The sequence below is a fragment of the Triticum urartu genome, chromosome 4A, assembly GCF_056163025.1.
Source record: "Triticum urartu cultivar PI428250 chromosome 4A, HENAU_Tu73, whole genome shotgun sequence".
Taxonomy (NCBI): Eukaryota; Viridiplantae; Streptophyta; class Magnoliopsida; order Poales; family Poaceae; genus Triticum; species Triticum urartu.
In genome coordinates, this window is record NC_141876.1 from 608,160,319 (window position 1) to 608,301,048 (window position 140,730).

The 140,730-nt window shown below is 42.2% G+C and overlaps 5 protein-coding genes and 2 pseudogenes across 7 annotated transcripts; 4 read left to right on the top strand and 3 right to left on the bottom strand.

Annotated features, from left to right (window-relative positions):
• Positions 1-30,363: 30,363 nt before the first annotated feature.
• LOC147977273 (receptor like protein kinase S.2-like) lies at positions 30,364-40,853 on the bottom strand. The gene is made up of 21 exons (XM_087519231.1): positions 40,785-40,853; positions 40,615-40,648; positions 40,273-40,414; positions 39,515-39,773; positions 39,183-39,411; positions 37,722-37,872; positions 37,417-37,623; positions 36,488-36,563; positions 36,223-36,374; positions 35,859-36,114; positions 35,527-35,773; positions 34,829-34,988; positions 34,084-34,755; positions 33,770-33,831; positions 33,155-33,209; positions 32,954-33,035; positions 32,502-32,833; positions 32,257-32,400; positions 31,809-31,957; positions 31,110-31,178; positions 30,364-30,740 (listed from the first exon to the last, which is right to left on the bottom strand). The coding sequence occupies exons 3-21, from the start codon at positions 40,402-40,404 to the stop codon at positions 30,686-30,688; spliced, it is 3,489 nt and encodes a 1,162-aa protein (XP_087375357.1). The 5' UTR covers positions 40,405-40,414; positions 40,615-40,648; positions 40,785-40,853; the 3' UTR covers positions 30,364-30,685.
• A 4,708-nt stretch (positions 40,854-45,561) lies between these two features.
• Positions 45,562-46,864, top strand: LOC147977274 (aspartyl protease family protein 2-like; annotated as a pseudogene).
• Positions 46,865-50,597: 3,733 nt separating this feature from the next.
• Positions 50,598-51,958, top strand: LOC147977275 (disease resistance protein RGA5-like). The gene has a single exon (XM_087521116.1). The coding sequence runs from the start codon at positions 50,657-50,659 to the stop codon at positions 51,956-51,958; it is 1,302 nt and encodes a 433-aa protein (XP_087377242.1). The 5' UTR covers positions 50,598-50,656.
• Positions 51,959-56,615: 4,657 nt separating this feature from the next.
• LOC125554423 (aspartyl protease 25-like) lies at positions 56,616-63,314 on the top strand. Its single transcript, XM_087519943.1, has 2 exons — positions 56,616-57,810; positions 63,268-63,314. The coding sequence occupies exons 1-2, from the start codon at positions 56,616-56,618 to the stop codon at positions 63,312-63,314; spliced, it is 1,242 nt and encodes a 413-aa protein (XP_087376069.1).
• A 1,942-nt stretch (positions 63,315-65,256) lies between these two features.
• On the bottom strand, positions 65,257-67,034 carry LOC125554422 (tropinone reductase homolog At2g29290-like). Of its 3 annotated transcripts, none has more exons than XM_087519945.1 (5): positions 66,917-67,034; positions 66,592-66,799; positions 66,183-66,408; positions 65,912-66,018; positions 65,257-65,518 (listed from the first exon to the last, which is right to left on the bottom strand). In XM_087519945.1, exons 1-5 carry the CDS (start codon positions 67,000-67,002, stop codon positions 65,354-65,356), a joined length of 792 nt encoding a protein of 263 aa, XP_087376071.1. In that variant the 5' UTR covers positions 67,003-67,034; the 3' UTR covers positions 65,257-65,353. The 3 variants fall into 3 exon arrangements, with proteins under 3 accessions (XP_087376071.1, XP_048573941.2, XP_087376070.1); XM_048717984.2 differs by having other exon boundaries at positions 65,903-66,018; XM_087519944.1 differs by having other exon boundaries at positions 65,903-66,018; positions 66,592-67,034.
• An 8,192-nt stretch (positions 67,035-75,226) lies between these two features.
• Positions 75,227-77,214, bottom strand: LOC125554421 (noroxomaritidine/norcraugsodine reductase-like). Its single transcript, XM_087519234.1, has 5 exons — positions 77,048-77,214; positions 76,741-76,948; positions 76,423-76,648; positions 75,996-76,102; positions 75,227-75,598 (listed from the first exon to the last, which is right to left on the bottom strand). Exons 1-5 carry the CDS (start codon positions 77,212-77,214, stop codon positions 75,434-75,436), a joined length of 873 nt encoding a protein of 290 aa, XP_087375360.1. The 3' UTR covers positions 75,227-75,433.
• A 4,133-nt stretch (positions 77,215-81,347) lies between these two features.
• LOC147977276 (uncharacterized) lies at positions 81,348-86,669 on the top strand (annotated as a pseudogene).
• Positions 86,670-140,730: the final 54,061 nt, after the last annotated feature.

Here is a 140,730-nt window from a genome sequence, read left to right on the forward strand (position 1 = left end):
GCGAGCAGCGGTTCAGGACGCGCAGGAGGAAGCGACAAGGCAGCTATGGCACGGGGTAATGGGAGGAGAGGTGCGGCAGCGGCGTTGCGGTGATGGGTTACGGCGGCGGCAGCGGCACGGGGAGGCGCGGCGGCGGCTGGCCCTAGGATTAGACCGGAGAGGATGATACCATGTAGACACATAATTTGCAATACGATCTATTGATTGGGGTGCTGGTGCACGCATATATAATACAAAGGAATGCCTTTACCTCAACTATACAATACTAGGAGGTGGGCCACAATTCTAATACATTTGCAATACAAAATATATACTCAACAGGAGGCAAAGCTCTAAGTGATCACTCTCGCAAAAAAAAAGCTCTAAGCGATCACTCAAAAAAGCTCTATTCCAAAAAAAAGATCTATTCGTCTATCCGGACATTCGGGCGCCCCAAGTGTTAGGTTGATGCCCCCTCCATCGTGCGTGCATGCAATTTTAGACCATGACGACGTATAATTTTCATGAACTTAGGGTGAAACAAAAAGGAAAAGGTGAGCATGGGCAGTTGGATCTTCGATTGATGGCTCGAATTGACCACATGGGAATTAGTGGAAGGCTCTTTTTCGTATATAGCAGTTAGTCAGTGATGTCTTCGTGAAATGTACAAAGCCTCACATGGACTCTATGTGGTCGAATTGGCCCATCCATCGGATATATGAGGGCTCACGTTTAGTTTATCTATGTTTTTCACCCTAAGAGGTCGTTCTGTTGTAGCCCCCCACCCCCACCCCACCACACACACACACACACACCACATGAACACACCATACAACCTCTGAAAGAAGCTTTAGTAACTAGTTGCTGCGCGGCGCGATGATCCCTACTACTAGCTGGGGGCGGGGGATTTGTTACGATACAATCTATCCTTCATGTCTTTTGGATAAGTTAATTCGGAGTGACGGTACGTAGAGATCATCTTCATCGTTATTGACATCATGACACTAGTAGAAAACGGGCCTTTTGTCCCGGTTCGTAAGGGCCTTTTGTCCCGGTTCCTGAACCGGGAGTAAAGGGTCGTTACTAATGCCCTAACCCTTTAATCCCGGTTCTAACCAGAACCGGGACAGATGGGCCTCCACGTGGCCTGCACGCTGAGCCCAGGCAGGAGGGCCTTTGGTCCCGGTTGGTGGCACCAACCGGGACCAATAGGCATCCACACGTCAGCATTTCTGTGGCTGGAGTTTTTGTTTTTTTGAAGGGGGGGGTTTGGGGGGTTAATTTAGGTATTTCATATATTGTGTTAGATAGCTAATTAATAGAGAGAAGTGTCCTCTCTTATGTCCGTGCTTGGTCGACGCTACGTACTATACATACGTATAGAGAGGACTAGACACGCTAGCTAGCTAGTAAGCAAACGAAGGAAACAGAAGATCGTCATGAACATATATGCATATAGAGAGAAGTGATATCGACCACCTCTCCTTCTTCGAAAGATTGGTCGAACAACAAGTTCTCGTATATCTATCCGACACTACCGGCTACATATATACAATAATTATCTCTTACAAATATAATCTCCTAAATTACGGACGCATGGTCCACATAGTATTCTCCGTCTTCAGCGATCACGTGGTCAAGAAAGAATGCCGCCAATTCCTCTTGAATTGCTCGCATGCGATCTGGTGCTAGGAGTTCATTCCGCATCCGAAACATCTAATTTGAAGAAGGGGGTCAATACATATATATGAATGAATGAAACTCAACACAAATGATGGTAATAAAATAAAATTGTGAATATTGTTATTTACGCACTTCATATTGTTCGTCAGAGTACCCGCCCCGCTCACAGGTCGTGTGGCGGATGGACTCACAGACGTAGTATCCACAGAAATCATTCCCTTGTTCCTGCCACAACCACTTTACAAGAAATAGAGGTCAATCAAACTTATAAGCAAGAATGCCAAATTGGTATTGATGAAACTAGCGCTTGAATCACTAGGAGATGCGCGGAACATGCTACTATAGTACTTACTTTCGGGTGTCTAAATTGCAGCTCCTTTGGCATTCACGGTGCTTTTCTGGTGAATTTTCTCCAAACCCTGTCGGACAAAGAAAACAATTACTTGATATCAGGAAATGAACAAAGTTGCTGATATGGTGGATAATGATCGATTTAACTTACTTCTTGAGGATTTCAGTCATGTCCGCATACTCCTGGGGATCTTTTTGTTTAGAGTCCAAGACAGTTACTACTCCCTGCTCAAGCCTAATCTCTAGGAGAATATAGTGGTACCTGTGCACGCATGCATAACTCATCAATTACATTACTATAACCTGGACTAATATATAAGGGAAACCGAATATGCACAAGACAGTAACACTCACTTGAAGTTGTAAGGAAAGAGTATTATATCTTTGTTTTCATTTATTTTGAATGATCGTAGCAAGTTGGCCTCGGTATCTTCGGGACGATGTTCAACCTCAGTTGCATCTATGAGATATGTGTTAACGAACCCAATATCACCGATTTGTCTTTTCTTCAATTCGGCGATCTTCAATCTGCATAATATAGTGAGGATAATTATAAATACATGCAATGAAAGAGCTGAGCTATATAGAGAGACTTAATGACAGAAGTAGTAGTACTTACAGACAGTAGCAGGTGACCGTTGCTTTATCGAGGGCCAATTGATTGAAAAACTGATAGAACTCCTCAAATGGAATAGGCAACAGTTCAATTCCAACGAGGTCATGCTCCGGTTTAACTCTCGCATACAAAGTACTCCTCCCCCCAGACTCTCTGCAGATTTTCAAGTACCAATCATGCAATCTTCGCATCATCGTTGATAGAGATTTTTCATCTTTGACGAGAGGCTTCCCGTACTCGTATCCGTGTATCTGCACCTCCATGGGATCATAATGTACATCATCGGGCAGGTAATCGTCAAGATTGCTATAACCGGGCACCATCCTCGGATCGACGATCTCGCTAGGCACCTTGAGCGGGGGGCACGATTGCTTCGCTTGTTCGCCGAGCTGGGCAATTTGTTTCCCAGCTGCTCATCGTTCTTTCATCCTTTGATCACTGACTGTACTTCCCGACCGCTCCGCTTCGGCCCATGTCTTTGCAATAATGCGCTCATAGTTGCCTTTCGGCGGAGACTTGGGTGGTTTTGCCAGGGCAGCCAGAGTGCGCTTCACTTTCACCGGATCTACCTTCTCCTCCGAAGGTGGATGTCTCTTTGCTTTCAACCCTTGAAACCAGTCATCCACTTCGGTTCGCGCGATCTTCGCATTCTCCTCCGGGGTCCTCTCGTATGGTAACTTCTCTGGAGTCTTCAGAGAAGGACCGAATCTGTATGTCCTCCCGCCTCTGGCTGTACTGCTAGACGCCGGCCAAACAGACGGAGCGGCTGCCTTCTTTACTTGCTTATGAGGCGGAGGAGAAGGACTACGACGCGCCGGAGCAGCTGCCGGAGCGGCGGCGGGTCTCTTCCGCCCTTGCTGACGAGGCGGAGAAGGAGGAGGCTGGCTGCTCGGGCACGCCGGCGCAGGCGGAGAAGGAGGCGGAGTGCCGCCACGCGCCGGAGAAGGAGCCGGCCGAGGGCCCTGATCATCACTCGCCGGAGGAGGAGGCGGTGGAGGAGGCGGAGTGCCCTGACTCGCCGGAGGAGGAGGAGGAGGCGGAGGCGTCCAGTTCGGAAGGTTGATGAGCTCCTTCCGCCATAGGCATGGAGTCTTCAGAGAAGAACCCAGCCGAGTCTCCCCTTGTCCGGTAGGGTGGTCAAGCGGGAGGTCCTCAAATCCCTCCGTTATTTCATCCACCATCACCTTAGCATATCCTTCTGGAATCGGCCGGCAGGGAAAAGTTGCGCCGGGTTCATTAGGAAAAACAGAGCCAATAGCCGCCTTGACCTTCATATTAATCCATTGCGTCATAAGGTGGCAATTTTGAGCCTCCGTGATAGCATCCACGGGATAGCTGGCAGGAGCCGTCAAGACAAGCTCCGGCTGAAGCAGCTCGGTGGAAGCCACGCTGCTTCTCCGCTGAGATGGCAGGGTAGCTTCAGGGGAAGCTTCGGCAAGTCGTTTGCTGCGATTTGCTTCTCGTTCCTCTATAGCTTGTACCCTTGCGTGCGGCGCCTGCAGTTCGGTCTGCTGCACTTTTTTCCTCCTCTCGTGGCTTTTGTAACCGCCTGCGTCCGGAAACCCAGCCTTCCACGGAATGGAGACTGGCGTGCCTCGTGTCCGTCCAGGGTGCTCAGGATTTCCGAGGGCCTTTGTGAGCTCGTCATTCTCTCTGTCTGGAAGGAAGGTCCCTTTCTGCGCTGCATCGATATAGTACCGAAGCTTCTTCAAGGGTATGTAAGTTGCTCGTCCGTCCAAATGCACTTCCCTATTACAGGGTCCAAGGTTCCGCCAGCCCTGAAGAACCAAGTCCGGCAACGGTCTGGCCAGTTCATTGTCTCTGGTTCGATCCCTTTTTCAACCAGATCATTCTCAGCCTTGGCCCACTTAGGCCGGGCTACGAGGTAGCCACCTGACCCCGTGCGATGGTGAAGCTTCTTCTTCGCAGCATTTTTCTTGTTTGTCGCCGACATCTTCTTACTCTTATCCGATGTCTTGTGGGCCACAAATGCGGGCCATTGATCCCTGATCTTCTCATATCTGCCCTTGAATTCTGGTGTCTCTTTTTTATCGACAAACCTATTCAGCTCTTTCTTCCACCTCCTGAATTGGTCTTCCATCCTCTTAAGAGCAAAAGACTTGATTAATTGCTCTTTAACTGGCTTCTCCGGATCATCCTCTGGCGGTAGGGTGAAATTTGACTTCAGCTCAGTCCAAAGATCATTTTTCTGCATATCATTGACGTAAGACACCTCAGGGTCTTCTGTAGCCAGCTTTAACCATTGCTGGATGCTGATCGGGATCTTGTCCCTAACTAGAACCCCGCACTGAGCAACAAATGCGTTCTTTGTTCGGATGGGTTCAATCGGTTGGCCGTCGGGCGCGATTGCTATGATCTCAAACCTTTCATCCGAGCTCAACTTTTTCTTCGGGCCTCGTCTCTTTACCTCAGTTGTGCTCGATCCGGAGGGCTAGAAAAAAGAACAAAGACTTAATTAATATGTGTACATACCAAAACAATGAATGCATCAATTAGCTAGTCAGCACAGGCTTAACTAATATATATACCTGGCCGGACTCGGTTCGGTCACCGGAGCCGTCATCACGGTCTCCTTCTTGCACCGGCATTGGGTCACCGGAGCCGTCCTCACGTTCTCCTTCTTGCACCGGCATTAGGTCACCGGAGCCAGCTTCTTCACCCTCTCCTTCCAGACCATCGGTGTCGTTGAGAAACAACGAGACGGCATCACTTCCTTCTGCGATTATGTCCCTCAACAACGCTTCTTTTGCTTCATCTCGGGCGGTGTCCATAGTTTCTACAAATATTTACAACATGGCAATTATTATTCAAACATGACAGATGGATATATTAGTGGCAAACGTAGAACTAGCTAGCTAATCATAGTAAGGAATCATATATATTAATTAGTGGCCTCGACGCTGCTTCTCTAGGGTTTGGGGTGGCCTCGAGAGAGTTTGTCGGGTAGGGGCGCGGCGGGAGGGGGTAGGAGACCGACATCGTTTTTTTTCTAGGGTTTGGGTGTCCTCGAGAGTTTTGGTCGAGCGAGAGGGTCGGGGGGTGCTCCCGCGGTATAAGTTATCACAGTCGAGAGGGGGTATATATATCGACCGCCCCTCATGTCGAAGTTATCCGAGGGGTATATCGACCCCCCCCCCCTCGTGTTGAAGTTATCGGGAGAGGGAATAGAGTAGAAGAAGAAAGGAATAGAGGAGAAGATCGAAGAAAAAAAAGAAGAAGAAAAAAGAGGAGAAGAAGAAAGGAATAGAGGAGAAGAAGAAAAAATAGAAATTCTCCTCTTCTTTTTCTTCTTTTTTCCTCTTCTTTCTCCTCTTCTTCTCCTTTCTTCATCTTCTTATTTTCCTTTTTCCTCTCATTCTTTTTCTTCTTCTTCCTTTAGCTAGATATATAAAACTTTTCTAAAAATGTAACTTTTGCATATATAAAACCTTTTCTTCCTTCTTCTTCGAACCTTCTATTCCTTCTTCCTAAATATATAAAACTAACCTAAAATGTACTAAATCAGAGAACATATATAGATAAAACTTTTCTAATTAAAAATCTAACTTTTGCATATATGTATTTTTTAAACATCATTACAATTGAAAAAAATACATACATACATACATACAAAAAACATGTAAAAAATACATACATACATATATGAACATACATAAAAAAATACATATATCTAAAAAATACATACATACATACATATATATATGAAAATGTAAAAACATGTAAAAAATAGCATGTATATAATTAAAAAAATTGCACGGCGGCGGCGGTGGCGGCAGACGCGCGGTGCTCACAGAGGCGGTGACGCGTCGGGGCAGGGGACGGCGGCACGGCGACGGCGACGGGGCAGGGGCGGCGCGCGTCGGGGCAGGGGACGACGGCGCGCGGCAAGGGCGCGGGCGCGGGCGACGGCGTCGGGCGAGCGCGCGGCTACGGTGTCGGGCGAGGGCGCGGGCGACGGCCGACGAGGGCCCGGGCGATGGCGACGACGGGCGCGGGCGACGGTGACGGCGGGGGCGGCGGGCGGCGTCGATGTGCTCGGCGTCGTCGGGGCAACTGTGAGGGAAATGTGAAAATTTCCTAAGTCTTTGCTTATATAGCAAAGCCATTGGTCCCGGTTAGTGGTACAAACCGGGACCAATGCCCCCCTTTAGTCCCGGTTTGTGCGAGCAACCGGGACGGCCTTTGGTCCCGGTTGCTCGCACAAACCGGGACTAAAGGGGGGCATTGGTCCCGGTTTGTGCCACGATCCGGGACCAATGCCCCCCTTTGGTCCCGGTTCGTCCCACCAACCAGGACCAATGGCCTTCTGCTACCCCACGCCCAAAAGTTTAGTCCCACCTCGCTAGTTGAGAGGGCTCGGGAGTGGTTTATAAGCGCTGCTGCGCCCACCCTCTCGAGCTCCTCTCAACTGCAGGCTTTCAGACCTAATCTGTCACTGCAATGCTTGTGGGCCTACTGGGCCTGCTGCGGGCCTGAATCCTGGCCCATGGTTGAGTTTCTAGTCGTATTCAGGCCGTGGTGGCCTAGTAGGTGGCATTTTTTTCTTTTTTGCTATTTATTTTTTCATTTCTACTTAGAACTAAATACTTATAGTTCTGTAGTGATTTCTTTTTTATTTTAGGTCACAAAAATTATAAACTTTCTGTTAGTGCCATTAGTTTTAAAATTTGAATAGTTTAAATTTGAATTTTTTAAAATTTGTGTGAATCACTAGTTTATGAATAACTTTACTATAAAAATTGATTTTTGAGCCATTCTTTTTCCTGCTATTTAATATTACTGTGTTTTATCATTATACTCAATTTGGTAATTTTAGTTAGTCATCACAAATATTATAGGCATTTTTTTCTTTTTTGCTATTTATTTTTTCATTTCTACTTAGAACTAAATACTTATAGTTTTTTAGTGATTTCTTTTTTCTTTTAGGTCACAAAAATTATAAACTTTCTATTAGTGCCATTAGTTTTAAAATTTGAATAGTTTAAATTTGAATTTTTTAAAATTTGTGTGAATCACAAGTTTGTGATTAACTTTACTAAAAAATGAACATAGATGCACCTATAGAGAAAATTAAACCTAAATTCATAATCAATTTCTATGAATTTCAGAGAAATTCATTATGAATTTAGGTCAAATTTCCTGTATAGTGGCATCTATTTTCACTTTGAGAGGAGCTCAACAACGCAGAGATGGACGGGCTTATAAACCGGTGTGGGCGCCCTTCGGTTGGCGAGGTGGGACTAAACTCTGGGTGGAACGAGGGCCAACCCTTTAGTCTCGGTTTGTGGCACAAACCGGGACTAATGGTCATGGGCCAGGGGCAAGCCCTATTTTTTTCCATTTTTTTGTTTTGTTTTCTGCATTATTTATTTTCTTTTGTTTTTTTGCTTTATTTTTTAATTCTTTTTGCTTTTAGTTTTAGAAAAATTATAAGCTTTCCGTTAGTGCCATTAGTTTTCAAATTTGAAAACACTTTTTTAGTTTTCTTTGTTGCTTTATTTATTTTATTTTGTTTCTACTTACAACAAAATACTTATTGTTGCTATTTTTATTCTTTTTTCCAGTTTTTTTGTTTTGTTTTCTGTATTATTTATTTTCTTTTGTTTCTTGCTTTATTTTTTAATTCTTTTTGCTTTTAGGTCAGCAAAATTATAAACTTTCTGTTAGTGCCATTAGTTTTCAAATTTGAATAGTTAAAATTTGAATTCTTTGAAATTTGTGTGAATCACAAGTTTGTGATTAACTTTACTAAAAAATGAACATAGATGCACCTATAGAGAAAATTCGACCTAAATTCATAGTTTTCAAATGAACTCTGAAAAAGTTGGCATAGCATACTCGTCTGTTACTAATTTGGCATGGTATCATCATAATAGTTGCGGGAGAAAGTCTTCACTTTTTCTTCGCTTGTGTCATTTGCTTATTGCGCCGTAACCATGGATAATCTTCATCGTTTATCAGGATGCTTGGGTCAGCCTTGACATTGAAGGGAGGAATTTCATGAAACTTTTCATAATCTTCAGACATGTCTGTCTTGCCCTCCACTCCCAGGATGTCCCTTTTTCCTGAAAGAACTATGTGGCGCTTTGGCTCATCGTATGATGTATTCGTTTCCTTATCTTTTCTTTTTCTCGGTCTGGTAGACATGTCCTTCACAGAGATAACCTGTGCCACATCATTGGCTAGGACGAACAGTTCGTCAGTGTACCCAAGATTTTTCAGATCCACTGTTGTTATTCCGTACTATGGGTCTACATGTACCCTGCCTCCTGACAGATTGACCCATTTGCACTTAAACAAAGGGATCTTAAAATCTTGTCTGTAGTCAAGTCCCCATATGTCCACTATGTAACCATAATATGTGTCCTTTCCCTTCTCGGTTGTTGCATCAAAGCGGACACCGCTGTTTTGGTTGGTGCTCTTTTGATCTTGGTCAATCGTGTAAAATGTATTCTCATTTATCTCGTATCCTTTGTAAATCAATACAGTCATAGATGGTCCCCTGGACAACAAGTACAACTCATCACAAACAGTGTTGTCACCTCTGAGACGTGCTTCCAACCAACTGCTGAAAGTCCTGATGTGTTCACATGTAATCCAGTCGTCGCACTGCTCCGGGTGTTTGGAGCGCAGACTATTCTTGTGTTCATCGACATACGGGGTCACCAAGGTAGAGTTCTGTAAAACTGTGTAGTGTGCTTTCGACCAAGAATGCCCGTCCCTACATATTATTGAGTCCGCTCCTAGCGTGCCTTTTCCAGTCAGTCTCCCCTCATACCGCGATTTTGGGAGACCTATCTTCTTAAGGCCGGGAATGAAGTCAACACAAAACCCGATGACATCCTCTGTTTGATGGCCCGTGGAGATGCTTCCTTCTGGCCTAGCGCGGTTACGAACATATTTCTTTAGGACTCCCATGAACCTCTCAAAGGGTTTCATGCCACACTATAATGTTTGGACGAGGCACGGAGAAATAGGGGTTATGATAGAAGACGACGAAGAAGAAGAGTACGATGACAACTATGTGCCCCCTGAATACCGTGATGCTGCAACGGGGGGAGCTGGTGAAGATCAAGAGGAACCAGACGATGTGCCCAATGATGCTGCAACGGATGAAGCTGCTGAAGATCAAGAGGAACCAGACGATGTGCCCGATGATGATGATCTCCGCCGTGTCATTGTCGATGCAAGGACGCAATGCGAAAGTCAAAAGGAGAAGCTGAAGTTCGATCGCATGTTAGAGGATCACAAAAAAGGGTTGTACCCCAATTGCGAAGATGGCAACACAAAGCTTGGTACCGTACTGGAATTGCTGCAGTGGAAAGCAGAGAATGCTGTGCCTGACAAAGGATTTGAGAAGCTACTGAAAATATTGAAGAAGAAGCTTCCAAAGGATAACGAATTGCCCGACAGTACATACGCAACAAAGAAGGTCGTATGCCCTCTAGGATTGGAGGTGGAGAAGATACATGCATGCCCTAATGACTGCATCCTATACCGCGGTGCATACAAGGATCTGAACGCATGCCCGGTATGCGGTGCATTGCGGTACAAGATCAGACGAGATGACCCTGGTGATGTTCACGGCGAGCCCCACAGGAAGAGGGTTCCTGCGAAGGTGATGTGGTATGCTCCTATAATACCACGATTGAAAAGTCTGTTCAGAAACGGAAAGCATGCCAAGTCGATGCGATGGCAATTGAGGACCGTAAGAAAGACGGGAAGTTGAGAGCACCCGCTGACGGGTCGCAGTGGAGAAAAATCGAGAGAAAGTACTGGGATGAGTTTGCAAAGGACCCAAGGAACGTATGGTTTGCTTTAAGAACGGATGGCATTAATCCTTTCGGGGAGCAGAGCAGCAATCACAGCACCTGGCCTGTGACTATGTATATATAACCTTCCTCCTTGGATGTGCATGAAGCGGAAGTTCATTATGATGCCAGTTCTCATCCAAGGCCCTAAGCAACGCTGCAATGACATTGATGTGTACCTAAGGCCATTAGTTGAAGAACTTTTATACCTGTGGAATGGAAACTGTGTACGTACGTGGGATGAGCACAGACAAGAGGAATTTAACCTAAAGGCGTTGCTGTTCGTGACCATCAACGATTGGCTCGCTCTCAGTAACCTTTCAGGACAGACAAACAAAGGATACCACGCATGCACACACTATTTAGATGACACTGAAAGTATATACCTGTACAAATGCAGGAAGAATGTGTACCTGGGCCATCGTCGATTTCTTCCGACCAACCATCAATGTCGAAAGAAAGGCAAGCATTTCAAAGGCGAGGCAGATCACCGGAAGAAGCCCACCATGTGTACCGGTGATCACGTACTTGCTATGGTCAATGATTTACACGTAATCTTTCGGAAGGGTCCCGGCGCACTAGCTGTTCCGAATGACGCCGAGGGACACGCACCCATGTGGAAGAAGAAACTATATTTTGGGACCTACCCTACTGGAAAGACCTAGAGGTCCGCTCTTCAATCGACGTGATGCACGTGACGAAGAACCTTTGGGTGAACCTGCTAGGCTTCTTGGGCGTGTATGGAAAGACAAAAGATACACCTGAGGCACGGGAGGACCTGCAACGTTTGCACGAAAAAGACGGCATGCCTCCGAAGCAGTATGAAGGTCCTGCCAGCTACGCTCTTATGAAAGAAGAGAAAGAAATCTTCTTTGAATGTCTGCTCAGTATGAAGGTCCCGACTGGCTTCTCGTCGAATATAAAGGGAATAATAAATATGCCAGAGAAAAAGTTCCAGAAACTAAAGTCTCATGACTGCCACGTGATTATGACGCAACTGCTTCCGGTTGCATTGAGGGGGCTTCTACCGGAAAACGTCCGATTAGCCATTGTGAAGCTATGTGCATTCCTCAATGCAATCTCTCAGAAGGTGATCGATCCAGAAATCGTACCAAGGCTAAGGAGTGATGTGGCACAATGTCTTGTCAGTTTCGAGCTGGTGTTCCCACCATCCTTCTTCAATATCATGACGCACGTCCTAGTTCATCTAGTCGACGAGATTGTCATTCTAGGGCCCGTATTTCTACACAATATGTTCCCCTTTGAGAGGTTCATGGGAGTCCTAAAGAAATATGTTCGTAACCGCGCTAGGCCAGAAGGAAGCATCTCCACGGGCCATCAAACAGAGGATGTCATCAGGTTTTGTGTTGACTTCATTCCCGGCCTTAAGAAGATAGGTCTCCCAAAATCGCGGTATGAGGGGAGACTGACTGGAAAAGGCACGCTAGGAGCGGACTCAATAATATGTAGGGACGGGCATTCTTGGTCGAAAGCACACTACACAGTTTTACAGAACTCTACATTGGTGACCCCGTATGTCGATGAACACAAGAATAGTCTGCGCTCCAAACACCCGGAGCAGTGCGACGACTGGATTACATGTGAACACATCAGGACTTTCAGCAGTTGGTTGGAAGCACGTCTCAGAGGTGACAACACTGTTTGTGATGAGTTGTACTTGTTGTCCAGGGGACCATCTATGACTGTATTGATTTACAAAGGATACGAGATAAATGAGAATACATTTTATACGATTGACCAAGATCAAAAGAGCATCAACCAAAACAGCGGTGTCCGCTTTGATGCAACAACCGAGAAGGGAAAGGACACATATTATGGTTACATAGTGGACATATGGGGACTTGACTACGGACAAGATTTTAAGTTCCCTTTGTTTAAGTGCAAATGGGTCAATCTGTCAGGAGGTGGGGTACATGTAGACCCATAGTACGGAATGACAATAGTGGATCTGAAAAATCTTGGCTACACTGACGAACCGTTCATCCTAGCCAATGATGTGGCACAGGTTATCTATGTGAAGGACATGTCTACCAGACCGAGAAAAAGAAAAGATAAGGAAACGAATACATCATACGATGAGCCAAAGCGCCACATAGTTCTTTCAGGAAAAAGGGACATCCTGGGAGTGGAGGGCAAGACAGACATGTCTGAAGATTATGAAAAGTTTCATGAAATTCCTCCCTTCAATGTCAAGGCTGACCCAAGCATCCTGATAAACGATGAACATTATCCATGGTTATGGCGCAATAAGCAAATGACACAAGCGAAGAAAAAGTGAAGACTTTCTCCCGCAACTATTATGATGATACCATGCCAAATTTGTAACAGACGAGTATGCTATGCCAACTTTTTCAGAGTTCATTTGAAAACTATGAATTCATGTCGAATTTTCTCTATAGGTGCATCTATGTTCATTTTATTTTTCTTGGTAGAACATGGACGTGTGTGTGAAGGACTCTATTTTTGTACATGTACATGATGTGTTTTTTCTTTGAATGGTTGGACGTGGCTGCTGATGATTTTTGTTTCTGTACGTGATGGATTTTAATTATTTTTTTGCTGAGCTGTGAAGAACTCACGTAGGTGTGAAGGACTCTTTTTTTCAAATGTACGTGCTGATATTCTATTCAAATAGGAATAGACTTAGGTGTTTTGGACTTCTTTTGGGGTACGTGATAGATTTTTTTTCCTTTTTCTGGAACTAGTACGTGGGTGTCATGGACTATTTTTTTTCAGGGTATCATGGACTCCTATTTGATATGTGTAGGTCAAATTCGTTTTAATGTATGTATGCACGCGGGTGATTTTCTTTAAAAATAAAGGAACGGTGTCCTAATAGATCATAACCGTTAAATTTAGAATCTAACGGCTAAACTAATCTTGTTTATGTGGATTAACGTGGAAGCTCGTATGGTGGCCTCCAATTAGTAAATATATATATAAGAAGATTTGGCTTTTTCTTTCCTCCGATTTTCAGTTTTTTCTCATTTCTTACTTTCCTTTATTTTATTTCTTCTACCATTTTTTTCTTCCTTTTTTTCAATTTTTCCCTTTTCTTATTTATGTTTATGTTCTTTTACTTTATTTTGGATTAAACTTATTTTATATTATATGAATGGTTATCCACATGTGCATGAATATTTCATAAAGATCTGTGATCTTTTTAATACATATTTAATTATTTGCAGATCGGAATATTTTCAAATATCTGTTGAACAGTTATTTGCACACATATGAGCATATTCGTACGTATGTGAACTTCAAAAAACAGGGAACGTATCCTGAAAAGATACATGAAATTTAAATAAAATATATTTTAATATGGACTATTTTTAATACATGTTGAAAATTTTATATCACAAGTTTTAACATATGTGAAATATTTTGCATTCTCCTCATGATAGCTTTTACCTCTTGTTTTCATTTTGACTTTTGACAATATTTCCTTCAAACCTATTAAACATTTCTTTTCTAAAACATAAAGAATCAAGAGCTAATGGGCCATGCTTTGGCGGCCCGTACAAAGGGCATGGCGTCAAATAGGAGGATTTCTTTTGGGAGTCTGGCAGCTCAACTCACACTAGTAGAAAAGGGGGCAAAGGTCCAGGCCGGGTCAGCCCATTAGTCCCGGTTCAGTCTAGAACCGAGACCAATGGGGGCATTGGACCCGGTTCGTGAGCCCAGGGGGCCGGCCGGGCCACGTGGGCCATTGGTCCCGGTTCGTCTGGACCTTTTGGTCCCGGTTGGTGGGACGAACCGGGACCAATGGGCCTGGCTCCTGGCCCACCACCATTGGTCCCGGTTGGTGGCCTGAACCGGGACCAAAGGCCCTCTTTAGTCCCGGTTCATGCCACGAACCGGGACCAATGAGGTGCCTATATATACCCTCGCCCGCGAGCAGAGCACTCCAGTGCTCTGTTTTTCTCTTTGAGAGGTTCATGGGAGTCCTAAAGAAATATGTTCGTAACCGCGCTAGGCCAGAAGGAAGCATCTCCATGGGCCATCAAACAGAGGATGTCATCGGGTTTTGTGTTGACTTCATTCCCGGCCTTAAGAAGATAGGTCTCCCAAAATCGCGGTATGAGGGGAGACTGACTGGAAAAGGCACGCTAGGAGCGGACTCAATAATATGTAGGGACGGGCATTCTTGGTCGAAAGCACACTACACAGTTTTACAGAACTCTACCTTGGTGACCCCGTATGTCGATGAACACAAGAATAGTCTGCGCTCCAAACACCCGGAGCAGTGCGACGACTGGATTACATGTGAACACATCAGGACTTTCAGCAGTTGGTTGGAAACACGTCTCAGAGGTGACAACACTGTTTGTGATGAGCTGTACTTGTTGTCCAGGGGACCATCTTTGACTGTATTGATTTACAAAGGATACGAGATAAATGGAATACATTTTACACGATTGAATAAGACCAAAAGAGCACCAACCAAAACAGCGGTGTCTGCTTTGATGCAACAACCGAGAAGGGAAATGACACATATTATGGTTACATAGTGGACATATGGGAACCTGACTACGGACATGATTTTATGGTCCCTTTGTTTAAGTGCAAATGGGTCAATCTGTCAGGAGGCGGGGTACAGGTAGACCCACAGTATGGAATGACAACAGTGGATCTGAAAAATCTTGGGTACACTGACGAACCGTTCGTCCTAGCCAATGATGTGGCACAGGTTATCTATGTGAAGGACATGTCTACCAGACCGAGAAAAAGAAAAGATAAGGAAGCGAATACATCATATGATGAGCCAAAGCGCCACATAGTTCTTTCAGGAAAAAGGGGCATCGTGGGAGTAGAGGGCAAGACAGACATGTCTGAAGATTATGAAAAGTTTCATGAAATTCCTCCCTTCAAAGTCAAGGCTGACCCAAGCATCCTGATAAACGATGAAGATTATCCATGGTTACGGCGCAATAAGCAAATGACACAAGCGAAGAAAAAGTGAAGACTTTCTCCCGCAACTATTATGATGATACCATGCCAACTTTGTAACAGACGAGTATGATATCATTCTCCGTTTTGTACATGCACATGCTATGCCAACTTTTTCAGAAGAGAAAAGTATACTTTTCGTCCCTCAACTCTTCGCAAAGTTTAGTTTTCGTCCCTCAACTCTAAAACCGGATAAAGTGCACCCCGAACTCTCAAAACCGGTCACTTTTCGTCCCTGCTGCTGAGTCAACCCAGTTTTGACCGCGCGTAAACAGTACACCCGATGAACAGTAAATTCGAAAAAAATAGCAAAAAAATTCAAAAAAATCTGAAATTTTATGGCATCGAAAATACTCAGGTGCGCCACGTGCGTGCAAATTTTCATCATGTTTGGAAGTTCGAGAAGCACGCAGCAAAAAAACAAAAGTAAATGTACACTAAAGTGAACAGTAAAATAAAAAATAGCAAAAAAATTCAAAAATTCTGAAATTTTTTGGCATCGAGGACACTCAGGTGGGCAAGGTGCATGCAAAATTTTGTGGTAAAATGACATCCGAGAAGGTCGTGCAAAAAAAACAAAATAGCGTACCTGTGCATGCCGCTTTGGGTGGTTTCCAAACCCTCGGATCTTATTTTACCACAAAATTTTGCACGCACCTTGCCCACCTGAGCATCCTCGATGCCAAAAAATTTCAGAATTTTTTTTTATTTTTTTGCTATTTTTTTATTTTACTGTTCACTTCAGTGTACATTTACTTTTGTTTTTTTTTCTGCATGCTCCTCGAACTTCCAAACATGATGAAAATTTGCACGCATGTGGCGCACCTAAGTATCTTCGACGCCATAAAATCTCAGATTTTTTTGAATTTTGTTGCTATTTTTTTCAAATTTACTGTTCATCTGGTGCACTGTTCACGTGTGGTCAAAACCGGGTTGACTCAGCAGCAGGGACGAAAAGTGACCGGTTTCGAGAGTTCGGGGTGCACTCTGTCCGGTTTTAGAGTTGAGGGACGAAAACTAAACTTTGCGAAGAGTTGAGGGACGAAAAGTATACTTCTCTCTTTTCAGAATTCATTTCAAATGCTTTAATGTCTTATGGTTTGGCCCTCGTAATACCACTAATCCCGGTTCACTCCTTGTCAACAATGTTCTCACCATGAACACTCTCAAGAGGGCAACAAACTTGTGATTCACACAAATTTTAAAGAATTCAAATTTTAACTATTCTAATTTGAAAACTAATGGCACTAACAGAAAGTTTATAATTTTTCTAAAACTAAAAGCAAAAAAAATAAAAAAATAAAGCAAAAAAAAAGAAAATAAATAATGCAGAAAACAAAACAAAAAACTGAAATAAAAATAAAAATAGCAACAATAAGTATTTTGTTGTACGTAGAAACAAAATAAAATAAATAAAGCAACAAAGAAAACAAAAAAGTGTTTTCAAATTTGAAAACTAATGGCAATAACAAAAAGTTTATAATTTTTCTAAAACTAAAAGCATATGGAATTAAAAAATAAAGCAAAAAACAAAAGAAAATGAAATAAATAAAGCAACAAAAAAACAAAAAAAGTGCCACCTACTGGGCCCCCACAGCCTGAATACGACTAGAAACCCATCCATGGGCCAGGATTCAGACCCGCAGGAGGCCCAGTAGGCCCACAGGCATAGAAGTGACAATTAGGCCCGAAAGCCTGCAATAGAGAGAAGCTTGAGAGGGGTGCGGCAGTGGGGCTTATAAACCACTGCGCACCCCTCTCAACTAGCGAGGTTGGACTAAACTTTCGACGCGGGCGCAGCAGCACAATGCCTTTGGTCCCGGTTGGTGGCACCAATCGGGACTAAAGGGGATCATTGGTACCGGTTCGTGCGACGAACCGGTACCAATGATCCCCTTTAGTCCCGGTTGGTGCCACCAACCGGGACCAAAGGCCGCCGCTTCCCGCCCTTTGGGCTGCTGAAAAGTGGCCTTTGGTCCCGGTTGGTGGCTCCAACCGGGACCAATGCCCACCTTTAGTCCCGGTTGCTGCCACGAACCGGGACTAAAGGCTCTGCTATATAAGCCCACACTTAGGAGATTTTCACTCTCATCTTGCAGTTGCCGCCCCCGACGACGCCGACGCCGCCCGCCCCCGTCGTCGTCGCCCGCGCCCCTGCCTCGACGCGCGCCGCCCCGGCCCGCCCCCGTCGCCGTCGCCCGCGTCCCTGCCACGACGCACGCCGCCCCGGCCCGCCCTCGCCGTCGCCCGCGCCGGCCCCTTCCCCGACGCGCGCCGCCTCGGCCCGCCGTCGCCGTCGCCCGCGCCCCCTACCCCGAGCGCGCGCCCACTGCCCCGTCGCCATCCTCGCCGCCGACCCCGCGGTCCTCCTGGCCCGGCCGGCGCCCTCCCTAGCTAGCATTTTTTCATATATATGCTTGTTTTATATATATATGTATATATGTTCTCTGTTTATATATATGTTCATGTATATATGCAAAAGATAGTTTTTTAGAAAAATTAGGATTTTTTTTCTGTTCATAGATTTTTTGGTGATATTAATTATTATAAAATGCAAATGTTTGTATATTCATATGAACAATGAATTAGGCAATATTACTTCATGTATTTTTAAGAAGGAAGAAGAAGAAAAAGAATGAGAGGAAAAAGGAAATAAGAAGAGGAAGAAAGGAGAAGAAGAGGGGAGGAAGAAGAGGAGAAATAAATAAGAAGAAGAAAAAAGAAGAAAAAGAAGAGGAGAAGGAGAAAGGAATAGAGGAGAAGAAGAGAAAATAGAATATTCTATTTTCTCTTCTTCTCCTCTATTCCTTTCTCCTTCTCCTCTTTTTTTCTTCTTTTTTTTCTTCGATCTTCTCCTCTAGCTATTCCTTTCTTCTTCTCCTCTTTTTATTTCTTCTTCGTTTTCTTATGTTTTATCGGGTGTGTCGTCGTCGATATACGTACCCCTCCCGATAACTTCAACACGTGGGGGGGGGGGGGCGGCGATATACCCCCTCCCCGATAACATTATATTCCCGTGTATGTATCTCATCGTTGTAGATATTACCCCCTCCCGGTAGCTTCAACACGAGGGGGGTCGATATATATACCCCCTCCCGATAACTTCAACACGTGTGGGGGGGGGGTCGATATACCCCTCCCCGATAATATTATTTTCCCATGTACGTATGTCGTCGTTGTTGATATATAAACCCCTCCCGATAACTTCAACACGTGGGGGGGGGGTCGATATACCCGCTCCCCGATAACATTATTTTCCCATGTATGTATCTCATCGTTGTCGATATTACCCCCTCCCGATAACTTCAACACGTGGGGTCGATATATATACCCCCTCCCCGATAATATTATTTTCCCATGTATGTATCTCATCGTTGTCGATATTACCCACTCCCGGATAACTTCGACAGTGAAAACTCTCGAGGAGTACACCCGAACTAATATATCCACGTGCTGTCATGCTTGTGTAATAATTGCCATGTTCTAATATATATTTGCAGAAACAATATGGAGCACGGACGAGACGAGGAAGCAGAAGAGAGGTTGCGGGACATAATCTTAGACGGAGGTGATGTCATGTCGTGTTTTCTTAACGACAATGATGGTCTGGAAGAACATCAGGGTGAAGAAGCAGGTCCGGAAGAACAGCAAGGTGAAGAAGCAGGTCCGGAAGAACAGGGTGACGGCTCCGGTGACCGAACAGAGTCCGGCCAGGTAAATATATTAGTTAAGCCTGTGCTGAGACTAGCTAATTGATGCATTCATTGTTTTGGTACGTACACATATTAATTAACTCTCGTCTTTCTTCTTTTTTCTAGCCCTCCGGATCAAGCACAACTTCGGTAAAGAGACGAGGCTCGAAGAAAAAGTTGCGCGAGGATGAAAGGTTTGAGATCACAGCAATCGCGCGGGACGGCCTACCGATTGAACCCATCCGGACGAAGGATGCATTTACTGCTCAGTGCGGGGTTCTTGTTAGGGACAAGATCCCGATTAGCATCCACCAATGGTTTAAGCCAGCTAAAGAATACCCTGAGGTGTCTTATGTCAATGATATGCAGAAAGATGTTCTTTGGAATGAGTTGAAGGCAAATTTCACCCTACCGCCAGAGGAGGATCCGGAGAAGCCGGTTATAGAGCAATTAATTAAGCCTGTTGCTCTTAAGAAGATGGCAGAGCTATTCAGGAGGTGGAAGAATGAGCTGAAAAGGTTTGTCGACAAAAAAGAGACACCAGAATTCAAGGGCAAATATGAGAAGATCAGGGATCAATGGCCCGCATTTGTGGCCCACAAGACATCGGATAAGAGTAAGAAGATGTCAGAGACAAACAAGAAAAATGCTACGAAGAAGAAGCTTTACCATCGCACGGGGTCAGGTGGCTACCTCAAAGCCCGGCCTAAGTGCATTTGGACGGACGAGCAACTTGACATACCCTTGAAGAAGCTTCGGTACTATATCGATGCAGCGCAGAAAGGGACGTTCCTTCCAGACAGAGAGAACGACGAGCTCACAAAGGCCCTCGGAAATCCTGAGCACCCTGGACGGACATGAGGCACGCCAGGCTCCATTCCGTGGAAGGATGGGTTTCCGGACGCAGGCGGTTACAAAAGCCACGAGAGGAGGAAGAAAGTGCAGCAGACCGAACTGCAGGCGCTGCACGCAAGGGTACAAGCGATAGAGGAACGAGAAGCAAATCGCAGCAAACGACTTGCCGAAGCTTCCCCTGAAGCTACCCCGCCATCTCAGCGGAGAAGCAGCATGGCTTCCACCGAGCTGCTTCAGCCGGAGCTTGTCTTGACGGCTCCTGCCAGCTATCCCGTGGATGCTATCACGGAGGCTCAAAATTGTCACCTTATGACACAATGGATTAATATGAAGGTCAAGGCGGCTGTTGGCTTTGTTTTTCCTAATGAACCCGGTGCAACTTTTCACTACCGGCCGATTCCAGAAGGATATGCTAAGGTGATGGTGGATGAAATAACGGAGGGATTTGAGGACCTCCCGCTTGACCACCCTACCGGAGAAGGGGAGACTCGGCTGGGTTCTTCTCTGAAGACTCCATGCCTATGGCGAAAGGAGCTCATCAACCTTTCGAACTGGACGCCTCCGCCTCCTCCTCCTCCTCCGGCGAGTCAGGGCACTCCGCCTCCTCCACCGCCTCCTCCTCTGGCGAGTGACGATCAGGGCCCTCGGCCGGCTCCTTCTCCGGCGCGTGGCGGCACTCCGCCTCCTTCTCCGCCTGTGCCGGCGCGCCCGAGCAGCCAGCCTCCTCCTTCTCCGCCTCGTCAGCAAGGGCGGAAGACACCCGCCGCCGCTCCGGCAGCTGCTCCGGTGCGTCGTAGTCCTTCTCCTCCGCCTCATAAGCAAGTAAAGAAGACAACCGATTCGTCTGTTCGACCGGCGTCTAGCAATACAGCCAGAGGCGGGAGGACATACATATTCGGTCCTTCTCTGAAGACTCTAGAGAATTTACCATACGAGAGGACCCCGGAGGAGAACGCGAAGATCGCGCGAACCGAAGTGGATGACTGGTTTCAAGGGTTGAAAGCAAAGAGACATCCACCTCCGGAGGAGAAGGTAGATCCGGTGAAAGTGAAGCGCACTCTGGCTGCCCTGGCAAAACCACCCAAGTCTCCGCCGAAAGGCAACTATGAGCGCATTATTGCAAAGACATGGGCCGAAGCGGAGCGGTCGGGAAGTACAGTCAGTGATCAAAGGATGAAAGAACGACGAGCAGCTGGGAAACAAATTGCCCAGCTCGGCGACCAAGCGAAGCAATCGTGCCCCCCGCTCAAGGTGCCTAGCGAGATCGTCGATCCGAGGATGGTGCCCGGTTATAGCAATCTTGACGAGTACCTGCCCGATGATGTACATTACGATCCCATGGAGGTGCAGATACACAGATACGAGTACGGGAAGTCTCTCGTCAAAGATGAAAAATCTCTATCAACGATGATGCGAAGATTGCATGATTGGTAGTTGAAAATCTGCAGAGAGTCTGGGGGGAGGAGTACTTTGTATGCGAGAGTTAAACCGGAGCATGACCTCGTTGGAATTGAACTGTTGCCTATTCCATTTGAGGAGTTCTATCAGTTTTTCAATCAATTGGCCCTCGATAAAGCAACAGTCACCTGCTATTGTCTGTAAGTACTACTACTTCTGTCATTAAGTCTCTCTATATAGCTCAGCTCTTTTATTGCATGTATTTATAATTATCCTCACTATATTATGCAGATTGAAGATCGCCGAATTGAAGAAAAGACAAATCGGTGATATTGGGTTCGTTAACACATATCTCATAGATGCAACTGAGGTTGAACATCGTCCCGAAGATACCGAGGCCAACTTGCTACGATCATTCAAGATAAATGAAAACAAAGATATAATACTCTTTCCTTACAACTTCAAGTGAGTGTTACTGTCTTGTGCATATTCGGTTTCCCTTATATATTAGTCCAGGTTATAGTAATGTAATTGATGAGTTATGCATGCGTGCGCAGGTACCACTATATTCTCCTAGAGATTAGGCTTGAGCAGGGAGTAGTAACTGTCTTGGACTCTAAACAAAAAGATCCCCAGGAGTATGCGGACATGACTGAAATCCTCAAGAAGTAAGTTAAATCGATCATTATCCACCATATCAGCAACTTTGTTCATTTCCTGATATCAAGTAATTGTTTTCTTTGTCCGGCAGGGTTTGGAGAAAATTCACAAGAAAAGCACCGGGACTGCCAAAGGAGCTGCAATTTAGACACCCGAAAGTAAGTACTATAGTAGCATGTTCCGCTCATCTCCTAGTGATTCAAGCGCTAGTTTCATCAATACCATTTGGCATTCTTGCTTATCAGTTTGATTGACCTCTATTTCTTGTAAAGTGGTTGTGGCAGGAACAAGGGAATGATTTCTGTGGATACTACGTCTATGAGTCCATCCGCCACACGACCTGTGAGCGGGGCGGGTACTCTGACGAACAATATGAAGTGCGTAAATAACAATATTCACAATTTTATTTTATTACCATCATTTGTGTTGAGTTTCATTCATTCATATATATGTATTGACCCCCTTCTTCAAATTAGATGTTTCGGATGCGGAATGAACTCCTAGCACCAGATCGCATGCGAGCAATTCAAGAGGAATTGGCGGCATTCTTTCTTGACCACGTGATCGCTGAAGACGGAGAATACTATGTGGACCATGCGTCCTTAATTTAGGAGATTATATTTGTAAGAGATAATTATTGTATATATGTAGCCGGTGGTGTCGGATAGATATACGAGAACTTGTTGTTCGACCAATCTCTCGGAGAAGGAGAGGTGGTCGATATCACTTCTCTCTGTATGCATATATGTTCATGACGATCTTCTGTTTCCTCCGTTTGCTTACTAGCTAGCTAGCGTGTCTAGTCCTCTCTATACGTATGTATAGTACGTAGCGTCGACCAAGCACGGACATAAGAGAGGACACTTCTCTCTATTAATTAGCTATCTAACACAATATATGAAATACCTAAATTAACCCCCCAAAACCCCCAACCCCCCCCCCTTTCAAAAAAACAAAAACCCCAGCCACAGAAATGCTGACGCGTGGATGCCTATTGGTCCCGGTTGGTGCCACCAACCGGGACCAAAGGCCCTCCTGCCTGGGCTCAGCGCGCAGGCCACGTGGAGGCCCATCTGTCCCGGTTCTGGTTAGAACCGGGACTAAAGGGTCAGGGCATTAGAAACGACCCTTTAGTCCCGGTTTAGGAACCGGGACAAAAGGCCCTTACGAACCGGGACAAAAGGCCCGTTTTCTACTAGTGTAGGCTATAGACTCATCTTGTTTTGATATGTGTGATGTTACTCATGAACTAGCCACAATGAAAAGTAACATACACATATCCCTAAACTATGTTACTACCTTGATAGTGGGTAGTAACATAAGTGTGGTAACATGCAAAGCTTCATTTATTATGTTATAGACTCATATTACATTGGGACATGTGATGTTACAGTAAGTAGCTAAGTTACTCAAACTACCTCTCTCCTCATTAACTCATTGCCACATAAGCAAATTTGTTGAGTTGGACTCGATGTTACTGCTGAAGTTACTCCCACTGTGGCTAGTCATACTAGTATTAACTAGCTATGTTACCACATGTCTATCTTTCTTCATTTATTGCTTGCCACATTATCTATTTTATCTAGATATATGTGATGTTACTACCTATGTCACTCCCACTGTGGGTAGTCTAAGACTCTGAATTTAGTACACATATAAATTAAATAAATAATAAAGTTACTATTCCCCACTTTAACTAATAAATAGAGTGTAATTAGGAACATATAGTGAAGGAACACTTGGTTGCTACTAAGTATTTTTCGGTAGTATGTCGCCTTTTTCATATCTCCAGTTGCCAAAATCAATTAGCAAAACCAATTTTCTAAAACATTTCCCAAGTATAAATTTGGTTTCTAAATTTCTAGCCCGTGCAGTTGCACAGGTTGATGACTAGTATATGAAGAATATGGGTTCGGTCCATTTTTTGGAGCCGTGTGCACATCCTCTCCAAATTACTAATTGATGGGTAGCCGTTGCAAAGGTCATTTCCATCTAGTCTATTGGTGCACCGGATGTGCTCCATTTATCAAAGTTTTAGTGAGATATTTTTGCCACGCTCGGGAGGGATGGGTGGGTTTGTTTGTGTTTCTTTGTAGGAGAAGAGGATGTGCGAGTTCCTGAATTTTTGTCGAAAAAGACTCCCTGCCCACTGAAATTGCTAAAAAAGACCCCTTTCGAATAAAATTGATAAAAAGGATCCTCTCGGCTGTGACGGCAGGCGCGCCAGACGACACATGGCACCTGCCGCCACGGTGCCAGGCAGCAGCGCCGGCCACCAGCCGGCGAGGCGGCAGCCTTCGAGTAACAGCAAGCGGCGAGGCGGAACGGAACGGAGGCCGATGGTGGGACCTGCCGCCAGTTGGGGAGACCGCAGCACTGTGCCCTGCCGCTTGGGGGCGTGGCGGCAGGCCTGTGCGTGCCTGCTGCTGCCGATCGCTGCGTTCGTGACTACTGCGCCGTTGCTTTTATGTACGGGGTTTTCGAGCAGATACGCTGCTGGATCCACGCCCAGGTGTGTGACACATAAAAAAGGTTGTTTGACCGTTCAGGTTCTGGAGCAATTAGACCGAAGCAATAGCCACTAGAGTGGTAAGCACGAATTTGGTTAATTGAGCGGCAACGTACCTATCCATCTAATTCGTGGATTTGCATTCCAAGCCATGCATGCATGCATCTTCCATGGCGTGTTGCGCGCACTACCCCTACCTAGCCATAACGAAAATCGGCAGCAGCAGACACGCACAGGCCTGCCGCCACGCCCCCGGGCGGCAGGGCACAGTGGTGCCGCCTCCCCCACTGGCGGCAGGTGCCACCACCAGCCTTTGTTCCGTTCCGCCTCGCTGCTCGCTGTAACTTGAAGGTTGTCGCCTTGCCGGCTGGCGGCAGGCGCTACGGCCTGGCATCGTGGCGGCAGGTGCCACGTGTCGCCTGGCGCGCCGGCCGCCACGACCGAGAGGTTCTTTTTTGTCAATTTCATTTGGAAGAGGTTTTTTTTAGAAATTTTGGTGGGCAGGGGGTCTCTTTTGACAAAAATTTAGTTGGCTGAGATGGAAGGTTGACTCCAAGTTGGTGGTCATCAGATTCGAGTATTCCTCCGCTGTACATCCAACAGTGGGCTTGTAGAACAATTGTGCCGCATTGTTCACCTATATTATTTGGATGAAGGGAGATTTTACTAACTCATCATAATGTTGTGTCGAGGCGTCAAATATAGAACTTACTTCCTCCTTCTCATAATATAAAATCCTGAGCATATATAGAACATAACTTACTAGTATGTCGAGCTTGGAGTCGAAGGTTTGTCGGACTGTTTCCATAAGCTTCTCCCTGTCGGCACCTATGGACACATCACAGACAGAGACGGTGACCTGGAGGTTCTTCTCCTCCCACCACCGGCGGCACTCCTCCAGCTCCGCCGCGTTCCGGGAGCAGGTACTACGTATATGCACGATTCTAGCTGGGACTTGATCAAATTGATTTAGTGGTAGCTAGCTTACGCTCAATGCACAGCACACGGTACGTATGCACTAGCTGCTCGTCGCCAAGCGCACGTCATCTCGTGCCTGTCGTCGCCTGTTACACGGCAAGTGCGTACCCACCGTCGCTGCACGAGAGGATCCTGGAGGTATGCGAGCTACTGTACACCCTGCACGTGCTACCTTCTCCTACCTCCATCAATCTCCGCTCTAATCCCCTTCTTCCTCACCCCTCTCGATCTATACAACGATGCTTCTATTCGAGATAAGCTCTACATGAAAAATATGCACATCAATATTACGGTTCCATTATTACGATCAGTTCGTAGTTCCGTCGACTGTAAATTCTTAATTCTGTCTTTGTGATCGTGATCATCCGTGGCCTCCGACGGTGCGTCGGCCGGTGGCAGCACCACCGGGGCGCTCAGAGGCGCGTCCGAGGGCACGACACAGGTGTGGGAGTCGGCGAGGGGCCTCCGCGGCGCTCCGGCGAGGCGGTCTACCGAGGAGCTCCGCGGCGCTAGCGTGCGGAGCGGGCAGGCCGACGCCTTCACCAGATTGAGCGACGACCTCGTGTCGGTCGACGGCAGCAAGGGCCATCTGCCCTCCTTGACGTAGATCCCCACCGCGACGGTCACAAGGTCCACCAAGCTCCACTCCGTCGACCTCCTGACGTACAACGGCCACAGGAGGCGTCGCTGCTCCAGACCGGAAGCTCCTGCCCCTCACGCCGGCGAGCCCGCCTACATCCTTCCGAGGCCACGCCCGAAGCTCCGCTCCCCCGCGCGCACTCGCCGTTGGCAATAAGCCACGGCGACCGCGTCGGGAGCGCGTGTGTGTGCGCGGGGACGCGTCGAGCCCGTGGCGTGCGTGCGTGTGAGTGTCTGGCCATGGTCCGACCACTGTCTGGGCATGGTCTGACTTTGGTATGGCCATTATCTGGGGCATGTCCAGATAGCGTGTGTGAGTGCGTAGCTCGCGGGCGTGCATGCGTGTGCGCATCCATCGGGTAGGAGTTAGACTAGGTCCAGGCAGTTTGTGGATCCGCAGAGCGCGTGCATGGAGATTGCTGCGGGCTCGCTGCGACCCGGCCGTGTACGTGCGCGGAGAGGGCGTGGCTAGAGCGGGCCGATCGGGCGTGCGGTTTGGTAGGAGCATGGGGATCGTGCCCCAGTGCCGGGCCAGGTATAAAACGCCTGCCATGATCGTTGTAACAGCCTGGCAGGGTGAACCGAGTTCGTGCTCAGGGAAAAGAAATACACGCCGTTCGTGCGGCGGGCGGAGTACGTGCTCCGGGAAACACCTGTGTCCTGCGTCCTTCTTCTTCCTTCACCTTCCTCTTCGTTGTGCCAGAGGGAGAGCAGAGAGTGAGGGGAGGACTCCGGCGAGCTCGACCAAGGAGCTGCGCCAACACTCCATGCCTCGCCCTACCGCGCCTTGGCCGCGCGCGGTCGCTCCCTCCGCTCCCTGCCTCGCCCTGCCGCGCCTTGGTCGCGCACGGCCGAGCTCCGTGCGCGCCCGCTTCCTACCGCGCACGGCCGAGCCCCCCGCGCGCCCGCGCTCGCCGCTCCCTGCCTCGCCCTGCCGTGCCTTGGCCGCTTCTTGCTTGCTGCTGTTGCCGCTGCCGCGGTTGCTTCCTCCTGCTGCTGCTATTGCCGGGGTGACGGCGGACGCGAAGCCGAAGCCGCCCTCCAGCTTGGCCGTCATGACGCTGCTTGTGGCCCTGGTGGCCGCGCCGCCCGCGGCCTGGTAGAAGGTGTCGATGAGCGTGTCTGCGCCGGAGGGGAGGACCTTGAGCTTCTTGACGTCTCTGTAGTCAAACAATGAGTGGAGGCGGAGCGTGTTCGACGCTGGCCACGACGAACCAGTCCTACGGCGGCGTGGCGAACTAGTCCCATGTGTGTTGTGTGTAGATGTTTAACTATGAGGTAATATTATGGATAGTCACAAAATTTATGCTTGATGTTCAGTTTGATGCTAAAACTTTAAAAATATGAATTTATGGTCATTCAACTTATGTTCTTGTGCAAATACGGCGATTCCTCTCATATCCAGCCATATAGCCTGCTTTTTTTTTGCGAGCCAGCCCGGCGAAGGCCCACCTGTCAATGTCCCGGAGTGCACAAGGCATTGGCTGACCCTAGCATGCTGGATTTTTAGAAACCCTTTGCAATTTATTTAATTACACGCAGAAGGCCTCAAGTATAATGAAAAAAAGATGTGCCAGATGAGGTTTGCCAGGACCTATTAGTAAAACACTCAGACATGCATCCATCTCACCAGCCCCGGTTGACGATGAACATGCACAACTAAACATTATTTAATTACACAGAATAGGCTGTCAAGTTTGTGTTGGTCAATTACGTAGAAAGGCTTATATGTCTAGTGGGTAATTTAAGGGTGAGGCCACTAATCAGTAGGATATGAACAACATGTTAGGCTAATCCACATAGGGCCCATCTATCAGTGTGTCAACCAGGAGTTCGTAATCTGAGCGCATGGATAATTTTGCAGAAAAAGGGGAGCTACAAAATTGATCTATATACCTCAAATGCGAAAGCGCAGGAGTTAACCACGACACCAAGTACCTGTTAGGGCATCTACAACGGGGGCGCTAAGGATGAGCGCCAAGATTAAATTCCAGGTAGTTACATGCTATTCCCATCTGAATCCAGGATAAGCGCTGCTATACACCTGATCTTTGCACGATGTGCAAATCCAATCATCCATGTGTATAGCAAAGTGGAGCACACTCATTAGATTGATCATCGTTTGAACATCGGCCATATAGTATCGGGCGTCCAGTAGTTCGGATCCAGGATTCTGGCTGGCGTCGATGCAAAAATAGTCCCCGGGCGCCCTGACTTTCTCTCACAGGCTACCTAATATTTTCTTTTTCTTCAACTCCATCTAGCGCCTCGTTGGATGTAGAGACTCTAACATGAACGCTACCCTAAACTTTGTATTTTAGCCACGACAATTACTTGTATTTATGTTTTTTTTCCTAGGCTGAATATTTGATAACTTATTTAATTTTCTTGATAAACTAAATAATTAGACATTAAAAATATTTGAATTCAAAATTTGTTTTGACATTTTAGGCCAAAAAAGTGGAATTTCCGAGGTATTATGAAACTCGGAATTTTTTTCCGGCCGCTAAGTTTTGTACGTTGTGGGTTAAGCATTATATATTTTGATGCGGTTTTTTTCATTAGAATTTCTTTGGCGTAAAAAGCTCAGATTTTTTCAGAACCCGGGAAAAAAATAGTGTAACAAAACTGTAGCCAATATATATGTGCACGAACATATAGTTGGTGGATACGATAAAAAAAACATATAATTGGTGGAGTCATTGGCTAGCACGCTTATTGTATACGAGGTTGAGGGTTTGAATCACCCCAACCCCTTTTTTTATTGTCCCACCATTAGTCCTGACAAGTGGGACCCACACATATTATAAGGGGCTTCTGTTTAATTAAATATAAAATGAGGGATGCTTCTGCAAAAGAATAAACGAGCGCATGGCACCGAGCGGTTCCAGTCAGTGCGGGATATTTCTAAATACGAGCGAAGTGACCGTATTTGCACGAGAACGCAAGTTAGATGACCACAAATCCGTATTTTTAAAGTTTTAACACCAAACTGAATATTGAGCGCAAGTTCTGTGACTCCTAATTATATCTCTGTATATAATCAGACACCATGTAGTTGCGTGTGCCAAGCCAATGTGAGACACCAAACACCGTGCCAAAACCGATCCCCTAATGTAGGCAGCCTCGATGCAGACAACCAAACTAAGTGCAGATGTTGGATTTTTGTCTGTTTACGCTCAGCCAGTCTGAAGCGGGACAAGTATGCAATGCATGCATTTTTGGAGATGACAACCAAATGCATCCTTAGTGTCGTCGTGGTCTCCTCTGTCTGCCAGCCGCGCTGCCCCTCTCAAGCGAATTCGGTCAACCTCGTCCGGGTGCTCCCTCCACCAAGCAGGTATCCACCTCTGCATGTCCACGATCCCGCGTTGCGGTATCCTTGAGCCGCCGGTGTTCATGGCTGGCCTGGTGGAGGTCGCCGGTGAGGGCACCGGCGCGGCCCGATGTCGTCGCCGCCAACAAGGGAGTTTCACATGAGTCGCCGGCGGGCCACAAGGAGTTCTTTGTGCAAAGAATGTTTACTCGGCCATCTACATGACGAGTAAATTTACTTCTCGAATAGGTGGAGGAGTACATTTTTTTACTTCTCTAATCGGTCTAGGAGATTGGTTAGATGTCGGTTAAAGCAGTAAAACTGAAATGTTACCCCTCTATAAACTCTTAGAGGATCGGCTAGAGTTGGTAAAAAAAACGTGTTTGGTGTAGGGTTATTTTTTTAATGAGCGCCTAACTGTGAAGTCATTTTTCAGTGCGCATGAATGAGAACAAAGTATGCAAGAGAAAAAAAACAGTGTTAATGTGTGAGACCTGTCTAGACCCCAGGTGATAGGCACGTATAACAACCCGGAACCGGTGGCTGGGCCGGGGTGTTACAGCTTGACACTCGGTAAAGTTGGGACACTTGGCCACGTTGGGACGATGGATACACGACACTAGGATTTACCGAGTGTTCCTTACAAACCCATTTCGTATGTTTGCCATATGCTAACTTTTTCCTTTTGCTGAGTGTCAGGTTTTTCCGAGTGTTTTCGAGGCACATGTAAATATAATTCTTTGCCAAGCGTCCATGGAAAAATACTCGGTAAAGACATATTCGCTGACCGTTTTATCCGAGTGTGCTACTCGACAAACAGGTTGCCGACTGATTTTTGCCCTTTACCGCCTGTATGTGACACTCGATAAAGAAGGCGATTCCGGTAGTGGCAAGGGTGTTTATTTCAGTAGCATTTTACAAAAAAAAAAAGATCTGATGTGGCATTTCAAGCATCCTGTCTGAGTTAGTACAAATAGTTTTGGAAAGTTCAATAGACAGGGTGAGCTGCTAACATCAGACGGACATCATTTTGCTCTCTCTTTCTGGTCTGCCCAATTTAGGTATTATCCTTTCAAACTAGCTATATTTAAGTTACTCATATTCCTTTCTAAAAATTTCAGATGGCTATTGATGAACATCTAATGCTCACTAAATTTGTTCTACCTTCAATATTTTCTTGTTCTGTCTGCTATACCAACATTATCTTCAAGGCGGAGAAAGTTCCATCGTTCCTATTCCTTGATGACACCCAGCTACGATCCTGCACAAATCAATCAGTGTATTGTCCAGGTATTATTAACTAGTTTAAACAAGTTGCTGTAAGACAGTAGGATGACAAATACATGAAGGAGCATCTAACAGTTTATTATAGGATGAGCAAAATTTTAAGATCATCAAACATCATTAATTTGAAATATGTACCACATACATCATATTTGGAAGTAATGCTGCATGTTTTGCTACGTGTTAAGTTCTATAGACTGAACTTCCAAATGTCACACACTTCAGTTTGTTTCTCTTTTCAACTTCTCATTGAATACTTTCAACAACATATATAATGCACAGCACATCAGCCATTAATTCCTAATTAGTGAACCAGTTAAAGGACAGGAAATTCACTGGCTATTACCTTCTTGTGCCCGTTATACATCCCAAAGCATAAACTGCACCGAGGTTGAAACCAATTATGTTCTCAAGCCTGTAATGTTAGGAAGGCCAGGCACTGTTAATTAGTAAGAAACTCAAAAGTACTAGAACTAGATGGTCTTACATGTGGAAAATAGAGCTATATGTGTATGTGGCTGGACGGTATTTCAAATAGGTACAAAATGCTAATAAGGGTGGAAGTGTATGCCTTACTATGGTAGTTTTGGCTATGTAGAAATGATGTTGTTTTTAATGACAAAAATGCTTCTCCTTTGCAGGTTGTTTCCTGTTGTATGCACTCGCTTCATACGTGGTCTACACTACAACGAGTGAAGTACCAACCGTTGTTCAAAGCGGTGTGCATGCAATAGGAGCAGGTGGCTACGAAGGTTTTTACCCAACATGGGTGACATCGTAATCTCCGGATCGCTCCACCATCTCTTTCGACATAGGCATAGTGTCGGTCTATGAACTACACTGTTGCCGAATTGTCGGTCTTTTACCTTTCCGTTTGTCAGACTGTTGGTGTTTGAATGTGTGCATCCTAATTATGTAGAGGCCGGATGATGCTCTTAATGCTTTGTATCCACTTGATGCCACATTTTGAGATAATAAAAACGCCATTTATCAAAAAATATGTGTATATGGCTGTAAAAGGCAAAAGAACTAAAGCAGCACATACTTGTAGGTAGTGGAGTTCCATATGCGTACTGTCCCGTCAAGTGAGCCCGTAATTAACATTGGAAACTCCGGGTGTGAATTGACGGCACTGATAGTGTCCGCATGCCCTTCTAGCATGTCAACACACCCTGTCATCCGGAGTTTCCAGATCTGATTCAACGGCAATAAGAAAAAAAGAGGAAAAATGTTTAACATTCATATGTCGTATATGGCAACTTAATTTATAGCTATAGGTAGCTAGCTAGGATTTATTGAGTACTCCCTCGGTCCGAAAAGACTTGTCCCTCAAATGAATGTAGTATGTAACATCAAGTTAATACTATATAGTACATTTATTCGAGAGACAAGTTTTTTCGGACGGAAGGAATACATTCTTCAGTTAAGAGTGTATGTACGTATGTTTCCCACCAAAAGAAGAGTGTGCGTATGTGGCTGGAAAAAGACAACACCTGTGCACTCCTGCCCTTACTGCCCACGATCAGATGCTGTCGATTATAGCGTGTGAAGTAATCAATAGAAAGCAGGCTTTCCACACGCCCATCCAGTTTCAATGTAATGATGTTACAGAGGTCATGGGAACAAATACTCCAGATCTGTCAATTATTAATGCCGATTGTAAGTGCTTATAAAAAATAAAATTACCTAAAGATTTAACGGAAAAACAATATGAATAAGAACAAGAATTATAGCGAACCTTGACTGTGCCGTCTGAGGAAGCACTGGCGAAACTGTCCTTGTTCTCTGGGTTGAAGGTTACTTCCGTCACGCTGTCGGTGTGCCCCTGAAATGTCCGGGTGCATTCCCACTCCTTTTTCCAATTCCAAAGCTTAATCAGGTGATCATCGTCGTCAGAAGACGATAGAAAAAAGGGATCCGTTGGATGCACCGACAATATTGTGATGCAACTGTTATGAGCATCAAAGCTCTTGACATGTTGGTTTTGGTTGTAATTGTACACATGGATGTCCCCATTGCGATCACCGGCGATGAGCCATCTCTCTCGTGCGATAAATTTAGCTGTATGAACTGTATGTGGCAGACCAGAATAAATATACGAGAAATTTAATATGCTCCTGATTATATGATTTATCATATTGTTGTGAAGTGTGAGCAATAAAACGTCCACCCAAAATTAAGCATACTTGCCTGGTTCATATGCCACTAACTGAGAGTAGTTCAACATTTCCATCTGCATGAGTCCCCCCTTATAAACCAAAAGCGAGTCCGGCTGTGGATGGACAGGTGAACATATACATACATACGTACGTACATACATACATATGGGTAACTTGAGTCAGTTTGAGTCTACTCATGCATGCTAGTATTGTACATGAAATTGAGACCCACCATTGTCTTGTAGTTCCAGAGACGAAGACTCCCCATGTGGTTAGTCGTCATAATCCTTCATACGTATAAAGGAACAACGAATTAACATATACTCCCTCTGTTCCTAAATATAAGCCTTTCTAGAGATTTTAATATTGACTACATGCGAATGTATATAGACATATTTCAGAGCGTAGATTCACTCATTTTGCTTCGTATGTAGTCCATATTGGAATCTCTAAAAGGCCATATATTTAGGAACGGAGAGGGTATATACTATATGCTTTAAAATACTTCTACTTTAATGACCTTGTTATACTTGTTTATCTTTTGGATAAAATACATTGATCATTGTGACATACTTCACATTAAATAGCACCAAAAGATCTTTTTTTATGATATACCATTTATTCCATTTGACCAATATAAAAGGGCATATTGCAAAAATGTTATATGACAGTGAAATTTTCATTCAATTCACTATCTTATAATTAGTAATGGAGATATTTAAATTGATAAGAGGGTATAATGCATACATACAAAGGTATCTAAGATGTGGTAACAGGAGCACATTACTATTTTGTTACATACAACCATTTTACGTATTAACTAGCTAGAATACACGCATGCGCTCACCATGGCTCCGTTGGATGCACATCTATGAATGAAACTTGCTGAGCATCAGGCGTTGCTGTAACCTGGAAGATTCAAGGTCAACACAAGCAAGATTGGTAGATAAGATAAAAGGGACTGATCAATAAAAAAAATCAAAGATAAGGCAGAAGGCGATCGATTGAGGTGGATGCTGTCTGACAGATCACCCAAAGCCAGGGGAATAAAACTGAAATAAAGCCATGTATGCGGAAAAAAAAGCAACTAATAGGAAAAGTCTTTGACGAGTAAAGTTTATTTAAGCTTTCATCTCATTTAACCCGCAGACTTCAAATTACCTTAGAAGATCTCGCATGATCAGCTTGTCTTTTTTGTTTTTTTTTCGGTGGAGCAAAATCATCAATTTGGAAAATATAAACTTTCAACTTCACCTCCTGCACCTCATCGCGGGCCACTTTCTCTTTGGCTTTAAAGAAGTTGCTGTACTGGACCAAGATGGAATCCTTCTTAACATCTGGGAGGTCATATGGGCTTACAGCGATGCTATATAGTGTAAAGAAGTCGTTGATGTCCAGCGGCATGTTCTGAGTGTGGGGCATCATTGTGACAGTGAGGATGTAGGCACACCTAGGTGGCACAATGCCGCAGAGTGGCTTCTTTGTCAAGTACTTCTTGGGATTCTTGGCCACAAGCATGAATGCAATGCGGTCATTCCCCTTATTTTTTAGCTCCAGTGTGCAAGAGAACATGCTTTTCTTGTATGGTTCCCACCGCCACATCATTGGGCCGAAGCAGAGGTTCCGGGGGTAGACATCAAGCCACTCACTGCGAATGAAGGTTTCTGTTTCGTTCAGCATATTTACGATATTCGTGATGGCAGGCCTGCTGTGTCTGTCACGCTCCACACACTTCAATCCTATCTCCAAGCATTTCACAACTTGTTTGCAATACCCTTCAACTAACGTGACATGCACTGTTTTCTGTAGCCTCTGTCTCCATTCTTCCTGTGCCTATGAAATTAAATAGATCGAAGGAGTACAGACCACGCAAATCATGCCAGTATATAAGAATTGACTTACTTACCTGCTCAATAAACTCCTCGGAAGAAATCTCAAGAAGGTTTGTATCAAGAAATCCCAATCTCGTCCCAGTCATCAGCTCTATTACTATAACACCCAAGCTGTATATGTCAAATGCTTTCGAGATTACTTGTCTTTGAATAAATTCCGGAGGCATGTGTCGACTGCATAGCAAGATACTACAGTCACGGTCAGTTTAAAGGAAATGTATTGGCCACTATAATTAAAAAAACGCATAGCTTAGGCTAGGGGCATTCATATATTAGCTCACGGTGTTCTCCGTGGAAGCGACAGGTTCAAGATTTTCGGGATGGGTTTGAAGTTGTAACAATAAGTTCAAAAAAAGAAAATTGAAAATAATAATCCTGTGGTAGTAGCGGCCTCAAGAGTTTTGGGATGACTGTTCGAAGTTGCAAACATACTATTCAACAATACAAACCAAATAATTAAGTAAATGTAAGAAAAAATAAAATTTGAGAAAAAATAACATGACATAAGAATACGACACATTTAATTCTCAAGTAAAAGTAATAAAAACTGAGATGAAAGAGGAAACAACATTTCATCGATTTAAGGAAATTTTGTAAGACCAACTGTACTGGACCACAAGACAATTTTGCGTGCTTGCAAAGACTCTCTACCAGCTAGCCTTCTTACAATTTTTGACAAAAATGGTCAAGATGACAAATAGAACCACTTAACTGATCATCTGGTGTCAAGTCACTTGGGTGTATATCATCGGTGCTCCTGCCTTTTTCTTCACCAAGGATTGTTTGGATACCAAATTTACTTATTTTCGGCATCATGTTCTCATCTAGCAATATATTGCTAAGTTTTAGATTCATGTGGATTCCAGGATTATTCAATCCCTCATGGAGGCATTTTAAACCCGCGCATATGCCCTTAATTATTCCGTAGCGTGTGTGCCAATCTAGTCCAGAACTTATTTCTGTAAAAATAAAAAAGATTGCATCCAAAAGTATTATTTTATTTCTCAAAAAATGACAGACAAATAGTGTATCATGTTGCGGTACCTGAAATGTATCGATCAAGGGATCCATTAGGCAAATATTCGAAACACATAAGCGTACGTATCCGTGGAGCATATACATATCTTCCCTCGCATGGTACAACAATTTCCTTTTTCTCCCAACAGTAGCCAACTAATTGTACAATATTTTGATGATGGACCTTCACGAGGGTAACGAGCTCCTGCATGTTAGTCTCCTCAAATCCTCGTCTGACACCGAACGTCCTCACAATAATGACTTGCCCATCCTCACAAACTCCCTATTATTTAAGTTGACATGCCATTGTTATTAGGATAATTGATTCTTAATTTCAGCAGAGGCCTGACAATATGTGGATAGTCTCTGAAAATTTAAATGCTGGCCATACCTTGAAAACATGTCCATACCGGCGATGCCGATTTAGTAATCGTTCTCGGGAGAAATCATCTGTGATTTTTTTTAGTACGCAGAACGGCATAGCCCTTGGCTCCATATGCAAAAAGTTCCCTGTGTGGGTAGACATGCTATCTTGACCGTTCCCTTGTAATTTTAATAATTAAAATTATAGAATGTATATACACGTGTCAAATTATTGGAACCAATTGAGTATTTTAGGTAGTTAATAAAACATAAGATAACTAGTATGCACTTAGCTGAGGAAGGACCACAGTCAATGGTGATGCTGCTATTCTCACAAGGAAGGGTGGGCTCTCCGTTCTCTTGATAGAACTGTAGTATCCAGAAAACCATTTAATGATAAAATCGCAACATGAACGCGCACACACGCACACGCACACGCACACACACACGCACGCGCACATCCCATCATGTTTCTGAAAAATTTGCAAGTGAGCGCGTAATTTTGGCATATTTTCAAAATACCTTCATGTTTATACATGAAAAGGGAATCTGTGTGAGAAAAATGCACATCCCATCACAAAACTACTATGTATATTACCTACGTTGGTCTTATATATTCTCATACTCCCACTATATTGCTAGTTAAGCTAGATGTGGGCGTAACTACAGCCGGTAGTAGCAATTAGCAAACATAGGAAAACTTTACCGCACTACAATCGAAAATAGAATAAAAAGGAATTTGGCGTAATAGATCACACATGATTCTTGTGACTAATAGATAAAGAAAAGGTTCTCAAAATAAACATGTGGTCTACAATAGAGTATATATCCTATATGGATGTGTTCTGAGGTGGCATAAGGTCCCTTCCCTAGTAACAATAGAATATCTCAGCCATATACCCTGAATTATGGAAGCTACAATTTTTGAAAATAAAGTCATAATGACATATAAAATAAACGATATTAAGTAACAACATAATAATAGATATCCCTAATTGACCTAAGGTTAAGAATTAACGTGATATAAACCTAATATAGTTGGATTTATGTTATAAGCAGTTTTCAGAAATATCAATTCGGGCTAGATGATCCACAAATAATTAACTAATCATTTGTCAAAGTTAAATCTTGAAAAATGCATGTGCCTTTTATCTTTTGACTGAGTGGGTATAAGGTAATTTCTTATAAAAGGAAATGCCATATATGTGATGAGTGGTCTCACCTGCTCATTGTGCATCGCTCGTTCACCTATTATTGTTTCGGTCTCGTTCAAACTTGAAACAATATCATGTATAGTAGGCCTTTCATGTCGGTTTGACTTCAAGCAATCTAATGCTATCTCAATACACCGTTTCACCTGGTGGGAGTATACTTCGAATAATGTGTGACTCACTGTTTTATGTATCCTTTTCTTCCAGCTTTCGTGTACCTCCAACATTGGAACTAAAGTTAGAATGAAAGCACAAAAAGGTTAACATGACAGAGTATCAATGTTAGAATTGACATATAGAAAGTACTTATTCTTACCAGCTTAACGGATTTCTGTGTCATCATCTCAACAATAGAATTATAGCCTCCATGTCCGGTCATTATCTTCACAATGATAACACCCAAACTAAATATGTCAAACTCTCTTGATATTATCTGATGGTTTATGTATTCCGGTGGCCAATATCCACTGCATATCATATGTATGATACAAAATATTTATTACTGAACTAAAAACATATATATATATATATATATATATATATATATATGAATCAATTATATTAGTTTGGAAAAAGATTTGATACTCCTAGAAGTAGGTACTCCCGCTCCTCATATACCTCATAGATGAATCAACTGTACCTCTTTATCATTTTCAATATAATTCATTAGTAACTATTACATGCCCTAAAGTGCGATCTGTGGGAAAATTATTTGATTATGTACATTTTATATAATTATATTATATTTAGGTAAAAAGGGCCTTTTAGACAAATTTAAGGCTTTGGTTTTTTCCTACTCATCTGAGGTAGATTAAGAAGGTATATTGAGAATGATAAATTGGTACTCCCTCCATCCCAAAATAAGTGTCTTAACCTTAGTACAACTTTCTACTCAAGTTAGTACAAAGTTGAGGCATTTATTTTGGGACGGATGTAATAGATTGGTTTAAGGGGTATATTGAATGTGAAAGTGCATACTCACAAGAGGCAAAACAGGGTTTCACTTCTGAATACTTATATATTTTTAAAGGATTCCTAATAAAAAAAGCAAATCAAACTGAAGATAATATAAAGATCGATGGATGTTAGGTGGGTCAAAACGTTGTTTTGGTTAATATTTACGTTAATTTGTGCCTCCTACATAATGTTAACATTATTTTATTCTAGGAAAGCAATTCTCAGGCCCCAATATAGTCTGGTTTTGACTATCCACCTGTTTTCCAAAAATCATTTAGTTTTGACCCTCTACTTTTAATACCGTACAATCTGAATCCTTAGCTGTTTTAGCTGATTTGGTAGGGTGCGGCCGGTCAGGACAAAATAGGGCAGAGGAAGACCAAAGATGTGACACAAGGGCTGACTGTTGAGCCTTAACTTCTCTAAATTACTATTTTCTTAGGACCACTTAAGTTAAAATATGGATCAAATTTTTAAACAGCCCAAGGTGTGAAATTGGACGATGTGAAAAAATGGATAATCATGTTGAAAGTACCGTTAGAGTTATATATACTTTTCTTGTCCTAGTTGTGTAATATTCCCTTACATCAGGAATTTTCTGCACTTTTATCACACTCGTACATGCATCAGCCGATGGCCTGAAAACAATACAACATGCATATTTTCTCACAAGTACAACTTGTATATAGATGTTTCATGCCAAACTTTTATCTTAATTAATTTTTGTACACCTTTTCAGAATAAAAAAGAATCAACATACACAACGCTCATGTCAAAGTTCTACAACGACCTTGACCCAACTGTTGGATAGAATGCTTACCATGTGCCTACAGAATTCACTGCCTTTGTTGTATTATCTTTACCAAAGAGCTCTGATAAACCAAAGTCTGCAATTTTCGGTACCATATTCTTATTTAGCAGTATATTATCAGGCTTTAAGTCAAAATGCATTATCGGTGACTCCAGTCCCTCACGAAGATATTTTAAACCCTCGCAGATCCCTTTGATTATTCCATAACGTGTGGGCCAGTTAAATCCCGTGTATTCATCTGCAACAAAGCAGTGAAAAAGAGTTTGCTCAAAACTGTAATACACACAATATTCACAGCGGTAATTAAAATATGTGTTCAGCAGGGGCATCAACTTAATTACCAGAAATATGCTTGTCCAAGCTACCATTATGTACATACTCGAAACAGAGCGCCATATGCAGCCGTGTAGCAGTAACTTGTTTTCCATCAAACTCAGCAAGTTCCTCCTCTGATTCCTTGCAGAAGCCCACTAACTCAACGATATTTTGATGCTTGAGTCCCCTAAGATTGTTGAATTCTTTGTGAAATTCCTTATCATCTAATCCTGACATGTTATGTAGTACTTTCACAGCAATCTCTCCCCGAGTGTCATGCACTCCCTGTCCGACATTTGTTGTTAATACTTAACATCCTTGTGCTGGCAGCAATACATGGTATTGCATAAACATAGAAATACAAAAAAGCGTAATTTTTCTTGAGTAAATTACTCAAAACCGCAACTTCAAATTACCTCATAATGCTTTGCCACACTATCTAGTTGTTTTTCCTTCCGAAAACTGTAACTTATCTAATCTCTAACAGATTATGCATACTGAACACATCCGGTGATTTCGTAGCACATCGGACATAACATGCCTACTTGTTTATGCCCATGAGGATGCTCTTTTCTATACCGAAAAACTATAGAGGAGGTCCCACTATTTAAAAAAAATAAATACATAATTACAAGAGATGGATGTACAACAGCGGTTTACAATTAACGGTACAATAGAATCTAGCCACAAGTTTAGGGAAGCAGCAAGGTCCCCTTTGCTTCTGAAAGAAAGAAGGTAAATCACCTTTTGATAAGCCAAGAGAAGAAACATGGTTTATTCATACCTTGTAAACTGTTCCGAATCCACCACTCCCAAGTATTTGTTTCTTATCGAAATGATTTGTAATCTTCTTTATAAATTCGTATGGTAGCTTACATGGCTCATCATCACTTGTGTGTTGTGGTTTGTCCTCCATGCTACTTCTTCTGGTACAAAAGAAGTTATCCTTTTTTCATAAGAACACTTATGTACAGATATGTATGGATATTTCTCTTACACAGAAACACTAAGCCTTGCAAACTAAGTTACGACGGAGCAACTTGTACCTTTTTTGTTCTCTACCACTCAACATTTTACTAACATATATGGGCACCGAAAAACAATTACCATATATAAAGAGAAATACCTTTAACTTTCTGAAGAAACCATATGCGATAAACCTAATATAGAACAAAGGTGCTAATAATAAATGAGTATTTGTGCTAATTAAACACAGGTGCAATGAACATTTTAAGATCTACATTCTGAAACTTATCACGCCTGAAAATAAAGCAGTTGTATCATAGAGGCACTTACCAGGAAGAGGTCGGAATAGTAGGAGGTATGCAGATCGATGAAGCGGACTGGGTAGGAAGGGAATGAGCAGCTTGGGCAACCCTTTAACGGGGGAAAGAAGAACAGAATCAAGATCTGATATTTGAGATATTGCAAGTTGCAAGACTGTCATTTCTTTCTTTAATCGTGTCGCCAGATCACTTGCACATTGTTCCATGTACATCATCATGCGTGAATGTGTTCATGTCGGCCATGCCACATGGCTGGCTAACAGCTACAGATCTCGATTACTTTTGAAATGCCACTTGCCTATCACATATGAGAGTTTAAGGCACTAATTAAGCATCTTTGGCTACTCTATCCTAAGCGAAAATGCTAGACGCCGCATACTATATGTTTTGTTGACTGACCTGCAGAGGGTGGCATGTCAGCGATGCCACATGGCTGGCTTATAGCTACAGATCTCGATTAGTTTTGAAATTGCCAATCACATATGATAGTTAAAGGCACTAATTAAGAATCTGCCAACTCTAATCTAAGCTAAAATGGTAGACGCCGCATACTATATGTTTTGTTGACTGACCTACAGAGGGTGCTGTCGGCGATGCCACATGGCTGGCTAACAGCTACAGATCTCGATTAGTTTTGAAATGCCACTTGCCAATCGCATATGATAGTTTAAGGCACTAATTAAGTATCTTTCACTAGTAGAAAACATGGCATCAGTCCTGATTTCAGAGTCTTTAGTCCCGCTTATGCAACCGGGACTAAACGATCGGGACTAATGCCCACCACTTTTAGTCCCGTTATGAACCGGGACTAAAGATACTCCACGTGGCCGCTGTGGGGCGTCCAGGCAGGAGGACCTTTAGTCCCGGTTGGTAACACCGACCGGGACTAAAAGGCAGCCACGCGTCAGGCTGCCAGGCGCTGGTTTTTTTTGAAAGAAGGGGTTTAGGGGTTTCATAGTGTTAGCTAGCTACTACATATAGAGAGAAGTGACCTCTCTTTCTCCGTGCTTGGTCGACGCTAGCTACTACATATAGAGAGAACTCGACGGTAGCTAGTAAGCAATGAAGAAACCATTAATTACACAACATAGTCATGATCAATATATAGAGAGAAGTGACATCTCTTTCTCCATGCTTGTTGGTCGAACTACAAGTTTTCATATATCTATTCGAGGCTACTACATATAGTACACACTGATGCATATATACAATATAACATCTCTTATGATCCTAATATCATCTACCAAAATCGCATTGCAGTTTCTCATGGTATTCTCCTTCTTCAGGTATGACGTGCTCAACAAAGAATCCAGCTAATTCCTCTTGAATTGCTCGTATGCGATCATTTGGTAGGAGTTGATCCCACATCTGCCACATCTAATTTAAAGAAGGGGGAAAACCATTCTACCATCCGGTGGTAGTTACCCCATATGTCTCATATACTACCATGTGGTATTATATATACTACATTATCATTTTAAATATATTTGTATACTATACCTAAGATATTTCAAAGCAAGTTATATGAAAAATTGCATATGAGCCCATAGTTTTTTTATATTTGTGGAATACGTACATATTTGAACGTAAAAAAGAGCATACTCAAAACATGGTATATATTACCTAAAAATTAGTATATATATACTACATAATCATTGTTATATACTACATACTACACATACATACTCTCAATTTCGACGAATACTACATACAAGGGTAACTACCACTTCTTGTAGGAAACATTTGTCATATATAATTTATACATGTTATTTTTTCCAAATACATGCTGACTATTTTTTCAAAATTCACATTGAACATTTGTCAAATACACATAGAACACTTTTGAAATACATGGTGAGCAGTTTTTTACGTACATTGGTTTTTTTAATAAATGGCATGAACATTTAAAAATATTCAAACATTTGTTGACTGTTATTCCCTCTGATCCAAACTAAAACTGTTGTGGCTTTAGTTTGAATTTGAACTGAAGTCATGGCAATTTTTTTGGGATCAGAGGGAGTAGATCATATAGTTTAAATGTCACAAACATTTTTTAATGGTAAGAGACTTTCTTTTAAAAGTACTTGATTGGTCAGATAAGCCCCGCTCAGAGGTCGAGTGGCGCATGAAATTGCAAACATAGTATCCACATAAATTATTCCTGGGTGCGTGCCACAAGCACTTTACGAGAATAGAGTTCAATCAAAATGATAATCAAGCATGATAATAAATCTAGAATCAATGAGAGATGCGCGGAACTAGGTACTACTACTTACTTTGGGGTGTGAAAGTCGCAGCTCCTATGGCGCAAGCACGGGCTGGCCCATAACATGTGTTCCCATAGCTCATGGGAGCAGATTCGGAACTGGTCGGACCGGTTTTATAAGCTTCCACGTGGCTTTTTTCCTTTTTCTTTTCTGTATCGGTTTCGTTGTTTTATTTCTTACATTTTTTCTTTCTTTTCCTAGCTTTTTTTTTCATTTTTCAAATACATGCATACTTGTTTCAAATACACATTGAACAATTAATTTATACATGTTATTTTTTCCAAATACATGCTGACTATTTTTTCAAAATTCACATTGAACATTTGTCAAATACACATAGAACATTTTTGAAATACATGGTGAGCAGTTTTTTACGTACATTGGTTTTTTTAATAAATGGCATGAACATTTAAAAATATTCAAACGTTTGTTGGCTGTTACTCCCTATGATCCAAAATAAAACTGTTGTGGCTTTAGTTTAAATTTGAACTGAAGTCATGGCAATTCTTTTTGGGATCAGAGGGAGTAGATCATATAGTTTAAATGTCACAAACATTTTTTAATGGTAAGAGACATTCTTTTAAAAGTACTTGATTATTTTAATATTGTATAAACATTTTTGTAAATGTGTAAAGATGTTTCTGAAACATGTATGCATTTTTTCGTTATGAACATATTTAAGGTTGCATGAAAAAAAATATAATGTACATTGTTGAAAATGTTACACCCATGTTTTTTTTGAAATGCACGAACATTTTGAAAAGCCACGAGAACAAAATGTTAACACTCCCAAATTATTTTTATAATACGTGGTAAACTTTTTTGTGCATTTTCTATAGAGGTGTTTCGTACATATCTATATTTTAGAGCATTTTAGGACTTTAAATATATGTAAGAATGTAAGAAAATAGAAAATCTCACACTAAAATAAAATTAAAAAGGAAAACCAAAAACCATGTACTGGGTCGACCCACTACAGACTGTACTTGAGGCAAGCGGTTCGTCCGTCTTGCACGAGGTGAGACGATGCGCCCCTCTGTTTGCTCTGCACGTGTGCCGGGGTAAACAAAAAACATAAAACCGAAATCACTAATTGATGATCACTCCCACCTTCCAAGGTTGTGATAAGTGGCGCGTTGCATGTGTGCCACTTGTCGCAACATGTGAGTTTTTCCTTTTTTCGTAGATCTGTTTATTCAAAATGTTTTATCTTTTAAACCGTGCGTCCAAATCGGATGTTGAGATCTTCAAAACTAGATCTCATGTTGATAGATTTTGACGATTTTTTTTCATGAAAAAAATCGGATGAAAAATCCGAACCGGGAGCACGGGCTTTTTCTGTTTCTGAAAGAGGCACGTCCGTGCCTCTCGCGAAATCACAACTGTGCCTCTCACGGAAGCGAAATCGTGCCTCTCGCAGAAGGAAAAAAGAAGAAGAAGAGAAAACATGGTTTTTTCCGTTCCTGAGGAGGCACGACCATGCCTCTCGCAAAATGCGCCTCTCGCAAAAGCACAACCATGCCTCTCGCGGAAACAAAACCGTGCCTCTCGCGAAAGAAAAAAGACAAAAAAAACTGTTTTTTTTTCGTTTCCGAAAGGCACGGCCGTGCCTCTCGCGAAAGCATAACCGTGGCACTCGCGGTATGAAAACCGTGCCTCTCTTGGAAGGAAGAAACAGAAAACGCGTTTTTCGTTTCCAAAAGGCACAGCCGTGACTCTCGCGAAAGGTAAAAAAGAAAACGCGTTTTCTCGCGCAAATTTTTTTTTGTGTCCAAAAGTTAAGGAAGACCGGTGAAAAACCAAAACGTCTAAAAAGCCGAAAAACGCCGTTTAAAAAGCCGAAAACGGGTGCGAAAAAATAAAAAACAAAATCCAGAGGGGCCGCCCAGAGCGCGACACGTGGTGGGCGGCTGAGAGCGCGCCAAGTGGCGCTGATCGTTGTGAGGCTCCCGAAGGAGCACTCGTCAACTAGCTGCTCTCACATAAAACATGATATCAGTTTCTCACTAAAAATAATCTTAGTTTCATGCTGAAAAACATAATCTCAATTCAATCACTAAAAAAAATCAGAATAAGAGTTGTACACTTTAAGACTGCAACAAGCATATGCGGAGAACTGATATCCTTGACGAATGCCTTGTTTCTGTTGGAGATGATAGATGTCGGATTGAATGTTCGGGCCAACAGAAGGGATAGATATGTTGCTATGCCAAAAACATATTAAATGTTTGGACCACCAGAAGGGATTCTAGCTTTATGAATGAATGGAATCCATTGTCAGGATACCCAATTCCTTTAGAACAGTATTCAAGTGTTGAAGAGGCAGTGATACTCAAGTGTACCGGCATTTATTGTTTGGATGATAAATGTGTTGTTTAAATTGAAGTCACTAATTCCTGCCTTGCTGCTATTCCAAACATCTGTTAAATGTTTGGGCCAACAGAAGGGATTCTAGCTTATAAATGAAAGGAACCCATTGGAAGGATACACAAATCCTTTAGATCAGTTTCATGTCAATCAATGGCAGCCATATTCAAGAATGCGTGGTATATATATATAAGGGTGCAATCTGCCATATATCCATACAAGAAGCATGGAGCCACTAGTATATGCTTGAATTCCTGAGCCACCATGTTCAAGTTACTTGCAGTTCTCCCGCTGCTCTTCTTGAGTTTTGCAATGGCATGGGCGCAGCCAGCCAATTTGACTGGCCTGAGCTTCCAGCTTGTCGCCCTTAGTCGGGTACCTGATGGGGACGCGGCCAATGGCTCTTCCTACAATGCCAAGGACCTGCGTCCGTTGGCCTTGACGCCGTCCGACTATGTGCATGGCGTGTTCGTGTCGATCGGCACCGGACGGCAGGAGGAAGGTCCTTGCGCTCGACACCGCCGCCAGCACGTCATGGGTGATGTGTGAGCCGTGTCGTCCACTGCTGCATCAAGTCGGCAGACTCTTCTCGCCGGCCGCGTCGCCCACGTACCGTGGTGTCCACAGCAATGACCCTGTCTGCGTCCCACCTTACCACCGTCTCCACTCGGCCAACGGGTGCTCCTTCGCCTTCCCTTCCGCCACCGGGTACCTCGCACGCGACACCTTCCACCTGCGTCATAGCGGGCGAAGTGCTGTGAAGTCTATTTCCGGTGTGGCGTTTGGTTGCGCGCACACCACCACTGGGTTCTACAACGAGGACATCCTCGGTGGGGTGCTCTCCCTCAGCACCTCGCCACTCTCGTTCCTGACGCAGTTTGGTTCGCGCGCCGGCGGGAGGTTCTCCTATTGCCTCCCCGATCCCACCACCTCGCGCAACCCCAGCGGCTTCATCCAATTTGGCATAGAAGTCCCAAGCCTGCCACGGGATGCCCACACGACCACCCTCACCGCGAGTGCCTCGGGCTACCACCTCAGCCTCATCGATCGGCATCAGCCTAGGGAACAAGCGCCTTGACATCGACAGATATGTCTTCATCAGGCACGGCTGCAGCATCAACCCCGCGGAGACCATCACCAAGATTGTGGAGCCAGTGTACCTTGTCGTGGCGAGAGACCATCTGCGGACGCGGAGACCATCACCAAGATTTCCAGTAGGGTGCGGACGCGGCTCCCCAGCATGGTGTTCCACTTCGCGGATGGCGGTGACATGTGGTTCACGTCGGGGAAGCTGTTTCAGTTTAGTGGCACGACAGCGCGGTTCTCAGTCGAGGGCCATGGGTCCCACCACACGGTGATTGGCGCCGCGCAGCAGGTGAATGCACGGTTCATCTTCAACGTCGCTGCGGGGAGGCTGACCTTCGCGGAGGAGCTGTGCAGCAGGGAGGCAGCGTAGATCTGTTCATGTTGTATTCTGGAAAATAATTGCTAATTCACATTCATAAAGTATGACTCAATGAAAACGGCATCTATCGAAAAAAAACAGAACTTCCAAAATTGGATGAGAAGGGATGCATCTTCCAAAATGCTCCCCACACCCTGTCTGCAGTAATTTTCAACCATCTTGTGGAAATACGTATAAACAGCTGCCAGTTGAGTTGACCCCCTTTTCCAAGGTAGTTGAGGTGACAGGGCCAGCGTCTTGCATTCTGCCATACAAACAAAAATGTGTGTACTTGACTTGAGACCTGGCTAAGTTGCGTTCAATGATGAATGCTACCTGTTGCCTTTCAGCGTATAGATCAGAACCTGCATATTATTTGCTCTTGCACTCCTCAAACTATGAAGGCATTAACCCCCATAAAAATCTCTTCCACTGGAGATCTGTATGTAGTAGCTTTTACTGGAACTATTGTCGACTGAAATCCATGAGAATATTTTGCTTTCATTGAACCTTGATTGTGATACCGTAACCACTTCTTGCATTAGTTTTGCTACTATCAATATGTACTATGATTTCGTCTGGTGCGTAGCCGTCTGATACTGGCGTGCTGTCCTATTTAGGCATGCTTATGGTTTCTTACTTTTGGTTCGTCTTAGTTGATCTGGTCTTTCCTTCCTTATTTGTCTGTTGAGATGGTGTGTGAGAAATCGCATGAAGCGTCTACTTGTTTGGTGATCTTACTGGCTTTTGTAGTTCTTTTGGCATCGGTTTATACCTGCTTTACTTTGCTGTTTATCTTGCTCAGATTATGTTTCTTGTTAGGTCTGAGGGTGCCGAGGGTTTAATGTTTGTAGATGTTTCTGATATGTCTAGAGGCTATCCATATTCATAATCTGTATATGTAATTTGCAAGTGACGTATGATGTATGCTGCATATAAATTGTTCACAAGTAACTGCAATTTGAGGGCAACGCCAAAATTTGTTTTCTCAGAAGAGCATATATTTCTATGGTGCATGCACGCTTGTATATGATGTGCTATATGCCTAATTTTCTCCTGTTGCTTGCATACAAACGAAATATGATCCTGTTACTTGCATACAAATGAAATATGATCCTGTTGCCTACAAAGTTACTCTTTATACGACCATTTTGCCTGTTGTTGATATATGCATGTATGGTATGCTGCCTGAAGAATTTGTGCTCTCACCCGAGCATCTTGGCTGCACTTGCATCTAATCTGACGATCTGCATCACAAGAGTAGTACTAGTGTGCACTTGACTTGATCCCCGGCTAAGTTGCATTGTTAGCCCATAGATCTGAACCTGCATATTGTTTGCTCCTGCACTCCTCAAATTGCAAAGTTACTTTCCTCCACACAGATCTTCTTTCATCTCTTGTGCTAGACGGACTGTACGTAGCAACTCTTACTGGCATTATCATTGTCTGCTGAAACCTGGAGTGAAATCCACGGGAACACTCTGCTGTCAGTACTGAACCTCAATTGGGATACTGTAACTTCTGGTGCGCGGCCGTCTGCTACCGGCGTCCCCGACCGGGCATATCTGCTATGATGTCCTATTTATTTAGGCATTCTCGAGTTTGGCGGAAGACATACTTGTTTGATCATCTTGCTGCTGTTCATATTTGCTTGGTATTGGTTTTTCCCCCTTGCTTTGCTTTGCTGTCTATCATGTTCAGATTGTTTTTATGTTCTTTTTTCCTTTTGTGGTAGGTCTTAGGTGCCGAGGGTTTAATGTCGGAGAGGTTCCTGATGTGTCTAGAGGCTATCCGTATCGATAATCTGTATATGCAATTTGCAAGTGATGTAAGACGTATGCTGCATACAAGTTTTCTCCTGTGACTACGCAGTTCCATGTCAAGGCTAAACACCTTTTCTCAAGAGAGCACATAACATTTCCCTGATGCACGCATGCTTGTATGTGATCTGCAGTATGCTGAATTTTGCTCCTGTTGCTTGCATACATATGAAATATGATCCTGTTGCTTGAATATAGATGATCTCTTTTGACGACATGATCTGCTAGATGTGAACTTTGGAACACCACACCAGTCCACCGTTCAGTGCAGATATTGAAACAGCACACCGTTAACCTGATACCACTGCTGGTTAGATCACAAGTAGATAGAAATTAAAGCCCCAAGTTGTCAGTTTTTTTATGTAGTGTTATTCTACAGGGAAATGACTTGGTCATTGCTGGTTTCACTGGCACATATCTGAGTTGACAACCAGCACAGGCGGTTGACTTATCGATGTTGCTTTTTGTTGCTGAATTGCTCATGTTCCTTGTTGTTTAATGTATCTAGAATCCTTCACTTCACTATCTCACGCTTTCATAGCCCTTCCTGTCATAATTGACAGGGTTTGTGTGCTAAGCAACACAATGGCAATTATGTCTTCACTTTTTAGGTTATATTGGATGCTCTGTTTCCTGTGAGGCTGAGAAAAGCTTGCAAGTACTCCCTTTATATTCACTAGATGACTCGTTGCGCCAATGGCGCAAAGGCCGAGTGTAAGCTAATTATTGTAAGAGCGTGCATTAACATATTGTTATTCGAAAAGAATAGCTCATTCTATACGCAGTAAGTACATAAGATTGGAAATGATTCAATAAGTCATGTAGAAAAGGACTCTTTTGATCTGTTTAGATTGGATAGACAATCATGCAAAGGCCTTTGGATGTGCACTTAAAGGTGAAAGCATATATTTCTTCCATCAAGGTTGTTTCAAAAGCATACCACATAGCAGTATAAGCAGCAAATAACCGATAGCTAAATGCACAGGATGGTCTTAGGGGATTACATAAGATCCAAAAGGATGATAAACACGGAAGTCTTGGTAGGCATCTATACTAATACTAAGTTATATAACAAGGGGCTCTTGCAACTTGCTTATATTGAGTAGACGATCAGGCACAGTCCCTTGGAAGTGCATTTGAAGGCGAAAGCGTATATTTGCCCTTCGTTCATGTGTGCCTGACGGAAGAAGTCGCTCCAGCCTTCAGTGATGGTTGCCCTTTTGTCAACACCCTTGATAAAGCGGGCCGTGACAGCGGCAGTTCCGTCTCCAGTAGTGATTGGCAGTTCACCATGGTCAGCATCCATGTGTGGGAAATGGAACCCCTAGAAAAAGGAACGCTAAAGTACTGAAAATAATAGTAAAGGTTAGTCACTATATCATTTTATACCATGCTATTATATGAAACCGGACAGAGTAATTGCAAAGGACTACCATTCTTTTGCCTTGTGTTGCAAATGTTTCTGTCATGTGGCACACATAGTAGTTATCAGGCATGGTGGTGCTGCGGATGATCTTTCGTAGTGTACGGACATTATGGTTGTAGAGCTTAACTGTGTTGGGCCACACAATGTGGTGACTAAACCCATCTAAGTAGTGGATGCAAGGCTCACATATGTTAAGTTGTACAAAGTTATATCTTTTAGCGGTTGTTGCGAGAGTTGATGAAATGAGAAGAGTAATGTAGCTCTTACCACGGAGAATGTACTTTCTAGGCTTTACATGGATTTTCTTGCCTTTGAACTTTTGGATTGAGTTTGCTTTCCGTGGGCGATGAATTTACTCGTATGGCTTACGCCAATATTTGATGTATGATGTTTACTACTACTATTAAGTATCTTATTGTCATTGATGATATATGGTCTACGCCAGCATGGGAAGCTCTCAAATGTGCTTTTCCAGAGAACAATTATTCAAGCAGAATTATAGTTACTACACGCATTGTTGATGTAGCAAGGTCGTGTTGTCCCGGTGGTGACGATCGCATGTATGGAATGGAAACCCTCAATGGTATTCACTCTAAAATATTGTTTTTTAAAAGAATATTTGGCTTCGAGGATCGGTGCCCTGATATGTTGAAAGAAGTTTCAAATGAAATCCTGAAAAAATGTGGAGGCTTGCCACTGGCAATTATTAGTATATCTAGTTTGTTAGCAAACATACCTATTGTCAAGGCAGAGTGGGAGAAGATTAAAAGGTCAATCAGTTCTGCACTGGAGAAAAATCAAAGTCTAGAGGGAATGAGTAGCATACTATCCCTTAGCTACAATTACCTTCCACCTAATCTCAAGACATGTTTGTTGTATTTAAGTGCCTTCCCCGAGGATCATGTGATTAACAGAAACATGTTGGTGAGGAGATGGATAGCAGAAGGCTTTATATCTGAAGAACGTGGACAGAGCCAACAAGAGGTTGCCAACCACTACTTCTATGAGCTTATCAACCAAAGCATGGTCCAACCAGTGGGCATTGAGCATGATGGTAAAGTAAATGCTTGTCGGGTCCATGACATGATGCTTGAAATTCTTATTTCAAAATCGGTGGAAGATAATTTCATCACCGTGGTTGGCAGTGGCCAAGCAAGTTTGGCCAGTCGTCATGGTGTCATTCGACGACTGTCAATCCAACACATTGACCAAGAGCTTGCATCTAGATTGGCAAATGAAGATCTAACTCATGTTCGATCTCTGACAATAACAACATCATCAGGTTGTCTCCAACACTTGCCTAGTCTTGTTAAATTTGATGCTTTACGTGTACTGGATATTGCATCTGGTCACGATTTGGGGGACTATATTATGAAAGGTTTGGACAAGCTGCTCAAGCTAAGATACCTCAAACTTAGGGACAAGGGTACATTGAAGCTACCACCAGGGATTGTGAAGCTACGTGATCTAGAGACTCTAGACTTACAAGGTACGGCTGTGAAAGAGCTGCCAGCAGGATTTGTTCAGCTGACTAAACTACAACACCTAATCACTGAAAATGATATAAAGGTACCAAATATGATAGAAGTTATGATGAACCTACGGGTGATCTCAAGATTTGATATCAGCCAGAGTCCAACAAATACAGTGCAGTATCTGGGCAACCTGACCAATTTAAATAGACTCGATGTACGATTGGAAGGAGGAGAATCTGAAGAGCACAAGAGGCATGAAAAAATGTTCCTTTCCTCGTTGTGCAAGCTTGGCAACAACAAACTCCAGTATTTAACGATAACTAGAGAGGGTGGTTCCTTGGAGTTCTTAGATTCTTGGTCCCCTAACGGCGGCCCTAACGGCTAACGGCGCCCACTCGCGGCCGTTAGTGGCCCGGCTCGGTCGGAACCAGCCAGGGGCCAGGTCAAAACGACTGTCGGCCTGCCATGTGGGCCATCCATGTCAGTTAAGCTGTTAGAACGGCTAAATTGACGATCAACACGACTTGGTAGTTTTTTGTCACAAAATTTGAAATTTTCGGTAGTTATCAGTCACGTTTTTGAAAGTGGTAGTTCTGTGGGACGGTTACCCCTAATGTGGTAGTTTTTTGTCAAATACTCCTTTTGATGACATGATCTTCTAGATGTGAACTTTGGAACACCACCACCAGTCCACCATTCAGTGCAGATATTGAAACAGCACACTGTTAACCTGATACCACTGCTGGTAAGATGACAAGTAGATAGAAATTAAAGCCCCAAGTTGTCAGTTTTTTATGTAGTGTTCTTCTACAGGGAAATGACTTGGTCATTGCTGGTTTCACTGGCACATATCTGAGCTAACAATCACAACCAGCACAGGTTGATCGATATTGCTTTTGGTTGCTGAATTGCTCATGTTTCTGGTCTGTTTATGTATCTAGACTAGAATCCTCTCCTTCACTGTCTCATGCTTTAATTGCCCTTCCTGTCATAATACATGCACCATTTTTATCTCCCACTAGTGTCTACTACTTGTAGAGATAAAATAATTTATAAGACAGACAAGATAGCTATCATATTGTCATTCAGTATCAAATTTCAACCTGTAGGTACTGGCGTGGAATATGTGTAATTACAATTTACCGGACAGGGGACATGTTATTGCAGTTCAGTAATGTGGTTAGAAAGATCATGCATCAATATTAAGCAAGTGTGATGGAGAAGTTGTGAAGGAGATGCTTTATACAGGTCATCAGATCAAGTGTCATAAATCTATTAAGCAACATATGTTTATGTCTAGAACAAGTGAAGGAGATTACAGGCTATCCCTTGGCCGGCGGCTGGGATATCCACAACCACTCAGGACATGGAAAATGTTATTGCAGTCAAGTAATGTGGTTAGAAAGATCATGCGTCAATATTTTTGAAGAATCAGAAAAGTGTTGGTGCAGTCGACTAAGGTGTTTACGGACCGCATGAGAAACTTGGTAACTAAAAATTGCGATCGTCACCACAAGGATCATTATATCTTCGGGGCCTGAATAGCTCTGCCCTAAATAGCTAAAACTACAACCATGCTCAGCGATGAGATGAAGTCCATTAACAACAATAGCAAGGCCAAATATTTCAGGAGAATTACAACTTACATGTTTTACAAACCAAAATTAAGTTGTTAAAAATTATGTGGTCTGATATCCTGAACTTGTCAACCCATCAAGAATTTGAATTTCTCACGAAATGCACACAAACATTCCCAATAGGTACTAGAACTACTTATTTCCAGCCTATGTTAACATCTATTAAATAATTCCCCACAAAAAAATCTATTAAATAGCATGTTGGGTGTTTATCTCTAGAGCATGTTTTTTTTTCTGAACTATCTTTAGAGCATGTGTAGGAAATGTTTGTGTAAGATCATGGTTATCTCCTAGGCCCAATTTGTTGACCCAGCTGCATGTGGCTTTTTTTTTAGGCAGCTGCATGTGGCCTGTTTCCTTGGCAAATCCTATTTAGTGCTGCAGGCGCTGGTTAACGTGCATTTCGTTAACGGGCGCCTGCAGCGCACACCACTTCCCGCGAGCTGGGCCGCGATAGGAGGCAATTGAACCAGCGGCCTGCTGGTTTCAAGCACCCGGCGCTAACACCCAGCCACCTGCTTCTGACACAATTGATTACCTTCTTTCGAGTTAATTTATGTACTGTTTTTTCGAATGGCTTTGTTCGTTTTTCTTTTAAATTATTCCTTTTTTCTTTCTTCATTCTTACACTTTTTTTTGAACACTATTCTTACACTTTTTGATAAATGATCACTGTGCGAACTTTCTTCAATTTCGCTTTTCTATTTGTAAAATCGATGAACTATTTTTCAGTACATGAACTTTTTATTTGAATTTGATGAACTTTTTTTCAACTCGATGAACTTTTTTTTAATTCGATGAACGTTTTTCAAATTTGTGAACTTTTTTTGTAAATTGGATGAACTATTTTTCAAATTGGATGAACTTTTTTAAAAATTGATTAACTTTTTTGAAATACGATAATTTTTTTCCAAATACAGTGAACTTTTTTCAAATTCTATGAAATTTTGTTCCAAAACAATCGATGAACCTTTTAAATTTTGGTGAACTTTTTTCAAATTCAATGAGCATTTTTTTAAATCCTGTGACCTTTTTTCAAATTTGATAAACTTCTTTCAAATACGCTGAACATTTTTTCAATTCCATGCAAAATTACAAATTCACGAACTATTTCCATTTTTGTGAATTATTTTCAATTGGTACAACCTCTTTTTATTCAAACTAGGAAATACACACGTGCAACACACATTAATATTTAGGCAATATATTAATTGCACGCGGATATTAGGTATGCTATTATTTATGTGTTAATCCTGTGATTAGTACAATATTTGGTATGGAGCAGTCTAGGTCGTTGGATTGACTTAATTCGATGGTCAAAATCAATTGGATCTGCCTCTTTGGATCTTTTTATATTGGTATAGATAATATATAGCGGATGTGTAATACCGGTACATGTTTTGACTTCGTACTGAAAGAAGTGTCAAATAGTACTGTTTCCTCTAGCGATCAACAAATGTTTGCCAGGGTGGTTAACGTGAATTATATTGACACAGGCGAGGGGAGTTCCAGTCCCATTCCACCCAATTATATCTTTACTTTTTTCCTTCTCGCTGTGTGAGCGCAAGTTTTTGGGCCACGGCCCAGTACAGTCTTCTGTGAGCGCCAGCGCGGGTAACGGGTGCCGAATGCGCTGATTAGGAGCTTCCTCTGGTTACGGGAGCAATGCCTCACCTCTGGCGCGAGCGCGGGCTGGCCTATTAACGTGTGTTCTCATAGATTCTGGGAGCGTTTTTGGGAACTGGTTCGGAACGCTTTTATAAGCTTCCACGTGCCTCTTTCCCTTCTGTTTTTCTGTATCGGTTTTGTTGATTTTTTTACATTTTTTTATTTTTTGTTTGTCTTTTTTTATTTTCATTTTTCAAATACATGCAGACTTGTTTCAAATGTACATTGAACAATTTTCGTATACATGTTATTTTTTTAAATACACTCTGAATATTTTTTTGAAATTCACATTGAACACTATCTAAATACACGGTGAACATTCTTTTTACACACATCGAACATTTATCATAAATTCCATGAACATTCTTTTTAAAATGTTCAAACATTTGTTAAGTGTTAGATCATATTTTTTAAATGTCACGAACATGTTTTAAATAGGAACAGACATTCTTTTTAAAGCACATGAATTTTCTAAAATTGTATAATTTTTTACATGTCAATATTTTTTTGAAATGTCTATACATTTTTTTCGTCATGAATTTTTTAGGGTCGTCTGATTATTTAAAAATATATATTTTTATACTTTTAAAAAATGTTAAACACATTTTTTTTGAAATGTACGATTATTTTCAAAACCGCGAGAACAAAATGTTAACACTCCCAGAATATTTTTATAATACGTGGTAAGCTTTCTTCGAGCATTTTCCATGTTCATATCTATATTCTAGAGCATTTTGGGAATTTAAATATAAGTAATAATATAAGAAAACAAAAAACCTTGCATTGAAATAAAATAAAAAAGGAAAAACAAAAAGCCTGTAGTGGGTCAACCCACTAGAGGCTGTCCTTGAGACGAGCGGTTTGTCCGTCTTGCACGAGGCGAGACAACACACATGCTAGCATGAGACATGGGTAAATAAAAAACATAAAGCAAGATATCAGTTTCCCACTAAAAATAATCTTAGTTTCACACTGAAAAACATAATCTCAATTCAATCACTAAAAAAATCAGAATAAGAGTCGCTCAGTACACTTTAAGACTGCAACAACCATATACAGAGAACTGATATCCTTGACGAATGCCTTTTTCCTGTTGGAGATGATAGATGTATTTTTTGGATTAAATTCATTAGTTCCTTCTTGGATATCACATCATTAATGCGAAAATCACATTATATTTATAGACCAACAAAAGGCATACTAGCCAATAAATGAAACAAATCCATGTTCAGGAATGCAAAGATCACATTAAATTTATAGACCAACCAAATGCATTCTAGCCCATAAACGAAACAAATCTATATTCAGGAATGCGATGGTCACATTAAATTTATAGACCAACAAAAAGGCATTCTAGCCCATAAATGAAACGCATCCATCTTCAGGATGGATCTGGCTTGCCTGCTCCATTCCCATACTCTCATCTGTGCTTCCACTTCATCCTACGGCTGTCCTTTTCCCTTTTTCTTTTCTAATCTAATCATCTCCCCCCCTGATTTTCGGGGGTGGGGCCGGGTCTTATTTTCCTCCAATCAAATCAAGCCACGTACGCGGGAGCACGGGTGGGAGCATGGGAAGGGAGCAGGCAAGTCTCGTCCCTTCAGGATAACCAAATCCTTTAGAACAACTTCGTCCCATTTAATGGAGTGGTATCCAATAAGAAAATCTGTACAAGAACATCCAATATAAAAGGGTGCAAGATCCATTGAGGAATAAGAAGCACAAAAATAAGCAACCATGTTCAAATTACTTTCAACACTTCTTCTCCCAGTTTTCTTCTTGAGCTTCGCCATCGCATGGGCGAATCCGAGCAACACGACGGGCCTAACCTTCCAACTAGTCGCCCTTAGTCAAGCGGTCCCTGACGGGTATGCCAGCGATGGCTCGGCCTACACCACCAAGGAATTGCGTCTGCCGATTTCAACATCGGCCCACTATGCTTACGGCGTGTTCGTGTCGCTTGGCACCAGTGAAGGCACTAGGCTGAAGGTCCTAGGCCTCGACACCGAAATCAGCACATCATGGGTGATGTGCGAGCCATGCCACCCGTCGCCGCCACAAGTCGGCAACCTCTTCGCACCAAGCGCGTCGCCCACATTCCACGCCGTCCACAACAACGATCCTGTTTGCACCACACCCTACCGGAAGACGGCTCATGGCTTCTCCTTCCACTTCTCTTCGGTCACCGGGTACCTCTCAGGCGACACCTTCCACCTCCGCACCGGTCGAGCGGGCGCGGCCAGGGAGTCTATTCCTCGTGTTGTGTTTGGTTGCGCACACTCGTCCATCGGGTTCCACAATGACAACACCCTTGGTGGGGTGCTCTCCCAGAGCCACCTGCCGCTCTCGCTCCTGACACAACTTGGTGGGCACGCCAGCGGGAGGTTCTCGTACTGCCTCCCCATGCCCACCGTGCACAATCCCCATGGCTCCCTCTTGCTCGGCGCGGACGTCCCAAGCCCTCCACCGCACGCCCATACGACCAACCTCGTCATACGTCCCGGCATCTCGGGCTACCACCTCAACCTCATCGGCATCACCCTAGGGTACAAGCGTCTCAAGATCGACAAGCGCGTCTTCATCGGCCACAGCTGCAACATCAACCCAGCAGAGACCATCACACATTTCGCAGAGCCAATATACCTTGTCGTGGAGAAAGCATTGGTGGCACGCATGAAGGAGCTAGGATCGGACCCGGTGAAGGGGCCACCGGGCGGCCCGCTCTGGTTTGACCGGATGTACAAATCGGTGAAAGAGCAGCTCCCCAACATGGCGTTTCACTTTGAGGGCGGCGCCGAGCTGTGGTTCACATCGGATCGGCTGTTTGAGGTGCATGACATGAATGCACAGTTCATGGTCGTAGGCCGTGGGTACCGCCGGACGGTGATTGGTGCCGCACAGCAGGTGAATACGCGGCTCACGTTTGATGTTGGCAGGACCGCGCGGCGGAGGAGTCCGGCCGGCAACGACTACAACTCGATTCAACAAGGAGAGAGAAAGGAGAAGGGGATCTCGGAGAAGGAGACGTAAGCAGGGGATAAGATAGCAGTGAGAGGTTCAGTTTGAATCGCTAAAATTTCCGTGCCGTTCTCTCCCTCGCCCACCTGCTTATAACACGCAAGACACATGGGCCTACACGCTACGGCTCAACAGCCCACTACCACTGGAACTCTCCGGCCCATTACAACATTTGAACTTCCCGCTACCCATTACGCCTTCATCTTGATCGCTTCCCGCTTCCTTTGCCTTGCTCGCACCTTTGTCATCTGCAGGGTACTTACAATACCTCCCCCTGAAGAACCAGCATGTCCCCAGGCTGGTGCCTCTGGAAACCGCTGCTTGAGAACTTGGTAATCTTCCTAGGTTGCTGACGCAGCAGGAATCGACGACCACTTGACCAGTATCTGTAGATAAGATGCATTGCCCTTTTTGACCAAGCGACGATCCAGGATCGTTTAGGGTACCACACCAGGCGTGGATAGGTCAAGTGGAACGGAAGGGTAGTAAACACCGAAGTATGATCCGGCACATGTCCCTTCAGTTGAGAAACATGAAACAAAGGGTGGACCACTGCCACGGGGCAACTCCAGTTTGTATGCTGCATTTCCCACTTTTTCCAACACTTTGAAAGGGCCAAAATACTTGAGAGCTAGCTTTGGACAAGGACGGTTGACCACAGAAGACTGGGCATATGGCTGTAAGTGCAGGTATACCATTTCTCCTTTGACAAACTGGCGATCAGATCGTTTCTTATCTGCGAAGTGCTTGTACTTGCACTGTGCTCGAGCGAGGTGATCCTTTAACAGTGTTGTATGCTCTGACTGAGAAGCCAACCAAGACTGAACATCAGGGTGCATAGAAGTAGATTGACCTGCTAACTGTCCAACATTTGGATCTTGCCCATACAATGCCTTGTAAGGAGTGCAGCCCAGGGAGGAGTGATATGTAGTGTTATACCAAAACTCTGCCTGAGGAAGCCATGCTGCCCATCTGGTTGGAGAATCGTGTACTACACAGCGCAAATACATCTCAAGACACTGATTCACACGTTCCGTTTGGCCGTCAGTTTGTGGGTGATACGCCGTATTCATCTGAAGTTCAGTGCCCCACACCCTGAACAGCTCGCGCCAGAAAGAACTTGTGAAAATTTTATCTCTGTCTGACACAATTGTCAATGCCAGTCCATGCAGTTTCACTATGTTATTCAGAAACACCTTAGCCACAGATGCAGTTGTAAACAGATGTTTCAGGGCCAGGAAATGACTGGCTTTAGTGAAACGGTCTACAACCACCAGAATAGCATTGAATCCTTCAGACTTGGGCAATCCCTCAATAAAATCCATGCCAACTGCCTGCCAAGGACGATCTGGCACAGGTAAAGGTTGCAGCAGGCCTGGTGTGTTACACAGTTCATGCTTTGCTTGTTGACATGTGTTGCATTGTTTTACAAATTTTTCTACATCTGTCTTCATGCCAGTCCAACTCAACAGCTGCTTAACTCTGTGATAAGTAGGCAATATGCCAGAATGGCCCCCCACAGGTGTGGAATGAAAAGCTTGAATGAGTTTTGTTTGCAAACCTGTGTTGGCACCAATACAAATTTTGTCCCCATGTTTAATGAGACCCTAACTGAAATCCAGGACAGGCATTGTTGTCCACTGCCAATTTCTACAACATCACCTGTGCAGCAGCATCCACAGAGTATGAGTTTAATACTTCTTGTATCCAGACAGGTTTGCTGGTGGATATAGCCTGTACAGGAAATAAATGAGCCACCCTGGACAGTGCATCTGCTACAGTATTCTCCACTCCCTTCTTGTACTGTATGGAAAATTGTAATCCCATAAGTTTGTCATTGCTTTCCTCTGTAGATCTGAAGTGAGAAGTTGATCTCCTAGGTGACACAAACTTTGATTATCAGTTTTAATAACAAAAGGTTCTCTGGCCAAGTAAGATCTCCATCTGTCTACTACCATCATGAGTGCTAGAAACTCCTTTTCATAAATGCACAACTTCTGACTGGTAACTCCAAGTGCCTTGCTATAATAAGCAACTGGATGCCCTTCCTGAGAAATCATAGCTCCTACTCCAGTGTTACAGGCATCTGTTTCCACAGTAAATGTTTTCTCAAAGTTAGGTAAAGCTAGCACAGGAGTAGTGGCCATAGCTTGCTTTAACTATTGAAAAGCTTCCTGAGCTGTGTCAGACCATTGAAAAGCTTGTTTTTTAAGTAGGACAGTCAAGGGTTTAGCCAACAAGCCATAGTTTCTCACAAATTTTCTGTAGTATCCTGTTAACCCCAAAAATCCTCTTAATTCAATAACATTTATAGGTACTGGCCAGTTGATCATAGCTTCTATTTTTGCAGGATCAGTAGCCACTCCTTTGTCAGAAATTATGTGGCCCAAATATTCCATAGACTATTGAGCAAACACACACTTACTCTACTTCACATGTAACTTGTTTTCTGCTAGGATTTCAAACACAGACCTGAGATGTTGTATATGATCTTCCAAGGAGAAACTAAACACCAAGATATCATCCATGAAGACCAATACATATTTTCTGTTAGGTCCAGCCATAAACACATTCATATTGCATTGGAATGTCCGTGGTGCAGTAGCCCATCCAAAAGGAACCACTCTGAATTGGAACTGACCATGGTGTGTTTTAAATGCTGTCTTATGCTCATCTTCCCCCCTCATTCTAATTTGATGATATCCAGCTTTTAAATCCAGTTTGGAAAACCATTTGGCCCCTCCTAACTCATCCAACAGTTCATCAATTACTGGCAATGGAAACTTGCTTTTTATTGTGATAGCATTCAATCTTCTGTAATCCACACATAATCTCCAAGTGCCATCCTTGTTTTTTACCAACAAAACAGGAGAAGCAAATGGACTAATGCTAGGTGTAATCAAACCAGCTTTCAACATCTCAACAACTTGTCTTTCTATCTCATCTTTTTGTTGTGGAGAGTACCTGTAAGGCCTGCAATTGACTGGAACAGCTCCAGGAACCAGGTGAATTGCATGATGCAATGGCCTGTGGGGAGGTAATGTTTGAGGATCTGTGAAAACTGTAGTGTGCTTGTCAATCAACTCTTGCATAGCAGGAGGAACTGGTGTTTCAGGTGCCATGACAATCCTGTTTAGTACAGCAGTGGTCCAGACCTCATTTCCTTTTTCCCACTTCACTAGCTGTTCAACTGATACTTCCTCAATTACTATGGGTGAGACAGGTAACACTCCTTGCAGTTTAACTTCCTGCCCTGCATACTGGAACTGAATCCACTTTTCTGCCCAGTGACACTGCATAATTCCCCATTGCTCATGTCAGTCCATGCCCAAAATTATATCATGCCCTCCCAAAGGAAGTACATGCATGGCATTTGTAAAATTGTGCCCTTGTATCCACCAAGTTAACTGGGAAACCACCTCAGTGCATTGGACAACTTCTCCATTTGCCACTTTTACTTTCATTGGCTGTGACAACTGATCAGCAGTAACAGAGATCCTGCTCAAAAGTGCCTGGTCCACAAAGGTATGTGTGCTCCCTAAATCCACTAAAATGAGGACCACTTGGTTTCCAACTAGAGCCCTCAGTTGTATGGTCTTGGGATGAGCTGCTCCAGAAAGTGCAGTAACTGAAATAGTGGCACAATCTGCTGTAGACTGCTCAACCAGAGTATCCAACAGTGCATCTGATAATATTTCATTCTGCACTATGGCTTCAACTACCTTTAACTGAGCTCCAGCAGCAGGTACTTGGGTGCATGCATGTCCAGGTGCAAACTTCTCCCCACACTTGTAACAAAGACCATTAGCACGTCTGTATTCCTTCAACTGTTTTGCCATCCATAGTTCCCTAGGAGCCAATGCAGGCCGACTGTCAGTCTTGGTGAAAGGAATTTTTGTATAGTTGGACATGACAGACTTCTGTTGCAAGAGTCCTTCCTGAACAGCTACAAACACCGCTGCCGATTGCACACATGATGGTATCTGTAATTCCACAGTTGCTCGGAGTTCAGGCTTGAGACCCATAATGAAGCGTGTCACTAAGAACGTATCACTGAGTGCTGGTTCATACAACCTGATGGTGTAAACAAGCTGCAGAAATTGCTGTTTATATTCCTCCACTGACTCAAGTTGCTTTAAGGACATGAGCTCTTTCATCTTCTGCCTGTACACATTAACGTCAAACTCCTGCACTATCGCTGCACAGAACTGAGGCCAAGTATGATAGACACTAGTTTGTTTGAACGCCTGGTACCAATGAGCTGCATTATCTGTCAGGTACAGAGATGCTGAAGTAACCTTGAAACTGTCAGGTATATTGTACAGCTTGAAAAATGCCTCGCACTTATCTAGCCAAATCCGGACATCACTGCCATCAAATTGAGGAAAATCCATCTTGGGCATCCACTGCCGTTTGCCTGAATTTTCCTCCTGAACCGATTGCACAACTTGCTACTGAACAGGTAAACAGTGCGGTATCTGAACTGGACGCGGTGGCGCGGAGGTGGGGAACGATGGCCCTGCTCCAAGTATGCCATCCGACACTTCTGATGCAGTCGGCGACGAGCTCTCTGGTCCCTCCGGTGGCTTCCCTTTTGTCGCTGCGTGGAACTTGCTCTGCTGAACCTGACCCAGCGTGTCGCACGACAGATCCACCTTCACCTGGACTTGATCGAGGCGCGCAGACTGCTCCGACAGCTTGGCGTCGAGGGCCTCCAGCTGCGCGGAAATCCCGTCGACCACCTCGAACTTGCGCTGCGCCGCCCTTATCTCGGCGAGTTCTCGCAGTATCCGCTCCTGAAACGCTTCCATCTCCTCCGCGAGGAAGCGTGTCTGCGGATTCGGCTTAAACGTCGTCTTGGTCGCCAGTTTCCTCAAATCAACCCACCTCAGGTCCGGATTTATGCAGATCAAGCTCGAGAGCGATCCGCTACCTTCGCCTCGGATTTGCCGGGTACGATCCGAGAAAAAAATTTGCAGGCACACGGCGGAGCGAGAGGAGAGGCTCTGATACCAGATTGTCACGACCGCACGGCGGAGGAGTCCGGCCGGCGATGAGTACAGCTCGATTCAACGAAGAGAGAGAAAGGAGAAGGGGATCCCAGAGAAGGAGACATAAGTAGGGGATAAGATAGCAGTGAGAGTTTCAGTTTGAATCACTAGAATTTCCGTGCCATTCTCTCCCTCGCCCACCTGCTTATAACAAGCAGGACACATGGGCCTACACGCTACGGCTCAACGGCCCACTACCACTGGAACTCTCCGGCCCATTACAACATTTGAACTTCCCGCTACCCGTTACGCCTTCGTCTTGATCGCTTCCCGCTTCCTTTGCCTTGCTCGCACCTTTGTCATCTGCAGGGTACTTACAGATGTCCCCCGGGGGAAGCTGTCCTTCGTGTCGGGGGTGTGTGACTGAGATGTGGCAGGCAGCCTAGCTTTGTTCTTGTTGTATTTCAGAAAATAATTGCCAATTTGAGTTCATGTTTCATATTGCAGTATGGCCAGTGTTATTTCAGTCGTTCGTATATGGACGTTTTGTTAAATTTATTAAAAGACATGCAATAATATGCAGATATGTAGGCACTATTGTGGAATGTCTCCCTGATGTCAAGGTTCGCTACCTGAGGTAGTACTGTCGTGCATAAATACACCGCTGCTCTCGCGCGCTGTCCACAGCACACAAGTAAAAAGCTCAGTTTCGATCAATGGCCGCTCTATCATCATCTGCTCATGTTCCCATCTCCATACTAATACTACTATCGGCCTTCTCGGCTTCTTCTTCCCGTCCGACCAATGGCAACGGCTGTGACATCGACCTCGCCGCGCTGTTGGCTCACCGATCCTCTTGGAGTCCTTGCTGCCAACTGGACCACAGGCACGTCTTTCTGCCAATAGGTCGGTGTCTCGTGCAGCCGGAGCAGGCAACGCCTAACTGCTCCAACTTTGCAGGGCAGACATCTCGTTGGATCTGTCGCACCTCATGCTGGTATCTTTTCTTTTCTCTCCGTCCTCAACCTCACATGTATCAATCTCAGGGCTCCATTCTGGCCGAACTTTGCAGGCTACCGCATCTTCGGTATCTCGGTCTTAGAGGAAATAGCCTACTTCCCTAGGGAAGGGCCAGATTCCAGTTGATATGCTCTTGCGTATGTACAACATTTTCTTTTTTGCCAGGAGACTTTCAGTCTATTCATCAACCGTTAAGGTAGTACAAAGAACGCTAGAAGTAAAAAAAAATACATTCAAACCCCATAGACCACCTAGCGACGACTCCAAGCATTGGAGTGAGCCGAAGGCACGCCGTTGTCATCTCCCCTCGATCATCAAAGCCGGTCAGACCTTATTGTAGTAAATAGTCGGGAAGTCGTCGTGCTAAGGCCCCATATAACTTGCTAAACCATAGGGATGTAAACCAAGTCCCGTTTAATCCCGTCTAAACCCACTTATGATCTAATAGTTCAATAATTTATTTATTTTTTTGGAGGAAATGAACTATGAAGATAGTTAAAGCTAACTAAACGGGACTCGCGGACGCCGTTTATTTGCCATTTACTTTCTAGTAAACCGTTGATAAATTAAATGGCTTTGCTGAAAATAGCATTGATAAGAAACTATGCTTAGATTCCATTTATGTTTTCGTTGAGGATCTGTGGCTCAAATTGAAGCCCTGAAACAAGCAGCCGCAAATCATAATTGAAACTAGCTCAATTCACAAGAGTTACAAGACTCTGCACAATTCACCTCTGCTCTCGATAAACAAGACATAGTCAATTGGCAATGGGTCGAAAATTAAGGGAATTGCTTAAATAATCCCAGGCAATCCTCTCCCAGGGGAAGAGAGATAACAACTATTTATACCGGAAAAAGAGGATAACTTGATTCGTTAGAAATTGATTTCTAACAGGTAAATAAATTTATGGATGAGTTCCGTAAACACCTAAAAGATGTTAAAACTCAATTCCTGGAAATTATATCTTCTAGTGAGACATTCACAGAGCAAGCAGAAATCCTTTTGAAGGGGCTTTAAGCTGAGGATCAACCTTTGGCGTGTGTAGGTATGTGCTGCCCGTACATTGGGTGGTTCAATTCGGGCACGAAAAAATATTGGGTGGTCGGATTGCTCATTAGAATATTATGACCCTTTCAAGTTTTCAAGCGAAGGATGCTCTCATCTTAAGCTTATAATAGTCTATTTTACAACTCTAACTGAATAGTAGTCCTCCATCCATCTTCATATCAAAAACAGCATGACTCATATATTCAGTAAAAATGAGGCCCAAATTTGCACATTCATACGTACGCTGTTCCGTGAAATGTGCCAAGGTATCCACAATGATGCCACTTGTTAGTTGGCATAATTTACTTAGTTTTTATTTATTTATTGCTCCACTCTCCTACGCATGTATTTTCCAAGAAATCAAGAGCTTATGAAGCGGTCTTCAGTGGAATTGATAGTTAAGAACTAATAGTTCGACCACCATCGATGCAAATGACTTGGCCGGTGATAAAAGAAGCTGCCGGCATGCATAGGAATGAGACTGCTGTGGCGATCTCCACCGGCTTGCCGCTACGTCCCAATGGGGTCTTCAAGTGCTCTTGCTTCATAAACTCGGTATCAATCTATGAATCGACAATAACCAATTGTCATTCACATTTAATTTTAAGAAGATGTGGAAATTACTAACAGTTTGAAAAAAAGGCTTCTAATTTCTAGGTTGGAGATACTAGAGAACAAGCTATGCACTACAGTTTTTTTTTTGTCCGTGAATTAGTGATTGGCAATATCAATCCGACAAGCTCTTAATCTTGTATCATAGTGAAAACAGCGCTAGCGCTTGCTTCGGTCTATTAAGAGATGGCTATTTTTGGTGCAAATAATACATCGTTTGGAATATTATAATTTTCCTTCCCAATATAAAGTGACTTATTATGTCATAAAATATCTATGAAATATGGTTTAAATTTCATATATTGTTGTTTAAACAAGGAAAATGCATGCTAGGCACTACTTACATCTTTAATCATATCAGTTGTGATAAAACCTGGGGCGATGGCATTCACACGAATGTTGTCAGGGCCCCACTCGGTGGCCAAACTCCTCGTAAGCTGGTGTATTGCACCTAAATAATAAAGGAGAAATACCACCATCGAAAAAATATTCCAGTTAATTTAAGGTACCAAATAATATTTTGAAATTCATAAAACGATGGACGCACTTTTGTTCAGATGATACAAACAAATGTCATTATTGTATATTTTGGCAATCCAGTGACCATGTAGATACCTTTTGTGGTTGCATAAATTGTGTAGCCTGCAAAGCCGATTGAGCCTCCAATAGAGGACATGTTGATGATGGTGCCTCCTCCGGCAATAGAAGCGTGTAGGAGAAGAGGGTGTGCGAGTTGGCTGAGATGGAAGGTCGACTCCAAGTTGGTGGTCATCAGGTTCGAGTATTCCTCCGTTGTACATCCAACAGTGGGCTTGTAGAACAATTGTGCCGCATTGTTCACCTATATTATTTGGATGAAGGGAGATTTTACTAACTCATAATAACATCGCGTCGAGGCGTCAAATATAGAACTTATTCCTCAAGCCCACAATATAAGATCGTTTTAGCTTGCAAAACGATCTTATATCATGGGACAGAGTGAGTATATGGCATGTTTAACTTCCATATATAGAATGTAACTTACCAGTATGTCGAGCTTGGAGTCGAAGGTTTGTCGGACCGTTTCCATAAGCTTCTCCCTGTCGGCACCTACGGACACATCACAGACAGAGACGGTGACCTGGAGGTTCTTCTCCTCCCACCGCCGGCGGCACTCCTCCAGCTCGGCCGCGTTCCGGGAGCAGGTGTGCACCCTCGCCCCAAACCTAGCAAGCTCCTCCACGATGGCATGTCTATTCGAGGACAACTTAAGATGAGGGCCGGAGTAACATGTAAAGAAGACTACTAACTGCGTTTGTAGAATGAAGAGCAGAAGAGAGGCATGTGTGAACTGTGAACATATGATATACCCTATCCCTTTGCTGCCGCCGGTGACGAGCGCGGTGGCGCCGGCCAGGCTCCACATTTCCTCCCTACTAGCGCAGTCAGCAGCCATCTCGTCCGGCCCCTAGCTCTGTCGCTGGCTCAATTGAGAGAATTGTCTGTTGGTTGTTGCCACGGACAGCTAGCTAGATCCAGTTTATAGCTAGGACAGGAACCCAAGGCACGCACAAGAACTCAACAAATTAAGCTGTCAACGTCTCCACAAGCTGGAGAAGGCAGGCACACATGACATGGCCGCTTCGTGCATCCCGAGGATGAATATGCTTCACCGCTTCTGGCCAACGATACGGCCGGCCGCCGCTATTGTGACATGCCGCTACGCGCGCCAACTTAATTTGCAGGTGATAACATTGTATATACGCCGAATGACGAACCAGCTTTGCAGGCGATACCATTAACTATATACACCGCCAGCGACGAACCAACAGTGAAAGATGGAGACCATTATCATAGTGACTTGGTCGGTTTGGAATTTTCAAGGGCATCAAGCCTAACCTATTCTTAGGGCCGGCAACGAGGAAGGCGCATACACAGGCTTCTGTTGTGTGTGCTATCAAATAATCTCATGCTCCACGTGCTCGATGTTGTCATGGGCAATGTTTCCGAGCTTTATTGAGGCCCCAAAGGAGCTCACGACATCATCGCTCTCGATCGTGATCAACAACACCCCCCCCCCCCCACCCCCATCGCGACATGGAAGTGTGTATGGTCACTTATTCCAATGACCGTGGCTTTCATCTACATCATCGGCACTGCTTTTCTTGGAGGCAAAGCTCTAAGTGATCACCTCACAAAAAAAAAGAGGGAAGAAGCTCTAAGCGATCACTCAAAAATGCTCTATTCCAAAAACAAAAGAGAAGCTCTATTCGTCTATCCGGACCTTCAGGCACACCACGTGTTAGGTTGATGTCCCCTCCATCGTGCATATATGCAATTTTACTTTTTACCTTGGGTGACCATGATGACGTATAATTTCCATGAACTTAGGGTGAAACAAAAAGGAAAAGGTGAACATAGTTGGATCTTCGATAGAATGGCTCGGTGACCACATGGGAATTGGTGGAAGGCTCTTTTTCGTATATAGCAGTTAGTCAGTGATATCTCCGTGAAATGTACAAAGCCTCAAATCAAATCTATGTGGTCGAATTGACCCATCCATCGGAGATATGAGAGCTCAGGTTTAGTTTATCTATGTTTTTCACCCTAAGAGGTGGTTCTGTTGTAGCCCCCCACCCCCACCCCGCCACACACACACACACACACACACACGCACACACACACGCACACACACACGCACACGCACGCACGCACGCACACCATACAACCTCTGAAAGAAGTTTTAGTAATTAGTTGCCGTGCAACGGCGAAGATCCTAGCTGGGGGGGGGGGGGGGGGGGGGGAGCTTTGTTACGATGCAATCTATCTTTCATGCCTTCTGGATAAGTTATTTCAGAGTGATGGTACGTAGAGATCATCTCATCGTCATTGGCATCATGAGTTGAGCTGCCAGACTCCCAAAAGGAATCCTCCTATTTGATGCCATGCCCTTTGTATGGGCCGCGAGAGCATGTCCCATTAACTCTTGATTCTTGTTACTAAAAAAAAATCTTGATTCTTTATGTTCTAGAAACGAAATGTTTAATAGGTTTGAAGGAAATATTGTCAAAAGTCAGTATTATAAAAGATTTGAAAGCTAGTATGAGGAAAATAAAAAATATTCCACATATGCTAAATATATATGTTCAAACTTATGATATAAAATGTTCAACATGTATTAAAAATAGTCCCATATTAAAATAAATTTTTTATTTAAATTTTACATATCTTTTCAGGATAAGTTCCCTGTTTTTTGAAGCTCACATACTTACAAATATGCTCATAGGTGTGCAAATAAATGTTCAACACATATTTGAAAATATTCTGATCTTCAGATAATTAAATATGTATTAAAAGATCACAGATCTTTAAGAAATATTCGTGCACATGTGGATAAAGAACATAAACAAAATAAGAAAAGGGAAAAATTTCTAAAAAGGAAGAAAATAGGATAGAAGAAATAAAAATAAGGAAAGTAAGAAATGAGAAAAAACTGCAAATTGGAGGAAATGAAAAAAAAGCCAAAAATATGAAGACAATAACACACACAAAATAAACCTAAGAAATTGCTGAAAACAGGGTTGAACCCTGACATGGATTGGATCCATTTTTTTGGAGCCGTGTGCACATGCTCTCGGAATTACTAATTGATGGGTAGCCGTTGCAAAGGTCATTTCCATCTCGTCGAGTGGCGACATGGATTGGGTCAATTTTTTGGAGCCGTGTGCACATGCTCTCGAAATTGCTAATTGATGGGTAGCCGTTGCAAAGGTCATTCCCATCTCGTCCAGTGGCGACATGGATTGGGTCCATTTTTTGGAGCTGTGTGCACATGCTCTCGAAATTACTAATTGATGGGTAGCCGTTGCAAAGGACATTTCCATCTCATCCAGTGGCGACAAGTGGTGCACCAGATGTGCTCCATTTATTGTACTCAGAGAGTTTTAGTGAGATCTCTTTGCCGCGCGCGCGAGGGATGGGTGGGTTTGTTTGTGTTTTTTCGTAGATTTTTTGTTCAAAATAAAATATCTCATGAACCGTCATCAAAATTACAAACCGTTTTTACCGTTGCATTCATCGCGTCGGCATCTTCAAAACTATATCCAATGTTGATAGGTTTCAAAGAACATTTTTTCAGATGAAAAAATCAAAGTGAACTAACACGTGCTTTCAAATTGTACTAACTCGTGCAACCACGAAAAACTAACTTGTGCTCCGGTGGGGGTGAAACACAATTGTGCTCCCCATGGGAGCACAACTATGCTTCCCAAGTAATATAGTTTGTGCTTCCCATGGTGGGCGAAGCACACCCGTGCTTTCGCGTGAAGTACACCGCTTCGCACGGTCGCAGACAGAAACAAATAAAAACCAAAAAACCAAAGAAAAATACTAAAAAGAAAAAAAAACTAGAAAATGAGAAGAAAAAACCTGAAAACCCCAAAACTTCAAAAAAAAAACAATAATGTCCCAGTGGAGGAAGCATCCATCGCGCGACACATGATGTCTCTAGAACGCTCCAAACACTCTCCCGAGTAACCACTAGAAAGCCCACCAAAGGGTACCATCTACCTAGTTGCTCCCGCATCGTCGACATTTTTGGGAGCCCTCACATCTTGGCATCAAACAATGGAGCCTCTGATAAGGGCGATGAACTTCTAGCTCTTGGATTTGCCTCTCATAAACACATTACTAATGTGTCCACGTGTTTTTGTAAAGTCTTGTACAGGGCGCGGCTTTGTCTCACCTGCGGCGAGACGCATCACCGCTCACTACAAAGGAAGCTAGGTGTGGGCCGGCCCACTATAGGCTTTTTGTTTTTGGTTTTCTTTTATTCCAATGTGAGGCTTTATTTATGATTTTCTTTTATTGTTTCTTACTTATGTTCGAAAATGCTCTACATGGAACTTTTTATTAAAAAAAAATTTGTCCACCGCGTATTATAAATTTTTCTCGTGGCTTTAAATTTCTTTGGTAGATTTTAGAAAAATGTTCGTGGCATTCAAAGAATATGTTCGCGTGTTTAAAAAATGTGCATGCAGTGTAAACAATTTGCTCACGCAAGTTTAATGTTTTTGTGGCCCATTAAAAAAATTGTTTGTGACATTAAAAAATGATAACACGTTTGGAAGAAATTTATTTTCACGCATTTTAGAAAAATGTTCATCATGTATTGAAAAATGTTATGCGAGCTCAAAAAATGTTTGACGTGTACATAAAAAATCTTTACATGTACTCGAAAAATATTAATCATAATTTAAAAACTCAAGGTGGATTTTAAAACTGTTTCACATGTATTAAAATATATTCAATGTGTATACGAAGAATGTTCAGTGTTTATTTGATAAATGGTTAACATTTATTCAAAAAAAATTCAAACATGTATTTGAATGAAAAACATCATGTATTTTAAAAATGTTCAACGTGTATCTGCATTTCTTATAATAAATGTACAATGTGTGTTGAAAAAAGTTGATGTGTATTTTAGAGAAGAAAAGAAAAAATAAACAAACAAGAAATAAAGAAAACAAAAAACCCGAAAGAAAAAACATTGAAAATAGTAACGTAAAACATCGGAAAAAGATACAAAAACACATGGAACCTTCATAAAACTTGCCATAATTGGTGAAATGTTCTATGTACCGGTGCAAAACTTTTGCAAGATTGCTTGTGTAGGTCTTAATTGGGCCGGCCCATCCTACAGATCGCCTATTGCAAGATGAAACTTGGGTAGCAACTAACCATTGGTTACCATTTCTCAAATAATAATATAATAATCAATGGTTACCCCTTCGGGGCTCCTGCAAAAGGTCACTTTCTTGGTATTCAAGAGCATCAAGTGGTGGGCCCAGCCACGGGCAGTTGTTGCGTGCTTAGCACTCCCTCTAGTTGTGGTTTTCTGGCTCTTTTGTTTTTGCCTTATTTTCCCTAGGTTTCGGAGTAATCTTTTTTTTTTGCGAAGCACGTATGTGCTTCTCAGAAAGGAAAAAAATGTGCCTCCACATGAAGCACATATTTGCCTCTTTAAAAAAAATCAGTGCTTCCACGAGAAGCATAGCTATGCTTTTCAGAAGGAAAAAAAATTGTGCTTCTTGAGAAAAAAAGGTGAAAAACTACAACTATGATTTCTAGTCTTTTTTTCATTATTCATTTTCTGGTTGGCGGTTTTTTAGGTTTTTGTTTTTTATACATTTTTGTTTTTGCTTTTTTTTCTAGTTTATGGTTTTCTTGGGTTTTCATGAAAAAAAGTCAAACCCATTTAATATGGGATCTAGGTGCTAAGATCTGGATGCAAGAAATTCAACGGTGAAGATGGTTTGGGATTTGGACGCACGATTAAAGAGATAAAACATTTGAATAAAAGAATGTACGGAAAAATAAATCGAAAAACACCCAGATTGCGACAAGTGGCGGACATGCAGTGCGCCACTTGCCCGTGGCTGAGAAGATGGGGTGACTTTTTACAAGGGGTACCTCATAACTTGTCATTTCGCAAAACTTGGTCTCACATTAGTCTTTTTTTAGGGGCTTGCCAACACTTCTATTGCTCATTATAAACGTTTGTAGGGATACAAGCTAGGTCATGCGAATTAAGAAGCCACATATGGCGACCCTGATCAAGCAAAGAGGCATGTTTGGCAAGAATATGAACTTCAAAATTTGAAGCTCGACCTTCGAAACTAACAACTTTCAAAATAGCTAGACCTAAGAATAAACTCCTTAATGATGGGCAAGTAAGAGCCCACGGAACCACCTTTTATATTCTCCACTATTTGCTTGCAATCACATGGAATAACCACCTTGGTCATCCTAAACCCTTCATCAATTAAATCCCATAAAAATAAAACTAAGGAGCGTCTCCATGAATCAAAATAATGTCGCAAAACTGACAATGATCATCTGGGCTCATCTTTCTGTTGTCACGCACACTAGTCAAAATATAGATCTCGCGGCCTTGTACATGGCAATGCCGGCCCATGAGATGAGAAAGCCAATGCAGTGTAGGCATGCCTAATATAGCTAAGTAGGATATCCATGTGGACCGATTGAATGGGTGCAACAAAATCCTTAGGACACTAGAGTAATCTATGTGCCTATTTGTTTCTTGTGGATAACCCTATTTCATGCGTGTTGGTAGTCGACCTAACGGATAGGCGCTCGACCGTTAAACCAAAGTGGGCCAGCCCATTTAATGCAACACAGTATTTTGGTCTTAGGACCTTTCTAAAAGATTATATCTGGCCTTTTATCAGTTCTCTTTTTCCTGTAATTTCGGTAACATTTTTCCTGGTTTTCATTTGTTTTTTATTTTCTTTATTCTGTGTCTTTTTTGATTTGTTTCTTCATATTTTTTCATAATCCACATATTTCAAAAAATGTTCAAAAAGTTCACATTTTCAAAAACAAATGTTCACTCTTCAAGAAATGTTACAAATTTTAAAAGAAAATTTGTGCATTTGACAACTTGTTTGGTTTCAAAAACGTTCAGAATTCCAAAAAAATTCAAATCTTATTTTTTAAAAATCTTCAAGAAATAGTCAGAACTTCAAAAATTATTTGAAAATTTCAAAAACTTTCTAGAGTTTCAAACTTTTGTTCACTTTCATAAATATGTTCATATTTTCCAGAAAATAATTTTCAAAAATTGTTCGGAATTTCTAAAATTTACAAAAAAAATCAAAGTTCGAAAGCTTTAAAGAATGTTTGAGATTTAAAAAGAAAATCATTTTTTTGGTAAATATGTTAAATGTTTTGGGAAAATTATTCCCATATTCAGAAAATATCATCAACTAAAATATTTGGTTAAAAATGTATTTTTTCTTAAACATATTCACAATTTTTTGTACATTTGTTATCAGTCCTATAGGAGGTGCTTTTTTTCTTCCCCTTTTCTTTGCCATCGACAACGAGGCCTCTAACACGACGAGGAAACCCACGCTAGCCTAATGGGTCAGAAGTGTAGAGGTACATTTAAATAAATACTCAGAAACTATATTTTTACAATATAGTTTTAAAATGCATGAAAATATTTAAAATTTATTTTAAAATATATACATTTTAAAATGTTCATTTTATATTAAAAAAAATTCTAGTTTGTGTTTACAAATTGTTTAGTGCGTACTTAAAAGATGTTCACCATATATAAAATATTGTTATTTGTATATTTATAAAGTTTACAGTTTGTGTTTAAAATTATTCATTGTATGTTAAAAAAGTATATACACTATATATAGAAAAGGTTCACCATATATTAAAAAATGTTCATTGTATACAACAAAAATGTTTAGCAAATATTGAAAAACGTTCACCATGTTTTAGTATCTTTCTCATGTATTAAAAAGGGAAAACACACAGAAAAAATAAGCAAAAACCAAAGAGAACTGGAAGAAAAAACAGAGAAAAGGAAAAAAAAATACATTGAACCTTCAAGAATATTCACAAAACCCCCACAAAGGAACGGTGCACGACTGCAAAAAAATCTCCAAGAATCTTCACAAAACCACCACGAACAAAACAAGGAAAAGGAGCAACAACTAATCATAGTCAATTGTTAGGAGAGCACATTATTTTCATCCATGATTGTTTCTGGCTTGCGAGGCTCACACGTGATTTTCATTGGTACGGTTAGGATGATGACAATGGCTCACTGGCTTAGCTTGCTGGGAGAATGTCGTACCAAAGGACCGAACACTGTTCCTTGTCCAGGAAGACAAGAAGATTACAAATTAATAGAAGCTCAAGCAGGCCCACCCACAAAAGGAGTGATCTTAGTTGCCACTTGCTGCATACATCATGTTTTTTTTTTTCAGTAGATGGATTGCTTTCGGTAATACTCCTACTAAGACTTAAGTGTGTTTGCATTATGGATAGTTGATGACGATCTCTGTTGAACACTTGTATTGTGTTCCGGTTGATTAACTCTGTACAAGATGTTGCCCCAAGTAGCTTATTAAGTACCAAATTTAGTCTCACAAAAAAAGGGTACCAAAATCAAGAGTTTGACAAGTTCTTGTTCTCTCATCTAATCCCAATGTCTAACAAACTTATTTACAAGTTGTAGTGAATAGTCAGCAACAGGTGCAGGGTGCAAGCGAATTAAGAACAACACATTAAGAATAGGAGAACTGACAGGGGGTATCTTTTTTAGCAGTGCATAGCTCACAGCAATTCAAAACTATTATTACGTTCCTTCGAATAACGATGCCAGAAAAAAAACAAAAAGAATAACGATGCCAGAAAACATAAACCTTGTCATAAAAAAAGATGGACCAAGCCGGAGGCACTTGCTAAGTTTGAGCCAATATCTACATAATCTAGTCTAGTACATCATTGAGAAATCTACAACAGCTGTTAGCTAGTGTCTTGACCTCCACTAGTAGTCCAACACTAAAAATAATGTTCCACCCATCCCTGCTGTAACTTAGGGTCATGTTGTATTATCTGGATTTCCAAAAAATACATGTCACTTGTCATGTCTGAATTTCCCATAGCACCCTATACGTCAAATCAACTGATGAAATGATACTGACCGAACACTTTGTTTAGGACCACTAAGCTATATATGTACTGAGAGTTCGTGTGTGCGTACTGATTCAAAGTCAGCTCCAGTGCACATCAGTCTGACGAATACGAACATATTTCGTATTGTACTGATTCAAAGTCAGCTCCAGTGCACATCAATATGACAAATAGGAATAAATTTCATATTCACGATGTCAACAATATGAATATTGTTTATACAAGTGGGGTGTTGCGTGCAAGGATACATACCAATGTCACTCAGATACTATGGTACTAGCCTGAAACCTCAAGACTAGCTTTTGTTCACTTATACAATTATTGACCCAAGTAATGATGAAATTATTTAGCGGCAATAAAGATGTTGATGGCTAAGAACTAATGGTTCGACCACCATCAATGCAAATGGTTTGGCCGGTGATGTAAGAAGCTGCCGGCATACACAAAAATGACACTGCCGAGGCGATCTCCACCGGCTTGCCACTCCGTCCCAACGGAGTCTTCGAGTTCTCTTGCTTCATGTACTCTGAATCTACCTATCAATCCACAACAACTACTTGTTATCCACATTTAATTAGAAAAATATATGAAAACTTGCTGGCAGTGTAGCATGCAAAAATAAAAGTTGCTAATTTCTTGGATAAAGAAACTGGCAAACAGATCAAGCTATGCTCTCCCAAATTTTTGGCCATGAATTCGTGATTGAGTATAAATCCGTCAGTCTCTCAAACTCGTATCATAGTGAAAAATACACTAGTGCTTGCTTCAATCAATTACGATCTAGCTATTTTACACATGAGTTGAAATGTTGGAATCTTTTTCCCTCCCCATGTGAAGTGAACTTATTTATCTTATAAATACTTACCATAATATGGTTTAAAATTCATGTGCTTTTATTTAAACTAGAAGGAAGTTTGCTAGGTGATTGCTTACATCTTTAATCATATCTGTTGTGACAAATCCTGGGGCGACGCCATTCACACGGATCTTGTTAGGGGCCCACTCGGTGGCTAAATTCCTCGTAAGCTGGTTCACCGCGCCTACATACCAGAGGAGAAAGATAACCATGGAGAGAGAGAGAGAGATCCCACATAATTTTAGCTAGGTACCAAATTAACTTTCAACATTAATAGAAACATAGAAAACATAGATTTAAATTATATATATGTAGTAACTTGTACATAATTTCTCCAGATGATACAGTAGTCATAGAAAACATAGCTAAGACTCCATTTCAATCGAATTATAACTTGTACATTGTAAAAACTTAAATTCCATTATATATATATAGTACTTTCCTAGCTTAGATGCACAATAGTATATTATATATATGTTGCCAATTAAGTACATATGTAGGTACCTTTTGTGATAGCATAAACGATGGAGCCTGCGAAGGCAATTGAGCCTCCAATGGAGGACACGTTGATGATGCTGCCTCCTCCAGCAATAGAAGCGTGTATGAGAAGAGGGCGTGCAAGTTGACTTAGATGGAAGCTCGCCTCCAAGTTGGTGGTCATCAGATTCGAGAAGTCGTCCGCCGTACATTCAGCAGCAGGCTTGAACCAAAATTGCCCTGCATTGTTCACCTGCATTACATACACAAAGCTAGCAATTTATTAAACCCTTCACTTGGTTGATGCTCAATCAGAGCTGAATATTGGTTGTTGGCACAACTTACTAGTATGTCGAGCTTGCCGTCGAATGTTTGTCGGACCGTCTCCATAAGCTTCTCCCTCTGGGCGCGCACCGAGACATCACAGACAGAGACGGTGACCAGCAGGTTCTTCTCCTCCCACCGCCGGCGGCACTCCTCCAGCTCCGCCGCGTTCCGGGAGCAGGTGTGCACCCTCGCCCCAAACCCAGCAAGCTCCTCCACGATGGCATGTCTAGTCGGGGACAAATTGAGATGACGGATCACGTACATATATAAATACATACTTACTAACTGCACTCGTAAAACTAAGAGCGAGAGAGATTAAATATACCCTATTCCTTTGCTGCCGCCGGTGACGAGCGCCGTGGCGCCTGCCAGGCTCCACCTCTCCTCCCTGCTACCGCAGCCAGCCACTGCCATCTCTCTCTCTCTCTCTCTCTCTCTGCCGCTCGCTCCGATGAGAGAAATGTCTATTGGTTGTTGGCAAAAACTTGGCATTGTGCTACATGTATGTGAGTTTCCTTTATAGTCGGCCCAAGACATGAAGGCACCCCACAAATTAAAACACAGCAAGTTAAACGAGCCGTTTGATAATGATTGATCTTGACCATTGACCGTTTCAGTTTTAGTGTGTTATAAACGTGGTGTTATCCTCTCTACGTGTTCTGTACTTAGCGCGGCGGCCAGGTGGTTGTAGATAAGGATTGATCTTGGTTGACTTTATTTATTTATTGTTTTGCTATCCAGTCGTTGTAACCAACCATGTAGTCTGGTTCTCTAATCATATGATGATGCAGCTCCCCTACCGATGGGTAACGCTTAACCTATAATCGTCGTATGATTCTAGTGCTGGAATAATTAGCAAATTTTCAAGTAAATTAATCCAAATTATTATCACTAGTCATCAACCCGTGCACATGCACGGGCTAGCAGTTTAATCTCAAAAATCTCCAAAAATAGTTAGAGCAAATATAAGAACAAATTTTGACACATGAATTTTTAATAATTGTTACCTAAAAGCATTATTAGAACATAGGGCGAATAATGTTTGATTCCTCTACTTAGTTTCTAATAGTATGTATGAAATACAGTTAATCAAAGTATACATCAGGAATGTTATATTCTTTATGTCATCTTTATCTTTACCTAATAATAAAGCAAATTGGGTTTCTTTCGTCCGTCATGCCATTTTTCAGAAAAGTTCCTCTATTTCAGAGAATTCAACCCGCAGTCCTGTTTTAAGTTAAAACGAATCGTTATTTTCGTATTTTACACAAACGTCCTTGTCTTTTCTTGAAATCAACCCACCGTCCGGATTTAAGTCACACCCGAACCGTTATTTTACATTTTTCGAAAACCCCCTGATGTTTTAGGTAATTCATCCGCGAATCATATTTAAGTCAAACAAATGTTTTTTAAAATCATCCATATCTTTTAAACTGTAACTCCGATTTGAACATGTTATATATGAAATTTGATTAGAAAAATATGTAGAATATGAATATGAGATTATTTTTACCTTTTAAGTATCTTTAAATATCATTTTGGAATATATTTGAGTCAAACCAAATGATTTTCTAAATTATCTGTATCTTTTAAACCGTAACTTCGATTTTAACATATTATATATGAAATTTTATTAGAAAAATGTGTGGAATCTAAATATGATGTTAATTTTACCTGTTAAATATTTTTAAAATATTGTTATGGAAGCAAACTTATAATTTATAGCGCAAGATCCGTTTTTTCATACCGGCGGCGATCCGGATTGCAAATAAACACTCCACTATAGCCATATACGGAAAAGAAAACATCGATAACTAGACGTGCATACCTCTGAAAAATGTCGCAAGGGAAAACAACAGATTTCTCATCGCGAGAGTGAGATCGCGAGAGAGCGAGCGAGAGCGAGAGCGAGAGAGAGAGAGAGAGAGAGAGAGAGAGAGACGCCTTAGGATTAACCATATTCAACACACATTTTTTGTTGTTTTGTGTGAACACCGAGGCCATCGCCGGCGAGGGTGAGAAGGAGGATAAGCGGCAACACAAATATGATGCCTCGCAAAAATAAAGAAGATAGACCTATTGTGGTCTTGACTGATGGTTGTTGAGTTAAGAGTGTGTGCTATGTTTTCTCTCCCGTTGCAACGCACGGGCTCTTTTGCTAGTAATAGTTAAATGTATACTTCTTGGACAAAAATAATACAATTGAACATAAACTTAGATAAAAGTTACAGTTTAAAATTGAGGTAAATGAGAGCACACCTAGCTATGGAAGTGTAAAAGCATATGAACGCCTAGCATGAGTAAGAGAGAAACAATGTCATATTCTCTATGAAGCTTTAATAATATAGACAAAGAGTTGTTACACATTAATACACGTTCGATTTTCCTATATATCCATTATGTAAATAATTATAGAGCCAATGGAATTATAACAAAATGCATAGATAAAAATGGTTTTGTTGGAATATACTCGCTTGTTTGTTGAACATGTTGTTTTGCACATTGATACAGTATCCAACATACACCTTCAAGTTTCAGTTTTACAAGTATATGGTACTCATAAGTACATGGAGTAGTATGTAACAAAACTGAAGTTGTTTTATTAAAAATCTAATGATACTTTGTATCGATGTCATTATATTTTTAATACATAATAACTATTAAAATTTAATGAACTTTGATTGGACACTTCCTGGGAAGTTGTGTCTTTATGAACAAAAAAATAGTATAGTTGATGAAAAAAATATTTTATTGTGTACTGATAATGTGGATTAATCATAAGGGATGACTTGTACTTCAGTTAATGAGAAAGAAATAGAAATCGAGCAGTATATCAGTACATTATAAAAATAATGCTGATAACAAAAGTGAGAATGTTGTATTATGTACTCTAGTGTAACACATCAAGAGTGGTTCCTACAAATTGCATTTTTTTTGTTGAAGATCTCTGCCTCAGATGGTATACAACAGTGTGACCCTAAATCAGATATTGTTAATCAAGTGAATTTGCTTGCCTTTAAAAATTCATGCAGGTTAAGCATCTTTCTTAAGAAGACTAAGGCATGACCATTCCATTAACATCATGAAATTCATAATATGGTCAACGCAAGCAATATAATTCTATTTCCCACACTCTAGCGTCAATGGAACTCCTTGCAGTGTCATATATTATCTAGATGAGGTAAACTAAGAGCCAATATTATATGTACGTATGGTCCAGAAATGAGTTTTAGCACTTGCGCAAAACAAATAATATCACTTTACGGATTATGGACATAACATGGACAACTTATGACAGCAACTTGCAGTATAGGCTAAAGAAAACTCAATACATATGCTTTAAAATATTATGCCGAGCAAGAAACAGTGTGACACCACGCAATAAAACCAAATATGCCACCATGTAAGTTGCGGCACTTAAACCATCAACTTTTATCGCAGTATCCACGAATCATAAAATGAATTCTTAATGTGTAAATGAGGCTATGAAGTTCAAATTATATAGGAATGCAAAAGAAACATGATCACTTTAAAGAAGTCTTATGGAAAATAAGACGTAAAATTTGGAATGTGATAAACTGAAGTATAAATTCTGCCTAGCTGATTATTTCTTATCAAAATCTGGAATAACAAAAAAATTATATTAACAGAACCACTCTGCTGTCATTAAATGCACCGACAGAAACATGTGTGTTGCAAGAGCTAAACTGTAGTACGTAACATTCAGGAATATTAGAACGTTGCTAGCAATTAACAATTTAACTTACCTTCTGACATCTTTTGGCACTGCTCATTATCTTGCGAACTAATTTGATGAATAAATTTTCTTTTTTTTTGACAGGTCAAATCGTATACCTCTTCATAGCAAGATAAAAATAAATCAAACGTTTGAGAAAGTGACTGCAGACAACTTCTTCCCCGGCAATTATTGAATCACGATTAAAATATCTCCTCTTTGCTATCACAGATGAATGAATTGCTATGCACTGATGTAACAATACATGAGCATAAATGTACATGTTCGATTGAAATTTCCTCTAGGGAGCAGAGTCAATCTATGTGTGTAATATTTTTCCGGAGGCTTAGGGCCGCACACCTCAATCCAAAGCTCAATGGTGTAATAAGCAGATTTTCTATCATCGATCCTTTGGGCTAGCAGCAAACATACGTACAAAGCTAGCCGTAATAGATTCCTTCATGCGCGTGTCTTGCCGAGCACTCCCGTACATGAACCTGTGAATTGTAAGTATCCTCAAACCCTGAACTAATTTCTATCAGCAGGTTCATGTGAAGTTCTCGCCAATGAATCGAATAAATGAACAGCAAGGCCAAATCATCTTCACGTACCTAATTCCACGGCAAGATGCGTGTGTGCTATGCTCCTGAATAAATCGATCAAGCTGCTTATTATGCTAGCTTTGCACAGCAACGCACGCGTACACAAATCAACTTAGCGATCTAAAACCAATATCTTTCGGAACTCCACTGATCTAAAAACCAATATCTTTGGGAACTCCACTGATCTAAAAACCAATATCTTTGGGAACTCCATTGAAGTACTAAATCACAAAGTAAGGCATGACATCCAATCTGGCTGATAGCACTACATCGATCAAGTCGTGGCCATGGTCAAGCCTTACAACACGGATGAGAGGGATTGGGGCGCTCACCTCATGGCAATATCATGACCTTCAAGAACATTGGCGCTGGCAGAGATTCGTCGGTTGGGCCTCATATTGGATCGCGCGAACATGACGAGGAGGAGGAGGACCTGCTATCGAAGAGTACCGCTAGGGATTTGTGGATTATGTGTGCGTGCGTCGTGGGGTTCCCTTGAGGGATGTTTTTTTTACAGGGAGATCTTTTCATCATCACGTGGGACACTGGGCCAGGACTCCTAAGATATCCCATCGGACGGTTAAAGTTAATCAATACCAAGATCGGACGGACAATATGTTTAGTTGTGAGGATTAACGTGAAAGCTTTATTGGTGCTTTCGATTAGAATATATATAAATATATATATATATATATAGATAGATATATAGATAGATAGATAAATAGGACGGCTGTTTGGGACACCTAGGTGCCCAGGCTCTTTGCTCGTTTACCTTCGGATTGCTTTAAGATGCGTGCCATTGTGTTAGGTGTAGACACTAAGAGCAAGTATAATAAGGCTGACTCAGCTGGCTATAAGCCCTTCCACGTCAGCCAAATCACATCTGGAGGGGAGAGAAAGAGGGAGAGAGAAGCGAACGGGCGCTTCGTCAAGCGCCGGGCTGCGGCACAAGATACGAGAGCTTTGCGCCCGCTTGCAGCCCGTGGCGAGCGCTAGAGCCGGCGCTCTCGATCCCCTGTGCCTCTCCCGCCTCCCGCGCTTCTCCTTCCTCCTTCGCGCGCAAAAATCAGCCCGTGCCGTCGCCCCAAATAGCTTCCTCGCGCCAAATCAAGCCTTCCAAATTTCCCCAAATCGCCACCTCTCCCGAACCCTAGAACTGTCGCCGGCGCACATCAAGGAGATGGGTCAGCAGTCCAAACGGACGCGCGCGCCGGCACCTCGTGAAGCCCCTCCACCAGCGCCTCTGCTCACCCCGCCGCCAGCGCATCTCCTGGTCCCGCCGCCGGCGCATCTGCTGGTCTCGCCGGCGCCTAAGTCCGCCCCGCCGCCGGGGATCCCATCGGCCTTCCCTTCAAAGCAGAGAACAAGCACTTGGATCCCCCCAAGACCACAAGAGTCTCTGGCGGCTAGTCTGCAGCAACCAAGTGAATCGGGTCCTACGGCTCAAGGTCCTTGTTGGGCACCGCCTGCCTGCATCGGTGGCTCTACATCACCTTGGTACATGGCTGGCAATATGGACTACTCTGATCCACAAGTATGGTATGAATTTTCTCCATTGCTTATCTCAACTCTGAATCGTGGTGTCATTTCTTAGAGCTGCTGACACACTTGTATGATATGCTAGTTAGATGATACAACATCAGAAATCTATCTACTACTCTACTGTCTATTTTCAGAGTTCATTTTTAGTAGCTTAGTAATGATAGAAAAAGAAAACTTCCTTCTGCTAGATGATCTTTCTTTGATGTACAGGAGCACGTGACTTCTCGTTTGCTGAATCTTGGATTGCAGTGTAGTGTAACTTTTCAGTTTCCACATGATAGTGTGTATGATATATGACTGCATAAACTATTTTTCCTTTAAATAGTTGTTGTGATCAATTCAGATTTTTCCTTTAAATACTTGCTGTGATCAATTCAGATTTTTCTTTTAAATAGTTGTTGTGATCAATTCAGATTATTTTTCCTTTAAATAGTTGTTGTGATCAACTAGTATGCATCTCAAATGTATTGTATTCAGATTTTACAAATTTGAGTATATACTTGCATTTAGTTCGGTGCTGATCGCTCTTCGTTTCTTTATGTCGTTGAGCAGGGGAGTGGATTCTCACCCACCTGGTGGTTACCTTAGTTACTTTCAGAACACGGCAGGCCCCACACAACCTATGCACAATGGGAGTTCACCGCAACCAGTCAATGCTGGCGATGACACAAATGGTGGTGATTGTGGAAGGACCGAAAAACGCTTGCTATGGACAAAACAAGAAGATCTTCGATTGGTATGTCTCTTTTTGCATTCATGCTGGCTCCATGTGTTTCATTACTAGCAAATTCAATTAACCCCTTCTGATAATATTGTAGGTTAGTGCTTGGTTGAATAATTCCAATGACCCAATCCAATCAAACTACAGGAAGAATGAACAATATTGGAAAGATGTTACTGCTGTCTACAATAGTACCACCCCAAAAAACAGGGAACGACTAGTCAAGCAAGTGAAAGATCGCTTTGGGAGAATTAAGAAAAGGGTTGCATGGTTTTGCGCGAGTTATAAGGAGGCTAGTGCTTTGTATGCTAGTGGTGAATCTGATATGCAGATTTAAAGAAGAGGGCAATGCAAACTTATGAGGAAGATCACAAAAAAGATGGTCCGTTTATGTTTGAGCATTGCTGGGAGATTCTTAAAAAGGAACCAAAATGGGACGCGTATTTGGAACGCCTAGAAGGTCTGGAGCCGGACAAGAGGAAGTTTAGTGTTGATGATGAAGTAGGGAAGCATTCCACTATAGATGATGATGATGATGAAGATGAACGTCCACCGGGTGGCAAGCAAGCTAAGGAGAAGCAGAAACGAAAAAGAAAGGATGAAGTTTGTATAATAGATCTTGAAGATGGGCTTCAAAAGTTTGTAGATGCCCAGAATGCAGCAAATGAAGGCCGCAAAGAGATGTTAGAGACCCAAAGGCGTGTTTCTGCTGAGAATCTTGAAGCACGGAAGCTTGCTCACCTTGCGGCAAAAGATCACAAAGAGTCGGTCATGCTAGAAACATATCGCTCATTGGTGATGCAAGACACAACCGGGATGCCTGAAGATGTGAGATCTGAGCATGTGTTGGCATTGAAGTGTTTAAGGGAGAAGCTATTTGGCAAAATGGTCTAAGGTATTTCCTACTGTCCGTTGTCTTAATTAAAAGTGGTCATGTACTTAAATTGTAGTCAATGGTCCAGTACTCTAGTTACATTGTAGTCAATGCAGTCCAGATAACCATGCAATAGTGGAAAAACTCATCTAGTCAATAGTCAAATTATACTTAACTTCTATGCATTCCAGATAACCATGGAGTGGAAAAACTCATGTAGTCAATAGTCAAATTACACTTAACTTCTATGCAGTCCATAGTAATTATACGCCCAGGTAAACAAGACACATCCATATAATGCTCCATCTCCTCTTCAAACTCTTCCACCCAAACCCATCTTCCTTCCTCTACTTCTCATCTTCCTACCAAGCCTACCGACCCATCTTCCTCACCCACCATGTCCGATTCATCATCATACATAGATGATTCTGATGAGCTAGCCCCATCCAAAATCATGGAAGCCTATGTTGCTGAGCAAAACGTCCTAGACTCCTTTGCTGAGAGGCTCATGATAAAAATCAAGGCTAGGCTCGGATATGGATCATTGCAGCGACGATACGGTCCAAGGAAGGTCATTCGGAGGGATCATGAAGGTGCTCACGAGCGTCTGGTGGAGGATTACTTTGCTGCAGATCCACTCTACCCCGAGAGTATGTTTCGTACAAGATTCCGTATGAATAGAGGTCTCTTCCTCTACATTGTGAATGCCCTAGGTGAGTGGTCCCCCTATTTCACTTATAGGGCAGATTGTTCTGGTAGAATAGGGCTCTCGCCATTGCAAAAGTGTACAGCAGCCATGCGCATGCTAGCCTATGGCACCCCTGCAGACGCACTTGATGAGTACTTGAAGATTGGGAAGTGCACTGCATTAGAGTGTTTGGACAAGTTTGCAAAGGGGGTGATTCAGGTTTTTGGTGGGGAGTACTTGCGACGCCCCACACGGGAGGATGTTGAGCGTCTTCTTCAGGTTAACGAGTCTCGAGGTTTCCCTGGAATGCTAGGAAGTATTGATTGCATGCATTGGCGATGGGAGAAGTGTCCTCTTGCATGGAGGGGGCAATTCACCCGCGGCGATTATGGAGTACCAACGATGATCCTAGAAGCCGTTGCTTCCCAGGACCTTCGTATTTGGCATGCTTTTTTTGGAGTTGCTGGGTCAAATAATGATCTGAATGTGCTCAATCAATCCCCACTATTTTTTGATGCACTGAAAGGAGAAGCCCCTCAAGTCCAATTTTCTGTCAATGGGAATGAGTATACCACAGGTTACTACCTTGCTGATGGTATATACCCAGAATGGGCTGCCTTCATGAAGACTATACCACTTCCCCAAATAGAGAAGCACAAGTTGTTTGCCCAGAAGCAAGAAGGGGCAAGGAAAGATGTCGAGCGCGCTTTTGGGGTATTACAGTCCCGTTTTACCATTGTCCGTCGGCCTGCACGTCTATGGAAGAGAAAGAGTGTTGGAAGGATCATGAGGGCTTGTGTGATTCTCCACAATATGATAATCGAAGATGAGAGAGAGCAGGCAAAAATTCATATTGACTTGAATGAGATTCCGGGGGCTTCATTTGCTCTACCTCCCGAAGTGAATGTTGGTGGTAATCTATGTTTCACAGATGTGTTGCGTAGAAAAGCTACTATTCGTGCTCGTCCACAGCATGCCCAACTTAAAAGTGATTTAGTCGAGCATATCTGGCATAAGTTTCAAAACAGCCATCATAATTAATCAAGGTGGGATATTGATATCTGCATGTTCATATTCCTTTTTTTTACTGTAACCTTGATATGTTACATGCATTTTTATTTCAGGAGTGAGCTGTGATGTGGTGATTGCGGCAGCTGTTATTTATAGGTATACTTTCTCTGATCTTAAATTGTTCTTTTCGTTAACCAAATAGTTCTGTACTCTATAGTTTAGTCAGTGTGAATATATTATTGCTCAAGAAATTTATTTGATCTGCCAACATGCTTGTATAGAGAGTGAGGTCTTCTTTATAGCTTGTTCCTCTTCCTATTGTTACAGTATTTGTTTTTACTGAACCTGTGTAGCTATACAGGATTTATAGAAGTGATTTTCTCCAGCATTACTACTCAGTGTTACTTCTTGATGTCACATGCTGTAAGTTTGCATTGGCTAAATTTTTAAGCTTGACCCGGTTCCTTTTCCATACAGTGGTTGAAGGTTATTGATGCAAATGAGTGGTTGCTCCTTTCCAGCGAAGTACCCTCCATGCTTTATGACTTTTGTCATCGTCCAGATCAAAACTATGATTGTTGCTTGTGGTCGTGAATGGCTTGTTTGCCGGAGATGCTATCTATTATGTTTGCTGAATGCTTTCTTAAAGACTTATGTAATCTTAAGTAATTACTCATGATGCTATGGAGTAGTATGATGCTGTGTGACATGTTTGGAGTACTATGATGCTGTATGACATATGTTTGTTGCCTAAATGCCAGTCAGTCTTCCTATTTCCTGGTTGCATGGATGGCATGTATATGTATGCTCTTTGAAATGGCCACAAAGATGTTGTTTACTGTAGATCACAGCAGATCATATGCACCTGCAAGCATTAAATACTTCATATTAAATGGAGCCATGCTAATAGCCAGCCAAAACGCCAGACTACTATATGAGAGAAGGCTTTATGATGACGTGGCATTGCTATATAGCCAGCAGCCGGCTGTGCTATTATCTTTGCTCAACGGGTGTACCCGTTTGCAGTATTAAAGACGAAGAGTTATTGCAATTTACTAATTAATTCCATATAAATGCATATTATTAGCGACCACTTGCTCTAATTTGGACGGAGGCATTAATTAGCATGCACGCACCAAATACTACTTGCTAAGAAAACAAGAAACTGCCTAATTTATTCATGCATGTACGTGTGAAACAATAAAAAATTCTATAGTAATTAATGCATAGAAGGAAATTGTTAGAAATTGCCTAATTTTGTTGTACATATTAGTAGTATTACTAACATGGTTTTTAAACAGAATTAGGTGTGCGTAGAGTGGATATTTTCATTTTCTGCCTCCGCTATGGGTATAAGAAAAACTTGTTTCTCCTTGTACTCTACCTAGTTGTTTTTAGGGTATATATACCCAGAAATTGTGTAAGGATAATATGTATTTTTTGGTATCACTCATCAGAATCATCACATTTGATACATCTCTATCGTGGTATGTTGTATAGGTATCATATTTATATGAAGATAACATATCATTTGTCGAGGTATTTGGTCTGCGTATCTGAATCCACTTATAAAAAGGTAGTGACATTTACAGGTATGTACCAATAAATTTCACATCGAGGTATTTACAGAAATATCTTGAGTATGCATTGTTTTGCGTGGAGGGCTAATGTCCCTCAGAAGATTCGCATTTTTGCGTGGAGGGTTGCAACTAATAGCTTGGATGTCCAGGTTAATAGAGTGCTGCATCACCAAACTTCTGTTACGATGTGCACTATTTGAGGAATGGAGGATGAAAGTACTTTTCAGGCGCTTCTTTGGTGTCCGAAGGCGGTTGCGTTGCGGAGGGCCATGAGGGACATTTGGGAGTTACATACGGAGAATGTCTTCAGATATACAGGGTATGATTGGTTTATTGTTCTAAGTCAAGTGAGGCCTGTCATGCGCGACCAAATTATTTTCATTTTCTGGAGAGCCTGGCACTTGAGAAATGACTTGATATTTGGTAAAGTAAAGGAATCAGTAGCAGCTTCTGCTAGCTTTGTGAAGAATTATTGGGCGTCTTATGCCGCATCTCACTCAATGCCTCCAGTAGATTCAAAAAATAAAGGAAAAGGTCCAATGGATGGATTAAGATTACCTGATAATGTGGGAGCTAAGACGGATTGGACTCCCCACCAACTGGTTTTTTAAAGATTAATGTTGACGCAAGCTTTGTAGAGAGCATCAGAGAAGCAAGTGTCGGTGTGGTGGTTAGGAATGCGGCTGGGGATGTCATTGTCTTTTCTTGGGACTTAATTGGATCGTGTCAAAGTGTGAGGAAGCAGAGCTAAGGGCATGCATTGCTGGTCTATACATAGGTATACCTCTCCACAATCCTATTATTTTAGAGACTGATTGTGCGTTTGTTGTGGCGACTCTTGCAACAGAGAACCTTGATAGGTCATCGTTGGTCGATTTGAAGAAGGAAGCAATGAGCTTATCTAAACTGATAAACAACTTTCAAATGGCTAAGATTAGTCGATCCGCCAAATGTGGTGGCTCATCTAATAGCAAAATTTAGTTTTGACAATAGATCCGATGGTATTTTTATTAATGATGTACCGCCCTGTGTGGCGAATTTTGTATGGCGAATTTTGTATCGAATGATTGTAAGTTTCGCACTGGTTAATTAATGTAAGGTGGTGTTCGAAACAAATGAATCATATATGTGGTTTGCTGAGTGTCTTAAAAAATACTCGCGAACAAAATACAATCAGTAATGTGTGTTCTATGCCGGGTGTCAAAAAAAAAAAACTCTGCATATAGAGGGCTCGACAATTCCCGAGCCACGTGTCCCTGCTTACCTTGGATTTTTATTGGTGTCCTAGGATAAACACTCGACTTATATTTTTCGCATTATTTTTAAACTGTGGTGGGAGTTGGCCGGGCTCGAGACAATAAACACTCGACAAACAGTCTACTTTCTAATACTCTTCCCTTTTTAATGCACAAAATATTTTTTTCTTTTCCTTTCATTTTTGTTCTTTTTTTTCTGTTTCTTTCCCCTTGAATATCCATCTTTGAGCTCAAACTCATCTGCACCCTGTGAAGAAAAAATTCATAAAATATACTAAAAATAATTTTAAAAATCCTATTTTTTGCATGCAAGATAATCTGGTGCGTGAGGTGCGCTTCAAATTCTGTTGTACGATATAGGTACACCTACTATTTACTGTTAATATTTGTACAGACTTTGCACACTATATGTGGATGAGAAGTAAGATAAACTTGCTACTGTTAATATGATAAAAAAATGGACATGTTCTATTCTAGAGTAGAGAGTACTCTAGAGATGTTACTAGTTGTTCTATGTTTCTAAACATATTCAGCTGTTGTATGTCCATGTGGCTGTTGTATGTGATTGTTGTAACATCTTCCTGGTAATATTTGTACAGACTTTGCACACTACATTTTGATGAGAAGTATGATAAGCTTGTTACTTGTTAACATGATAAAAATGGACATGTTCTCTACTATAGTAGCGATTACTGTAGAGATGTTACTGGTTGCTCTAATTTCAGAACATATGCAGCTATTGTATGCGATTGTTGTAACTTCTTCCTTAACTTCTGAATGCAACTGTTGTATGTAACACCTTCTGATCTATTGCAGGACCTTCTGATCTATTGCAGGTTTCCGAGACGTACACAAGTTCAATAAGGTTTGGAAGATCTTCAAGCTGCTGGAGATTTGGAAGACCTACAATTAAGCTGGAGTGATAATGTCCCATGTCTTGTTTGTTGAACCTAGAGACTTGCTATCCTCGTTTTGGTGGTTGTTAAGCTCATTTTGGTTGTGTGGCACACATCTAGAAACATATGTACATCTCCTCTTGTGACACTACTTTATTTTGGATGTGGCAAACATATATGTACTCGTTTTGTGGCACAACCTCCTTATATATGGTCGTTTTGTTTATCGAATGAAGTTTAAGGTTTTCGATGAAGCCTATATGTTAGTTTTATTGAATTGCATGTAGAAATTGTGTGAAATGTCCTGATTGCCTAGACATATATAATGGATTGATATTACATAATATGGATGCCTAGAACATTTCGCTAGCGAAATCAACTTGCTGGCGTAATATCTGCCGGGTAAATGTGCTTGTGCAAGCAGTTGCCAGTGAATGTAGTTTCACTTGCCCCGACTAATCTACCGGGAGAAAATAGACTGCCGGCAAATACATGGGCCAGGGCAGAAAAACTGTTGGGAGAAGTTTATCTCCAGAGACAAGTAATCCTCGACAGTCTTTCTCATGGCGGTTCTCTCTACCGGGAGAACCGCTGTCCCGGCAGTTGATATGCCCTTTAAAAAGAATTCACCTGGCAGTTTTTGTGTCTTTACATGAGTGTTGTGGTGTAGTGTACACGATTACAAGTATGGCTAACTTGGAGGTGGTTTGCTGCGATGATGGTGATGTTGGTGGCTACAGAGATGAGATGAAAATGGTGGCAGCTTGGGTTGGAGAACGGCTTATGGTTTGTGGGTGATGGTTTTCGACAATGCTTCCTCAAGATTCTGATGTTTACCACTTTATAAAAGTTGCTGGGATGGATGCCACGGAGCTGCTGGCACTTGGTACGACCACTGGTACGAGTGGGCATGCTCGTACCAGACACTGTCATCTGCTCGAGATCACTTGTTGCGCCTCCAATTTTCTTCATTTCTTCTTCATTTTACTTGGACGACGACTGGGGAAGATGGGAAACAAGTAAAATGAAGAAGAAATGAAGAAAATTGGAGGCGCAACAAGTGATCCCGAGCAGATGACAGTGTCTGGTACGAGCGTGCCCACTCGTACCAGTGGTCGTACCAAGTGCCAGCAGCTCCGTGGCATCCATCCCAACAACTTTTATAAAGTGGTAAACATCAGAATCTTGAGGAAGCATTGTCGAAAACCATCACCCACAAACCATAAGCCGTTCTCCAACCCAAGCTGCCACCATTTTCATCTCATCTCTGTAGCCACCAACATCACCATCATCGCAGCAAACCACCTCCAAGTTAGCCATACTTGTAATCGTGTACACTGTTGGAAATATGCCCTAGAGGCAATAATAAATTGGTTATTATTATATTTCCTTGTTCATGATAATCATTTATTATCCATGCTATAATTGTATTGATAGGAAACTCAGATACATGTGTGGATACATAGACAACACCATGTCCCTAGTAAGCCTCTAGTTGACTAGCTCGTTGATCAATAGATGGTTACAGTTTCCTGACCATGGACATTGAATGTCATTGATAACGGGATCACATCATTAGGAGAATGATGTGATGGACAAGACCCAATCCTAAGCATAGCACTAGATCGTGTAGTTCATATGCTATAGCTTTTCTAATGTCAAGTATCATTTCCTTAGACCATGAGATTGTGCAACTCCCGGATACCGTAGGAATGCTTTGGGTGTATCAAACGTCACAACGTAACTGGGTGACTATAAAGGTGCATTACAGTTATCTCCGAAAGTGTCTGTTGGGTTGGCACGAATCGGGACTGGGATTTGTCACTCCGTGTAAGCGGAGAGGTATCTCTGGGCCCACTCGGTAGGACATCATCATATGCGCAATGTGACCAAAGAGTTGATCACGGGATGATGTGTTACGGAACGAGTAAAGAGACTTGCCGGTAACGAGATTGAACTAGGTATTGGATTCCGACGATCGAATCTCGGGCAAGTAACATACCGATAGATAAAGGGAATTGTATACGGGATTGATTGAGTCCTTGACATCGTGGTTCATCCGATGAGATCATCGTGGAACATGTGGGAGCCATCATGGGTATCCAGATCCCGCTGTTGGTTATTGACCGGAGAACGTCTCGGTCATGTCTGCATGTCTCCCGAACCCGTAGGGTCTACACACTTAAGGTTCGGTGACGCTAGGGTTGTAGAGATATTAGTATGCGGTAACCCGAATGTTGTTCGGAGTCCCGGATGAGATCTCGGACGTCACGAGGATTTCCGGAATGGTCCGGAGGTAAAGAATTATATATAGGAAGTGCTATTTCGGCCATCGGGACAAGTTTCGGGGTCACCGGTATTGTACCGGGACCACCGGAAGGGTCCCGGGGGTCCACCGGGTGGGGCCACCTGCCCCGGGGGGCCACATGGGCTGTAGGGGTTGTGCCTTGGCCTATATGGGCCAAGGGCACCAGCCCCAAGAGGCCCATGCGCCAAGAGAAGAGAAAAAGGGGAGAGTCCTAAAGGGGGAAGGCACCTCCGAGGTGCCTTGGGGAGGATGGACTCCTCCCCACCCTTGGCCGCACCCTTCCTTGGAGGAAGGGGCAAGGGCTGCGCCTCCCCCTCTCCCTTGGCCCTATATATAGTGGGGAAAAGGAGGAGCAAACCAATCTAAGGCCTGGCGCCTCCCTCTCCCTCCCGTGACACATCTCCCTCCTCCCGCAGCGCTTAGCGAAGCCCTGTTGGAATCCCGCTACTTCCACCACGCCGTCGTGCTGCTGGATCTCCATCAACCTCCCCCTCCTCCTTGCTGGATCAAGGCATGGGAGACGTCTCCGTTCCGTACGTGTGTTGAACGCGGAGGTGCCGTCCGTTCGGCGCTAGGATCATCGGTGATTTGAATCACGACGAGTACGACTCCATCAACCCCGTTCTCTTGAACGCTTCCGCGCGCGATCTACAAGGGTATGTAGATCCAATCCTCCCTCGTTGCTAGATGACTCCATAGATTGATCTTGGTGACACGTAGGAAAATTTTGAATTTATGCTACGTTCCCCAACAGTGGCATCATGAGCTAGGTCTATGCGTAGATTCTATGCACGAGTAGAACACAAAGTAGTTGTGGGCGTTGATTTTGTTGAATATGCTTGCCGTTACTAGTCTTATCTTGATTCGGCGGCATCGTGGGATGAAGCGGCCCGGACCAACCTTACACGTACTCTTACGTGAGACCGGTTCCACCGACAAACATGCACTAGTTGCATAAGGTGGCTGGCGGGTGTCTGTCTCTCCCACTTTAGTCGGATCGGATTCGATGAACAGGGTCCTTATCAAGGGTAAATAGCAATTGGCATATCACGTTGTGGTCTTTGCGTAGGTAAGAAACGTTCTTGCTAGAAACCCATAGCAGCCACGTAAAACATGCAAACAACAATTAGAGGACGTCTAACTTGTTTTTGCAGGGTATGCTATGTGATGTGATATGGCCAAAAGGATGTGATGAATGATATATGTGGTGTATGAGATTGATCATGTTCTTGTAATAGGAATCACGACTTGCATGTCGATGAGTATGACAACCGGCAGGAGCCATAGGAGTTGTCTTAATTTATTCATGACCTGCGTGTCAACATAAACGTCATGTAATTACTTTACTTTATTGCTAACCGTTAGCTGTAGTAGTAGAAGTAATAGATGACGTGACAACTTCATGGAGACACGATGATGGAGATCATGATGATGGAGATCATGGTGTCATGCCGGTGACGAGATGATCATGGAGCCCCAAGATGGAGATCAAAGGAGCTATATGATATTGGCCATATCATGTCACTATTATTTGATTGCATGTGATGTTTATCATGTTTATACATCTTGTTTACTTAGAACGACGGTAGTAAATAAGATGATCCCTCATTAAAATTTCAAGAAGTGTTCTCCCCTAACTGTGCACCGTTGCTACAGTTCGTCGTTTCGAAGCACACCGTGATGATCGGGTGTGATAGATCCTTACGTTCACATACAACGGGTGTTGACGAGCCTAGCATGTACAGACATGGCCTCGGAACACAGCAAAAACACTTGGGGTTAACTTGACGAGCCTAGCATGTACAGACATGGCCTCGGAACACAGAAGACCGAAAGGTCGAGCATGAGTCGTATGGTAGATACGATCAACATGATGATGTTCACCGACGTTGACTAGTCCGTCTCACGTGATGATCGGACACGGCCTAGTTCACTCGGATCATGTAATCACTTAGATGACTAGAGGGATGTCTATTTAAGTGGGAGTTCATAAGATGAACTTAATTATTCTGAACATAGTCAAAAGGATTTTGCAAATTATGTCGTAGCTCGCGCTTTAGTTCTACTGTTTAGTTATGTTCCTAGAGAAAAAAATTAGTTGAAAGTTGATAGTAGCAATTATGCGGACTAGGTCCGTAAACTGAGGATTGTCCTCATTGCTTCTTAGAAGGCTTATGTCCTTAATGCACCGCTCAGTGTGCTAAACCTCGAACGTTGTCTGTGGATGTTGCGAACATCTGACATACACGTTTTGATAACTACATGATAGTTCAGTTAAACGGTTTAGAGTTGAGGCACCAAAGACGTTTTTGAAACGTCACGAAACATATGAGATGTTTTGAGGGCTGAAATTGGGATTTCAGGCTCGTGCCCACGTCAAGAGGTATAAGACCTCCGACGATTCTCTTAGCCTGCAAACTAAGGGAGAAAAGCTAAATTGTTGAGCTTGTGCTCAGATTGTCTGAGTACAACAATCATTTGAATCAAGTGGGAGTTGATCTTCCAGATAAGATAGTGATGTTTCTCCGAAGTCATTACCACCAAGCTGCTAGAGCTTCGTGATGAACTATAATATATCGGGGACATGTATGATGATCCTTGAGATGTTCGTGATGTTTGACAGCACAAAAGTAGAAATCAAGAAGGAGCATCAATTGTTGATGGTTGGTGAAACCACTAGTTTCAAGAAGGGCAAGGGCACGAAGGGATACTTCATAAAACGGCAATTCAGCTGCTGCTCTAGTGAAGAAACCCAAGGTTGAACCCAAACCCGAGACTAAGTGCTTCTGTAATAAAGGGAACAGCCACTGGAGCAGAATTACCCTAGATACTTGGTAGATTAGAAGGCTGGCAAGGTCAATAGAAGTATATTGGATATACATTATGTTAATGTGTACTTTACTAGTACTCCTAGTAGCACAAGGGTATTAGATACCGGTTCGGTTGCTAAGTGTTAGTAACTCGAAATAAAAGCTACGGAATAAACGGAGACTAGCTAAAGGTGAGCTGACGATATGTGTTGGAAGTGTTCTCAATGTTGATATGATCAAGCATCGCACGCTCCCTCTACCATCGAGATTGGTGTTTGCGTTGAGCATAGACATGATTGGATTATGTCTATCGTAATACGGTTATTCATTTAAGGAGAATAATGGTTACTCTGTTTATTTGAATAATACCTTCAATGGTCTTACGCCTAAAATAAATGGTTTATTGAATCTCGATCGTAGTGATACACATGTTCATGCCAAAAGATAGTAATGATAGTACCACCTACTTGTGGCACTGCCACGTAAGTCATATCGGTATAAAACGCATGAAGAAGCTCCATGTTGATGGATCTTTGGGCTCACTCATTTTTGAAAATTTTAAGACATGCGAACCATGTCTATTGGTGTATATGCATGAAGAAATTCCATGCAAATGGACCGTTTGAACTCACTTGATTTTGAATCACTTGAGACATGCAAATCATACCACATGGGCAAGATGACTGAAAGCCCCGGTTTCAGTAAAATGGAACTGGAAAGAAACTTGTTGGAAGTAATACATTTTGATGTGTGCAGTCCAATGAATGCTGAGGCATGTAGTGGATATCGTTATGTTCTTACTTCACAGATGATTTGAGTAGATGTTGAGTATATTTACTTGATGAATCACGAGTCTGAATTATTGAAAGGTTCAAGTAATTTCAGGGTGAAGTTGAAAGGTCGTCGTGGCAAGAGGATAAAAGATCTATGATATGATCATAGAGATGAATATCTGAGTTACAAGTTTGGCACAGAATTAAGACATTGTGGAAATTGTTTCGCAATTAATACAGCCTGGAACACCATAGTACATCATAACCGCACCCTATTGGATATGATGCATACCATGATGTTTCTTATCGAATTACCACGATAGTTTATGGGTTAGGCATTAGAGACAACCACATTCACTTTAAATAGGGCACCACGTAATTCCGATGAGATGACACCGTATGAACTATGGTTTAGAGAAACCTAAGCTGTCATTTCTTAAAAGTTTGGGGCTGCGACGCTTATGTGGAAAAGTTTCAGGCCGATAAGCTCGAACCCAAAGAGGATAAATGCATCTTCATAGGACAACCCAAAAACAGTTGGGTATACCTCCTGTCTCAGATCCGAAAGCAATAAGGGATTGCTTCTAGAATCGGGTCCTTTCTCGAGGAAAAGTTTCTCTCGAAAGTATTGAGTGGGAGGATGGTGGAGACTTGATGAGGTTATTGAACCATTACTTCAACTAGTGTATAGTAGGGCACAAAGAGTTGTTCCTGTGGCACCTACACCAATTGAAGTGGAAGCTTATGATATTGATCATGAGACTTCATATCAAGTCACTACCAAACATCGTAGGATGACAAGGATGCGTACTACTTCAGAGTGGTATGTAACCCTGTCTTGGAAGTCATGTTGCTAGACAACAATGAACCTACGAGCTATGGAGAAGCGATGGTGGGCCCGGATTCCGATAAATGGCTCGAGGCCATATAATCCGAGAGAGGATCCATATATGAAAACAAAGTGTAGACTTTGGAAGAACTACTTGATGGTCGTAAGGCTGTTAGGTACATATGGATTTTAAAAGGAAGATGGACAATGATGGTAAGTATCACCGTTAAGAAAGCTCGACTTGTCGTTAAGATGTTTTCCGACAAGTTCAAGGAGTTGACTACGGTGAGACTTTCTCACTCGTAGCGATGCTGAGAGTCTGTTGGAATTATATTAGCGATTACTGCATTATTTATGAAATCTTGCAGATAGGATGTCAAAACATTGTTTCCTCGACGATTTTCTTTTGAGGAAAGGTTATATGTGATACAACCGGAAGGTTTTGTCAATCCTGAAATATGCTAATAAGTATGCAAAGCTCCAGCAATCCTTCTAAGGACTGGAGTAAGCATCTCGGAGTTGGAATGTATGCTTTGATGAGATGATCAAAGATTTTGGGTGTATACAAAGTTTATGAGAAACTGGTATTTCCAAAGAAGTGAGTGGGAGCACTATAGAATTTCTGATGAATATATGTTGTTGATCAGAAATGACATAGAATTTCTGGAAAGCATATAGGGTTATTTGGAAAGTGTTTTTCAATGGAAAGCCTGGATTAAGCTACGTGAACATTGAGCATCAAGATCTATAAGGATAGATCAAAACGCTTAAAAGTACTTTCAAATGAGCACATACCTTGACATGATCTTGAAGGTGTTCAAGATGGATCAGTCAAAGAAGGAGTTCTTGCCTAAGTTATAAGGTATGAAGTTAAGACTTAAAGCTCGACCACGGCAGAATAGAGAGAAAGACGAAGGTCGTCCCCTATGCTTAAGACATAGGCTCTACAGTATGCTATGCTGTGTACCGCACCTAAAGTGTGCCTTGCCATGAGTCAGTCAAAGGGTACCATAGTGATCCAAGAATGGATCACAAGACAGCGGTCAAAGTTATCCTTAGTAACTAGTGGACTAAGGAATTTTCTCGATTATGGAGGTGGTAAAAGAGTTCGTCGTAAAGGGTTACGTCGATGCAAGTTTAACACCTATCCGGATAGCTCTGAGTAGAGATACCGGATGCATATAATGGAGCAACAATTTAGAATAGCTCCAAGTAGAACAGTTATTTGGAATAGCTCCAAATAGAGCGTGGTAGCTACATCTAGGAGATGACATAGAGATTTGTAAAGCACACACGGATCTGAAAGGTTCAGACCCGTTGACTAAAACCTCTCTCACAAGCAACATGATCAAACCTAGAACTCATTGAGTGTTAATCACATAGTGATGTGAACTAGACTACTGACTCTAGTAAACTCTTGGGTGTTAGTCACATGGCGATGTGACCTGTGAGTGTTAACCACATGGCGATGTGAACTAGATTATTGACTCTAGTGCAAGTGGGAGACTGTTGGAAATATGCCCTAGAGGCAATAATAAATTGGTTATTATTATATTTCCTTGTTCATGATAATCGTTTATTATCCATGCTATAATTGTATTGATAGGAAACTCAGATACATGTGTGGATACATAGACAACACCATGTCCCTAGTAAGCCTCTAGTTGACTAGCTCGTTGATCAATAGATGGTTACGGTTTCCTGACCATGGACATTGAATGTCATTGATAACGGGATCACATCATTAGGAGAATGATGTGATGGACAAGACCCAATCCTAAGCATAGCACTAGATCGTGTAGTTCATATGCTATAGCTTTTCTAATGTCAAGTATCATTTCCTTAGACCATGAGATTGTGCAACTCCCGGATACCGTAGGAATGCTTTGGGTGTATCAAACGTCACAACGTAACTGGGTGACTATAAAGGTGCATTACAGTTATCTCCGAAAGTGTCTGTTGGGTTGGCACGAATCGAGACTGGGATTTGTCACTCCGTGTAAGCGGAGAGGTATCTCTGGGCCCACTTGGTAGGACATCATCATATGCGCAATGTGACCAAAGAGTTGATCACGGGATGATGTGTTACGGAACGAGTAAAGAGACTTGCCGGTAACGAGATTGAACTAGGTATTGGATTCCGACGATCGAATCTCGGGCAAGTAACATGCCGATAGATAAAGGGAATTGTATACGGGATTGATTGAGTCCTTGACATCGTGGTTCATCCGATGAGATCATCGTGGAACATGTGGGAGCCATCATGGGTATCCAGATCCCGCTGTTGGTTATTGACCGGAGAACGTCTCGGTCATGTCTGCATGTCTCCCGAACCCGTAGGGTCTACACACTTAAGGTTCGGTGACGCTAGGGTTGTAGAGATATTAGTATGCGGTAACCCGAATGTTGTTCGGAGTCCCGGATGAGATCTCGGACGTCACGAGGATTTCCGGAATGGTCCGGAGGTAAAGAATTATATATAGGAAGTGCTATTTCGGCCATCGGGACAAGTTTCGGGGTCACCGGTATTGTACCGGGACCACCGGAAGGGTCCTGGGGGTCCACCGGGTGGGGCCATCTGCCCCGGGGGGCCACATGGGCTGTAGGGGTTGTGCCTTGGCCTATATGGGCCAAGGGCACCAGCCCCAAGAGGCCCATGCGCCAAGAGAAGAGAAAAAGGGGAGAGTCCTAAAGGGGGAAGGCACCTCCGAGGTGCCTTGGGGAGGATGGACTCCTCCCCACCCTTGGCCGCACCCTTCCTTGGAGGAAGGGGCAAGGGCTGCGCCTCCCCCTCTCCCTTGGCCCTATATATAGTGGGGAAAAGGAGGAGCAAACCAATCTAAGGCCTGGCGCCTCCCTCTCCCTCCCGTGACACATCTCCCTCCTCCCGCAGCGCTTAGCGAAGCCCTGTTGGAATCCCGCTACTTCCACCACGCCGTCGTGCTGCTGGATCTCCATCAACCTCCCCCTCCTCCTTGCTGGATCAAGGCATGGGAGACGTCTCCGTTCCGTACGTGTGTTGAACGCGGAGGTGCCGTCCGTTCGGCGCTAGGATCATCGGTGATTTGAATCACGACGAGTACGACTCCATCAACCCCGTTCTCTTGAACGCTTCCGCGCGCGATCTACAAGGGTATGTAGATCCAATCCTCCCTCGTTGCTAGATGACTCCATAGATTGATCTTGGTGACACGTAGGAAAATTTTGAATTTATGCTACGTTCCCCAACATACACTACACCACAACACTCATGTAAAGACACAAAAACTGCCAGGTGAATTCTTTTTAAAGGGCATATCAACTGACGGGACAGCGGTTCTCCCGGTAGAGAGAACCGCCATGAGAAAGATTGTCGAGGATTACTTGTCTCTGGAGATAAACTTCTCCCAACAGTTTTTCTACCCTGGCCCATGTATTTGCCGGCAGTCTATTTTCTCCCGGTAGATTAGTCGGGGCAAGTGAAACTACATTCACTGGCAACTGCTTGCACAAGCACATTTACCCGGCAGATATTACGCCAGCAAGTTGATTTCTCTAGCGAAATGTTCTAGGCATCCATATTATGTAATATCAATCCATTATATATGTCTAGGCAATCAGGACATTTCACACAATTTCTACATGCAATTCAATAAAACTAACATATAGGCTTCATCGAAAACCTTAAACTTCATTCGATAAACAAAACGACCATATATAAGGAGGTTGTGCCACAAAACGAGTACATATATGTTTGCCACATCCAAAATAAAGTAGTGTCACAAGAGGAGATGTACATATGTTTCTAGATGTGTGCCACACAACCAAAATGAGCTTAACAACCACCAAAACGAGGATAGCAAGTCTCTAGGTTCAACAAACAAGACACGGGACATTATCACTCCAGCTTAATTGTAGGTCTTCCAAATCTCCAGCAGCTTGAAGATCTTCCAAACCTTATTGAACTTGTGTACGTCTCGGAAACCTGCAATAGATCAGAAGGTCCTGCAATAGATCAGAAGGTGTTACATACAACAGTTGCATTCAGAAGTTAAGGAAGAAGTTACAACAATCACATACAACAGCTGCATATGTTCTGAAATTAGAGCAACCAGTAACATCTCTACAGTAATCGCTACTATAGTAGAGAACATGTCCATTCTTTATCATCTTAACAAGTAACAAGCTTATCATACTTCTCATCAAAATGTAGTGTGCAAAGTCTGTACAAATATTACCAGGAAGATGTTACAACAATCACATACAACAGCCACATGGACATACAACAGCTGAATATGTTTAGAAACATAGAACAACTAGTAACATCTCTAGAGTACTCTCTACTCTAGAATAGAACATGTCCATTTTTTATCATATTAACAGTAGCAAGTTTATCTTACTTCTCATCCACATATAGTGTGCAAAGTCTGTACAAATATTAACAGTAAATAGTAGGTGCACCTATATCATACAACAGAATTTGAAGCGCACCTCACGCACCAGATTATCTTGCATGCAAAAAATAGGATTTTTAAAATTATTTTTAGTATATTTTATGAATTTTTTCTTCACAGGTGCAGATGAGTTTGAGCTCAGAGATGGATATTCAAGGGGAAAGAAACAGAAAAAAAGAACAAAAATGAAAGGAAAAGAAAAAAATATTTTGTGCATTAAAAAGGGAAGAGTATTAGAAAGTAGACTGTTTGTCGAGTGTTTATTGTCTCGAGCCCGGCCAACTCCCACCACAGTTTAAAAATAATGCGAAAAATATAAGTCGAGTGTTTATCCTAGGACACCAATAAAAATCCAAGGTAAGCAGGGACACGTGGCTCGGGAATTGTCGAGCCCTCTATATGCAGAGTTTTTTTTTTTTGACACCCGGCATAGAACACACATTACTGATTGTATTTTGTTCGCGAGTATTTTTTGAGACACTCAGCAAACCACATATATGATTCATTTGGTTCGAACACCACCTTACATTAATTAACCAGTGCGAAACTTACAATCGTTCGATACAAAATTCGCCACACAAGGCGGTACATCATTAATAAAAATACCATCGGATCTATTGTCAAAACTAAATTTTGCTATTAGATGAGCCACCACATTTGGCGGATCGACTAATCTTAGCCATTTGAAAGTTGTTTATCAGCTTAGATAAGCTCAGTGCTTCCTTCTTCAAATCGAGCAAGGATGACCTATCAAGGTTCTCTGTTGCAAGAGTCGCCACAACAAACGCACAGTCAGTCTCTAAAATAATAGGATTGTGGAGAGGTATACCTATGTATAGACCAGCAATGTATGCCCTTAGCTCTGCTTCCTCACACTTTGACACGATCCAATGAAGTCCCAAGAAAAGACAATGACATCCCCAGCCGCATTCCTAACCACCACACCGACACTTGCTTCTCTGATGCTCTCTACAAAGCTTGCGTCAACATTAATCTTTAAAAAACCAGTTGATGGGGGAGTCCAATCCGCCTTAGCTCCCACATTATCAGGTGCCCATCTTAATCCATCCATTGGACTTTTTCCTTTATTTTTTGAATCTACTGGAGGCATTGAGTGAGATGCGGCATAAGACGCCCAATAGTTCTTCACAAAGCTAGCAGAAGCTGCTACTGATTCCTTTCCTTTACCAAATATCAAGTCATTTCTCAAGTGCCATGCTCTCCAGAAAATGAAAATAATTTGGTCGCGCATGACAGGCCTCACTTGACTTAGAACAATAAACCAATCATACCCTGTATATCTGAAGACATTCTCCGTATGTAACTCCCAAATGTCCCTCATGGCCCTCCGCAACGCAACCGCCTTCGGACACCTAAGAAGCGCCTGAAAAGTACTTTCATCCTCCATTCCTCAAATAGTGCACATCGTAACAGAAGTTTGGTGATGCAGCACTCTATTAACCTGGACATCCAAGCTATTAGTTGCATCCCTCCACGCAAAAATGCGAATCTTCTGAGGGACATTAGCCTTCCAGATGACATCCCAGATTTTCCTCTCCCCCAACACAGCCTCACAACATTGACCCTCATCCTCTTTTTTATCCTTCAAAGTAAGCGCAAGCTTGTATGCACTTTTAACCGAGAACATCCCATTTTTTCAAAATGCCAAGCAACAAAATCACCCTCCCCATTTGATTGCATATGCAACCACAAAATCTCGTCCGCATCATATGGATAAAACAAATGCCTAACCATATTTTCATCCCACCTCCTAGGACCGCTCAACATCAAGTCTGATACCCATTTGACTCTTGTACTGTTCTTTCTGGCCGTAATTTTAAGTCCAGAAGATCTTACATATATGATTCATTAATTTTGCGCACACTGGCATTTTGTATCACTCGGGGGCAAAAAGCTCGGTACTAGTAGAATTAAACTGTTGAATAATCGGCATTGTTCTAAACTATGTACCTGCCCCTGCATAGGTACTTTATTTACAGAAAAATAGGCGATATATTGAGAAATCACAGGTACTAGATTTCGAGCCGTGATCAGAGGCGTCTGCTCTGCTCCGTTAGTTTCGTGTGGATGCTATACGGCGGGGACGATCATTATTCCAGGCGATGGCGGTGAGGAGAACGGTGGGAGATGCAAATGGGATATATGTAGCCCGTGATGATATCTGGGCTCTACTTACCAGCCTACAGACTTTAAATAGTGCGCCTAATTCGGGTCTGCTGGGCGCTGGCCAAACGACACATTCCGCTCACGTTGAAATACAAGAGCATTAATTTGCTAGTGAGTGCCCACAGCTCAGTTGACTGAGGAAAACTTGATTCTCCGTCGACGATGGCTACTATTCAATAACTATGTGCAGCCAATTTGGTCATTTGCTTGTACTAGATAGCTGCCAGTGCATTGCAACGAAATATAAATATTCTAGTGCATTAGCACATGATTAACATGACCATATTAATATGATTGCGTAAACAAATGTTTATCAAATCATGTCCCTGATTTACCTACCTAAATAAATTTTAGTATTTTATTTGGTAAGAACTTATTGCCTTACCACATAAAACATAAATTTATTTTGTGACTCAATAAAATGTGGGATGGTTAAGACGGTTTGTAAGAAAAGATGGTGGAGTTTTTTTGTTCCGCCACAAGAAACTTCCTTCGTGACTAGGATTTCCTCTAGCCTTACAGCGAAGGAGGCGCAGTGGATACTGGCCCTTGCCGGTGGGCGGGCTCCTACTCCCCGCCTCGGCAGTGCATCTGACATCATCGGAGGAAATGTGGTGGTATTTACCCGGCGGATCTTGTTGGATTCAGTCGGTGTTTGTCTTTGATGGATCTGCTTGGATCCGGTCTTCTTCATTCTTCTGTGTTCATCTGTCTACGGGTTGGATCCTTCATATCTACGTTTCTGTTCATCAGTGACACTTGATGTTCTGGCGCACTGGTTCTTTGGGGGCCTTAGAACGAAGAATTCCCACATGCCTACTATAAGATGGTTTCTCAGGCTCTAGTGAAGGAGCAACGATGACTGGGGCGCCTATTCGGCGATCTCCAGTCTTGCAGTCGTCGGTAGGTGGTTTAGGACATGGATGAAATTTCCATTCCTTCTTGTGTTTTTTGTACTGCCATGATGTTTAATGAATAGATCAGAAGTACCCCCCATCGCCGCACCGAAATAAAATAGAAAAGCCGATGAAAAAAAGATATAGGAGGAAAACATCAAAATGGAGAGAGGGGGTGTATGTAAGGATATACGAAGCTATTTGTCTTGTAGTAAATGGAACATGATGACCCACAAGTGTAGGGGGTCTATCATAGTCCTTTCGATAAGTAAGAGTGTCGAACCCAATGAGGAGCAGAAGGAAATGACAAGCGATTTTCAGTAAGGTATTCTCTGCAAGCACTGAAATTATCGGTAACAGATAGTTTTATGATAAGGTAATTTGTAACGGGTAACAAGCAATGAAAGTAAATAAGGTGCAGCAAGGTGGCCCAATCCTTTTTGTAGCAAAGGACAAGCCTGGACAAGTTCTTATATAGAGAAAAGCGCTCCTGAGGACACATGAGAATTATTGTCAAGCTAGTTTTCATCACGCTCATATGATTCGTGTTCGTTACTTTGATAATTTGATATGTGGGTGGACCTTTGCTTGGGTATTGTTCTTTCTTGTACAAGCATCCCACTTATGATTAATCCCTATTACAAGCATCCGCAACTATAAAAAAAGTATTAAGGTAAACCTAACCATAGCATGAAACATGTGGATCCAAATCAGCCCCTTACGAAGCAACGCATAAACTAGGGTTTAAGCTTATGTCACTCTAGCAACCCATCATCTACTTATTACTTCCCAATGCCTTTCTCTAGGCCCAAACAATGGTGAAGTGTCATGTAGTCGACGTTCACATAACACCACTAGAGGAGAGACAACATACATCTCATCAAAATATCGAACGAATACCAAATTCACATGACTACTAATAGCAAGACTTCTCCCATGTCCTCAGGAACAAACATAACTACTCACAAACCATATTCATGTTCATAATCAGAGGGTTATTAATATGCATTAAGGATCTGAACATATGATCTTCCTCCAAATAAACCAACTAGCATCAACTACAAGGAGTAATCAACACTACTAGCAACCCGCAGGTACCAATCCGAGGTTTTGGTACAAAGATTGGATACAAGAGATGAACTAGGGTTTGAGAGGAGATGGTGCTGGTCAAGATGTTGATGGAGATTGACCCCCTCCCGATGAGAGGATCGTTGGTGATGACGATGGCGATTATTTCCCCCTCTCGGAGGGATGTTTCCCCGGCAGAACAGCTCCGCCGGAGCCCTAGATTGGTTCCGCCAAGGTTCCGTCTCGTGGCGGCGGTGTTTCGTCCCGAAACATTGCTTATGATTTTTTCCAGGGTAAATGACTTCATATATGTAGCGACCAGACCTCAAACGGTCTGATCTCTGTGCATCAGTGTCATCCCTGGATCAGTAATGCTGACACGCACAGTACTCAAAGGATTTATAACAGAGTAGCAATCACACACTTATTACATCGAATGTCTTAAAAGAGAGCTTATTACAATACATATGGCTTAAGGCCATCTAATAACGATAACAGCGGAAGGCTTGGAAGATAAAGTGAGTCCATCAACTCCAACGACATCACTGAGTATAGAACCACGATCCTAAGGCATCTTACTCGTCGTCTGAAAAGTCTGCAACATGAATGTTGCAGCCCGAAACGGGTCAGCACATGGAATATGCTGGCAATGTAACACATAGAGAGTAATGAAAGAATAAAGCTATACTACATGCATATGTGGCTGGTGGAAAGCTCTATGGTTACAGTTTTTGCATAAAGCTAATTTTTCCCTACTTCAAAGGAATAAATTTATTTAACTATCATGGTGGTTGTTAAACATTGAGAATGTTTGACAACATTCTAAATCCCAATTAAGTAACATCATCATTAAACAAACCCAACAATATTAATTAAAAGTAACATGTTGAGATTCACATGATAATCCAAGTACTAGATACTCAAAACGTCCATAACCGGGGACACGGCTAATCATGATTAGTTTATACACTCTGTAGAGGTTTGCGTACTTTTCCCCACACGACCCGATCTCCTCCGTTGGTTTTCTCGCACTACATGCTGTTTGAGAAACGGATGACCGAGACATAGTCTTTCAGAAGCGCTAGCACCTTACGATGGGTAGACCTGTACACCTACTTTCCCCTACATCTGCTAGTCTACCACTGTAAGAGTTCGCACGACTTAGTCAACTATGCTAGAGCCCATAATAGCATGTGGCTGCACACAGAAGTTTCTAGCATGAATAATCTTATGATCCCTTTGAGCCTGGGTGGCGGTCCAAAAACAAACAGGCAATCCTGGAATACCCAGGTACCTCAATCCACCCAGATGTGTATTAAAGTTGCCACCTTAAATAATCCATTAATTAACAATCTCACATCTGTCATGGATACACTCACCCAATCCACGTCTACTAGCATAGCATGGCATAATAAGCAAACGTAGAAGTAACTCCCAAGGGTTTGATAATAAAACTGGTGATAGGTACTACCTCAACTACATCCCGGAACCCACATATTAATCAGATCCTAATCATGCAATTGTTTGAGGATTGATCTAATGCATAAAAATCGGCTAATAAAGAGGTATGATCAAAGTGTTACTTGCCTTGCTGATGATCCGTGAAACCTAGGGATTCGAAGTAGCAAGCGGCGCAATCCGGGTACTCTATCCTAAACAAACAAACAAGCATACAATAAGTACTCATCTAATGCACAGGTAAAACTCAAATAAGAGATCTAACCAGAAATTTCAACTTAAGAACTCCGGTTGGCAAAAAGAATCAAATCGAACGAAGCAACGAAAATCAAACGGCGAAAAACAAGCTTCATTTACTAATCTGGACCTAAGTCAAATTTTACAGAAGCAAAAACTTGTTTGAGTAGATTATTCGGAAATAGGGTTTCGAGACGAAACTCCAGGCGCTTGAATCGCTTGATTCCGATAAACGATCGAAAAGTTATACTAAAATGAAAATCGGATCAGAAATTGCGATCAGAAAAATCACGGAATAAATCCGAGAAAAAGAAAAACGACGAACAGATTAACAAACGAACGTTCGTTATCTGGATCTAAACGATGAACGTGTTCGTTAAAATGAACGAACGAGTGAACGCTCACTAATTAACCTAAACCGAAAAAACCGATCTAATAAAAAAAGGATCTAAAAAAACCGACGGAAAAACCGAATGGTTTTTCTAAAAAAAACGGCGGCGGCGGCGCGGTCAACCTCGGTGTGCGGGTCGATAGTGGCGGTGGTCAGCGGCGACGGCGGCGGGGTCCGGCGAGGTGGCGGCGGTCGGCGGCGACGGCGGCGCGCGGCGCGGGCGGCGGGCTAGGGTTTGGGCGGCGGCGGCGGCTTGGGCTGGGGCGGGGCCCGGGGCGCGCTATATAAAGACCCCGGCCAGGCGGAGTCCTGGCCGGTTACGGCCCAAGGTTGGTTCGGACATTTTTTTAAATAATATTCGCGTAGAAAATCAAACGAAAGAAATACTAAACAGACTCCAAAAATCCCGAAATAAATTTTCCCCGGCTTCTAAAATCAATCCGGTTTAGATGAACATTTATTGGGGGCCTGAATGAAATTTTGAAAAACGCGCATTTTTCCTAAATTCAAATAAAATAGCAATAAAATCCAAAATAAAATCTTATTTGATTTTTTTTATTAAATCCTCAATATTTCTTTATTTTGGAAAAGTCATTTTATTCCCTCTATCATAATTTATAATTTGAAATAATTGAAGATGAAAAAAATAAAATCAAATGATCCTATTTCCAAAATTTGAGAAAACTCAAATATGAAATTTACGAAATCCCCAACTCTCTCCGTGGGTCATTGAGTTGCGTAGAATTTCTAGGATCGAGGCAAAATGCAATAAATATGATATGCAATAATGATCTATTGTTACAAACCTACCCCCCTTAAGATGAATCTCGCCCTCGAGATTCGGGTTGGCTGGAAAATAGGTGAGGGTGGTCCTTCAGCAGATCTTCCTCTCTCTCCCAGGTGGCTTCATCCTCGCTGTGGTGGCTCCACTGAACTTTGCAAAACTTGATAACCTTGCTGCGAGTGACTCGGCTGGCATACTCAAGAATCTTAACTGGTTTCTCCTCATAGGTCAAATCGCTGTCCAACTGAATCGCCTCTAGCGGCACTGTATCTCTCAGCGGTATATCAGCCATCTCTCCGTGGCATTTCTTCAAGTGAGAAACGTGGAACACGTCGTGAACTCCTGGCAATCCCTCAGGCAATTCCAACTTGTAGGCAACTTCTCCCACACGCTCCAAAACTTTGTATGGTCCCACAAAACGTGGTGCTAACTTTCCCTTAACTCCAAAACGCTTAACTCCTCAAAGTGGTGATACACGAAGATAGACTCTATCTCCGACTTCGTAAACTGTCTCCTTGCATTTTGAATCTGCATAGCTTTTCTGCCTGGACTGGGCTACCTTGATCCTGTCGCGAATCAACTTCACTTTCCGTTTAGACTCCTTAATCAAATCTGGTCCAAACAACTGGCGGTCTCCAACTTCATGCCACGACAACGGGGTCCTGCACCTCCTTCCGTATAAGGCTTCGAAAGGGGCCATCTTCAAACTGGATTGATAACTGTTGTTGTAAGAGAATTCTGCATATGGCAAATTGTCGTCCCAACTAGATCCGTAATCTAGCGCACAAGCTCTCAGCATATCCTCCAAAATCTGATTGAATCTTTCGGTCTGTCCATCTATCTGCGGATGAAAAGCTGTACTGAACTCTAACCTGGTACCCAAAGTTTTGTGCAACTGATTCCAGAACTTTGAGGTAAACTGGGTTCCTCTATCTGATACAATGCTCCTCGGAAATCCATGCAGACATACGATCCTGGTCATGTATATCTTGGCCAACTTTGCACTGGTGTAAGTTGTCTTCACTGGAATGAAATGAGCTACCTTCGTCAAACGATCGACTACAACCCAAATCGGGTCATAGCCTGAACGAGTCCTGGGCAATCCCGTGATAAAATCCATGCCTAGTTTATCCCACTTCCATTCAAGTATCGGCAATGGTTGTAACAATCCTGCTGGCTTCTGATGCTCTGCCTTCACTCTCTGACATACATCACAAACTTCTACATACTCCGCAATATCCTTCTTCATTCCGATCCACCAGAAAGTGTCCTTCAAATCCAAATACATCTTGGTATTTCCTGGGTGAATCGAATACGGTGAATCATGGGCCTCCTGTAAAATCAACTTCCTGATCTCCCGGTCATTAGGCACATAAACACGGTCTTCAAACCATAAGGTATCGTGCTCATCCTCACGAAAACCTTTAGCTTTTCCTTTGCTCATCTTCTCCTTTATTTCGGCAATTTCCTTGTCGGTCTTCTGGGCTTCTCTGATCTTATCCATCAAAGTTGACTGAATCTCCAATGCTGCTACATAACCTCTCGGAACTATCTCTAAACATAGCTCATGGAGGTCCTCGGCTAACTCCTTTGGTAACTCCTCGATCATGAGTGTATTGACATGGCTCTTACGGCTCAACGCGTCGGCTACTACGTTTGCCTTTCCCGGGTGGTAATGCAACCTCATATCATAATCTTTGATGAGTTCCAACCATCTCCTTTGCCTGAGATTCAACTCCTTCTGCGTGAAAATGTACTTCAAACTCTTGTGATCCGTGTACACCTCACAATGATTTTCGATAAGAAAATGTCTCCATGTCTTCAATGCATGCACTACGGCCGCTAACTCCAAATCATGTGTAGCATAATTCAACTCATGAGGTTTAAGCTGTCGTGAAGCATACAAAACAACTCTCCCCTCCTGCATAAGCACCGCTCCAAGTCCTTGACGTGAAGCGTCGCAATACACCTCGTAATCCTTGCTCTGATCTGGCAGAATCAACACTGGCGAGGTAACCAAACGTTTCTTCAATTCTTGGAAACTGGCCTCACATTCCTCAGTCCAAATGAACTTGGTATCCTTCTTCAAAAATTCCGTCATGGGCTTTGCAATCTTTGAGAAATTCTCAATAAATCTCCGGTAGTATCCTGCCAGCCCAAGAAAACTCCGGATCTCTCCAACTGTTGTTGGGGCTTCCCAATTTGTCACGGTGACAACCTTGGTGGGGTCTACTGCTATACCTTCTCCGGATATAACATGTCCGAGGAATCCAACTTCCTTCAACCAAAATTCACGCTTGCTGAACTTGGCGTATAACTGGTGTTCTCTGAGTTTCTCCAATACCAAACGCAAATGCTCCTTGTGCTCTTCTTCGTCCTTTGAGTAAACCAAAATATCATCAATGAACACCACGACGAACTTATCCAAGAACTCCATAAACACCTTGTTCATCATGTTCATGAAATAGGCAGGTGCGTTAGTCATACCAAATGACATAACGGTATACTCGTACAGCCCATACCTGGTGGTAAAAGCCGTCTTAGGTATATCCTTCTCTCGAATCTTCAACTGATGATATCCTGATCGCAAATCGATCTTGGAAAAATACCTTTGCTCCTTGCAATCGGTTAAACAGGTCATTGATCATCGGCAGTGGGTACTTGTTCTTGATTGTTACTGCATTCAATCCTCGATAGTCAACAACCATCCTCAATGATCCATCCTTCTTCTCCACTAGAAGTACTGGTGATCCCCAAGGCGAAGAACTTGGGCGAATATAACCTTTATCCAGTAACTCTTTAATCTTCTTCTTAATTTCCTCCAAATCCTTAGCGGGCATCCGGTACGGTCTCTTAGATATTGGTCCTGTGCCTGGCAAAAGCTCAATCAAAAACTCGATGTCTCTATCCGGTGGCATGCCTGGCAAATCTTCCGGAAATACATCAGGAAAATCCTTCACCACTGGTACTTCCTCCTGCACAACTCCTGATAAGGAATTTACGTGCATCCTCTTCGGTTCATGTCTTGATACATACTTTATCTCCCTTCTGGGGTAGTAAGCAAAATCGACTTACTGGCGCAATCAATGTTCCCTCCATACATCGATAGCCAATCCATACCCAGAATCACATCCAAACCTTGAGATTCCAAAATGATTAAATTTGAGGGGGAAACATGCTTGCCTATACTCAAGACACTTGAAAACATCCTCGACTGGCCATATACTCCGCTCTTTTTGAGGTTACTAACATGGGTGTTCCTAGAAACTTGGTGGGCAGTTTATACTTATCCACAAATCCCCTTGAGATGTATGAATGCAATGCACCAGTATCAAAAAGAACGAGTGCAGTAAATGACTTAACCAAAAAATTACCTATTACCGCATCTGGTTGGGCTTCAATCTCCTCCATATTAACGTGGTTCACCTGTCCCCGGTTGAAATGGTTCGGCTTCTTCCCCGAGCTTCCATTGCCATTTCCATTCTGGCCTTCAGGACATTCATTGGCGTAATGTCCAGTCTTCTGACACTTAAAGCAAGTGACTTGACTCAAATCTCTCTTGGCTGGTGTTGAGGGGTTGGTACGGTTCTGGCCATTGCTTCCTCCATTCCCGTTACCATTCTTGGAACCATTATGGTTGTGTGAGATACCACCTCCATGGGTATGCTGGAACTGTCCTCCCGATTTCGGGGTAAAACGTGGCTTCTGCTGAGCTCCAGAATTGTACTTCCCTTGTCCATACTTCCTCTTGTGGTTCTCGATCTACTGTTGCTTCCCTTCAATCATGAGAGCTCTATCTACCAACTCCTGGTAGTTATTGAAACTTGCTACCATCAACTGCATACTCAGCTCGTCATTCAGTCCTTCCAGAAACTTCTCTTGCTTAGCTGCATCCGTAGCAACGTCATCTGGGGCATAACGTGCTAACTTACTAAAGTCATCCACATACTGGCCAACTGTACGTCCTCCCTGGCGTAAGTTGTGAAACTCACGCTTCTTCATGGCCATAGCTCCTACTGAAACATGGGCGGTACGGAAAGCCTGCTGAAACTGATCCCATGTGACAGTGTCTACTGGATAGGTGGCTGTGAAATTCTCCCACCATGATGTTGCGGGTCCCTCAAGCTGATGTGCGGCAAATCAAACCTTCTCTGCATCTGTGCATCCTGCAGTGGTCAACTCCCTGGCTGTCTTGCGAAGCCAATCATCTGCAACAATCGGCTCGGTGCTACTGGAGAACACCGGCGGATTCAGCCTAAGAAAACGGGTTAAGTGATCAATAGGTGGTGGTGGTGGTGGGTTGTTGTTGTTGTTCCCCTGATTCTGATTCTGGACTAGTATCTGCATCAAGGCATTCTGCTGCTGGATCAACCGGGTGAGCTCCGGTGGGAACGCAAATCCATTGTCACGTCTCGGAGGCATCTGAGGGTTTAGAAAAGATGAGAATACAGAATAGAATGAGGTCTAGAGGGAAAACACTACCCATATGCACATGAGACAAATTGCAATCAAAACACTTCATTCAAACAAGCAAGGGCATACAACGGTCTATCTATCGTTACAAAAGTGCTCGAACTATACTAGATACATGGAGGGAAAATACTACTACTGTTATGGTGGTCTACTAGAAAAACTGCTCCGATGAAGACTCCATGATATCTGCTCTAGCTTCGTCAACATAGTCATCATCACTATCGTCCGGGTCCGATTCGGTGTCATTGATGATGATGTAGTTCTCTGGACAAGTGCAATCTTCGTCTTCTCCAGTTGCGGGAAATCCCATAAACACTCTTAGCTTCTTCTTCAGATCATCATTCTTCTCTACTAGCGTTGCTATTTCCTCCTCATATCCATCGCGTGTAGACTTGAGTTCTTCCTCCAGTTCCGTGATCTTGGTCATGGCCTTCTTCAGATCCATCATGCCTGCGCACATCTGGTTCTCCTGGCATCGAATGTGCTGGTTTAACTCCTGGATGAAAGCTGCAATTGATCTGTCCTTCCTGGTGCTGATCATCTCCCATTGCTCATCTTGGCGCCCACAAATCTAGTAGATAGTATTCTTAAGCTCCTTGTGGTAAACTTCTCCAATATGTCCCATGGTGATGTGGGCTGCCATGCTCTTTCCTAAACTCCAGGTTGGTGCATCAAAGGAAAACTCTATGGGCTCAGTGACGGGCATGAACGTCCTTCCTGGAACTTGAACTAGGATCATCCAGCGCTCCTCTTTAGGTAAAGTGGTGTTGTAGGTCCCGGTGAAGCTTGGTACTCCGATGTTCAGGTATCTAGTGACTTCCTTCAGGTGTCGTCCAAAGGGTGTATCTTCATCCAGTTGAGTGAACTTGTTCCTTGCATCCACCATCCTAAAAGAGTAGAAAAGATGAGGAGTCAGAAATGAGAAGAGAGAGTAGTGATCTACGGCTTTAGCTTAGTGGCCGTGTCCTACAGTCAGCGTGTGCTCTGATACCATCTTGTAGCGACCAGACCTCAAACGGTCTGATCTCTGTGCATCAGTGTCATCCCTGGATCAGTAATGCTGACACACACAGTACTCAAAGGATTTATAACAGAGTAGCAATCACACACTTATTACATCGAATATCTCAAAAGAGAGCTTATTACAATAAATATGGCTTAAGGCCATCTAATAACGATAACAACGGAAGGCTTGGAAGATAAAGTGAGTCCATCAACTCCAACGGCATCACTGAGTATAGAACCACGATCCTAAGGCATCTTACTCGTCGTCTGAAAAGTCTGCAACATGAACGTTGCAGCCCGAAATGGGTCAGCACATGGAATATGCTGGCAATGTAACACATAGAGAGTAATGAAAGAATAAAGCTATACTACATGCATATGTGGCTGGTGGAAAGCTCTATGGTTACAGTTTTTGCATAAAGCCAATTTTTCCCTACTGCAAAGGAATACATTTATTTAACTATCATGGTGGTTGTTAAATATTGAGAATGGTTGACAGCATTCTCAATCCCAATTAAGTAACATCATCATTAAACAAACCCAACAATATTAATTAAAAGTAACATGTTGAGATTCACATGATAATCCAAGTACTAGATACTCAAAACGTCCATAACCGGGGACATGGCTAATCATGATTAGTTTATACACTCTGTAGAGGTTTGCGTACTTTTCCCCACACGGCCCGATCTCCTCCGTTGGTTTTCTCGCACTACATGCTGTTTGAGAAACGGATGACCGAGACATAGTCTTTCAGAAGCGCTAGCACCTTACGATGGGTAGACCTGTACACCTACTTTCCCCTACATCTGCTAGTCTACCACTGTAAGAGTTCGCACGACTTAGTCAACTATGCTAGAGCCCATAATAGCATGTGGCTGCACACAGAAGTTTCTAGCATGAATAATCTTATGATCCCTTTGAGCCTGGGTGGCGGTCCAAAAACAAACAGGCAATCCTGGAATACCCAGGTACCTCAATCCACCCAGATGTGTATTAAAGTTGCCACCTTAAATAATCCATTAATTAACAATCTCACATCTGTCATGGATACACTCACCCAATCCACGTCTACTAGCATAGCATGGCATAATAAGCAAACGTAGAAGTAACTCCCAAGGGTTTGATAATAAAACTGGTGATAGGTACTACCTCAACTACATCCCAGAACCCACATATTAATTAGATCCTAATCATGCAATTGTTTGAGGATTGATCTAATGCATAAAAACCGGCTAATAAAGAGGTATGATCAAAGTGTTACTTGCCTTGCTGATGATCCGTGAAACCTAGGGATTCGAAGTAGCAAGCGGCGCAATCCGGGTACTCTATCCTAAACAAACAAACAAGCATACAATAAGTACTCATCTAATGCACAGGTAAAGCTCAAATAAGAGATCTAACCAGAAATTTCAACTTAAGAACTCCGGTTGGCAAAAAGAATCAAATCGAACGAAGCAACGAAAATCAAACGGCGAAAAACAAGCTTCATTTACTAATCTGGACCTAAGTCAAATTTTACAGAAGGAAAAACTTGTTTGAGTAGATTATTCGGAAAGAGGGTTTCGAGACGAAACTCCAGGCGCTTGAATCGCTTGATTCCGATAAACGAGCGAAAAGTTATACTAAAATGAAAATCGGATCAGAAATTGCGATCAGAAAAATCACGGAATATATCCGAGAAAAAGAAAAACGACGAACAGATTAACAAACGAACGTTCGTTATCTGGATCTAAACGATGAACGTGTTCGTTAAAATGAACGAACGAGTGAACGCTCACTAATTAACCTAAACCGAAAAAACCGATCTAATAAAAAAAGGATCTAAAAAAACCGACGGAAAAACCGAATGGTTTTTCTAAAAAAAACGGCGGCGGCGGCGCGGTCAACCTCGGTGTGCGGGTCGGCGGCGGCGGCGGCTCCGGCGAGGGTGGCGGTGGTCGGCGGTGACGGCGGCGGCGGCGGCTGGGGCGGGCTTGGGTTTGGGCGGCGGCGGCGGCTTGGGCTGGGGCGGGGCCCGGGGCGCGCTATATAAAGACCCCGGCCAGGCGGAGTCCTGGCCGATTAGGGCCCAAGGTCTGTTCGGACTTTTTTTAATTAATATTCGCACAGAAAATCAAACGAAAGAAATACTAAACGGACTCCAAAAATCACGAAATAAATTTTCCCCGGCTTTTAAAATCAAGCCGGTTTAGATGAACATTTATTTGGGGCCTAAATGCAATTTTGAAAAACGCGCATTTTTCCTAAATTCAAATAAAATAGCAATAAAATCCAAAATAAAGTCTTATTTGATTTTATTATTAAATACTAAATATTTCTTTATTTTGGGAAAGTCATTTTACTCCCTCTCTCATAATTTATAATTTGAAATAATTGAAGATAAAATAAATAAAATCAAATGATCCTATTTAATATGAAATTTATGAAATCCCCAACTCTCTCCATGGGTCATTGAGTTGCGTAGAATTTCTAGGATCGAGGCAAAATGCAATAAATATGATATGCAATAATGATCTATTGTATAACATTCCAAATTGAAAATTTGGGATGTTACAATATAGCAGAAGATGGTCACCGGAAGGCTGCCAGGGGGCCCACGAGGCAGGGGCGCGCCCAGGGGGTGGGGCGCGCCCCCACCCTCGTGGACGCTGGGTGGCCGCCCTCTGGTATTTCTTCTGCACAATATTTTTTATTTAATCCAAAAATGACTTTTGTGGAGTTTCAGGACTTTTGGAGTTGTGCAGAATAGGTCTCTAATTCTTGTAAACCTTGTAAAATAAGAGAGAATAGGCATAAGTATTATGACATAACGTGTAATAACAGCCCAAAATGCAATAAATATCAATATAAAAGCATGATGCAAAATGGACGTATCAACTCCCCCAAGCTTAGACCTCGCTTGTCCTCAAGCGGAAGCCGATATCGAAAAATATGTCCACATGTTTATAGATAGAGGTGTCGATAAAATAAAGTACGGACATGAGAGCATCATGATTATTCTTATAACAGCAACATATATATATATATATATATATTTTGTCATATGATTTCTTATGCTCAAGTAATAATCTATCCACAATGTCAAGTATGAATCAAAAACTTCATTGAAAACTAACAAACTATGACCTTGGTCATTGAAGAAATTGCAATTTATCATAACATTGGAAAGAGTCAATGTAAGAGCTTTTCAGCAAGTCCACATACTCAACTATCATTTACTCTTTTACAATTGCTAACACTCATGCAATACTTATGGTTATGGAGTTTTAATCGGACACAGAGAAAGATAGGGGCTTATAGTGTTGCCTCCCAACCTTTTACCTCAAGGGTAATGTCAACAATAATAGTTCATGCTAACTTACATCCAATTAGATATATATATATCTGGATCTTTCCAACACGAGGTGCTTGCCAAAGGATAAAATGTAAAAAGGAAAGGTGAAGATCACCATGACTCTTGCATAATGCATAAGACAAAAGTAAAAGATAGGCCCTTCGCAGAGGGAAGCAGAGGTTGTCATGTGCTTTTATGGTTGGATGCACGAAATCTTAATGCAAAAGAACGTCACTTTATATTGCCACTTGTGATACAGACCTTTATTATGCAGCCCGTATCTTTTATTACTTCCATATCACAAGATCGTATAAAGCTTATTTTCTCCACACTAATAAGTCATACATATTTAGAGAGCAATTTTTATTGCATGCAACATGACAACTTACTTGAAGGATCTTACTCAATCCATAGGTAGATATGGTGGACTCCCATGGCAAAACTGGGTTTAAGGATGTTTGGAAGCACAAGTAGTATCTCTACTTGGTGCAAGGAATTTGTTTAGCATGAGAGGAAAAGACAAGCTCAACATGTTGGATGATCCATGACAATATACTTTATTTTGAATATAAGAAAACATAACCCATTACGTTGTCTTCCTTGTCCAACGTCCACTCTTTAGCATGTCATATTTTAATGAGTGCTCACAATCATAAAATATGTCCAAGATAATATATTTATATGCGAGAACCTCTCTTTCTTTATTACTTCCTATTAATTGCAACGATGACCAAAATTATGTTTGCCAACCCTCAACAACTTTTAATCATCATACTCTTTATATGTGAAGTCATTACTCTCCATAAGATCAATATGATCTCTTTATTTCTTTTTATTCTTTCTTTTATTCCCTCAAGATCATAGCAAGATAGCAAAGCCCTTGACTCAATACTAATCTTTATTATATATAGCTCACGGACACGATTACATAGAGGGATCATAAGGCAAAGCTCAAAACTAAATCATACTAAAACTTTAGTCTACTAGATCAAGATATCACCAAAAGGATCGAACTAAGAAAAAAGGTAAAGATAGGAGTGTGATGGTGATACAGTACCGGGCACCTCACCGAAGCTTGGCTGCTGCCAAGGGGAATGCCCATACTCATGTGTTTAGTTCTTCGGAGGTGGTGATGATGGAGTTGTTGATGATGTAGGCTTGTCGTCCGTCTTCCAAGGCATAGGCTCACCATCATAGAAGGATGATCGAGTCTCCGGGATCCTCAGATCTGCAGCCAAACTCATCCTCTTGAATCTATATTCATACTCACAGTTTTGGTTTTGCAGGTCATAGATTTGGGCTTGGAGGTGCTCGGTTTTCTCATGAAGCTTGAAGATGGTCTCCCCAATGTTCTTGGCATCTAGCTTGTGGTTGTCAGTGAACTCCACGATCATCATCTGGTTGGCGTTGAGTCCACGTTCCACCATCCCTTGGTACTTGAAAACTTGTTGTTCCATTGCTTTGAGTCTTGTCTCCACGCTTCCGGTCCTCCTAGGTCCCTCAACATCGCGGATGTGCAGCACCCCCTCATGCATCTCAATGGTTTGAGGGTGATGCAACACCTCCGTGAGGTAGGGGTTGATGACCTTCTCGAAAAACTTGTCCTTGGGGGCGCTTGGAGACGTCATGGTAATCTAGATCTGCCAGAAAAATAGCTCGAAACAAAGACAGAGGATATTTGCGTGATACGGTGGTCAAAACCTTCGGGATATTATATAATGAATTTTTACCGACCAAAAGAAGTATCGTGCAAGAAAACGGAGTCCGGAGAGCACACGAGGTGCCCACGAGGCAGGGGGCGCGCCCTCCACCCTCGTGGACGCCTCGTGTCCTTCCCGGACTACTTATTATTTTCCTATTTTCTTAAATATTCCAAAACGGACAAAACTTGCTATTAGAACTGTTTTGGAGTCGGTTTACTTACCGCACCACATACCTATTCCTTTTCAGAGTCTGAAACATTCTGGAAAGTGTCCCTTATGTATTCCTCCGGGGTTACAGTTTCAACAACATTAGTTTCAACATTTATGGGATTACCTGAGATATAATGTTTGATTCTTTGACCGTTCACCACCTTCGGATTTGTGCCTTTGAAGTTGTTGATTTTCATGGCACCAGAACGATAGACTTCCTCGATAACGTAAGGGCCTTCCCATTTAGAGAGAAGTTTTCCTGCAAAAAATCTTAAACGAGAGTTGTATAGCAACACATAATCACCTACATTAAACTCACGCTTTTGTATCCTTTTGTCATGCAATCTTTTAACTTTTTCTTTAAAGAGTTTGGCATTCTCATAGGTTTGGGTTCTCCATTCATCAAGTGAGCTAATGTCAAATAACCTCTTCTCGCCGGCAAGTTTGAAATCATAATTGAGCTCTTTAATGGCCCAATATGCCTTATGTTCTAGTTCAAGAGGTAAGTGACATGCTTTTCCATAAACCATTTTATATGGAGACATACCCATAGGATTCTTATATGCAGTTTGATAGGCCCATAATGCATCATCAAGTTTCTTGTACCAATTCTTTCTAGATATATTAAAAGTCTTTTGCAAAATTAATTTGAGCTCTCTATTACTCAATTCTACTTGATCACTAGACTATGGGTGATATGGAGATGCAATTCTATGATTAACATCATACTTAGCAAGCATGTTACGAAAAGCACCATGAATAAAATGTGAACCACCATCAGTCATTAGGTATCTAGGGACTCCAAACCTTGGAAAAATAACTTCTTTAAGCATCTTAATAGAGGTGTTATGATCAGCACTACTAGTTGGAATAGCTTCTACCCACTTAGTAACGTAATCAACAGCAACTAAAATATGTGTATACCCATTAGAGGAAGGAAAAGGTCCCATATAATCAAAGCCCCAAACATCAAATGGTTCAATAACAAGAGAATAATTCATAGGCATTTCTTGACGTCTACTAATATTACCAATTCTTTGACATTCATCACAAGACAAGACAAACTTACGGGCATCTTTGAAAAGAGTAGGCCAATAAAAACCGGATTGCAATACCTTATGTGCAGTTCTATCTCCAGCGTGGTGTCCTCCATATGCCTCAGAGTGACACTTGCGTAGGATCTGTTCCTGTTCATGCTCAGGTACACAACGTCTGATAACAACATCTACTCCTTCTTTATAAAGGTGTGGGTCATCCCAGAAGTAATGTCTTAAATCATAGAAAACCTTTTTCTTTTGCTGGTATGTGAAACTAGGTGGTATAAATTTAGCAACAATGTAATTAGCATAATCAACATACCATGGAGCAGTACGAGAAGCATTTATGACAGCTAATTGTTCATCAGGAAAACTACCATCAATAGGTAGTGGGTCATCAAGAACATTCTCTAACCTAGACAAGTTGTGTGCAACGGGGTTCTTAGCTCCCTTTCTATCAATAATATGCAAATCAAATTCTTGTAGCAAGAGAACCTATCTAATAAGTCTAGGTTTAGCATCTTTCTTTTCCATAAGATATTTAATAACAACATGAGCAGTGTGAACAGTTACTTTAGAATCAACAATATAAGGTCTGAACTTATCACAAGCAAATACAACTGCTAAAAATTCTTTTTCACTAGTAGCATAATTTCTCTGGGCACTGTCTAGAGTTTTACTAGCATATTGAATAACATTTAGTTTCTTATCAACTCTTTCTCCTAGAATAGCACCTACAACATAATCACTAGCATCACACATAATTTCAAAAGGTAAATTCCAATCAGGTGGCTGAACAATAGGTGCTGAAAATAAAGCTTTCTTAAGTATTTCAAACGCTTCTACACAATCATCATCGAAGACAAAAGGAATATCTTTTTGTAAGAGATTAGTCAGAGGCCTGGAAATTTTAGAGAAGTCCTTAATGAACCTCCTATAAAAACCGGCATGATCAAGGAAAATTCTTATACCTTTAATGTCCTTGGGACACGACATCTTTTTAATAGCATCAAATTTAGCTTTATCAACTTCAATACCTATTTCAGAAATTTTATGCCCCAAGACAATGCCTTCATTAACCATAAAGTGGCACTTTTCCCAATTCAAGACAAGACTAGTATCTTCGCATCTCTGCAAAACTCGATCAAGGTTGCTCAAGCAATCATCAAAAGAAGATCTATAAATGGAGAAATCATCCATGAAAACCTCACAAATCTTTTCACAAAAGTCAGAGAATATTGCCATCATGCATCTTTGAAAGGTAGCAAGTGCATTACATAAACCAAAAGGCATACATCTATAAGCAAAAGTACCGAAAGGGAAAGTAAAAGTGGTCTTTTTCCTGATCCTCTGCTGACACATGTATTTGAGAGAAACCAGAGTAACCATCTAGAAAGCAAAAATGTGTATATTTAGATAATCTTTCTAGCATTTGATCAATAAAAGGTAAAGGGTAATGATCCTTTTTAGTAGCTTTATTTAATTTGCAGAAATCAATTACCATCCTATAACCTATAACAAATCTTTGCAGGATCAATTCATCTTTATCATTAGGAACTACAGTAATACCTCCCTTCTAAGGGACACAATGGACATGACTTACCCACTAACTATCAGCAATGGGATAAATTATACCTGCCTCAAGGAGCTTTAGTATTTCCTTTCTTACCACTTCTTTCATCTTAGGATTTAACCATCGTTGGTGATCAATAACTGGTTTGGCGTCTTTCTCCAATTTTATTTTGTGTTGGCATAGAGTGGGACTAATGCCCTTAAGATCATCAAGAGTATATCCAATAGCAGCACGGTGCTTCTTCAGAGTTTTTAACAATCTCTCCTCTTCCTGCTCTGAAAGGTTAGCACTAATAATAACAATATATATCTTATTTTCATCAAGATAAGCATATTTAAGAGTATCAGGTAATGGTTTAAGCTCAAACACGGGATCACCCTTGGGTGTTGGAGGATCCCCTAGGATTTCAACATGCAAGTTGTGTTTGAAAATAGGTCCTTGTTTAAATAATACTTCATCTATCTTCCTTCTTTCATTCATAAACATACCATTTTCATGGTCTAGCAAATATTGTTCTAAAGGATCATTAGGAGGCACAACAATAGAAGCAAGACCAATAATTTCATCCTTACTAGGTAATTCTTTATCATGGGGTTGTCTACGAAATTTAGCAAAATTAAACTCATGAGACATATCCCCCAAACAAATAGTAACAACATCCTTTTTGCAGGCTATCTTAGCATTAACAGTATTCAAGAAGGGTCTACCAAATATAATGGGACAAAAATCATCTTGTGGGGAACCAAGAACAAGAAAATCAGGAGGATATTTAACTTTCCCACACAAGACTTCAACATCTCTAACAATCCCAATCGGTGAAATAGTATCTCTATTGGCAAGCTTAATGGTAACATCTATTTCTTCTATCTCAGCAGGTGCAATATCATGCATAATTTCTTTGTATAAGGAATGAGGTATTGCACTAGCACTAGCACCCATATCACATAAGCCATGATATAAATGATCTCCTATTTTAATAGAAATAACAGGCATGCCTACAACAGGTCTATGTTTATTCTTAGCATCAGGTCTAGCAATTCTAGCAGCTTCATCACAGATGTAAATGACATGCCCATCAGTATTATCAGCGAAGAGATCTTTAACCATAGCAATTCTAGGTTCAACTTTAATTTGCTCAGGTGGTGTAGGTGTTTTAGTATTACTCTTACGAACCACAGTTGAAGCTTTAGCATGATCCTTTATCCTAACAGGGAAAGGTGGTTTCTCAATATAGGTAGTAGGAACAATAGGATCATTATAAGTGATAGTCTTTTCTTCAACATTAATAGGTGCAACTACTTTACTTTAGTGGAAGGATTATTTTTAAACCACTTCTCCTTAGGGGGGTCAACAGGAGTAGCAAATGATTCACAGAAAGAAGCTACTATCTCAGAGTCAAGTCCATCTTCAGAGTTGTGTTTAATTCTTTCCAATAAATCCCATTTGAATGCAATAGACTTCATCATAAAAGACGCAGCATAAGAAGTATCGAGCATGGAGCGATTGTTGAGAGAAAGCCGAGCATAAATTTTTTGAATAATCATTTCTCTTGAGAGCTCATGATTGGGGCATGAATATAACATTGACTTAAGCCTCCCCAAGCTTGAGAGATTCTTTCTCCTTCGCAAGTCCAAAAAATATATATATAATTACGATCACGATGAACAAGATGCATAGGATAAAACTTCTGATGAAATTCCAATTTCAATCATTTGTAGTTCCATGATCCCATATCATCACATAGCCTAAACCATGTCAATGCCTCTCCCTTCAAAGATAACGGGAAGACCTTCTTCTTGACAACATCATCGGGCATACCTGCAAGCTTAAATAATCCACAAACTTCATCCACATAGATTAGGTGCAAATCGGGATGCAATGTTCCATCTCCTGTAAAAGGATTAGCTAGCAGTTTCTCTATCATACCCGAAGGAATTTCAAAGTAAACATTTTCAGTAGGTTCAGTAGGTTGAGGAGCAACTCTTTGCTCTACTGGTCGGGGTGAAGATACCCCGAACAAGCCCCTCAAAGTATTATGTTCCATAGTAACAAGTGACAGTAAATTTCAGCACACTATATAAATTTTTCCTTACCAAGTTCCACTTACCAAAGGCGCTTCACTCCCCGTCAACGGTGCCAGAAAAGATTCTTGATGACTCACAAGTGTAGGGGATCTATCGTAGCCTCTCGATAAGTAAGAGTGTCAAACCCAACGAGGAGCAGAAGGAAATGACAAGCGGTTTTCAGTAAGGTATTCTCTACAAGCACTGAAATTATCGGTAACAGATAGTTTTATGGTAAGGTAATTTGTAACGGGTAACAAGCAATGAAAGTAAATAAGGTGCAGCAAGGTGGCCCTATCCTTTTTGTAGCAGAGGACAAGCCTGGACAAGTTCTTATATAGAGAAAAGCGCTCCCGAGGACACATGGGAATTATCGTCAAGCTAGTTTTCATCATGTTCATATGATTCGTGTTCGTTACTTTGATAATTTGATATGTGGGTGGACCGGTGCTTGGGTACTGTCCTTTATTGGACAAGCATCCCACTTATGATTAACCCCTATTGCAAGCATCCGCAACTACAAAAGAAGTATTAAGGTAAACCCGACCATAGCATGAAACATGTGGATCCAAATCAGCCCCTTACGAAGCAACACATAAACTAGGGTTTAAGCTTGTGTCACTCTAGCAACCCATCATCTACTTATTACTTCCCAATGCCTTCCTCTATGCTCAAACAATAGTGAAGTGTCATGTAGTCGACGTTCACATAACACCACTAGACACTACTAGGAAAAGGGCTATAGATAGAATTGACACTAATGGCGCACCAGGGAAGTAGTGCGCCACTACTATATACTAATGGCGCACCAGTTGGTGATGCGCCATTAGTGTGGAAGACACTAATGGCGCACCACACAAAAGGTGCGCCACTAGTTATAATTTTTTTTCATTTTTACATACATACTAATGGCACATCAGACCGAAGTGCGCCATTACTAGTTCTAACTAGTAATGGCGCACCAGACAAGGAGTGCGCTAGTACTGAATTTTTTTATTCTTTTTTTTTTGCAAAACTACTAATGGCGCACCGAATAACAGTGCGCCATTACTAGTTTAAACTAGTAATGGCGCACTACTACGCGGTGCGCCATTAGTATATATATATATTTTGCACTACTACACGACTATCTCGGTTACGGATATCTCGCGGGGCAGGTAGTCCACGGATTTTCTGGATGCGTAAGGTGCATGGATGACACAACGTATCGCTAGCTAGATAGAGATCCCGGGTCTTCGAAAACCGTGTTCATGGGACATTGACGTCCCCCTCGCCGCCGATGATCAACCGCACCCTCCCCCGTTCCCCCGCCGCCGACGATCAACCGCACCCTCCCCCGCTCCACCGGCCGCCGCCGCCGACCCCCGGCCCGCACCCTCCCCCACTCCTCCGTCGCCGATGACCCACCGCACCCTCCACTCCACCTTTTTCATATTCATAAATATTTTCAAATAACAAATTTGAACATATTTTTTAAAAAAATTATTACTGTTTTTATAAAAAAAATATTACTGTTATGATTTAAACAATGAACATATTTAAACACAAATAAATATCAAACAACATTTTATAAAATCGAGAAATGATCCGGTCCCCCACTCCACCGTCGCCGATGACCCACCGCACCCTCCCCCGCTCCACTGGCCGCCGCCGCCGACCCCCGGCCCGCACCCTCCCCCACTTCACCGTCGCCGATCAACCGCACCCTCCCCCGCTCCACCGGCCGCCGCCGCCGACCCCCGGCCCGCACCCTCCCCCACTCCACCGTCGCCGATGACCCACAGCACCCTCCACTCCACCTTTTTCATATTCATAAATATTTTCAAATAACAAATTTGAACATATTTTTAAAAAAAATTATTACTGTTTTTATAAAAAAATATTACTGTTATGATTTAAACAAGTTTGAACATATTTAAACACAAATAAATATCAAACAGCATTTTAAATGCATAAAAATAAAAATTGGGGAGCCTGGGAATCAAACCCAAGACCTCCTAGTGTGTGTGCTGCGTGCTGACCAGTCGGGCTAGTGAGCGGGTTCTGATGTAGATGTTGGGTTAGGTGGAATATAACCTGAGGGCTCGAACTGTAATAAAAAAACATTCTAATGGCGCACCGCCGCTGGGTGCGCCATTAGTAAGCTTCCCCCCTACTCCACCTATTCCCCTCCCTCCCTTCCTCCCCAACCGTACGCCGCCGCCGCGCCTGCACGCCCCATCCGTCCCCTCCGTCTCCTGCCGCCGACGCCCCGACCCCCGCCGGAATCCACCCCCGCCGCCCCCGCGCCCCCGCGCCCCCCACCACTGCAGCTCCCCCATGCCACCGCCCCCGCGCCCCCACGCCCCCCACCACTGCAGCTCCCCCGTGCCGCCGCCTCCACGCCCCGGCGCCCCGAGCCGGAGGAGGAGGACCAGGAGGAGGACGAGGAGGAGGAGGAGACGACGACCGCCTCTACCTCAGCTCAGCTCTGCTGCGGCGTGGTCTTGTGCCGGCCCCGAGCCCTAGGGATCCGGCACGACCGCGGCTTCCTCCGGGTCCAAGGCGGCCGGCCGGCGCCGTGTACGCCCTCGACTGCAGGTGAGCCCCTCGATCCCCTCCACTTCCTTCTTCTTCTTCTTCCTCTTGCCCTCAACCTATGCTCTGAGTCTCGACCGCTGTGCAGGGCCCGTCCATCTCCGGCGAGCCCACCACACCGTTTGACGGGAAGCACCACCGTCGTCACCGAGCCACTCCACCGGCAGCCACCATCCTCGCGCGCTTCCTCCTCGAGCAGGCCTCCCCGCAAGCGTCACCGAGCATTAAGCCGCGGGTGTGCCCCCTCCACACGCCCCTGAAGCAGCAAACCCTCGGCCCTCCTCTCCAGCGAGCAGATCTGCATCCTCAACATCTTTTCCCTGGACATACCTGCCTCTTGTAATTCAAGTGACAGCCTGACAGGTGACATTTTGTTGCAATTTCTATGTTTTTTTGTTCTGAATGTGCAGCTACTCAATGTGTAGAAGTGGTACAGGCCTGTAGTTAGAAAAAATCATCAATTTTTAAATGCTTTGATCTAATAACAACGAAAAAACCATGAGCCAGTCACGTTTGAAGGTTCTTTGGTTACTAGCAACTAGCATTGCTAGATGAGTTCTTCTGCTATCTTGTGATAATTGTAGTAGATTATAGCTTGCTTTAGTTTCTCATCATAAGTTAACTTGATCATAATTAGTTTACCGAATTGTTTAACAAAAAGGAGATCCAGCATGCACAGTGTCCTTCACTATATACTAATCTTTGTATGCCCAGGCACATTGATGCATCAGCCCTGTAAGAAGCATCAGGGAAACAGAGGTTGGTTGTGGCAATTGTCACATTAGCCTTGCGCTCTCCGACCAAATGTAAGATATGCAACAAATAACGGATAAATACCTAACAGTTTTCTAGAGCTAGCGAAGAGATTAAAATCTCTATGAGATATTCATAGCCATGAAGCCCAGTAGCCTGTAGTTCACTAAACTTATAGCCCAAGATCCAATTTACATGCTATACTCTTCAGCAACATTGCTTGCTAGAACTACTGTCACATGTGCACTTGGCAGGTATCACATGTTTTAGAGCAGTATCTGCTACTACAACCTGAGGGTTTTCTTAGCTAAATTAGGCTATATTCGTTTTGTGTCAGCTCCTTGCTGTCCATGTTAACTTCTTTTCATGGTACCCATAGATTTGACTTTCAGTGTTGGTGATTCTGCAGTTGCTGTAGACTACTATAGTGATGAGTGTCTAGCTTTTGTAATCTACACTTCTTGCATAAGGATTTGCATGTGCCTTTGTACCATGAGTAATTTTGGGACTTGGGAATTGGTTCTTTCTTACTATAGTCTTGCTGCTATAGTATGGCTCTGTTCTTGGTGGAGGTTTCATTACTTGTTTTGTGTGGCTTAGGTTATATTTCAGTGGAATTTGTGTGATATGTTTGGCTGGACTATGCTCTTTTCACAGTTATAGTGTTGTCACTTTACAGCTTGCATGCTTGCCATACCAGACCATCAGTGTTCCGCTGTTATGATAAACTGTTCAATTCTTTGTATGGTTCTGTCTTTTTTCTATGATGGCAAGGGACACTGGTTGCTTATGCACTGAGTTGGGTTTTATGCGTCAAACAATCCATTTTGACAAGGCTCATTGATGGGTACTTTTTTTATTGGGTGCATTTATTTATATTATATCATATTGCTTCTATATCTGATCCACCATTGCTTGTACTAGTTTGTCAAGAATACATGTCTGTATAGCACAGAGAGCACCACAAGTTAAACACCTCAATCTATTAGTATTTGTCTGCATTTTCTCACATTCTTCTTGTATCTGATCCAGTATTGCTTGTAGTGGTTTGTCCAAAATGTTGAATGATACTGCCTGGAGATGCATATATTGTTTCACCTCTTCAAAGGCCAACGTATTTTCCATGTTGTGATGGAGGCCTTTTTTTTAACATTGGGCTTTGCCACCCGTTGTTTGTCTTGTAAATATTGGACAGAGATTTAAGCAAGTAGCACATTGCCTTGTCCACCTGGGATAATGATTTTGCAGGTACCCCAAGAGGCCCTTGAGTTTGCCGGAATGTCGATTAACTTCCGTTCCGGAAAATTCGGGTACTCCATATGTCCTATTTTTAGCAAAGGTCATGCTGAAATTTTCCGTGAATTTTAGCATGACTTTGCTAAAAATAGGACATATGGGGTACTTGCGACTAATGCCTGTTATCATGCATGTTTTATGATCTGTTGTAAGGGTACTAATTGGTCTCTTCTGCTGCTTATCAGAGATGGCGGGAAGTAGCCACCGCCGCTCTGCGACACCGCAGTACAAGTTGGATGCTTCCGAGTTCTTCACTATCATACTTGAGACTTCAGTATCATCCATGACGCAGGTATATAAAACGAGAGATCTCCCCTTCACCCATCTCATTATGATATCTGTTGTTTGCTACATCACTCATTGTCCCAAACTGCAGAGGCTGCCTGACAGTTTTATGAACATGCTGATGGGTGAAGATCCGCCAAATAATGTGAAGCTGCGACAGGCCGGCAGCGGGTTTCGCAGGCAGTGGGATGTGGAGTTGGTGATCAAGGAGGGCCACATGTACTTGTCTCATGGGTGGGAGAAGTTCTACCGTGCCTACGACCTGCGGCTGGGGTACTTCCTTCTCTTCAGGTACGACAACGACACTACCATGCTCATCGTGAAGGTGTTCAACATGACTATGTGTCGCATGCACTACGCTGACGATGATGATGCCGGTACGTTCTGCCTCTTCTTATTCCTCTACATTTGGCTTTGTCTCACATCGATTGTTAATGGTCATTGTTGCATTTTGGACAGGTAATGGGAGCAGCAGCAGTGACACTGGCTACAGCCAAAGCAGCAGCGACTATGGCTGTAGCGAAAGCAGCAGCGATTCTGGCAGCAGCATAGACAACAAGAAGGATGATCCGGAATGGAGTGCGGGAGAAGAGGAGCAGAGTTGGGATGAGGAGCTGCAGGATGACGATGGGCATCAGGCTGAGGATGACCTAGCGCTGGTGGTGGCTGACCAAGGGCAAGAGATGGTGGTGGCTGACCATGGGCAAGAGATGGTGGTGGCTGACCATGGGCAAGAGATGGAGGTGGCTCAGGATGACCTAGCGATGGTCGTGCCTGAAGGTGGCCTCGCGATGGTGGTGGTGCCTGACAATGACCACGCACCGGTGGTGGCGCCGGCGATCCCACAGTTGGGCGACATGACCACGCCAATTGTGGTAGAAGACTACATCCCACTGCCTCCACTGCCTCCACCGCCTCGCCGCTCTTGGCGTATCAGGCTGAGGAAGGAAAAGGAGAAGGAGAAGAACAATGCATGAGAACTGAACTTTGTCAGGTATGTCAGATCTCCAAAATGATATATATATATACTTAGTTACCCATGTTATCTCTAATATGCTTAGTTTCCTATAGGTTAGCTTCATTTTACCTAAGTTGGCTCTAATATGCTAACTTAGAGCTTAATTATATGCTTAGTTTCCTATAGGTTAGCTCCAAAATAACTTATGTTAGCACAAAATGATCAAGTTTACATAATAAGCTTATAGTCTTTTTCTTATTCTTCTTCTTTTCCAAAATGACATAGGTTAGCTTCGTTTTACCTAAGTTGGCTCTAATATACTAACTTAGAGCTTATATTCTTAGTTTCCTATAGGTTAGCTCCAAAATAAATTATGTTAGCACAAAATGATCAAGTTTACATAATAAGCTTATAGTCTTTTTCTTATTCTTCTTCTTTTCCAAAATGACATGGTTAGCTTCATTTTACCTAAGTTGGCTCTAATATACTAACTTAGAGCTTATATGCTTAGTTTCCTATAGGTTAGCTCCAAAATAACTTATGTTAGCACAAAATGATCAAGTTTACATGATAAGCTTATAGTCTTCTTCTTATTCTTCTTCTTTTCCAAAATGACATAGGTTAGCTTCATTTTACCTAAGTTGGATATAATATGCTAACTTAGAGCTTATATGCTTAGTTTCCTATAGGTTAGCTCCAAAATAACTTATGTTAGCACAAAATGATCAAGTTTACATAATAAGCTTATAGTCTTCTTCTTCTTCTTCTTTTCCAAAATTCTTCTTATTCTTCTTCTAGTGTTCTTCTTCTTCTAGTATTCTTCTAGTCTTCTTCTTCTAACTTCTTGTGTATCATTTTGTAGATTTGATTTAATTCACGGAAGCTTGCATGGATGGAGTGCTTCTTTTCCATTTGTGTTTTTATTTTGTATCAATGTGAAACTTTTGTGAATTGATGGATAACGGTGTTGGATGAACAATGTGAAACTTTTGTAATATGTAACGATGGAACTATGTGTTGGCTATGTATGTATATATGATGGAACTTGTGTGTTGGCTATGATTGTTATATGGATGCTTGTTGTATATATATGTGTTGGATTTCTCATATGTGAAATAGTGACCTGACATTAAGAAAAAAAATTAAAAAAATGTTACTAATGGCGCACTACCATGTGGTGCGCCATTAGTATAGCAGACACTAGTGGCGCACTATGGGCAAAACTAATGGCGCACTGCGTGGTGCGCCATTAGTACACCAGATACTAATGGCGCACTAGTGGTGCGCCATTAGTAAAAAATACTAGTGGCGTGATACTAATGAAGCACCGGTAGTGCGCCATTAGTAGGCAAAACCGGTGCGCCATTAGTAGGCCTTTTCCTAGTAGTGAGATGAGAGACAACATACATCTCATCAAAATATCGAACGAATACCAAATTCACATGACTACTAATAGCAAGACTTCTCCCATGTCCTCAGGAACAAACGTAACTACTCACAAATCATATTCATGTTCATAATCAGAGGGGTATTAATATGCATTAAGGATCTGAACATATGATCTTCCACCAAATAAACCAACTAGCATCAACTACAAGGAGTAATCAACACTACTAGCAACCCACCGGTACCAATCTGAGGTTTTGGTACAAAGATTGGATACAAGAGATGAACTAGGGTTTGAGAGGAGATGGTGTTGGTGAAGATGTTGATGGAGATTGACCCCCTCCCGATGAGAGGATCGTCGGTGATGATGATGGCGATGATTTCCCCCTCTCGGAGGGATGTTTCCCCGGCAGAACAGCTCCGCCGGAGCCCTAGATTGGTTCCGCCAAGGTTCCGCCTCGTGGCGGCGGTGTTTCGTCCCGAAAGCTTGCTTATGATTTTTTCCAGGGTAAATGACTTCATATAGCAGAAGATGGTCACCGGAAGGCTGCCAGGAGGCCCACGAGGCAGGGGAGAGGCGCCCAGGGGGGTAGGGCGGCCCCCCACCCTCGTGGACGGTGGGTGGCCCCCTCTGGTATTTCTTCCACTCAGTATTTTTTATTAAATCCAAAAATGACTTTCGTGGAGTTTCAGGACTTTTGGAGTTATGGAGAATAGGTCCCTAATATTTGCTCCTTTTCCAGCCCAGAATCCCAGCTGTCGGCATTCTCCCTCTTCATGTAAACCTTGTAAAATAAGAGAGAATAGGCATAAGTATTGTGACATAACATGTAATAATAGCCCAAAATGCAATAAATATCAATATAAAAGCATGATGCAAAATGGACGTATGAGAACATTACATCGTTTTAAAGTTGTAGAGATAGAGATTAGTCCATTTTGGGTTGACATGGGCTGTTAGGCTAGCTTCTGTTAAAAAATAAACTATGGATGAGGTTGGCGGTAATAGACAATGGGCCTCGGGTCCTATTGCACCTAAATTGGCAAAAGAAATTCAAAAATATCAAAAAGAGTCAAACATTTCTGAAACTTTTTTGTATCATCGTCACTTAGCATAATACTTGCGTGAAATGTTTTGCTAGGGAATGACTACCATGGTATTCCATAAGAAAAAAATCAATACTATAAAAAGTTACTACTCAGATTTTTTGCACTTGTGGTTCTTTTACCCAATCCACAAGTGTCATTCCTCCGCAAAACTTTTGACACGAGTATTATGCTTTGACTTGTTAGTTATAAAAAAGATTCATAATTTTTCACTGTTTTATATATTTCTAAAATTCATTTCCCAATGCAGGTACACTAGCCCGCATGTCCCAAAGATCCAAGTCTATGAGGTTGGGTACTAGAATGTACTTCCTGTTAGGCTAGCAACTAAATGAAAAGATGTGCTTTACATAAGTGGGAAGTTTCACATTTATGAAGAAGTGCAACATGAATTCATTAAAAAGTGTAATTAGGCACTATGAAGAAAAAAACACATATCATCTAAAAAAATTGTAGCACTTTATAGAAGTGGTGTTGTTGCACATTTCTTAAAGTATGATTTGAGTTTACTGGAAAGTAGAACTAGTTCATAATTCGGAAGACAAAATTAGATATAGAGTTTTAGAATATTGGTTGTGGTTAATGGAAGTATGTAGTTCAACATTTCAGAAAATTGTGAGTTGAAGATATTTAAAAACTGTAACTAGTGCATAAATTAGGGAAGAAAGATATACACGTGTCATGTGAAGAAACCGGTATAGGGCATAATACGGAATAAAAATAGTTATACAATGTATAAGAGCAACTTGAGAATAATCATAAGTGCAACATCAATATATCAAAAAGTGCAATGTGAGATAATGAAACCGATTAAAATACAATCATACAATTCATGCATATTTATTTGTGCAATTCTACTATTAGACCAAAAAATAATAGAATTTTAGAAAACAATTGAAGGAAACATTTCTTGGCAAAACCTTGATGAGTCGTTGTTAGATTTAAACTAAAGGAAATAGGGGCAAAAGAACATACATACTCGACTTGTCCTAGTTGTAAAGATGTGAGTTATGGTCGTTAATTCACTCTTTTTCTAGCCTCGTTTAAAATTCAAATCCGACAACCTTTTCATGTCAAATCTCAGCCAAAGGTTCATCCAGTCTATGAATCTTGTCCCATTTCGCCTCACATGTAGTAGTAGTTATACCCTTTGTGTTACCTCAAAAGGAAGTTATATCCTTTGTGCATATCATGTAATGGGTAAACTGAAGCACTAGAGTCAACATAACTTGAGTATACTATGTTTTCTATTTGTTTTTGTGGTTCTGTAGTGTAGCATGAGCATCTTACTACTTGATGTCTACTGCGCAACATTATTCTTGTAGAATCGTGTTGGGCCTCCAAGCGCGGAGTTTTGTAGGACAGTGGCAATTTTCCCTCAAGTGGATGACCTAACGTTTATCAATCAGTAAAAGGCCTAGGATGAAGATGGTCTCTCTCAAACAACACTACAACCAAATAACAAAGAGTCTCTTGTGTCCCCAACACACCAAATACAATGGTAAATTGTATAGGTGCACTAGTTCGGCGAAGAGATGGTGATAGAAGTGTCATATGGATAGTAGATATATGTTTTTGTAATAGGAAAAATAAAAAACAGCAAGGTAGCAAGTAACAAAAGTGAGCACAAACGGTATTGCAATGCTTGAAAATGAGGCCTAGGGTCCCTACTTTCCCTAGTAGAATCTCTCAACAATGCTAATCAAATTGGATCATATAACCATCCCTCAACTTGCGATGAAGAATCACTTCAAAGTTCCTATCTAGCGGAGAACATAAGAAGAAATTGTTTGTAGGGTACGAAACCACCTAAAGTTATTCTTTCCGATCGATCTATTCAAGAGTTCGTACTAAAATAACAAAAAAGTTATTCTTTCCGATCGACCTATCCAAGACATCGTACTAAAATAACACCATATGATACGCATCAACCAACTCTAATGTCACCTAGATACTCCAATGTCACCACAAGTATCCATGAGTTAATAATATGATACACATCAAACAATTTCAGATTCATAATACTTGAACCAACACAAAGAACCTCAAAGACTGCCCCAAGATTTCTACCGGAGAAACAAGGAAAAAAACATGCATCAACCACTATGCATAGATTTCCCTAATGTCACCTCGGGAATCCGCGAGTTGAGTGCCAAAACATATATCAAGTGAATCAATATAATACCCCATTGTCACCATGGGTATTCATATGCAAGACATATATCAAGTGCTCTCAAATCCATAAAAGTATTCAATATGATAAAACAAAATCTCCAAGGGACAACTAAATTCATCACAAGAAGATAGAGAGGGAGAAACACCATATGATCCAACTACATTAACAAAGCCCACGATACATCAAGATCGTGCTAAATCAAGAACACGAGAGAGAGAGCGATATTAAACACATAGCTACTGGTACAAACCCTCAGCCCCAAGGGTGGACTACTCCCTCCTCGTCATGGAGACCATAGGGATGATGAAGATGGCCTCCGATGATGATTTCCCCCTCTGGCAGGGTGCCGAAACGGACTCCCGATTGGTTTTTCGTCGCTACAGAGGCTTGCGGCGGTGGAACTTCTGATCCAGGGTTATTTCTCATTGTTTCTCTATTTATAGGATTGTTCAGTGTTGGAATCACGCGAAGATGGGCCTAGAGTGGGCCACAAGACACCAGGGCGCGCCTTGGGGGGCTGGCATGCCCTTGTGGGTTGTGCCCACCTTCTGGCCCTCCCACGAAGCTTCTAGTGCCTCTTTTATTCCAAAAAAATCGTCAAAAAGTTTCGTTGCATTTGGAGAACTTTTATTTTTTCACAAAAAACAACACCACGGTAGAAAACAGCGTCAGTCCGGGTTAGTTCTATGCAAATCATACCAAAACCATATAAAATTGTTGTAAACATGGCATGAATAGTTCATAAACTATAGGTACGTTGGAGACGTATCAGCATCCCCAAGCTTAATTCCTACTTGTCCCCCAGTAGGTAAATGATAAAAGAAAATAATTTATGAACTATGAATGCTAACAGAGTGCATAAGTTTGATCAATGATAATTTCAATCACTTTTCCTAGCATCATAACATCAATTCTTTCTCATAAAACTTTAAATGTTAAAGTAGAAACCATTTCACATGTTATGGTTCAAACAATGAATTCCCTGAAAACAAACAACCTATATTCCTAGTCACCAAACAATTGCAATTCAACTTACCCAACAGAGTCTAAGTAAGATCTTGACATACTCAATCATCATATAGTCTTCTATGATTGCTAGTACTCAAAGCATACTTTTAGAACAAATGGCATCCATTGAACACAGAGAAAGATAGGGGCTTAATGTTTCGCCTCCCAACTCATTTATCATAGAGATAATTGTAAACAATAATAAATCATGATCAAATATATTTGACTGGCCGTATGTGCCTAGATCATTCCTCACCACATGATGCTTGCCAACTAGAGAATAATTGAGGTTGAAATGAGAATATGTACTATTGACTCTTGCATAAAAGTAAACACTGAAAAGTAAAAGATAGGCCCTTCGCAGAGGGAAGCAGAGATTGTCATGCACTTTTTATTTCTGGATGCCCAAGCTCTTAATGCAAAGGAACATCACATTATATTGCCCCTTATGATAGCAAACTTTATTATGCAGTCCGTCACTTTTATTACTTTGTCATCACAAGTTCGTACAACACTCAATTTTCCCTTACAATAAAAGATCAAACATATTTAGGAGCAATTTTTATTGCTTTATTTCACCGATGACAACTTACTTGAAGGATCTTATTCAATCCATAGGTAGGTATGGTGGACACTCATGGCAATAAACTAGGTTTAAGGGTTTTTGGATGCACAAGTAGTATCTCTAGTTAGTACGAAATTTTGGTTAGCAAAAGATCCTAAGCAAACACCACATGTTGGAGGATCCATAACAATATAACTTCTATGCAAATATAACAACCATAACTCATTATGTCCAACTTCCTTGTCCAACTTCATGAATTGCTTCAACTAATTTGCTCAAGTTTGAAAATAATTAATGGGTACTCACAAACATAGAAAATGTCCAAGATAATATTTTTGTATGTGAAAGTTCTCTTCCTTATACTAATCATTCATGAATTGCTTGTATGACCAATATTGTGATTGTCAAGCTTCACAAGATTTCACTTTCTAAATCCAATGTGAAGCTACTACTAGGCAAGATATGAACATATAATTTCAACTTCATGATACTCAATCCATCCAACAATTTACTCATAGGATATAAGTGAAGCACAAGAGTAAATGACAAGTTACTCCAAAAATATATAAGTGAAGATCAAGTGAGTAGTTAAGTAAATGGGTAGCTATTTGAGGACTCTCTCCCATTTAAAAACTTTCAGATCTAAGTATTTTATTAAAACATCAAGCAAAACAAAATGAAATTCTAAGTATAGCACACACCATGTGAAGAAGCAAAAAAATTAGGCTCAACTGAGGCTAACTCATAATTGTTGATGAAGAAAGGTGGGATTCCTACCGGGGCATCCCCAAGCTTAGATGCTTGAGACTTCTTAAAATATTATCTTGGGATGCCTTGGGCATCCCCAAGCTTGAGCTCTTGTGTCTTATTCATAACTCCCATAACATGGTTTTCCTAATTCTCAAAAACTTCATCCACACAAAACTCAACAAGAACTCATAAGGTACGTTAGTATAAATCAATGCAACACCTTATCATTCCCAATTGTAACAAATCACTAAAATTATAATTTTAAATTGCATAATAAATTCCTTTGCATATTTAATACTCCTATCCTCAAATAGAATCATCAAACAAGCAAACATATGCAAACAATGTAATCATAGCAGCAATCTGTCTAAACATGACATTATGTAAAGGATGAAGTAAGATCCATACTTAATCAACTCAAAACATTCTCAATAATTACCATACTATAGAAAATTTATCACAGCTTATTGTGCAAAAAAATTCGACATTTTATCACATTCTTACTGTTCTCAAGAATTAATGCACTAGCGTGCAACTTTCTGTTTTCAAACAGCAACTCAAATACTTGTAAAATAAGCATGGTGAAGGATATCCTTGCCACTTTTATTGAAATAAAAGATGCAAAAAATTATCTAAATAACATCAAGCGAATCCTAACAAAATAAAATAACGCTCCAAGCAAAACACAGATCATGTGACAAATAAATCATAGCCCCAAGTAAGGTTACCGATAATATTGGAGACGAAAGAGGGGATGCCTTCCGGGGCATCCCCAATCTTAGTTGCTTGGATCTTCCTTGAATATTAACTTGGGGTGCCTTGGGCATCGTCATGCTTAGGGTCTTGTCACTCCTTATTCTCGTCATATTGATATCTCACCCAAAACTTGAAAACTTCAATCACAAAAAACTTAATGGAACTTCGTGAGATGCGTTAGTATGATAAAACAAATCATTCACCTGGGTACTGTCAAAGACAAGATTCATAATTGTTTCCACATAATTCCTACTATAACCTATAATTTCCACAATTTATATTAAGCAATATAAGCCATAGAAACCATAAAACAAGCAAATTATGCATTGGAAACAAAATCTGTCAAAAGTAGAAAAGTCTGTAATGATCTGACAAATGACCATACTTCCGCAAGTCTAAAAATTCTGAAAAATTAGGAGAATGTATAGGATTTGTATATCAATCATATGTCAAAAATTCATAACAAAATCACGTTCCACTAAATTTTTGAAATTCCCAGACTGGGTGCAAAAGTTTCTCTTTTTGTACAGAATCAAGTCAGCTATCATCCACACTATCCCAAAGGCTTTACTTGGCACTTTATTGAAACAAAAAGCTATAAAACATGATTACTACAGTAGTTTAATCATGTGAACACACAAAAACAGTAGGTAAACGTGTTGGGTTGTCTCCCTAGAAGCGCTTTTCTTTTATGCCTTTTAAGCTAGGCATGATAATTTCAAAGAATTAAAATATAAAGAGGGCATCATAAATCACAAGTTCCTTTCTCATAATAATTTTCAGTAGCATCATGAATGGATCATCAATATAACTATCACACAAAGCATTCCTTTCATGATCCACCAGGATAGTATTTTTATTACTCTCCACATAAGCAATTTTATTCTCATTCTTAATAGTGGGAGTATCACATGAAACTCGAATACTATAAATTGTTTCCACATTAAAAGAGTAATGTTCAGTAAAAGGATATTCAAAATTATGACAATAATTATTACTACTTTTTATAACATAAGTATCATCACAATAATCGTCATAAGTAGCAACTTTGCTCTCATCATAGTCAATCAAAACATCTTCCGGAATAGTGGAATCATTACTAAATAAAGTCATGACCTCTCCAAATCCACTTTTATCATTATAGTAAAATTCAACACCCTCCAAAATAGTGGGATAATTGTTATGTAAAGTTTACACTCTTCCAAACCCACTTTCATAAATATTGCAATCATCAGAAAGAGGAGGCATGCAATAATCATAGCAAATTTGATCATTCACAGTAGGGGGGCTAAAATATCATATTCATTAAGCATAGCATCCCCAAGCTTGGGACAAGCATTAGTTGCAGCAAATAAATTCTCAAACATGTCATTCTCATCAAACATAGCACCCCCAAGCTTGTGGCTTGGCATATCATAAGCATAATCACTCTCATTGTTAACAGTATGAATAGCACCAAGAGTATAAATATTATTATCATCATAATTTCCCAAGTTGGTGGCAAAAAGATTTTCAAAATTATAAGAAGTATCATTACACTAGTAGAAAAAGGGTCAAATCTGAGAAACATTAGTACCGGTTTGCATATGAGCCGGCACTAATGTGTCCATTAGTGCCGGTTCAAATGACTAGGCGGGAGGAGTTCTTTAGTACCGGCTCGTTGCAAATCTTTAGTACCGGTTCGTGCCACGAACCGGTACTAAAGATGCTGGTGCCCGGCCAGCACCTTTAGTACCGGTTCGTGGCACGAACCGGTACTAAAGAGGTTGTGGCAGGGCTATTTTTAGTCCCACCTCGCTCCCCTAGCAAGATTTTGATCACCTTAAATATGTTACTTCTCAAACTATCACAAGCATTTGGTCTTCATGGAACTCTATGTGTAGGATCTGTGGCTGCAATAGGAGTCTTCGCCGGTTCTTAGATCGGTGGTAGATTCCTATTGACAATTTAGATTCTATACAAAAAGATCATTGATGATCAATGTATTCTTTATATGTACTTCTCTGTAGCAGTAGCGCGTTTTGGCTGAAAGACGGTACTGATCAATGTATTTTTTCTGCGTTCAGATGCACAATTTAAATATGTTACTTGTCAAACTATCACAAGCATTTGGTCTTCATTGAACTCTATGTGTATAATTTGTGGAATCAATATGAGTCTTCACCGGTTTCGGACGAGAACTCATTAGTTACACGGGCACTTCATTTTTTAACTTATTTGAACTCCAGACTTTTTTTGAGCCGACATTATGCAGCATTCGAAGTGACTTCATCAATTTCCAACATGTTCTGACATCATTTGCTGTTATTCAGTCACTGATTTGTTTAGATCAGAGCTAAATGACCGTGAAAACGAAAATCACTACAAAACAAACTGAAAATGTTGAAGGTATCATCATTTCACCCGCATAGCATGTGCGAAAGAGTGGAGAGGGTCACGGCAAAAACTGGACGAACTTCGTGTACAAACTGGACAATCTCTTTCGGAGTATCAGGGTTACGGACGAGAACTCATCAGTTATACGGGCACTTCTGTTTTTCAGTCATTTACCAATTTTTTTAGAGAGCTAAATGACCATGAAACAGTAAATCACATCAAAATGAACTCTGAAAAAGCAGAAAAGAAAAAACTATATAAAAAAATTACTCAAAAATAAATAGCAGAAAATAAATAGTTCAGAAAAGAAAAAACTATATAAAGCAAAAATATTCACAAAGAAGCTAAATACAGCAAAAAAAACTACTCAGAAATAAATAGAAGAAAAAATAAAGCAGAAATGAAAAAACTATATAAAAAATTACTCAAAAATAAATAGAACAAAATAAATAATGCAGAAAAGAAAAAAATTATATAAAGCAAAAATATTCACAAAGAAACTAAATACAACAAAAAAAACTACTCGGAAATAAATAGAAGAAAAATAATAAAGCAGAATAGAAAAAACTATATAAAAAATTACTCAAAAATAAATAGAAGAAAATAAATAATGCAGAAAAGAAAAAAATTATATAAAAAATTGTTGGGGCGCTGCCCGGTGGGCCTGCCAGACCTAGGGTGTGCAAATTCAGGCGCATAAGGGCCAGCAGGCTCACAGGGCAGCGCGCCCTAGTTAGGCCCAAAAGCCTGCTATATAGAGGAGTTCGAAAGGGCAGCCGCGGCTGGGTTTATAAACCAGTGCGTCTGCCCTTCGCTCGGCGAGGTGGGACTAAAAATAGCGCACTGCGGGTAGGAGCGCACGACCAGTAGTACCGGTTGGTGGCTCCAACCGGTACTAATGCGTTACCCTTTAGTACCAGTTGGTGGCTCAAACCGATACTAAAGGCCCTCATTTCCCGCTGCTTGGGCTGGCCAAAATTGGCCCTTAGTACCGGTTGGAGGCTCCAACCGGTACTAAAGGCTCCCCCTATATATACTACACTTACGAAAAATCAGTTATCGTCGACCACTTCGTTCCACTTCTTGTGCGAGACATCGATCTAGCCGACGCCGATGCCGCCGCGCCGCCGTGCCGTTGCACCCGTCGCCCTCGATTGCCGCCCCCCCTGCACATCGTCACCATCCCCGCCACCCTCGCCTCCCCCGCCGCCCGTAGTCGTCGTCCCCGTCGTCGTCGCCGCCCCGCCGTCCGTCGTCGTCGCCGCCCCCGCCGCCCGTCTCGTCACCGTCCCCGCCGCCCTCGCCGCCCTCGCCGCCCGTCGTCTCGCCGCTCCCGCCGCCTGTACACCCGCTCGATCATAGTACCCACACACACACATACCCACACACATACACACACGCATACACACACACACACTACACACACATGTACGTACACACATACACACACACAGATTTTTTTTACTTATTTTCTGTTTTCTATTGTTTAGATGAATTAATTAATATAACTAGTTTATTTTTAGAATGTTAGAAA

Excerpts from the sequence above, each read along its gene's own strand:
- LOC147977273 (XM_087519231.1), bottom strand. The coding sequence starts at position 40,404 with ATGGAGGACAAACCACAACACACAAGTGATGATGAGCCATGTAAGCTA. Across the intron at positions 39,774-40,272 it reads GATTCGGAACAGTTTACAAG|GGAGTGCATGACACTCGGGG; the intron begins GTATGAATAAAC and ends AATGTCGGACAG. Across the intron at positions 36,115-36,222 it reads GGTATGGACATGTTTTCAAG|GGAGTTTGTGAGGATGGGCA; the intron begins GTATGGCCAGCA and ends CTTAAATAATAG.
- LOC147977275 (XM_087521116.1), top strand. The coding sequence starts at position 50,657 with ATGTATGGAATGGAAACCCTCAATGGTATTCACTCTAAAATATTGTTT.
- LOC125554423 (XM_087519943.1), top strand. The coding sequence starts at position 56,616 with ATGTTCAAATTACTTTCAACACTTCTTCTCCCAGTTTTCTTCTTGAGC. Across the intron at positions 57,811-63,267 it reads GCGGCTCACGTTTGATGTTG|ATGTCCCCCGGGGGAAGCTG; the intron begins GCAGGACCGCGC and ends GGGTACTTACAG.
- LOC125554422 (XM_087519944.1), bottom strand. The coding sequence starts at position 67,002 with ATGGCTGCTGACTGCGCTAGTAGGGAGGAAATGTGGAGCCTGGCCGGC. Across the intron at positions 66,409-66,591 it reads ACTCCAAGCTCGACATACTG|GTGAACAATGCGGCACAATT; the intron begins GTAAGTTACATT and ends CAAATAATATAG. Across the intron at positions 66,019-66,182 it reads AATTTATGCAACCACAAAAG|GTGCAATACACCAGCTTACG; the intron begins GTATCTACATGG and ends TTTATTATTTAG.
- LOC125554421 (XM_087519234.1), bottom strand. The coding sequence starts at position 77,214 with ATGCCAAGTTTTTGCCAACAACCAATAGACATTTCTCTCATCGGAGCG. Across the intron at positions 76,103-76,422 it reads CGTTTATGCTATCACAAAAG|GCGCGGTGAACCAGCTTACG; the intron begins GTACCTACATAT and ends TCTGGTATGTAG. Across the intron at positions 75,599-75,995 it reads CAACAGATATGATTAAAGAT|GTAGATTCAGAGTACATGAA; the intron begins GTAAGCAATCAC and ends GTGGATTGATAG.